Source organism: Gymnoscopelus braueri (genome assembly GCF_963280865.1).
Source record: "Gymnoscopelus braueri genome assembly, chromosome: 20".
NCBI classification, from domain to species: Eukaryota; Metazoa; Chordata; class Actinopteri; order Myctophiformes; family Myctophidae; genus Gymnoscopelus; species Gymnoscopelus braueri.
In genome coordinates, this window is record NC_137622.1 from 24,896,385 (window position 1) to 25,037,855 (window position 141,471).

General features: G+C 41.7%; 14 protein-coding genes across 18 annotated transcripts in view; 8 read left to right on the forward strand and 6 right to left on the reverse strand.

The window, feature by feature from the left end:
* The first annotated feature begins 4,260 nt into the window (after positions 1-4,260).
* On the forward strand, positions 4,261-14,520 carry sting1 (stimulator of interferon response cGAMP interactor 1). 3 transcript variants are annotated; one of them, XM_080415961.1, is made up of 7 exons: positions 4,261-4,361; positions 8,475-8,698; positions 9,523-9,724; positions 9,971-10,079; positions 10,624-10,865; positions 11,591-11,777; positions 12,314-14,520. In XM_080415961.1, the coding sequence occupies exons 2-7, from the start codon at positions 8,475-8,477 to the stop codon at positions 12,571-12,573; spliced, it is 1,224 nt and encodes a 407-aa protein (XP_080272087.1). In that variant the 5' UTR covers positions 4,261-4,361; the 3' UTR covers positions 12,574-14,520. The 3 variants fall into 3 exon arrangements, with proteins under 3 accessions (XP_080272087.1, XP_080272088.1, XP_080272089.1); XM_080415962.1 differs by lacking the exon at positions 4,261-4,361 and adding an exon at positions 7,160-7,290; XM_080415963.1 differs by lacking the exon at positions 4,261-4,361 and adding an exon at positions 7,831-7,944.
* A 5,608-nt stretch (positions 14,521-20,128) lies between these two features.
* On the forward strand, positions 20,129-22,719 carry LOC308075933 (DNA damage-inducible transcript 4-like protein). The gene is made up of 2 exons (XM_080415964.1): positions 20,129-20,415; positions 21,159-22,719. Exons 1-2 carry the CDS (start codon positions 20,220-20,222, stop codon positions 21,620-21,622), a joined length of 660 nt encoding a protein of 219 aa, XP_080272090.1. The 5' UTR covers positions 20,129-20,219; the 3' UTR covers positions 21,623-22,719.
* A 267-nt stretch (positions 22,720-22,986) lies between these two features.
* On the reverse strand, positions 22,987-38,089 carry brd8b (bromodomain containing 8b). Of its 2 annotated transcripts, XM_080415801.1 has the most exons (19): positions 38,022-38,089; positions 36,338-36,434; positions 35,678-35,747; positions 35,396-35,445; positions 35,136-35,258; positions 34,875-34,955; positions 34,456-34,520; positions 33,818-33,984; positions 33,353-33,544; positions 32,949-33,042; positions 32,568-32,713; positions 31,998-32,409; positions 31,754-31,791; positions 31,097-31,299; positions 28,899-28,991; positions 27,572-27,640; positions 27,019-27,304; positions 25,071-25,115; positions 22,987-24,359 (listed from the first exon to the last, which is right to left on the reverse strand). In XM_080415801.1, the coding sequence occupies exons 1-19, from the start codon at positions 38,038-38,040 to the stop codon at positions 24,300-24,302; spliced, it is 2,310 nt and encodes a 769-aa protein (XP_080271927.1). In that variant the 5' UTR covers positions 38,041-38,089; the 3' UTR covers positions 22,987-24,299. The 2 variants fall into 2 exon arrangements, with proteins under 2 accessions (XP_080271927.1, XP_080271928.1); XM_080415802.1 differs by lacking the exon at positions 25,071-25,115.
* Positions 38,090-40,996: 2,907 nt separating this feature from the next.
* On the forward strand, positions 40,997-45,832 carry LOC308076129 (transmembrane protein 179). Its single transcript, XM_080416250.1, has 4 exons — positions 40,997-41,509; positions 42,990-43,127; positions 43,783-43,861; positions 44,145-45,832. The coding sequence occupies exons 1-4, from the start codon at positions 41,178-41,180 to the stop codon at positions 44,337-44,339; spliced, it is 744 nt and encodes a 247-aa protein (XP_080272376.1). The 5' UTR covers positions 40,997-41,177; the 3' UTR covers positions 44,340-45,832.
* A 1,093-nt stretch (positions 45,833-46,925) lies between these two features.
* LOC308076579 (heterogeneous nuclear ribonucleoprotein U-like protein 2) lies at positions 46,926-54,418 on the forward strand. Its single transcript, XM_080416970.1, has 11 exons — positions 46,926-47,846; positions 48,493-48,563; positions 49,003-49,254; positions 49,412-49,524; positions 49,709-49,975; positions 50,175-50,297; positions 50,416-50,517; positions 50,848-51,019; positions 51,295-51,522; positions 53,607-53,659; positions 54,282-54,418. Exons 1-11 carry the CDS (start codon positions 47,047-47,049, stop codon positions 54,384-54,386), a joined length of 2,286 nt encoding a protein of 761 aa, XP_080273096.1. The 5' UTR covers positions 46,926-47,046; the 3' UTR covers positions 54,387-54,418.
* Positions 54,419-54,671: 253 nt separating this feature from the next.
* nudt22 (nudix (nucleoside diphosphate linked moiety X)-type motif 22) lies at positions 54,672-61,495 on the reverse strand. 2 transcript variants are annotated; one of them, XM_080416971.1, is made up of 7 exons: positions 61,317-61,495; positions 60,926-61,017; positions 58,383-59,133; positions 57,995-58,120; positions 57,425-57,522; positions 55,298-55,391; positions 54,672-54,826 (listed from the first exon to the last, which is right to left on the reverse strand). In XM_080416971.1, the coding sequence occupies exons 2-7, from the start codon at positions 61,009-61,011 to the stop codon at positions 54,683-54,685; spliced, it is 1,299 nt and encodes a 432-aa protein (XP_080273097.1). In that variant the 5' UTR covers positions 61,012-61,017; positions 61,317-61,495; the 3' UTR covers positions 54,672-54,682. The 2 variants fall into 2 exon arrangements, with proteins under 2 accessions (XP_080273097.1, XP_080273098.1); XM_080416972.1 differs by lacking the exon at positions 61,317-61,495 and having other exon boundaries at positions 60,926-61,301.
* Positions 61,496-62,171: 676 nt separating this feature from the next.
* Positions 62,172-64,841, reverse strand: LOC308075993 (F-box/LRR-repeat protein 12). Its single transcript, XM_080416043.1, has 3 exons — positions 64,478-64,841; positions 64,248-64,323; positions 62,172-63,945 (listed from the first exon to the last, which is right to left on the reverse strand). The coding sequence occupies exons 1-3, from the start codon at positions 64,576-64,578 to the stop codon at positions 62,908-62,910; spliced, it is 1,215 nt and encodes a 404-aa protein (XP_080272169.1). The 5' UTR covers positions 64,579-64,841; the 3' UTR covers positions 62,172-62,907.
* A 1,401-nt stretch (positions 64,842-66,242) lies between these two features.
* cops6 (COP9 signalosome subunit 6) lies at positions 66,243-72,630 on the forward strand. The gene is made up of 10 exons (XM_080416191.1): positions 66,243-66,365; positions 67,726-67,851; positions 68,649-68,780; positions 69,601-69,689; positions 69,848-69,910; positions 70,012-70,059; positions 70,162-70,276; positions 71,220-71,312; positions 71,690-71,790; positions 71,960-72,630. The coding sequence occupies exons 1-10, from the start codon at positions 66,323-66,325 to the stop codon at positions 72,098-72,100; spliced, it is 951 nt and encodes a 316-aa protein (XP_080272317.1). The 5' UTR covers positions 66,243-66,322; the 3' UTR covers positions 72,101-72,630.
* An 865-nt stretch (positions 72,631-73,495) lies between these two features.
* Positions 73,496-74,827, reverse strand: and4 (actinodin4; the record flags this gene model as incomplete). Its single annotated transcript, XM_080415569.1, has 2 exons — positions 73,496-74,509; positions 74,669-74,827. The coding sequence occupies 2 exons, from the start codon at positions 74,825-74,827 to the stop codon at positions 73,718-73,720; spliced, it is 951 nt and encodes a 316-aa protein (XP_080271695.1). The 3' UTR covers positions 73,496-73,717.
* A 2,005-nt stretch (positions 74,828-76,832) lies between these two features.
* On the reverse strand, positions 76,833-91,557 carry mcm7 (minichromosome maintenance complex component 7). Its single transcript, XM_080416493.1, has 15 exons — positions 91,359-91,557; positions 88,478-88,557; positions 86,986-87,150; positions 86,623-86,744; positions 86,101-86,281; positions 85,643-85,780; positions 85,292-85,441; positions 84,694-84,808; positions 83,980-84,111; positions 83,784-83,867; positions 81,165-81,376; positions 80,609-80,874; positions 80,328-80,496; positions 78,304-78,413; positions 76,833-77,687 (listed from the first exon to the last, which is right to left on the reverse strand). The coding sequence occupies exons 1-15, from the start codon at positions 91,387-91,389 to the stop codon at positions 77,465-77,467; spliced, it is 2,178 nt and encodes a 725-aa protein (XP_080272619.1). The 5' UTR covers positions 91,390-91,557; the 3' UTR covers positions 76,833-77,464.
* Positions 91,558-97,125: 5,568 nt separating this feature from the next.
* Positions 97,126-102,016, forward strand: LOC308075624 (kelch-like protein 20; the record flags this gene model as incomplete). Its single annotated transcript, XM_080415571.1, has 7 exons — positions 97,126-97,323; positions 97,515-97,649; positions 97,930-98,121; positions 98,941-99,084; positions 99,446-99,614; positions 99,986-100,123; positions 102,000-102,016. The coding sequence occupies 7 exons, from the start codon at positions 97,126-97,128 to the stop codon at positions 102,014-102,016; spliced, it is 993 nt and encodes a 330-aa protein (XP_080271697.1).
* A 141-nt stretch (positions 102,017-102,157) lies between these two features.
* LOC308075625 (kelch-like protein 23) lies at positions 102,158-103,998 on the forward strand (the record flags this gene model as incomplete). Its single annotated transcript, XM_080415572.1, has 5 exons — positions 102,158-102,359; positions 102,567-102,698; positions 102,811-102,982; positions 103,077-103,212; positions 103,424-103,998. 5 exons carry the CDS (start codon positions 102,158-102,160, stop codon positions 103,445-103,447), a joined length of 666 nt encoding a protein of 221 aa, XP_080271698.1. The 3' UTR covers positions 103,448-103,998.
* A 13,187-nt stretch (positions 103,999-117,185) lies between these two features.
* On the forward strand, positions 117,186-128,826 carry gpc2 (glypican 2; the record flags this gene model as incomplete). Its single annotated transcript, XM_080415573.1, has 11 exons — positions 117,186-117,372; positions 120,038-120,196; positions 120,990-121,124; positions 122,360-122,535; positions 122,700-122,780; positions 124,062-124,227; positions 126,163-126,293; positions 126,864-127,010; positions 127,163-127,299; positions 127,905-128,077; positions 128,546-128,826. The coding sequence occupies 11 exons, from the start codon at positions 117,186-117,188 to the stop codon at positions 128,824-128,826; spliced, it is 1,773 nt and encodes a 590-aa protein (XP_080271699.1).
* Positions 128,827-132,563: 3,737 nt separating this feature from the next.
* LOC308075627 (integrin alpha-6-like) overlaps positions 132,564-141,471 on the reverse strand; it is a gene marked incomplete at its 5' end in the record, with an annotated part of 13,055 nt that continues 4,147 nt past the window's right edge. Inside the window, 19 exons of the mRNA XM_080415574.1 lie at positions 132,564-132,670; positions 132,852-132,977; positions 133,238-133,342; positions 133,723-133,833; positions 134,229-134,330; positions 134,442-134,618; positions 135,165-135,267; positions 136,562-136,636; positions 136,936-137,015; positions 137,277-137,360; positions 138,043-138,199; positions 138,577-138,698; positions 138,798-138,944; positions 139,024-139,169; positions 139,518-139,582; positions 139,862-139,951; positions 140,462-140,589; positions 140,964-141,052; positions 141,455-141,471. The exon at positions 141,455-141,471 is cut by the window's right edge and continues 180 nt beyond it. Coding sequence (XP_080271700.1) covers positions 132,602-132,670; positions 132,852-132,977; positions 133,238-133,342; positions 133,723-133,833; positions 134,229-134,330; positions 134,442-134,618; positions 135,165-135,267; positions 136,562-136,636; positions 136,936-137,015; positions 137,277-137,360; positions 138,043-138,199; positions 138,577-138,698; positions 138,798-138,944; positions 139,024-139,169; positions 139,518-139,582; positions 139,862-139,951; positions 140,462-140,589; positions 140,964-141,052; positions 141,455-141,471 — 1,993 coding nt within the window. The 3' untranslated portion in view covers positions 132,564-132,601. The remainder of the gene's footprint in view (positions 132,671-132,851; positions 132,978-133,237; positions 133,343-133,722; positions 133,834-134,228; positions 134,331-134,441; positions 134,619-135,164; positions 135,268-136,561; positions 136,637-136,935; positions 137,016-137,276; positions 137,361-138,042; positions 138,200-138,576; positions 138,699-138,797; positions 138,945-139,023; positions 139,170-139,517; positions 139,583-139,861; positions 139,952-140,461; positions 140,590-140,963; positions 141,053-141,454) is intronic.

Here is a 141,471-nt window from a genome sequence, read left to right on the forward strand (position 1 = left end):
TAAAATGCCTCAAATCATAAACACAGCATGCAATTTCCGTGACATTTTGCACACACATTCCCACTAGACGAGGAAGAAATGTCAGGTTTTCAAGGCTTTCAAATCAGCCTCATGGTGGCGCTATAACAGGCCGATTCGTGTTTTTACCTATAACTGCACCGATCTGTGTACAACTTTGTATGCACACTCCCTAGAGGCCAAGGAAAAACCTTTGCCCTGCATTTTTCGCGCCACTAGGAGGCTGACTTATATAAACACATTTATCCAAATATCATGCAAATCGGTACACATGATCTCTATAGTCACGTGATCAAGACAGATCTGTTTGATTTTTCATATTCCATCCTGATTGGCTAAGATTGACATCTAAAGTTTGCAGTAGTGGCCCTTTTTGAACAAAATGCCGCAGATCATGAAAGCAGCGTCCGATTGTAGTGAAACTTTGCACGCTCATTCACACTACGTTTAGGAGCAAAACATCATGCAAATCTGTACACATTATCTCAAGTAATCAAGACGGATCCGTCCGATTGTTGCTGGCCCACAATAACCTACATATTGGCTACATATTTACACATAATACGCATAATCACCCAAACATTTATGTACATGAGATTTTGAAATAAGTTGCAAGAGCATTTGATGATGCAGATGTTCTATCAGAACCTAACCCTAACCCGTGTCGGCGCCCCCCTAGTGGCCAAGTTATTCAAGAAAGCCCGTAGCCTTAATTTTCAGAACCGTATATCCGTGTGTGAGGAAAGTTATATTGGCGCGTTCGGGGTGAAGAGCTGATCAAGAATCCGTTGTCCAAATGTGTCAGCGCCCCCTAGTGGCCAAGTTATTCAAGAAAGCCCGTAACCCTAATTTTCAGAACCGAATATCCGTGTGTGAGGAAAGTTATATGGGCGCGTCCGGGGTGAAGAGCTGTTCGAGAATCCATTGTCCGATTGTTTCGGCGCCCCCTAGGGGCCGAGATAATAGTGAAAACTGTTTGAAAGGAGTAAAAACAAAATTGGACACCAGATTCTGGGTCAGCGCGTTGCCCCGAACGCGCCTATATAACTCCCCTCACACACGGCCTTACCGTTCTCCTTAATTGGCTAGGGTCAAATGTCAAGTTATTACGCGCAATAAAGCAATATATCTCAATAACGATACGTTTTTGGAATCCGCCTTTAGGATATGTTGTTCAACTCGCCAAGGCGCATGCGTGGATGTCTTGTTTGTCCCGGTACGACACTCCTAAGTTGACCTCCTACACTTTCGGAAGGCACATAGAGTCTTATACCTTAAGACCATACCAAAGGACAAAGTCAGAAATAAAAATGTGTCGTACCGGGACAAACAAGACATCCACGCGTGCGTCTCAGCCAGCTCTACAACATATCCAAAAAGTGGACCCTAAGTTCTTATCGTATTCGAGATATTGAGCGAGATAGCGAAGCCGTAACCATAGCCAATTAAGGGATAATTAAATCATGATTTGATATCAGGGTTTGATGATTTACAATTTCAACATTATTTTACGTGTAGATTTGGAAAAAAAATATATCTGAGAAATCACGGGCCTGGAACACCCTAAAACCAACCAGGAAGTGGCCTTTTGAGGCACTTCCTGTTTTCCGTGAAAAATAAAACTTACATATTTGGAATCAGCAACATCACATTAGTCTAAAGCCAGAGTCTCGAAGAAAAATACAATTTCTAAAAAATTAACGAGGGTTGGCCTTTGCAGTCTTTTCGTTGAACTTTGAGCTTTATCAGTGTCAAAAAAAAATAGGGCCAGTGCCAAAAAATCCGGCTTACTCTCAATATAGATTGAGAGAAGTTTCGGATTAAAAAAAAATATCTGGAGCGATTAGTTACAGATTTTGTGAAAAGCAAATGAAAATCTAGCGCAGGCTTCAATTTTCGGCCTAGTACAATAGTATTGTGTAACCCCGGTCTCCAATACCATTAAATGGGATTTGGGCAATAATTTGTGTAACCCTGGTCCCCAATACCATTAAATGGGATTTTGGCAATAACTTGTGTAACCCTGGTCTGAAAGAGGTGGGCGGGGTGGCCTAGAGAGACAGCCAATGTAGAAGCCTTACCATTAAATGGGGTTTTGGGAGTAATTTGTGTAACCCCTGTGAACAGGGTTGTAGAGATTGTACAATTCCACCCCATGGAATGAGGAAATTTGGACATATTTTTGGATGGATATGCTATGTAGATATGTTGTTGTCTCTTTTCATTATTCCTTCTTTATTTCCTTTCCTACGATAGAAGCAAACTAATACTGTACACAGACAGGCATTGGCAGCCAAACATACTACAATATAACCATATAGAATGATTATGAAGAGGGTCTTCAGTGCTTCCAAACGGCAATGTTAACTTAATGGGAGAATTAGGGACATCTGAATTCGGGGGGGGGTGCAATTCACCATCTGTAATACTGTTTATCTGTCTAAAAATCCTGATCAATTCTATATCTTCATATATAGGTCTGGGACTTTTATGCAGTATGGTTTTGATAAGAGCATTGTTATTCAATCACTCCAAACAAATTCAAAAAGCAGGACAAAATTCATCGTTCAAAGAAAACAATTTAGTGCAAGATACAGGTAAACATTTCTAAGAGGATGCTATCTAAATAACCTAGTCCTACTTGGCATTTGTGAACAAACAGTGTACATAGATCCTAAACAGCAGACATAACACATTATTTGACCAAATACCTCAATAGGGTACCTCACGGAGCGGCAATGGCTCAGGGGTAGAGTGGCCGGTCGAGCGGCCGGATGGGAACCGCGAGGTTCCCATGCTGGAAATTGCATGCTGTGTTCATGATGTGAAGCATTTTGTTCAAAACGGAGAATGCTGATTGCATTATGAGTGCTTATGCTTGTTTATACCTATAATTATAGTGCTACAAGAATATTACATTGCATTTATACTTGTCCTTATAGAATGCTTTATAATGTGACATGATTATTGTTATGAATAAATACTGATACATACTATATAAAGCATTATATAGTATTTATCCAAAACCATTAAATGGGATTTTAGCAATAATTTGTGTAACCCCAGTCTCCAATACCATTAAATGGGATTTTGGCAATAATTTGTGTAACCCTGGTCCCCAATACCATTAAATGGGATTTTGGCAATAATTTGTGTAACCCTGGTCCCCAATACCATTAAATGGGATTTTGGCAATAATTTGTGTAACCCTGGTCCCCAATACCATTAAATGGGATTTTGGCAGTAATTTGTGTAACCCTGGTCCCCAATACCATTAAATGGGAATTTGGCAATAATTTGTGTAACCCCGGTCTGAACGAGGTGGGCGGGGTGGCCAAGAGAACAGCCAATGGGGAAGCCTTACCATTAAATGGGGTTTTGGGAGTAATTTGTGCAACCCCGGTGAGCGGGGTTGTAGAGATTATACAATTCCACCCCATAGAATGAGGACATTTGGATGTAATTCCTTTCCATTGAATGGGGTGATTCATAGTAGATCGGGTGCGGGTGTAGCAGAGTGTGGTGCAGCTCACCAGGCCTGGGTATGTAGCCCAATGCTCCCCCTCACCATGGTTCAAGGTTCAAGGTTGTATTTTATTGTTACATCCTGTGCACAGGTACATAAGACTGTGTGTGTGTGTGTGTGTGTGTGTGTGTGTGTGTGTGTGTGTGTGTGTGTGTGTGTGTGTGTGTGTGTGTGTGTGTGTGTGTGTGTGTGTGTGTGTGTGTGTGTGTGTGTGTGTGTGTGTGTGTGTGTGTGTGTGTGTGTGTGTGTGTGTGTGCGCGCGTGCGTTCGAGTATACTGTATGTATGTATGTATGCATGCATGCATGCATGCATGCATGCATGCATGCATGCATGTATGTATGTATGTATGTATGTATGTATGTATGTATGTATGTATGTATGTATGCATGCATGCATGCATGTATGTATGTATGTATCTATGTATTCGATCTATCAGGCAAAATTTGTCCTTCAACTTCTTGCTTATGTCCTAGTGTCCAGGTTTTGTAGCAATTTGTAGCAATTGTAGGAATAATTTATTTGGCCTTAAATGTCAACTGTTCAAGCAGCTATTAGCCTTTTTATAGGCCTAACCTTTAGAAATACTTCCTCTTAATCCCTTCGTCTTTATCCCATTTAATTGTGTCAACCTGTTCTTATGAATGACAGAGGAATAGCTAGATTCAATTACTCAAGTTGAAAGTGAAACCTAACTAATGGCCGCAATAAAAATAGGAAGAGGGAGTGAGAGAGGGGGCAGGTCGGAAGAAGGAAGAAAGAGAAACATTCATCGTTCATCTCATTCATTCCCTTCAGCCGATCTGGAACGGATCAAGGTGAGTCTGCATATTTCTCTTTATAGTCTCGGTTTACAACGGACTCACTCACAGCCCACTCATTTATGATGCAACCCACCATGAGGTTTACAACGTACTAAATGTATTCTGTCCTTCCAGCACACATGCACTTTTAAATGAGAAGATGCCATTGACAGAAAGTCAGTTTAAATAGGTTATTAAATCCTTTACCTTTATTAAGCTTATAGTGGTGTATAGCCTAAGCTCAGGGAAGAAAGAAACACAACTGCTCTGATTTATTGTAGGCTCTAGCCAGGCATCTGGCTCGCAATGGGACCAACAAGCCAGACATGACCGCATCTTTAGATCAGTGATGTTCTATGTTTAGGATGCTCGTCAAAGTGTACGAAAATATGTTTGACTTTTTGATAGGCTTGAATAAAAATATTATAATGAAGAAGCACTAGAACTTGGAGTGTGTTTGGAACAATAGCCTAATGATAATACAAAATCATTATGAAGTGGACGATTACAAATACACTTTTCTGGTAGATACAGTGGAAAATGACAGATATAAATTAGTGACAATTAGCTGCTAAGTGTCCAACTTTTGGGGAAACATTATGTTTCCCCAAAAGTTGGACCAACTGTTAGGGAAACATACAGTCATACATTATAACTGGAAGGAGTGTCCTATGATTATTTACCATGTGCCGCTGCAGAAACAATGCATTTTCATTATAATATTTCTTATACTGTATGCATTAAAAAAAACTACCATATTACATTACTAGTCTATGCTGCTCAGATTTTAAAGTCCTCTGAAAGTCTGGAGAAATATACCCGCACACTGCCACGTTCAAGAGAGTTTTCATTGATGCAACATCGTTTTCGGAAACGTCATCAACAAAAACTTCTCTTGCTTATGTGTCATCATGTGTTGTTGCAATAGGAACTATAACAACAATAACCGCACCCACCACTGGCACATACACATACTGTAGGTATAGGCGCGCGCACACGCACACACACACACACACACACACACACACACACACACACACACACACACACACACACACACACACACACACACACACACACACACACACACACACACACAGGATACTACAGTACATTTACTTCAGTCAAAATCTTATCCAACAAATTGTTTGCATTGCCTGTTGAAATGCACATCTTTTCACTTTTAAAAACTGAGTGGACTTACGCAACAAAATAAAAAGATTTGAGAAGTGTGTTGCTTGGAGCGCAGATCTCCGTCAGGCTGGGTTTGCTACCCAGGGCCTGCAAACATTGGAAGTCAATCATAGCCAATCGGAATGGAATATGAAAACTTTTCGACAAAATCTGTAGGAGAAATCTGTAGGAGGAGTTGCCTCATGATCCAAGGAATCCAGGGGGGAAATTGTTTACCTATACGACCTACGGTTCAAGAGTCATAAGATAGGTAGGGATGGGGATTGTTAATTCTTATGCCCATAATGGAGATCGCTGATGTCAACAGTATATGCCCATATCTGGGCGTGCCCCCTTTTATGCCCATATATGGAGCTGACTGATTTGTTTGCGCCTGATGCCATGCCATGATAGCCTGGTAGGGGGGGGGGGGGGGGGGGGGGGGTTACCAGGCTAATGCCATGCATGGACACATTGAGGTTAGACAACACACTCCCTATTTGGGCGTAGCTGCATTGAAAACTCCCTATATGGTTATGACTGAGTCATAGTGGCATGAGCGTGACAGTGTGGTCCGCCGGCTGGCCCGCTCCCTTAAGCCAATTTTTATAAAAGATTGGAAGCTGTTGGTAAATAGTTTCTAATCTGGGGCACCCTATCACTTTCATTTAATTTTCGCATACAAGAGTATATTGCACGCAAGACATTAAATTCATGTTCCTCGTTTTTACCGGTAGTTGGCAAGAAATTCAACAGAATTGGGGGCGGTGATACAGCTAATAGAGGAACTGTTATTTTAACATCTGTTGATTGTTTTACTCTTTGTTTCATTTTCTAAGGAATCTGCAACAATTCCACTGTCTGATGCCAACATTGTGTACACATTGTGTGTGTGTGTGTGTGTGTGTGTGTGTGTGTGTGTGTGTGTGTGTGTGTGTGTGTGTGTGTGTGTGTGTGTGTGTGTGTGTGTGTGTGTGTGTGTGTGTGTGTGTGTGTGTGTGTGTGTGTACAAGTAGTTATGTGGAATTGCTGCAGATTCCGATTCCTCAGAAACAACAAAAAGTTGTTTCCGAGAATTACAAAGTTCTGTATGCGCACAGCGCACACACACACACACACACACACACACACACACACACACACACACACACTCACACACACTCACACTCAGTGGAATTGCCGCAGATTCCTTAGAAAATGAAGAGTAAAACAATCAACAGATATTAAAATAACAGTTCCTCTATTAGCTGTATCACCGCACCCAATTCTTTTGAATGACTTGCCAACTACCAGTAAAAACGAGGAACATTAATTTAATGGCTTGCCTGCACATATTACTTCAATGTTGAAGACATCAGTTAAGACAATATACTCTTTTACACACACAAAAACACATTCAAAGCCGCAACAACCACAGTCAACCACAAACACACAATTACTCATACTGGTGTCTGTCTAGTCTACATACTGTTCACACCTATAGCGCCTGCATGCATACTGGTTTCGGTTTCCTGTAAAAGCTCTGTTAGAAAAAAAACTGTTATCTCAGGTACCTCCCCTGTGATTCACAATTTACAATGCAAGCATTTAGCAGACGCGCATACAGAGCGACTTACAAGTAGTTTGGAGAGTAATCAATAAACTAGGTAGTCACATAAGTAGAGTGCAGACAGAGAGAACAATGTAGTGCATCAGAGAAACTAGGATACCATGTAAACAATGAACCTAACATCTGTCTAAACAACTTTCTAGCTAAATAACCTTCTTGAAGGTAGGGTAAGTGATATTCCTTTGTTGAAATAAGTGTTAAATAACTATATATTTTGTAACGGGGGTCTCCCTGTCTCTCCAGCTCTTTAATAAACAGAAAATGCATTTTCAGGCTGGGATACCAATTGTAACCAATACTGTCAGAATATAGTGCTTTAACCTTTTACAATAACACTTTTAGTTTTGACCAAAAGATATCACTTAGCCTACCTTTAACCTTTTAAAAAAACTACTTTTTTTTGCCAAAAAATGTCACTTACCCTACCTTTAACATTTGAGGTCAAACAAAACTAAGTAACAAACAACAAGTGACAAAGATACAGTAAAAATCACTTCGCCCAGGTGGACAGGGTTTTGAGGTTTAGGTTTAGGCATCATTTCTGTGAGGTTAGGGTTAAGGTTAGGTTTAGGCATAGTTTTGTGAAGTTAAATGTTAGGGTTTAGGCACAACCTGGGCGACACACCAATGAAAGGGGGAGTGCTAAGAAGGGATACAAGGAGAGAGAAGTCATAGGGGCGAGGTGGAGTCTGGAGAGATGAATGATTCTACAAGGATGTCCAGAGTGTTTTAGCTTAGGGATAGGCTCGGACGGCATTCCTGTGTCACGCTATAGCCGATTTAAGTGAGCAGGAAGGGTTGACTCATGTTTTGAAGGTATGAGGGTGCTATGATTAAATCAAAAGCTCAGATAATGCAATGACATGCAATGGCTGAATGAATACTATCTGCAGTTCAAAGCTTTACAGGGGCAATTATCTAATCAGGAAGCTGTTTGGTAGAAATTCCACTTTACTGATAGGTACAGTAATATCAACGTTCAAGCCAGTTTTATACTTTGAAGTATGACAGTCTTCCACTGAAAATAGCAGACCTACAAGCTCTGCTTGTAGATTTTGTAGATCTTGTATATCTGCTATTTCCAGCATGCGAGTACATAGTATATATCCGGCAATACACATGCAACACAAGCAACATTGTAAGCCGACTTGAAATTCTTGTTGTTGGAGCTTCCTCTACAGTGTGGATAATAATACAAATAAAATAAAATATAGTAAAATATTAATTGTAAAAAATAATTCGAATGAAACTAGCAATACCAAATACAATGAGTATTATGTTAAAACGTGTTTTGTTTTCATACTGTGTATGTACACACTGACAGCCTGTGTCCACAACCCTGACAGATGCAGTGCCTTGCTGAGCAGGAGGCTCTTGTCCCTCAGCCTCGTGGAAGTTCTCCCAAGGTGTTCTCAATAACGCTGGCTGTCATAGCGGCAGCAGCCTTTGTACTCCTTTCCCCTGAAAGTTTGTGGGGCTTTGCCCTGGTGACGCTCATCCTGACCCTGGGACCGCTGGTGCATGGATTCTGTCTTCTGGCAGAGGAAATGTTACACCACACCAATACGAGGTGAGGACATCATCTTTAGAAAATGGGCGCTGGTGCCTTGGGTTGGTGCTTCGCCAAGCGGGCACACCAATGAACACAATTGCCAGTGTTTGCGGCAGGAGGCTGGCAGAGGACTGTGTCCTTCTTGCCATGCTAGTGACTCCTAGTGGTTGGTCGAGGCGCCTGTTCAGTATGGAGGGGAACTGGGGGAGATAGCATGAACCTCCGCTCATCATACACTCTCCTGCCAAACTCCTTGTTGTCAGGTGAAAAGAAGCGGCTGGTGACTCCATGGGTGTCGGAGGACAACCATAGGCCAGGGGGGGGGGTGCTGGGGGTTTGACAGTGACAGGGACTGCAGTACACATGGAGAATTTGCAACAAATAAAATGGGGAACAACACATAAAAGTAAAAGTAAATTCTGAACTTGACAATGTGGAAGTCCAGCAACCGCCAGTGGTTGCTTACTTCCACACTGGTGACCAAACCCTTTGCTACCCAAGAACCCTGGGTGTGGAAAAGGCAAGAGGACCAGTGGTCACACCCCCATAGTGGCTCATCTGATCAGAAGCACGAAATGCTAAAATGGAATCTTCCAGTCCTTATTGGAGTCACCCCTCCCCCCTCACACATACTGGCACCTCTAATCATGTACAAGTTCCACAACCACACAGACACACACATACAGTATTACTGTAGTGTATTCCAGGTTTCCTGTGCATGAAATATGCTATTATTTTATTTATTATTTTTATTATTGTCCAAGACCATCACTCCCTGTCCCATCTCCTCCCTCTCCTCTCGCCCCAACCCCCATACCCATCTCTCTCTCTGTCTCCCACAGATACCGAGGACGGGGTGGACTGGGTGGACTGGGCCACATGCTAGCAGCCTGTGGTGTTGGTGGTAAGACCCTGCTGGCTGCAGGGCTGGCATTGCTACTCCTCTGCCAGGCTGGAGGGCCTCTGTCAGACAGCAGCCACTGCTACAGCCTGCTGCTCCTGGCCTCTTTCTTCTACCCCCTGTTCAAAAGTCTGGGAGTCCTGGTGAGGCCCATAGCAATGCTTTGCATTTGGCTAATACCTTACCATGATTCTCATGTACAGCAACATCCTGTGAACATCGTGTCCTTTGTCCAGACAGGCAGTGCTTGTTCCTGTTCATGTTTCCTCTCTAAATCTCTTCAATAACGGAAGAAGTACTGAGGGGAGCAAACTGCCCTTTCTCTTTCTTATTGCAAAATGGCTGCGTAGAGGTAAGGTGTTGTTAAGTGTTGTGTGTTTGGTGTGCAGGGCCCATCAGAGGTGGAGGTGTCAGAGATCTGTGAGGGGAGGAAGATGAACGTCGCCCACGGCCTGGCCTGGTCCTTCTACCTGGGATACCTCCGCCTGGTGCTACCACGTCAGTAACACATGAACATAATGTGCACTCTTGGACAAGACATGCGCGATGTACAACAAGCGTGCATCCGCGTGCGAACACACACAGATTGTCTGACACTTTATTTATCATCGTTTCTCACAGACGCACACTTAAACAAGCACAGGCACACACACACACACACACACACACACACACACACACACACACACACACACACACACACACACACACACACACACACACACACACACACACACACACACACACACACACACACACACACACACACACACACACACACACACACACACACACACACACAGTTTTATCACTAGTAAACTGGTGCAAGAACGAGGAGTCAAGGCCAAGTAATATTGCACGCTGAGACCGAGACAAGAATTTGGTCTTAAGACCATTCTCGAGTACTACTGCCCTCCTGTAAGGACCCGGGCGTTTACTTAAATCTGTCAAATGAGTGAGTGTGAAGTCGGACTCTGTGGCTTCATGTTCCTGCCTGAACCTATACGCTATGACTCCATAATATGAACTTCTCTCCATCCAGGATTAGAGGAGGCCATAGCCACATTCCGTGCCTCCCATCAATCGGGGCCCTTCCGGGGGCGTGGCTCCAGGAGGCTCCTCATCCTCATTCCCCTCAACGCCAACATCGCTCACAAGCTGGAGGACGAGGATGACAACATACATTTCTACGACAATCTCCCCAACGTTGAGATGGATAGGGCAGGGGTGCGGGGAAGAGTGTACAAGCACAGTGTCTACAGCATAGTGGATGATAAGAATAAGGTAGGTAGGAGGGATATGGGGTGACTGGCAGGTGATGAAATTGAAAAACAAATTGGGAGGAAAGGCACAACCACTTTCACCTTGGCGTCCCTAATTTGGGCAATGTAATAACAGGCAAACATTAACAAATAGCTAAAATAGTAGATCTTATAGAGCGCTATCTTCGCTGCACAACACCGTTGTACAACAAAGTATAAAATAGAGCTTAAGTGATAAGGTCATTATGTAAAGTAGACATTTGTGAAAACCCATATTGAGTCTCTTGCATGATAAGAAAACTGTAGTCTGTTTGGTTGAGGGTTAAGTTAATTGAAAGACAGCAGGGGGCGGGGGGTGATTTTGAAACACAACAGCTTGTTATTGTAATTGCGTTTGTTTGTCGGTAGGGGCAGCATATCGGACAATGCAGCTGTAATTCATGGTATTATCGAACAGTCTACTATGTAACCTCTCACCATGATGTTTCATATTGTAGCACATCACTGGCACCACCTCCTGGCTATAAGCTCAAATTGTTAACTGGGGTTAAAATGATCAATCATTTCCAAGAGAGTACTTTGAACAGTCAATTTAGAATTGTTTTATACATGAAAACATTCAAGACATTGTGTTAGTGTGTGCGCGTGCGTGTGCGTGAGTGTTTGTGTGCATGTGTGCGTGCAGTTATGCATTTGCCAAAGTGGATTATTACAAATATGTGTGCATGTGCTTGTGCACTTCGGCAGGCCCATGAGTGTGTGGTGGAATATGCCACACCCCTGCTGACTCTCTACAGCATGTCCCAGGAGAGCAGTGCTGGTTTTGGGGAGTCCGAACGCAGGCAACAGGTCCTGCTCTTCTACAGGACTCTGCAGGACATTCTAGAGCGCTCGTTGGAATGCCGAAACCACTACCACCTCATCCTGCTCAACGGTGAGCCCATAGACAAGTGTGTGTGTGTGTGTGTGTGTGTGTGTGTGTGTGTGTGTGTGTGTGTGTGTGTGTGTGTGTGTGTGTGTGTGTGTGTGTGTGTGTGTGTGTGTGTGTGCGTGCGTGCGTGCGTGCGTGCGTGCGTGTCTGCATCTACTCAGGTTGGACTATTTAAAAAAAAATCCCTGTTATTTTGACAATACCGGGTCGATAGACTATTAGACAGATGGTAGACTTTCCCTAATGTAAAAAAAATCAAAAAAGCAGATCTACTGTAGGAGATCACGTGTTGTGAGATTGTAGATTGGCTATTTTCGGAGAGATTTGGAGTAGAGGGGAAAGAAATTGGTAAGTATAGACCCCTGGGTGACCCTGGTCAATGTAGCATTTAAGTAATATACAATGACATTGTATGTAATGTAATTGTACGTGACTGTAAAGTGGCCATGCCGATGTGCCTTACTTACATGACCCAGATAAAAGTCTCCGTGGCCCTTTTCCACCTGACATTGTCTACCTATAACTTCCTCTTCCTGTAGATGAGCATGAGGAAGACCCTCACTTCCTGTCCAAGACCATCCTCAAACACCTGCAGCAGCAGGAGAGGGAGGAGTACTGTGTCACACCGCCCCCGCACCAGGAGAGGGAACCGCTTTTGGCCGCGCCTGCAGCAACGACCCCGCCCATACAGGGTGACATGTTGCACGCGGGGTCGATGAGCAGGGAGCCGACGCTCATGTTCAGCCATGATAGACCACAGCCCCTGAGGGAAGCCAGTGAGCACACATACCACAGTTGAGGAAATTAACTACAGTTTAGGAAGATAACACATAAACATGCGCTCCCACAGCATTTGCCGAGATCCCCCAATATGCTTCTGTTGGTTATCGCTCTCGTTTTGAGCGACCTGCCAGTCACACAACTGCTTGAGAGGTGTGTACCAGTCACAGGGTGTGTGACTGGAACCTGAGCGTGGGTTATGTAACTTTGTTGAGTTTGTGTATGCTCCAAGCAGCAACAATGCCCCCATGGAAAGATGCCACGTTTGTCCCTTCAGGATAAGGCCTATGCAATGTGGTGTGCCAGTCACAGGTGTGTGACTGGCACCTGAGCATGGGTCCTGCAACTTTGACATCTGTCTTTGGTACCGTTGTGCAAATCTTGCCTGTAAATCTCTGGAAGAAGAGGAGCCGGTCTTCTTGGGTTGTTGTCTTCCTTTGACTTCACCAGTCTCACAGAACTTGGTCCTATAAGTTTGGAAATGGTACCAGGGCTGACACCAAATAGCGCTGCCTGCCAATCTGCATAACGGTACACCTGTGACTGGCACACACTTCTCAGCAGGCGTGTGCTGGCAGGTTGCTCAAAACAAGAGCAATTACCAACAGAAGCATATTGGGGGATTTTTGATTTTTTTTGTGGGCACTACCTACACGTTTAGCTGTGTTGCTCATTCCACGAATGCCCGATCCTTACAAGCTGTACATCGTTGTAAAGGTGACTAATCAACGATAAAGATTATATAATTCGTCTTATTGAAGGGGAGAAATAATCAAACAAAGTTACGTTTCCGAACTTTTTGTGGGCAGTGTATTAAGGAAAATACTTTGCACCAAATTTCAAAGGGACCCTATCACAATTTGTATATGTGCTTTTCTGTTCATTGTTGATTACCATTGTATTGAACAATGTTTACTCTACTAATAATTTAATTCCCATTATGCATTCTGTGGGCAGGCATCGGCCTGGCATGCCCATACAGTCTATAGCCAGTAGCCACCATTACAGTATATCAACCTCATTCATGCCTTCTGAAGTCAGCTTACTGTAAATCGCTATTTTGCCGTAAATACAGCGAACAAGCACTATGTCATGCCACCAAGGGTCGCAGCTAAAAAACAGGAAATACGGTTTGGGCTTTTGGAAGGATTTCTTGAGCCCTGTTGTTGAGGTCTTAGTCTTCACTGACCCAGACACGGTCTAAACCCTCTGCTACTGCTGCCCATGGCGAGCTGTTAGCAAAGACATGGAAGGTGCTGACCTTTGTGTTTGTTCTACCCGGTGCTGCAGCTGCAGTTTACACGTTGAACATGTGCACGGTAAAGTCCTCTGTGTTTATTTAACTCCAGAGAGTGTACAAATGCAACCAAATGGACCCATATTTTGCAGTGTACAGGAAAGAGCAGAACTATAGCCATGAGCAGTTCACACCTTGGCTTAGTAGTAGTATACCCACTTTCGCATCTGAACAAAGTGTTTTCTGAGGGCAGATGGCAACAAAACAGTTTTTCACAACCCACATGTGAATGCCCTTCCTGGTGGCTATGTCAGTGATAGTGACTCTACTTCAGACCTCCTTATTGGCACAAGGATCAGTTTCTCTTATTGTTCAGTCCTGGAAAGTTTACTTTTATAATTGTCTGCTTAACTACTTAACTATTTAACCACTTAACCACAAATAATTCTGAAGTATTTCCAAAATAGCCGATCATCACAGTTCTCTCAGTTTTACTCAGTTTCAAGACTGCTAAAGGAACTTTAGGGTAGACCAAACAAATATGTAAAGATAATGTTGTAAGTCGCAATAGTGTTCCGTCAAGATATTTCTATACAGCTAAACTTTTCTGTTTTACAGGTTGCCTATGTCAGTTAATAGCAATTCAAAGGCCTTTAATGTGCTTTTTACTGTGCATGTTATATAATAAATGGAAAACGTTGTATCTGCATTAAACTGTTTTTTCTGTAAGTGAACGTACCTGTACATTTCAGTAGGTGTGCAAAAGGACTTTTTACTACTATGTAATAAATGGAAACACATCTTTAGATGAAGAGCTTGTGTTCTAAAGTTGGACGCCCAAAACTGGATCCCAGGGACCTGCTTGAGGAAAGACATGGAAGGAAAGACAAGGAAACTTAGATACAGACTAGAGTCACTGAAATGACTGTCCTCTGATCAGAGCCAGCCAGACATTTCCCACTGATACCTACATTTATATCACATCCAACCTCACATGACTAGACAACTGTGCATGTGTGTGTGTGTGTGTGTGTGTGTGGGGGGGGGGGGGGGGGGGCTTAAAGCCTGATTTTCACTTGAATTGGACGGCGGTGTTGTGCATTGAAAATAGCAGGCTATCGTCTATTTCTGGTGTGCAACACGATGTGCAACCATCAGGCATAAGGGTGGAAACTGGCAATACATGAAGAAAAGAGGGAAATAGGGAGCGACTGGAACACAGTATTGTTAAAACAGAGAAAGAGTCACAAGTTACCCGAGACAAGAGCTCTCAAACCTTTTTTTTCCTGTCACATGTACATACAGTAGCCTACCTCATGACCCAGTCTGTCTGCGGCCTTTAAAAGTGCACTAGAGGTGGCATCAATTATGTGCGCAGTTGACCAATCTCATTGACAAGGTGAAGGAGTAAGAAAAAAAAAGACTGGGATTCAATCCCGATCTTGCCATATTATCCTCATGTCAACATGTTGACAAAACTCTTCAGTCCTTTTCAGGGTTCATCTTTCATACAGGTGAGTGGTACGGTCCCAGCCTCACAGCAAGATACAAACTCTGATGGATGGATTGACTGTCTTTTAAAGTCAGACAGACAATCAGTCCAATTAGGTGCAGCACAAGAGTTCCACATTGTGGACACTCCTGGAGTAAGCCTTACAGTCACACAGTGACACACCTGATTTCACCTTGAATTACATACAGATAGATGCACAGAGATACCTGTAGCTATTGAGTTTTAAATGGAGATCATATAATATCTAGCTTCATACACAACATACCTAACCCAAATCACACATATCCTGATTAAGGCACATCGTGCACATCTCTAAATACATAGCCGTAAGAACTGAAGTAACATCTTCACCGGATAGTGGAAGTATTTTCAATCAAACCTTACTTGTAAACGTGTCATAATCGATATGCCTGTAATCAATATAATAAAATAGTATTACTAGTAATCAGGTTACTAACGTAAATCACCCTTTCCCCATAATAGTTTGAAAATTGTTTAATGCTTCAGACTGGGAATTATCTGGAAATTGAAGGTAGACAAGTAACTTCCTCAACTACCACAAGGCTCTGAAACCCCAACTGTTTGCTGCTGCTGTTGTTGAAGTAGATTTTCTTGTAATGGGCACTGGGCAGCTAGCTTCCAGATACGAATGTGTATGAAACATCACCTCCAAATCACACACATGCACGCGCGCACACACACACACACACGCACGCACGCACGCACATTCAGATGCACAGACAGTCAGACACACCCACACATCACAAGCTATAGGCATTGCGGTACACGTGTGTTCTCTTCTTACACAGCTCACCTGATTAAATCTATTTACCAGCACAGCATGTTAAAGAAATGTAATGGGCACTGGGCAGCTAGCTTCCAGATATGAATGTGTATGAAACATCACCTCCAATCTCACACACACACACACACACACACACACACACACACACACACACACACACACACACACACACACACACACACACACACACCACAAGCTATATGCATTGCAGTACACGTGTGTTCTCTTCTTACACAGCTCACCTGATTAAATCTATTTACCAGCACAGCGTGTTAAAGATACATGATGTTTTGTTTTAGTAAGAGACAGATGACTGTGGGAGACTGGTCTGGCCTGTTCTCCACTGTATACACTGCTGACATGTGATGTCCACGGATGGATACAGTCCACAGCAACAACAACAACCTATCCAGCAATATTCAGTTAGTTAAACACAGACATGGAACTCCGGGTATTTGTAGCAGTTATTGGATGGATGTCAACAATTAACAAACTAATGATCTGATCTGATTTGTGGAATGATTAGTTGACAGACGTACAGTGTACAGTGTATGAATCCTACATTTTACACTTGCGCTTTAGTCAACTAGCTGATGCTCTTCCAAAGTGAATAGCTGTTGTACCTTTTCGCATACAGAGTAAAATCCTGAATGTTAGTTTAAGGTCCACTTTTAAATGAACACTCTTGGATTTGACTGTCTTCTGGCACTGCCCCCTTACACTATAATGATCTTTTGTAGGATGACAAGGACAGTGTCCAATCAATGTGGTTCAACTTCTGACCATGCACTTCCTACTATGGGTGTGCATGTAATGCTGGTGATGAAGGAATTAAAGCTGATATTATCTATAAATGAGAACATCCACGATTCTGTGAACTGCTTTCATGCCAATAAATACTAAATTAGTTGCAAAAACGATGGAAAACTTCATCCTTTGGACCTTATTCATTGTTTGGTGGGTTTGGAGAGGCATAATAAATTACAGTTAAGACTCCAGATGTTCCAAACAGCCAATTGAAATGTTTGGGTCGCAGCTCTTTGAAAATCATACAATTGTTTACAGTTTTACATCACTAGCAAATATACATAACAGTAAAATAATGTATTTTTGTTCTGCATGGGTATGACATTTAGTCTAGTTAGGAATTACTTGTTTTAGAATTGTTCGAGCAGTATTCTTTTGGAATTATTATTTTCTTCTTCAAAAAGTGGCTTAAAATTAAATCCTTGAAAGACACAAAATTGCATACAGACAGATAGAGGGACAGAAATATATTTATAGATATAATACACATATATGAGCATAACCACAGGAACTGTTTCTGAGACAGTGTGAGCGCTGTCAGCATTACACAGGAATTTCCCTGAACTTCTACAGAAAGCCACTCACTTCCTCTTTGCTGGCCTTAAGTGACGACTGTTCCTAGTTCAAACATGATTGGTTGGCAGTGATGATGTCATGGGAGATTTCCCATGGTACTGAAAAATTATGTATTGACTGGAATGTAGCCAACATGGTGCAATGAATGACAAAGTTACACTGTGTCTAATCATTCCCTATTTATTTATATTAGCTAATGATGAAATTATCAATGAAAAGAATGATCAGCAAAGCAATACTGATAAGAGATTTAATATATTTTTTTAAACAACAAAAAACTGAAAGTCTAATTGAACAAATAATAAGGGGAGAGGAAACAGACAGCAGCAGGTAGGAGAGCAGTAGGGGTGGAAAGAGTGCGATGCGAAAAGTGACCACTTAAGTAAAAATGCTGATCTAGAAGCTCACAACGCGTTGTGGGCTTGTACATGGGCTTGTACAAGTGATTAAGGAATGTATGGTTGCAGAAAGAAGACAAGTGTCTATAAGTAAGGTGGAGGAAATATGAAAAATAAATACCAGCATTTTTAGGTTAAATTAAAATGCTAGGGGATCCCCTGAGACCCCAAATGGTGCCCCAGGAAACAATGAATAAATGGAGAAAGAGAAGGAAATGAAGAGTCCAACGTCCACTGGAAATGCACTTTTCTACGTCAGGTAGGAGGAGTGTGTGTGCCCTCTGTCAGACCATGTGACTCACCTGTGAGTCAGGTAGAACTCATGACACCTGTCTGTATTTGCTCTCTCTCTCACACGCGCGCACACACACACACACACACACACACACACACACACACACACACACACACACACACACACACACACACACACACACACACACACACACACACACACACACACACACACACACACACACACACACACACACACACACACACACACACACACACACGAAGGAGCTAATTCTAGAATACACTAGAACAAGTGATGATGTCATACAAACAGTGGCAACAGAATGCCATTACTAGTAACAGCAACCAAGTAACTGGTTAAGAGTGAATCATGAGGAAGTCATCTTGTTAATTTCCTCACCAATAAACCTCCAGAGATAACTAATACACAACTAACTAACACGCAATACATCTGAGATTATGGGGATCATGATGAACTATTATAAACTTTTGGTTGAGAAAATGTTACCAGATATTCCAAAAGTAGACTAATAAAGCGAAATTGGAGGGGTTACAAAATCCCTCAAAACTATTTAGAAAATGGCTTAAACGTCAAGCATGTTTCCAGTGAAATGTATTTTCTAGTCAACCATATTGTAAAACTTTTATAATGATGACATTAACCCTCGATGTCCAAGTAATCTCATTAGTCGTTACCTTCTTAAAATAATGGCCTATATCATATTTTCAGGTTTGTTTAAAAACTGAGTAAACTGAACCTGGCTATTTATTAATACTATTAACACATAGCTACTAATACTATACTAATATTAATACCACACACACACACACACACACACACACACACACACACACACACACACTTTAGCCTTGGATCAAGACTATCTTTGATGTATTTTATCGATTTTGACGTTTGCATATAGGCCTATATACGAAAGTAAAAGTGTGATAGTCTTGATCCAAGGCTAACACAACGTCATACTTTGGCCTGCCTGGTCAAAAGTTAAGTACATTTTTCCAGACAATTTCATTAAATATGTGTTTGTACTTGTTTAGTTTTTTCTTATTCTCTTTATAATAACAGTTAATAACTGTTTAATTGGTCGGTATAGCCTACTATACGTGACTTGTGTCAGGTCTAGCCAACCAACAAACAACGTATTGCTCATAATTGCTGAGAGTGCAATGCCCGGACATGTTGCGTTACTTCTGATTCAACCATGCAACGTAGTTGCTCACAACAACCAGAGAGGCAGAGGCCCGTCCCACACGTGAGCAGTGGTGTAAAGTAGCTAAGTACATTCACTCAAGTACTGTACTTGAGTACAATTTTGAGGTATTTTTTTACATTACTGGAGTATTTCCCAATTTTCAGTACTTTTACTCCACTACATCTCAGAGGCAAATATTACACTTTTACTTCACTACAATTATCTGAAAACTTAAGTTACTTTGTAGATTTTGATTATTGTTATTAAACATACATTACCCCCCACAGCTCTATATTTTGGCCATTTGAAAATAGCCGATCTACAAGCTCAATGCCACATATTGTGAGCTTTTATTATTTGCTGCTATTATTTGCAAAATATTTTTATACATTTTATACATTTGAAAACTTGTGAAATGGGACATTTGGCATAATGAGTACTTTCTACTTTTGGTACCTTAAGTACATTTTGATACCAGTACTTTTGCACTTTTACTCAAGTAAATTCTGAATTCCGGACTTGCTTACTTGCAACAGAGTATTTCTGCAGTATTAATACTTTTACTTAAGTAAAAAAAATGGAGTACTTTTTCCACTGAGTGCAATGCCCGGACATGTTGCGTTACTTCTGGTTCAACCATACAACCTACGTAGTAAGTTGCTCACACCACCAGAGAGGCCCGTCCCACACGTGAGCAAACCAAGCCCAGCTGATGCAACCTGCCGCGGGTATAAATACGAGAGCTGCTCACACTCGCAGTTGATCAGCACAGTCTTTTTTAGACTACATGGAGAAGATACAAACAGAACGTGTGAACAAGAGACAGGGGGATCATCGGAGTCGAGACAAGAAAAGGAAACAGAATGGTGTACACGACGGCCCTGGTTTTCGGACACGGCATGCCCAGCTTAACGGAGGAGGAAAGCCTAGTTGAAATGATAGGAAACTTTCTGTCTCAGCTCGTTTCCAGCGAGAAGAGCCGCTGCCCCGCCGCCGCCGGCGCTGCTCGCCGGGGCAGCGTGGAGAGCTGCGATCATGAGGCGGAGAAGAATGTGCCATGTAAGTTTTTTTTTTTTTAAATACAGGCTTGTTTTAGTTATTGTACTATTGAGTCGGTCTAATAGAAAGGTTAACTTTAGACTAGCACTCAGAGTGTCATATACAGTAGTAAAAGAAAGCATTGCTTAGTAAGTGACTCACCGGCTTGGATCAGCTGATGGCAACTTAGTCACAGCGTCTAATCATTGAACATGAAGAAAGGATAGAGGAGAGATGGGCACTGGGCACAAAGGCATAGGGGCACCTCGATGTGAAATTGGCTATTTTGTCCAAAATGTTATAAAATAAAATATTTGAAAAATGGCCTTCTTCAGTAATGTAAAGGTGTGAACATGCACGGTACATCATTATCACTTTATCAGACTTAATTATATCCTTCAACTTCTTGTTTATGCCCCAAAATGACTGGATAAGGATATACAGGTTTTGTAGCAATTGTAGACATATTAGACCTCAATTGTCTAATGTTTAAGCATGTTCTAATCATGTATACTTTACTGAAAAAAAATGTTTTGGTTTCTTTTTTTTTACACTAAAAAGATAGCAAATTTAACACCGAGGTGCCCACTCTTCCTTGGTGCCCACCTATCCTGTTACCTGAAAAAATGGTCTCAATTCTGTTGCGAATGATAATAAATAAATAAAAACTCCCCCAAAATAACTTCTAGAGAGCTTCGGTATTGTCACAGACAAAGCCTTAAATAATGTATTAATTTATTTTGTATTGCTTCTATTTCCAACAGACACTGACCTGCACTCTGGCTTGGAGGAGGAGGATGAAGAAGAAGTGAGGACCTTCCAGCGAGACATGACCCGGCAGTTAGAGCGCTGTCTGTCGGAGGCCAAGGGCTCCACTCTGCCGTGCGAGGTGCTCCTCCTGCCGCGACACATGTCCGCCAGGGTGGGCCGCGACCTGGTGCGATCCTCGGCCGGCGAGCCGTGCGGGCTCCGGGGCGCCGCCGTCAACGTGTACCTGGAGGAGTCCAAACAGGACGCGTTGAAACCTCTGGGGAGCTTCTCGCCCGATCCGAGTGTCACCCCGACCTTCGAGCTGTCCGTGGTCTTCAAGGTGGACGACGACGGCTGGCCGCCGCTCAAACACATCTTCCATAGCGACAATAAAGTGTTGAAACTCCGACCGGAGTACAGGCTGGTGAAGAGGAAGCTCTACTCCTCGGCCAGTCCCGTCGTTCGTGACTTTTGCTAGTAGAGAGTTGAAGATAGAATAATTCCAATGGTGGAAAAAGTATTGACTTTTTTTTTTTTTTACTCAAGTAAAAGTATCAATACTGCAATGTTCTGTTACAAGTTAAGTAAAAGTATTGGTATCCAAATGTACTTAAAAGGTAGGGTAAGTGATTTACTTTTGTTAAAATAAGTGTTAAATAGCTCTATATTCTGATAGTACTACTCATTGCTATAGAGTTTTTGTTCAGTAAAAAGGAGTCTCCCATGTCTCTCCCGCTCTTTATTAAACAGAAAATGCATTTTCAGTGCTCTCTCCTGATTGGCTTAAATGTTGTCACCTACCTGAAAATGTACTATATTATTGTTTTCTAAAGAGCTGGAGAGACCCCTGTGACCGAACAAACGCTCTGTGGCAATGATTACTATCAGAATATAGTACTTTAACCTTTTAACAAAAAAAACCCAAAAATATCACTTACCCTACCTTTAAAGATCAATAAGTTGACGGTAGCATGTCCTGTCCTGTTTCACAAGTTTTCAAATGTATAATTTTTTTCCAAATGGCCTAAATCTATATAGGGCTGAAGTGGATGTATGTTTTGTAATAATCAAAATCTACAAAGTAAGGAGTAACTAAAGTTTTCAAATAATTGTAGTGTACAATATTTGCCTCCGAGATACTGAGTACTGAAAAAGTAAAATACTCCAGTAAAGTAAAACATACCTAAATTGTACTCAAGTACAGAGTAAATGTACTTAACACCACTGAATAATTCAATAAAGTCTGCATTTTTGGGTCTAGATATTCAATATTCCACATGGAGGTTTCCGTTGCAATGTACTGTTGTCAGTGTTGTGCCTCACATGCACTCTTTAGTAGCTTACTACAACTTTTGTAAGGGTTCGAGAGGCCAGTTCAGAGTAGGCTAATCATGATTGGAAGGCAATGTTTTGTGATACACTGGGTTAAAATAGACTGCAGCATTTTTGCACAGATATTGTTTCTTGTTAACAATGTCAATTTGTTTTTTTATAGTGAGCTGGTCTCACAGCCTGTAGTTCCTTTTCTAATGTGGTTTTGTTAACTATTTGTGGAATAAACCATTTTGCACACAAGATGCTGTTTCTAAGTCATTAAAACATATTGTCACTTCAGTATAATATGATTATATCTAGGAGCTGCATGGTTTTCTAGACACTCCAATATTTTTGGAAACTTCAAGTAATACCCCTGATTTCCCCATTTGTATTAAAACATTAAATCACGTTGTAAGCTACTTGAGTATGGGGTCTGTACAATACTGCTGGCTAAATGTTGATGGGACCGTACAGCTCTCCAAACATCCTGGGCAAATAAGACACATTTCAATAAGAAATATAAGCTTAGGTTCAAATATTAGCTTTTATTAAACAAAATGTACAACACGTGATGTATTGGCTAACCCAAACAAAACATTACATATGATTCCATCACTTGGGTACAAAACTTTTTGTACTCAGACGCTAACACTTACTGTAATACACACCAACATGACTCTTATGCATCATACCTCCATATCAAAGTCTGCCTACGTTTAACAAGACAACCAGGGATGCACCAATACCAGTTTGAGTACTGCTCGATCCCGCAAATTAGATTTAATATTAATTAATAACCTAATATGATCCATTACTTAAACTGTATAACACAATCGTAGAGTGTTGGTTTGGGATCAATGGACAAAAAATATTTTATTCATAAACCATCAGTTTCTATATAATGGGTATTAATTTCATGTGCACTTCAAGTTTCCGTGTATGAGATGTGCTATGAGAAAAGTTTGACTTGGATTTACTTGATTAACAAAAAGGGGTGCCATAGAAACAGTTACTGAAGAATACAAGCACCCTTAAAATGAAACCTTGGAGAGCACAACGCGTTAAAATGAATTGCATACTTTGAATGTTTAAGTTTATCTCAACTTGTCAGGTAGCGTACATTTATCTTTTAGGAGGATTACTAAAATGTGTGAAAATGTAAAAAGACAATTAGCAGCATTGTCTTAGTTTTAACCCAATACGCAGAGGCTCTGGGTGTTGCATTTAGTATTGAGGTAATTTCTCTGATATCAAACCCTATTTTATCCTAGTATGAGTCTGCAATATGTAACATATCAGTACTGGTATCAATGCAGCCCTAATTATAATACATGACAACGTGGGTCCCTAGAACTCTGTCTCTTTCCAAAATGGAGCACACCAGAACATGGTGAGCTCTGAACAATAGTCTCCCTTCCCCCACCCTGCATTTCACCCCAAACTAAACTTTTGCTGGTGAAAAATGTCTCTCTCGCTCATACATGGATGTATGTCCTATCCTGAGAGAAATGACAGACCGCAGACTACCCTTCGCTGGTGAAATGACACTAGGGGAAATAAAAGCAGTGTGCCAGTGGCTTGTATTGCCTGGGGTGGAGTCCATTGATTGGTGGCGCGCACTGACCAATCAGAGATGAACAAACGAAGAGGGAAGCTTGATGCTGCTCTCTCAGACAGATTGATGGATCGAGACACACACACGCGCACACGCACGCACACACGCACACACGCAGCCTGAGTGTACAGTTGCCTTGAGAAAAATAACTCAATAAGTACTGTAGCTGCTCTGCATCCTCTGTTGCTTTCTGTCTCATTCATGGCCTTAAATGTCTACCAGTCTATTTCTTCATCTTGAGGTCAGCTTCCATGGCACTGCGGCGACCCCTGGTACCACCATCCTGAGAGAGAGATACAGAGACAGAAAGAGAGAGAGAGATGATAGGTCAGGATGAAAACATCAAGGTCAGTTGGACAGTGTGCAGGAGGATTCATTTGCGGCCCCCCTCCCCCTCCCGGCCACCCAAAGGCCCAACCCCGCACAAAACACAGCACAGTCCACCTTGGAAGGTTTCCTCCCCAAATGAAGAAGAGGAACGAAGAGAACATAAAAGAACGACGACGACAATCTAAAATAAATGGAGAAAAGAGAACGAATTTAGACTGAAAAATAAACAAGAACAAAAGGAAAACAAAACATGCAAGAGACACGAGAACGGTCAAGAACAAAAAACTAACAAAACAAAATTAACAAAAAAATAAAAACAGAAACACATGAAACCAGCATGGTGGGGTGGTCACTGACGAAGGTCGACGGAAGCTTGAGATGATGGAACAGGGGTTACTGGAGTTCAGTCTTTACTGGTGTGTACGATGAGGATGTGGTGCCTGAGTCAGTATAACAGAAGATTGGAGTGTTTATGAGGGTGATGCAGGCCTGTGGGTCTCAATGCACTTGTAAAAGTCTGTGTGAAGGCGCACAGACAGAGAGAGATATAGAGGTGTATATGCCTTTAAGGTGTGTTGTGTGTGCGTATGTACACAGACAAAGGTGTGCGGAGCGTGGACCCAGGTTCTGGTGAGATCAGGAGAGGAGGGACCTGAATACTTACAAAGAGAGAGAGAAGAAAAGCAGGAGAGGCCATTGGGACACTGTCCTGTAGGAGGACAAACATCAGAGTGAGAAAATAGAGAGAGAAACACACATATGCGAAGAGCGAGCAAGCGTCGTACATGTCTGTATCGTGTGCGTGCACTCGTGCGCATCAACGAGTATGTTAACTGACCACCACGCGGCACATACACCAAACACGTACGCACATGAAGCAAGCAAGCACAGGTTAGAAAGACAGATCATAAAACATGAAACACGGTAAGATTCTAGCATCCAAAGAGTCAAGTGAGACAGTGAACTGACATACGTACGTATATGGACACAGACAGATGGACGAACAGGCAACAGTAGAGACAATAATTCAAAGGCCTAACAGATGTAGACGGACTGCAAGCAAATTGTACATAAGACACGAAACGAAATCTGAGCTTAATTTTGTATGCAGACACAGGAAGACCAGTGCAAATATATACAGAGCCGTCACACATGGAAGCGGATATACGCAGAGACAGAGAGTAACGTAGACACAAGCAAGTCAGCTAAAGTTGTATGCACACAAAGACAGACAAAGTAGGAAACACAGGGGATGGGAGAGACAGGGCTATCATGCAGGAGGTTGAGGAGATATTCCACTGAATGACAGTCCATCACAAGCACAGAGAAGAGCAGATCAGGGGACAGCTGGAAATGTGGTGCGTTTGTGGGATTGTGTGGAGACTGCATGTGCAGGTATGTGTGCGAGAATAAACCCACTTTTGAGTCTATATACCGATAGGGAAAATCACTGGACAGTTCAGGGAAGCATTGCAGATCTTGTGAAGTAGGTCACAAACCAAGGAGGTAGAACTCTGGGTCACTAAGACATGGCAGATGATACACTGGGAATTATGGCTGGTGGCCAGCATTCCTGATGGGTGAGCTAGGGTCCACTCCAAACATGTTTTTCAGTGGTTCCTGGAAGCCGAATGTTCCCATGTGCTTTAAGCAACCAAGGAACATGCATCATGGCGAGTGTTGCCCATTACAGTTGCTGCTACACGTTCTGTTGTGTATCATTGTCTCAAAAGCTGAGGCCGCTATCACCCTTTTAGGCTCTGTTTTATCATACCCTTTATCAAGACGTTTTTCCTTTTCATGCATATGGTGAATTAAAAATGAAGACTTCAATTATAAATACTTTAGCACCAATGTTGTGCATTTCATAGGGGAAAAGCTATGGCCAACAAGATCTTAGTATGAAGCACATTATCATTTTATTAATCACAAAAGTGTTGTAGAATCAATGTTTGTTGGGAGCTTTCACAAAAACATTGTGCAATAACTATCATCAAAATGTCATGTCAACTCGGTTTCAGGTGGATGTTCTGGTTATACAATCACTTATGTACACTGTACAGTAGTATAACACAGATGTGTGATCCCCATCACTGCCCTTACTTTTCAAATATTCCGTGCCAAAAGGCTTTTTCTTCCAGACCTTCATTACTTAAAACAGATTTGAAAATGTCGGGTAGGTGTTCTGTATTGATGTATGTCGACAGCGACGGGGCAGTATGACCTTCAACAAAGCCATTAAGCCCAATTATTTCAAACAACAACAAAGTGCAATAAATACATTCACATCCGACAGCAACAACAAGTCCTTGGAACGATTGAACAAAAAAAACTGTACATTTGACATTGACAATGCAACTGTGACCTCTCTAAATCATAACGCACCCCACCTCAGGCAACACTACCCGAGTTTACCCAACCCCACTACACCATATCACATACAGTACAACCCTACCCCAGCCCACAAAACCCACATACACCTTACCCAACCCTACAACAGCCAACACCACTAGACCATACCCTACCCCAGCACACCAACCACACTAAACCTTACCCAAGCCCTCCCACCACACTACACTGTACCCAACCCTACCCCCAGCCCACAGCCTCACCTTGTCGGCCGGCTCGCCAGGCTTGCGTCCGCCTTCGCGGCCGCGGAGGCTCTTGGCGGAGATGGCGCTCTCAGAGGTCTGCATAATGAGCTGCGTGGCCAGGAACTGCTGCACGTGCTCCAGGACGTCTCGCTGCATCTCCAGGGCCATGTGGTACACGTCGTGGTCTGACGAGTTGTACATGACGGCGTTCTGGAACATCAGCATGATGTCACGCTGGAACTCGGCCGTCGTGCGGATAACACCCGACTCAATGTTTTTCTTGATGGCCGACAGGTCCATGGGCCTGGGGGTTAGGGACAAGGGCAGCAGTTGATGATACATACATGTATTAGAGGGTATGGGTTTTAAACCATTTGCTTAGTCATGACAAAAGCACTGGTTTTTGCATCATGATTCGTGAATAATGAGTAGAACACAGCAAATTCTACAGATGGGAGAAAGTATTCTGCTTTTACGAACAAAAATAAAAGTTAGGAAGTGCAGGCATTGTAAGCATTTCAAATCGTGTGTGTGTGTGTGTGTGTGTGTGTGTGTGTGTGTGTGTTCTGACCTGTGTACAATGCTGTGGTAACCAGGGGCAATGTCATCTGACACAGGCTGCAGGAAGACACTGGCATACCTGATACAACAACAATCACACACTCATTTCCTATTCACAAATATGACGATCTCTTTATTCTAAACTACCTGGATCTAGGGCTGAAATTATTACATGAATAATCAATTAATTGATTGAAAGGAAATTAATGCAATTTCAGATTTAGTGTAGTATCATCAAAATCTGCTACTTTCGAAAATGTGAATACTCATCTGTTTTGCATATGAAAAGGTTACATTTAGCAATTTCAACATGTCTGTTTGGGTTCAGATAACTGCTGATGAGCATTAGTCATAATTTGGTTACTACCTTCATTTACAATCAAAAAGATAATACACAAATACATAAATTCTGAAAATAATCGTTAATTGCAGCCCTGGATTTAGGCTACAGCTATTCCATAAGACCTTTACATACTAGTATGTTACACATGTTAGATATCAAAATATTTTTTCTTCCAGACTTGGCTTGAGGTCATGTTACAAATTTCAAATTTTGTACTTTTATACAAAATCGTCAAAAGCATGAAATGTTGTGCAAATCTTCACTAGTCCTCACAATTTATAAAAATAAAACTAGGGATGCACCGATATAAATCGGCCGCATGTCGGTATCGGCCGATATTTGCCACCATCGGTCAACATCGGCAAAAAAATGTTTTGATTAGAGGCAATTATGTTGTGTTTCTGCAGATTCTGAACAGTTATTTCTTATAATGAAGATTGCATTTGTTTCCCTGGCACAAAAGGGGCAAATAATAACACCAAAAACTAAATAAACAAATATCGGCTATCGGCTAAATTGTTATTTTAAACATCGGTATCGGTCAAAAATGTCCATATCGGTGCATCCCTAAATAAAACACACATACAACATTTTTCTGCATTAATATTACTACAAATTTCCACAAAGATCACTATATAATGTAATGAAGTCAATATGGCTTTGTTACAGAACGGGCATAATTTAGCCACTATTTGCATGTATTAGTAGAGGAGGCTCTAGTTATGGCTGTCAATCGAACAACTTAATTGAGAAGGTCAAGGTGGTACACACCCATAATTTTCCATCCGTCTTTCAGTTGGTTTTGGCAGCTTTGAAGGTCTATATTTATGTGAATACAACCCGCAGTATGCCTATCAAAGTGGCTCTTGCAACATAACTGAATAAGACAATATCAGCATTTAAATGTAGGTCAACGGTGGGGGCAGTGAACGGACAGGTGCTGGTCAATGACAATCTTGATTGGCTGATTAGGGTGGGGTGCGCCAAGGCTCACCTGTGGTTGGCTGCGGCTCTCCACACCAGCATGATGGCTTTCTTCCAGATCTTTTGGGCCTGCACGGCTTCCTGATCCTCACCACATATGGAGCTAATGCACAGAGAGAGATGGAGGGAGGTGCCAGGAGGAAAGAAATAAATTGGGACAGAACAATGAACCGGCGAGTCCATGGTCCAAATTGAATGAGAGGGGAAGTGGGAGAGAAGCCATGGGGGGCAGATAGGGGCAGGGTGGGAGGGAGAGTGACAGATGGACAGTGAGGGTGGGAGGGAGAGAAAGAGAGCAACAGACAGAGAGGATTGTGAATCAGTCCAAATCTTTACACACCAGCAGCCAAAAAACTGGTGAGCACAGTGAAGAGCCAGGGGTCATGAAGCAAAAATGGCTGACGAATGCAGGCTAAGCTTTATATAGACTTAAAAATCAGCGTTTTGCATTGAGGGCAGAGGTAATTTTGGGGTGCTGATTTGTGAGTTCTGTCCTGGTTGTATCTAGTACCTCCTTGCAAAATAAAATAGCTCACAAACATGGTGAAGAAATAGTGAGAAATAATAATGGGTAAATTCTTTAGGCAAAACATAAACAAAAACATTTCTTTTTTTAAATATATTTTTGGGGTCTTTTCTGCCTTTATTTGGATAGTAGAGAGACAGGAAACGGGTAGAGAGAGACGGGGAGTGACACGCAGCAAAGGCCATCGGGCTAGGCCCTAGCCCGATGGCCTTTGCTGCGTGTCACTCCCCAGGTTTGATTCCCTAGCCGCTAGGGAATCAAACCTGCGACTCTCTGTCAGGCAATAGAGCCTATAGCCACTTTTAGACATGCACTGTATTATGGAAGTTTTCAAGACTTTAAACGGTGGGGCTGTATGAACGCAACATCAGTATGATCGGACATGCAGGCAGGACCCTTGACTTAAGTCCGGGTAATGTCCGATTTGGCTCAAACCGCTCTATGTGTGAATGGACGTGGTGATTGTCCGGTGAATATACATTCAGCTTGTGGACGTGTTGATGACGCTCTGATTGTCGATGGGTGGAGCCTCCCCTCCTCCCGAGGTGTACTTTAATCCTTCTGCTTTTTATTAGCGTTCGAGTTGGAAATATTCACTGATCAAACTTCCATGAAATGTCTCATAAACGAAACAAAATATAAACGTCTTTTGAGTAATTGTAGACATAACGAGCTACGCTGCGCAGTGTACTCGTCTGTACATAGAGACCGATGTTATTTTCCACTCGCAGGACGGCTTGTTTTGATGAAAAGTAGGTTGGCTCCTTGTCCACATTAGGCCTACTATGGTAGGAGAGATATTTTGTTTGTGTTTTGTATGGGTGCATCAATGGGAGACGGCATGTCAAGCAATTCACTGTATCTGTCATGTTCTGCGGAAGGAAGTCAAATCCTCACATCTCCCTTGCGCTGTTATATTTGAGTGGGAGTAGCTTATTATGTGCTTCTACTATGCAGACCCCGCCCCTCACCTTATCAAACAGAGTGTGAACGCATCTGAAACAGACATTATCCTGTTACATGCTACATGTGTGAACGGCCAACACCGACCGGACAATGTCCTGACCCGATTCCCCGTACATTTTCCAGTGTTCATATTTGAAAGTGGCTTCCATGTGGTATGCGCCTTAACCACTAGGCCATTGGTGCCCCAGACAAAAAAATTTCTGATATAGTCTGAAGGTCAAGTAGTTGAAAACCAAGGGCCGGCCAACAGTACTTGCTGGAGTAGTAAACTACTAGTTTTCATTTCAAAGGGGTCTACTGATGTGACTTATCGATTTCCAGTTATTAATCCGACCCCAGGAATTTTCTGGGAAATGGGAGATAACACTATGAACGTTTTCATTTTGAGAGCAAATTGCCCCACAATATAAATACATAATTTGTAATATATTTTATTTTGGTGACAACCACTGTACAATCGCATCACTTAGTTGCCAATAATTAATTACAGTAAAGCACACCCTGTTTTGTAATATTTCTTAATTAACACACTTTCAACCAGATAAGGCAGAGCCAATTAATGAGATCAGTGTTTGATTGGAACATAAATATGCCATACTCTGCCCTCCGTTGCACGTGACTCGTCATCACTAAACTGCACTCACACTGGCGATGTGATCGAAATCAAATGTTTATAATCGTGACAGTTGTAACCAGAGAGGAAACTTGATACTCACAACTGAGAGGAGGAAGCCGGGCTGCTAGCCAGAGAATCGGCCGTGGTGTAGCGCTGGGAGTTGGGGCCATATCCGTCCTCGCTCTCGCTGGCTGCCGGCTCTACCTCAGAGAGGTAGGGACCCTCGCCATCACCACACTCCTCCTTCAGCTCCATCCCTTCCTCTGGGTCGGCCTCGCTCCCTACCTCCTCCTCCTTTACCTCCTGTATGGACGACCGCACATACAGAAACAGTGTCCATGGATTAAAGAAAAATTTAATCTCACAAGTCACAACTGCAAAATGTTGTTGGGCCAAGTCCTAAAAATAAAATCTGACATTTGTGAAACGCTGTGAAAGGAGCCCCCCCGACATGACAATTTAGTTATGATACATCTGTGAGATCATTAGGATTTTCTGGAAGACTGAACATGTCTGAACACGAATAACCGAAAATAGACCATCTACAAGCAAACATGTCACAGCGCAACACGGTGTAAGCTTGTAGATAGCCTATTTTCGGTGCATGACATGCTGACTTCTATGGAATCCAAATGACTGAAATCAGTCGTGGCGACTGAGAACTTTAATCCATGAGTGTTACAATGCAGAACGTGGACAGAATGAGCAACATGGTGGGGTCTCCTCTCCATCTTAGGGGTTTATTCATTTTCCTCACCTTGGATTCTTTCCCTGACACAGAACTGTCTTCAGAGTCTGTAAGAGAAAAAAAAAATGAGCTCAATTAGAAGACCAATATAGAACGCCAATGAGAGTTCTACATGCACGTGAATGTGTGTGTGCACATCTATGCTACACAGTAAAAATCCACTGTCGATTTAGAGTGTAAAGATGGGATCTTACGGGTCAATTTTGACACTCAAGAGTTAAATTGACACTCAGGATTTGACCGTTGTACCTACCTAGGCAAGGCAGGTTGGGTTCAGGCTGGCTCCACTCCTCCCCTTCGCTTTTCACCGTCGCTTCTGTTCCTTCCTTTTCTGCCGCACACTCCTCCGTGACCTCGCCCCCCGTCACCCCTTCGTCAGAGGATGTCGCGTCACTTCTTGCCGCCTCGGGCGCCTCACAGTTCCCCTTGAGCGGTTCTTCTCTTATGGCCTCTGGTTGGTTGTGGGTCGCCGGGGCCGGCGTCGCAGCCGCCTCCTGGGGCTCCAGCAAGGGATCGACTGGTACCGCAGGCACAGGCTCCGAGGCCTTCAGCTCCTGCGTCTCCCAGGGGCCCGGAAGTGGGTGTGTCCCCGACACGGCTTCCTCACAGAGAGAGAGGGCTGCTTCGACCGCTGCAGCATCCAGGGCTTCTACAGAGTCATCCACCTGGGAGGAGAGGAGGAGTCAATTTGACAACAAAAATCAGACAACCTTGTGTACCAACCAGCAAATCTCTTTAGTTGCGTCCTTTAGTTTGTGTGATGTTGTGTTTTTCTGGATACATGGTGGTGGATCCTGCTGTACTGTGTTGGCACAGTGCTCACCTTCTCCTCTATGATGGCGATGATGTCCCCTACTGTCTCCAGGTCCAGCTCATCTCCTATGTAGGACACGGCCACCAGGTCGTCTTCCACCCCCAACCCCGTCTCCTCAGCGAGCTCTACCTTCACTGCTGCCTCCGCTCCACCCTCTCACCACACACACACACACACACACACACATTAGAGAGAGAGATCAAGAGTTTAGTTTACAGCATAGCATAGCTATAAGGTTGAAGCCACTTGGTGGAAATGTCCTCAAAACAGTCTGTATTATGTCCTCAGCAGTCTAGGTTCCAAATAAAAGAGGAGAAAGAGAGTCCGCACTGCGTGTGTATGTACAGTATACACAATTGTGTGTGTGAGAGACTTAGTAGTGATATTTACCTGTTGTGATGTCATGACCTGCTGGCATGACAGTGGCGGCAGTAGTGGTCTGAACTCCGTTGGTGAGGCTGGCTGTGGCATCGCCCTCTGCTACCTAACAGAAAAGAATGAAAACATTTAAAACATACTAGTTAGGGAATATGACTTTACCATCCAAGTTCAGCAATTCAGTGGTTGAAGCTCTCCTTTTTAAAAATCCATTCTATATAATCAATAAACTGTAGGCCTATATCCATTCCAAACTACTACATAGTAGAGAATCCATCCAGTGACATAAACCTGGGTGTATTATTGTATTAATTGGGATAGGTGCCAAGCTCCATGACTGCCATGGATTGGGATGATGTCACTGAAGGACTTCCACTTGACCAATTATTGCCTAAAAGCAAAAAGTGCCTTCTCACCAGGCGGGGGCTGGCTGAGATGAGGCTGCCTTTTTTCAACAGCTCTGACAGTAGAGGGGAGGGGGGCGGCGTGGCCTTCTGAGCGAGCAGCCTCTTCTGTGGGGAGTCGTCTACTAGAGCCCCCAGGCTTCCCTCTTTAGGCCCTGGGCCCGCAGCATCTGTTGAGGGCAGGAATGGTCCTACGCCCTGGGTCTGGACATGATGAAAGAATGGCATGTATGAGACGCTACTCCTCAACACTTAAATGTATGTCTTGTATAGCTACACCTTTATATTAGGCAATTTATTATGATTTATATATGTAATTCTTTTTGAATAAAACATTATTTGCTTATTCATTGCATTGGTATATTTTTGGTGTTTTGTGTAAATTGCTTCATTATCCTTCCTGTACCGGCATTTGCTGGCCCACCACTGCGGAGTGAACAGTGAACCACTAGCCTGTGTGACTGAGTGTGTACTTACGGCTGGGTGGGCGCCGGTATCATCAGAAGGGGTGCCAGCGGTGTCCATGGGGGGTGTGGGGATGGCTGTGTCAGCCTGGGAGTCCACACTGGGGGGGCTGGCTCCCAGTGGAGAACGTACTGTCACGCTGGGCAGCCGCTTAGGAGTGTTCTTCACTGCCTGGCGAGCTGCAGGGAGTGAAGGGAGGAGGAAGTCAAGACCACCAATGGCTAAACCAGAGCCACTGGCACACTCTGGTGGCTCAGTCAGGTAGTGCTACAGTATATATACCCCTTTGCTGTACTTGTCTTTATGTTAATAATGCTAATGTTTATTCACAGTGCATACGGGATAATGAATTAGCTGCAGCACAAAATCTATATGCAGTGTTATCCCAATGCAGAGCTACCAGTAGCCATTAGCCAATGTGTTTAGTATGGTGTTCTGGTTAAATTAAACTTTGTGTAATGGTGAGGAGACAAGGGCAAGGTGCAACTACTGAACTGATGAGGTGCTGGAATTACAGTAACAGCCAAGATTCATGATTATATCTGTAATTTCAGAAAAAGATTCACGACTTTCCATTATTTTTTTATTAATAGTGCAGCCCTACCCTGTGCATAAGTTTACAATATTTAAACAAGGCAATATAACCATACCCTGATATGCCGTCTCTGTGGCTTTCCTCTTCTGTTCTGCCTCTTCTTCATCCTGCTTCTTTTTTCTAAATGGAAAAAAAAGAAAGAAGGAAAAACCGGAGTGAATGTGGACGTCTTCTGGTTCAAATCCTCCAGCCGGCTATAAATGTGTGTAACTTTAGAAATGCAAAGCAAATAGAGGGGATACCAAAACACAGCACTGCACAGAAATGTTAAGAGCATCAAATGTCAATGTCCACTTCCCTTTAAAATGAAGAATTAGCCGATACATATGCACAGGCCGGTCATCAGACAGGTCTTACAATGGTATTATTTTATGTCCACAGACAAGCACATTGCTAAAATCACTCACAGGCACAATACTAAAGTTAAGTAGGCAAGCAGACATGTCAGACAATCCAAACAAATAAGGGTCTTACAGTGTGATGTCCGTCCACAAATCCTTCAACTGGGAGTCCAGATGACCTGTCTGAATTAGATCCACTTCCTTCTTCAGCTTCCTACAAACAAAGGAAGTGCAGAGGTGAAAGATCATGTCATTGCCCAGTATTCAAAGACCTTTGTGTGTGTGTGTGTGTGTGTGTGTGTGTGTGTGTGTGTGTGTGTGTGTGTGTGTGTGTGTGTGTGTGTGTGTGTGTGTGTGTGTGTGTGTGTGTGTGTGTGTGTGTGTGTGTGTGTACCTGTATTTCTCTTGTGTGTCTCGCAGGAGCTTCTTCAACTCCTCTATCCTCTCAGCGGTCAGTCTGCGTACAATCACATCCTCAATGGTCTCCACCACTTCACCCTTCTCACCACGTTTACGTCTGGAGCGTGAGCACACACATCCACACACACACACACATTAGAGAGAGAGATCAAGAGTTTAGTATACAGCACCGTGTTCATTCATGGTGCAAGACAACTAGCTGTTTGCATGACATGTAAACATTGTAATACTGACTTCGGGGCTTCAGTGGCTTCCAGCAGCTCAGAGTATTGCGAGGCACAATGCTGTGGAAGAAAGGCAGAGTTAACACAGGCCAGGCATCCACTCAATAAAACAAATGCATGTTAACACACAGCTGACTTACAGACATTGTAAACATGTTGAAAGTGGTTAAACTGACACAATAATGTTATTAATTGAAATTAAACGTTAATACATTTTCTTTATGAGGCCCCCCCCCCCGACTCCCACCTCTTTCTATTTGACCTCCAATGGTTAAAATTATTAATTGATTACCTTTTGTGAGAACCAGTCAGGCGGACGTCCGGGCTCAGAGAAAGGCTTGATGGCTCTGCTTACTGACACCCTGGTAGATACAAGCACACTCATTTTTATACTCCATGCGCTGAGAAAAAACATCTTTAGGCCTTTCGATAAAATAATAATAATAACATATTACTGCTACAAGCCATTCAAATTAGGATTTTCTTGATGCATTACTCCCAGACATACAGTAGAAGAAAAAACATTACAGCAGATAAGAGAAAAACATCTATCAAGTAAAATATACTATATATATATATATATATATATATATATATATATATATGTACGGTAACAGTATAAATATAAAGTAAAAAAGTATAAAGGTAAAACATAGGAATATAAGGAAAGAATATAAGGAGTGTAAGCCAGGTCAGACCAGGCCAGTGAGTAGTATGATGAAATACGTGACAGTTTTGCCTGATAAAATATGTGACTAAGGCTGTAAATAGCCAATGACACGTAGTGACACCAGTGGTTCTGTGCTTAGAACATATGACCAGCAGTGTGCTTGCATAGCAGCTTCAATGGCATGATTTAGGGTCAAGCGAGGATGTTTTCCAGTCAGTTATCTCCAACAACAGAATAATACCCCATGATGATAACTAGTGGAAGTGTATGCTGTTGCTTTACCAGTTTTGGTCACCACTCCTCATAACAGAGGAGGCCAGGCAGAGCTTCTCTCTGACTGACCAGGGCTCCGTGGGACCCACATTCAGGATCTTGTGTTCTGGATAAAGAGGAGTAGGAACAATTCATCCAAAAGATACAATACAATTTATGATTATAAGTATTTGCCGAGATGTTGTAAAAAATATAAATAAAACAACCCAAAAAAACTCCCACTGTTTGAAATCTACACAGTTGTAATTATGACACCACTAAGTTCAGCACAATCAGCATGTTTTTAAGACAAAAGGATGTGACAAGTCACAGACCGTTGTTTGTACTGACTGAGTTATGTCTGAATGGTTGATTTGATTTTGACTTGAATACTTACAGTGGTACGATTATACAATGACACAAAAAGCCCTAAGGGCTTGTTTCCATTGTGGTCCTGTGTATTCAATTCATCAAGACATTTAAAAACATACAAGAAATCATCAGCATTACATATATGTACAGAAAACAATTGAGGGGGGGGGGGGGGTGAGACAACTTTCCTAAGACCAGTTACAAATTGCAGACAGGTGCTCTTTTATGGCGGTTTTGAAGGAGGGTAGGGCCGGAGTTACACTTTTTGATGGCTGTTGGTACAGGGGCCAGGGCATGCCACATTTTAGCAGTAGAATGAATTTAACCCCATGTTCGTGCCAAATCTGGATTGAACGAGACCAGTGGAGCTTCCTCTGGTGTTGTGCCTGTGTGTGTCCCTCACGTTATTGAAGTAGTTTGACAGGTGCATGGGCATCCCTGATCCCTTGAGTATCTTGTAGACCAGGCCCATTGCACGTTGCTGTACTCTGTCCTCTACCCTGAGCCATCCCACCCTAGCATAATGAGCAGGGGTTAGGTGGCTGCAATTCGGAACTGGCCCCTGTAAAAAGTCCAAGCCTATCACCTGGCCCCCGACTGTTTTCATAGTATTGTATATTTGTCTGTCATTAAATGTTTCGATGAATTGAATACACCTGGACCTCAATGGAAACAAGCCATAGTGCTTTCTTGGGTTTAATCGTTTTAGCAGACCTTGTATAGAACTGTAATTTCTGTGCTTTTTTTGCAAACTGTTAATGAAGTATTCAATCAATCAATCAATCAATCATATCAGGTGAGTCCTATAATTCCCCCCCTGGACAATACCAGTTTAGAGTGGAGTTTTAGTTAAATTGGTAATACTGTGGCTTTGGGAGAAAGTTTCCCGTGTTAATATTGTCTTTAATCATATAATGACAAGAAACAGGTGAATCCTTCCCATCGTCTAGCTGTAAACAAAGGGAGTAAACGCTGAATGAAGGTATTCCCTAATTAATACACAATTATTAACAGTTTAAACGATCTTAAATTACAGATTAGTGTGTTGTCCCGAGTTAACCTACATAACTGTCTCGTTGAAATGCATATTAGTCCTAGTTAAACCATGGCTCTGTAGATCGCAATCAGGTATTTATATGTGTATTTATCTTAGGTCTTAGCAATAGCATGTTAGCATTGTTAGGGGGACACATTCATGAGACACACAGCAGCGTTACACGCATAACAACAACCCATTAAGAAGCTATTGGGTCAAACTAATGTGCATGTATTATTTGCAATTTTATCGTTGGTGTGTGTTTTTGTATTATGGGGAAAACATAATAAGTGAAATGTTACTCACTGCCGATGCCGCTCGCCATTTCTATTGTGATAAGGCCGACAGGCCGTGATCCAAACTTCCGCCGGAATTCTTTTAGCGGTACACACTAGTGTTGCCAGGTTTTTAGAGAGAACCAAGCAACCAGGTCTATGAAAACAAGCCCAAAAGAAACAAATAGAGCACTTTAAACCGTACATCGGCTGTTTAAAAATACCTTATCTAGATCTAGAATTGCTATTTTCAAAAATCCTTGAAATAAAATGTGGTATAACAACACAAATCTGGCACAAAACATTTTCAGATGGGGGTAAGGGGACAAATACAAAATGTGGGGGTCCAATATCCATCATGACATGAAAATATTTGAGAACCACTGGTCTAAATACTAATTAGCCCAAATAAGCAACTACACTTAAGAAACAAGCCCAAAAAACCGCAACCCACAACTACAAATATTTACAAGCAACTTTACAGAAAAACAAGGCCGAAGTCGCTTTCAATAAACCGACATGGCAACACTGTTACACACGTCTGTAGAACCACAGACCACACAGATAGGTTCCTAGTTCCTACCCTTTGGACTATACTGTAGTACCATGTGTACTGTAGTACAGTACGGGGGATTAGCTCAAATGGTAGAGCGCTCGCTTAGCATGCGAGAGGTAGCGGGATCGATGCCCGCATCCTCCATTCTATTATATTGAGCAAATACAAACTGGACAAGTATCCATAGTGAAACCATTGGCAGTAAAACACAGGAAATATATTCAGCACTGAGACTTGTAGTAACTACAGTGTAGTTACTGTCTGGCACCCAAAAGTGGTTCTCAAAAACTGGCAAGGCTATATTTACTGACATTATGCCATTGGTGACCACCTTTGCCGATGTGTCACATTTCATTTATAAGGAAATACCAGAATAAGAGTACAAAATATAACATAACATGCAGTCCACTGTGTATCAATGGTTCTGAAGGCCTAAGTATGCAGACAAATGGACACACATGATGACATAGAAATTAAACCGAAACATCCGATCTATTCAATTCAAAGGAGCTTTTTTGGCATGAGAAAACATGTTTACATTGCCAAAGCAAGTGTAAAAAAATTTTGGGTAAAGTGTATTGTGTGTAAATAGAGTCACTTTGTAACTTGGAAAAACTGCCTTACAAAACCACTAAAGTTATTTTATTTGCTGTTGGAAAGTGTTATAGGCCTATATGTTGTAGGCCTATGATGGCAAGGCTAGGTATATCTCTATCTATCTATCTATCTATCTATCTATCTATCTATCTATCTATCTATCTATCTATCTATCTATCTATCTATCTATCTATCTATCTATCTATCTATCTATCTATCTATCTATCTATCTATCTATCTATCCGTCCGTCCGTCTATCTATCTATCTATCCATCCGTCCGTCCGTCCATCTATCCGTCCATCTATCCATCTATCCATCTATCCATCCATCCATCCATCCATCCATCCATCCATCCATCCATCTACTATCTATTTATCATTCAAACATTCTTTAAATGCTGATGTAGGCTACTATATGGTAACTCGCCCGTGGGGGTGGGGCGGTAACTGGCCCTTGAAACTACACACCCAAGTCCAACACCGCCCTGCATTCCTCCGTCCAGCAGCAGTGATGTGCTTGCAGATCATTTGGGAAAGTGGCAAAGGGCACCATTCCCTTAAAGCGGCACTATGTCACTTTTTCCCATTAATAAAAATATAAATTTGTCCAGTCTGTATATGGCAGCAAGTTAATACAATTGGGGTGGTTGTATTTTGTCTCCCTGCTCTTCTATTGAGACATTTAAATTGTGTCAAAGGTCATGTCTCACCTAGACACAGGATCTGACACGTATATTGACCTAATGGCCAAGGTACAATTTATCCCCTGAGCAAGCAGGCCGGTCAATAGCTCAATGGTAAAAAGTTCAGTATGTGGTTCAGATTGATTGATTGATTGATGTACTTTATTTAGTAAGACATGAGAACATCAGTACATGGAAGTACAAATTCACAATCCAGGGTAGAAGAGGAAAGTTAATTTAAATTTAAAACTGGGATTTTGAAGTAATCCCTAATCCAAGTGAAAAATAGCCCTGCAAAATAGAATATTGAGATACTTTTTGTTTTGAAAATATATGACTGAATTGGCTGTTGTTGTTGTTTTCCAAGAGGTCCAGATAGACCAAAATATTACACTTAATTTAAGATGAAATATTAACTTTAAGGTTATCTGCTATTCAACTTAAACGTTATAACCCACATGGACAAGAAGCATTCCCAGGGCAGCTTGAAATGTAGGCCTATATATCTTTTGATTTGTTTCATTGATCAGGCCATTTAAGGCTCTTTTCAGATCTTTTCACCAGGCCATTGCGTAAACTATTAGTCTGATGTGCTGATAATATTATATATAATATATAATTTATAGGTCAGTTGGGCCAAAACAAACATGCATGTGGCGAGTGCGTCATTGCTGGCAAGTTTTGTAGTACGAGTAGAGGGGCGTTGTATAACGGTCAGTGTTGCCATGTCGGCTTATTATAAGCGAGTTTGGGCTTCTTTTTCTGTAAAGTTGCTTGTAAATATTAGTTGTGGCTTACGATTTTTTGGGCTTGTTTCTAACGTCTACTTGCTTATTTTAGGCTTGCGTTTTTGTAATAATTGTTTTAACCAGTGGTCCTCAAATATTTTCATGAAAAATGTTTTGTGCCAGGGAGCATTTGTGTTAGAATGTTCCAAAAAATATTCCAAATATTCCACATTTTATTTCAAGAGTTTTTCAAAATAGCAGATCTACAAGCTCACAACGCGTCGCATCGCTACGCGTTGTGAGCTTGTAGATCGGCAATTTTCAAATAGCCGATGCATGTAGGTTTAATAAAGCGCTCATGCAGGCCGTACGTTGCTTCTTTTTGGCTTGTTTTCCTAGACCTGGTTGCTTATTTCTCTCATACAACCTGGCAACACTGATCCATGCCTGCCTTGTGCTGTAAATAGTCCTAACCCCGCCCGGGTGCCGTACGTTGGCCTGGAAATAACAACAAGGGATCAATTTGATAATGCGAATCATCATTTTTTCAACAACAACCTAGCTGTATTCAGAGTTTATAGTTTCTTGTTTAATGCTATTGAACTTCAGTCAGACATAACAACATGGCCATGGAGCTCGATCGCCGACTGTTGCTGGCCCACTGCGCGGCCCACACCCTGTCCGTCCTGGCGGGGCTGCTGGTGGTCGTCCCGCTGGCTCTCAACGGATCCGCGTTCAAAGGGCGCTGCGCGCTCTTCTCCACGGGCTACTGGAGGACCGAGAACCGCACCGAGCTGCCGGGCCAGCCGGGGGACATCTCCTCTCATCTGGTGGTCCAGCAGTGGGGTCCGCCGGCAGCCTGCCAGTTCGCTACGTTCGTCGGGATCTTCACGGTGCTGTACGGAGCCGCGCAAGGCTGGAGGAGTCTCTTCTATCTCCACGGACGACATGACGAGTAAACACAGTTACAACTTTACATTTGACATCACATCAGACACACCATGTGTTTTAGTGCAGTGGTTCTAAACCAACCACAATCAATCTTCTTTAGGCTGTGAGTGACCCCCCAAAATAATGGGGACCCTCACCCTGACAAGCACTTGGAATGTGGGAGTTGAGGCATTCAATTTAGTTTGACTCGGTTCCACAGATAAATATTGTGATTATAGCAGATCTACAAGCTTGTAGATCTGCTATAATCACATTTTTTGCCCGTTTCTTATATTATTTGACAATGTGGCCAATGTGTGACTGTGACCAGTTTTTATAAATAAGTAGGCTATAGTTTGTTGATTACTTTTGATGCAGTAATGGTCTATTATTTTTTTAGGCATTAAAAAGGTCTTAAAAGTCATTACATTGTCACTTCACTGTCATCTGTCATCCCCCCCCAAAAAAAACAAAAACATGTGGGGATACCCCTGGGGGTCACGACCCACAGGTTGAGAACCACTGTTTTAGTGTACTAAGAGAAGTAGAAGGGCTTGGTGCTCAACAAAAACTTGAATCAGAAAGAATAATACCTGTAGAGACTATACCCAAATAAAACGCTGTGACTGCGTTTTGACTTGAAAACGCCCCTGCAAAAATAAGAAATATGTGCAGACCAGTCGAGCGCTCCAGTGTTTTATTTGGGTAGTCTCTCTTGAAGTGCCCACCCAGGTATTATTATTCTTTCTGATTCAGTGTTTTAGTTTGTAGGCCTATATTTCGCAAATGTTCAACACACAGGAGGTTTTAGTAATACATACATACATCAATAAATGAAAGTTGCCTATAATGTCCAATTAAAAAACATGCTTAAAGATGTAGCCTGAGACAACACGATCAAAACTGTTGGCTACTAAACCAGTCATAATCTATCCACATGAGCACTGTTGTTTAGATTTTAGCCAGCCATAATCTGAGAGTCCTCTATTAAAAACATTGACATCGGTCTCTAGTTTCCTCCAGTGGGGTGAGAGTTCCAGAATTTAGCCACCTTTACAGAAAAGACAGACAGACCAAATGAGGTCACATTGAACATTGTTGGGACTACTAGCCTAGGTCAATGACCATGTTGAAATCATCATAGTTAGTCTCCGTGAGTGTTATGGTCATAATGAAGAGGTTATCATCTAAACATAATTGAATCATCTCATCAGGTAAACATGGGACATTTAGCATCATATCAGATTGAGTATGGGCAATAATCACAGTAGGTGAAGTGCTTGTTAGCACTGGATACATAGGAGTGAAAATATTCAAAGGGATAGGGGCTTTCTGTAGTAATGTAGTTTATACATCTTATTGTCAGATATACTATATTGGGAGGTCTGTGTGATGCTGATATGGGCCCCAGGGCCAATGTGCTGTCTAAGTGTATAATGATGTGCTCTTATCCAATATCTAATTTCCATGTATGTGTCTATCATGTGTGTGTGTTTGTTTATTAGCACCCTGTTCTCCTCCTTCCTGACGGTGTTACTGAGTCTGTGCGTGCTCTTCTTGTCTGGAGGAGCCAGCATGACATTGTCCCTGGGCTTGGCCTCCTGGTGTGACACAGTCACCGATGACAACACGCGTCCTTACAGGTACGTCTGGTGCTGTGTAGGGGGTTCTTGTCTCGATTCGATGTAGTCTTTGGCACAGTATTGCTGCTCAACGAATCAAGCTTGTACCATTGGCTACACCAGTGTTTTATGGGCTGCAAATAAGCATCTGCTGAGGTTAGCATTACCGTGGCTTGCCTGTCTCTCTCTAAAAGTCAAACTTTTAATTTAATCTAACAAATTGAGAACATTTAATCATGCAGTAATGACAGTGCTATTCTCCTTGTCACTTGTCACAATAACTATAATTGTGTGTGCTGTGTGTACAGTGCACCTCGCCGTGTTTATAGTAGCGTATAATAATATAGCATATTATAGGCTCTCATATATATTTTTTTAAAGCCTGGGTATAGAGGCTACTCATTTCACAAGCATCTATCGGAATGATAGATGCTTGTGACCAGGATGCAGGGTCTGTTAACCCTGATTTATACTTAGTTGCACGCCAGGTCGCTCACCGAAAATAGCAAATCTACAAGCTCAGAATGTGTCGCATTGCGACACATTATGAGATCGTAGATCTGCTATTTTGAGTGTGTGACACTAAAGCAGAACTAAGCATAAATCGGGCTTTAGTTCATCTTTGTGCTCTATTTGTAGTCTATTTCATCCAGTTATGTTTTTTGTTTGTGTGCAGTTGTGCAGAGTCCCAGTCTGTCCCCCTTTACCTGGACGTGGACACGTCCTTCTTCTACACAGAGCTAAATCTGGCACAGGTAGGGGTGATTATTTGAAAGTCTGTCTATGCATATTACTGTATCTCTCCAGTCAATTTTCTGATTCTGATATATAACTTAGCTCATCCAGGTTGCTGGAATCATGAAATATCAATATGACTGCTCTCATTTTTTGCACTGTATGTATGCACATAGAGGCTATGTCATAGCCTATAACACAGTATGTTTTCTAAGGGTAATTGATTAGTGTTCATGTCTGACTCTGACTGTGTTTATGTGCATGCATTTGATCTGGTCCGCCTGTCTGTCCCTCTGTCCTCAGGCATCTCTGTGGTTCGTCACAGCTCTGTGGCTGACCCAATCAATCATAGCCTTCCTGCGTCTCTACCACTCCCACAGCCAACACATGAGTGGGCCGTGCATGCCCAGAGAGAAGGAACTGCTCTTAGGACACACTCCCTCCGATGGCTCCCCATCCCCTCCTCTCCCCTCCTCAACAGCAACCATTTTTGTCTAAATGTTGGCTTTTCCACAAAATAATAAGCTAGACCCAACAGTCCTAGGCCTAAGTACATCTACTCCAAAATCTGGTTTATGTACGATTGCTTCATCTTATCTGGAATGATGGAACCAATTGGATTGCCCCTAAAAATTCAAACTCTACCCATTGTTTACTACAGGTACATTAAAGTTAAAGATGAATATAAATGAAAGCATTTAACTGATAGGGAATCAAGTCGGCCTGCATTCTGAGCTTGAAAGCCCAATTATCTTATTATGTAATAATCACCATTATAGATGACCCTATGTAATAAGCATAGAGCTTGTAAATTAGAATATGGACACATAAACTATGGACCAGGCCGTGATGTCTTATATAATAATTACAGTCATCTAAAATTATTACCATATTATTATGACACAAATTATCAATGGGGCCAAAACTCCCCAAATGTGCATGGTACTGCACTACTGCTACCCTGGTTTTGCTTCAGTCTAAATCCTCTGGTACCCATACCTGGAGTCTTCTACAGGTAAAAAGTAATGTAACAGAACATCAAAAATAACAAAACAAAATCTAGAAAAGATTAAACAAATGTGATCTAGTCACTACAGTGTTATTTCCATAAGCCAAAGCGTATCGTAGTCATTTGATCGTTACAGTGACATTTTGATGTCTGTGCATCATACTCACGAAATTGATTGCACCACATGACAACAGTAACCTCCAGTTGCTGCACAGACGGTGACATCATTGTCAGTGTCAGCGTTATTTAATATGCATGAGTTGTTATGCTAGGTAGTTGTGGTGTTTTGCAAGTTTGTACACTGCAAGCCTGTCAGGGAGAATACACGTACAGTATTGTTTACTCTTCCACTATATTGAGATACTGCACTGAGGCGATGCGGAGAGACTATATGTGGCTGAGAGCCATTGTATTGTTGAAACAGGCTCACTGTGTGAGCATGATGTGAATGATCTATTCTCTACTGTGTAATGGAAATCACTGTCCCCTCTTCACTCTTATGAACATTTATGAATGATGCCATATGTGTGGATGCAACCTGAAGGCGCTATATGAAGCAGTCAGTCCTGCACTTCAACCACAATGACTGCTTGATCCAGTTCTCTAGGAGTTATCCCACACTGTTTGTGGGTAATTTTGGTGACAGAATGAATGAAAAAAGCTTTCATTGTGAGAAGGATTACTGCTGAGCCGAAAAATAGGTTTTGGTGAAATCGAAAGCGGGGAGAGCCTAATTTAGATTTTCTACCCTGAGCAGCTGTAATGACACACAGATGGCGGAGCAAAAAGTTCAAAAAGAAGTGAACCAAGATGAGACAGTATTATATTTGTTTGAATTGAACACGTTAACTGTTTTGTAATATGTATGACATTGTTGTTGCTTTTTTGTTACCACTTATGCCTGTTTTGTGAATATTTATATCCCAGTTTTTTTGTTTTGTTTTTGCATTTGCTCGTTTGTCCAATAAAAACATTTGTGAATTCAAAATGAATGAATGAAAATGTTAACATCTATTAACAACATATGCTTATGTTGTGTTTGGATTAGTTTGCTTTATATTATTATTATTGGATCAATTGTTCTGTTTAAACTCAGGAATTTTTTGAATCAAACTTCATATTAAGGCTAGTATTTCTCAACAGAATATGTGTCTGTAAAGAACTCTTCATTCAAATTGCAGAATAGCAGATCAGCATTAAAATATTAAGCTGAAATTATAATAACCCAACACCAGTCATTAAATTCCATTAAGTGTGGGATTGCTGTGGGATCGAGTACAAACTGGTGTTGACGGTTACTGTACTAGTGGAAAGAAATATATTAAATTGGTTGATAACAATTTAGTTTTCCCTTTCATGTAAAAGTTTGAAACGGTGTAAAGTAACTAAGTTCATTTACTCAAGTACTGTATCTATTGAGGTATTTTGACTTTAGTGGAATATTTCCAATTTTCAGTACTTTTACTTCTACTCCACTACATCTCAGAGGCAAATATTATACTTATACTCCACTACAATTATTTGAAAACTTTAGTTACTAGTTACTTTGTAGATTATTATTACAAAACATACATTACCCACTTCAGCCCTATATACATTTCGGCCATTTGAAAATAGACGATCTACAAGCTCACAATGTATCGCAATGCTACGCATTGTGAGCTTATAGATCTGCTATTTGCAAAGGATTTTTTATACATTTGAAAACTTGTGAAATGGGACAATCTGCACAATGAGAACTTTCTACTTTTGATAACAATACATACTTTTGTACATTTTGAATTCCTTACTTGTGACAGAGCATTTCTACATTGCAGTATTGATACTTTTTACCTAAGTAAAAAAAATGTAGTACTTTTTCCACCACTTACGAAAATAATTAAATACTTTTTTCAAAATGCTCGCCCGCCAGTCCGAAATGCCGATATGTACCAGTAGATGGCAGACACGTGCATGTAGGCGTCAAATCTGCTCAAAAACAATCGCAAGATGAAGAAGAAGAAAGAGAGCGAACCAATCACAGGACAAGGCACCATATTGAATTGTGTTTGTTTTGGTGTTGTTGTGGTGTTTATTTGGCCCGTGTCTTTCTTAGTTCTTACCGTGTTTTGGACCGTCTTGCGTCTCTTTACCGTCGTCTACTCTAGACCGGTACGAGTTATTGCCATTAGGAACAAAGATAGAGACGAAAAGGAAATGAAGTTGCCGGAAATAAAGAAGCTTAAAGTACCCGAACTGCGCGTCAAACTTAAAGAATTCGGACTGGACACCAAGGGACTCAAAGCTGAACTCGTGGGCCGCCTGTGGTCCGCGCTAGAGGCCGGATTGCACACACAATCAAGAGAAAGTGACCTCGACAGCGAAACTGTTGTTGTTGTTGACAGCAGTGCGGAAGATGGAAACACACAAAACAACTGCCCACCAACAGCAGCAACGACGGCGATGCCGATGGACGTCGCCACGTCGCCCGATCACCAGGAGAAACCCCATGATGTCCGTGTTATTGTCACGTCGAACGCTACTTCTGACCCAGAACAAGACGTTGTTGTACCGCCATGCAAACGTCTGTTAAATCTGTGGGAGCCAAGAGCATTCACAGACACTGCCACTCAGACCGAACCCGATACGGACGGGTCAAGGCAACTGCTTGGTGAATCTACAATGGTTTGTGTGTCAAAACCAGAGTCCCAGACACTAGTTGGCAAAGAAACGGAGCTGCCCGCCAAGTGTCCGACGGTCTCGATCCAACAAGAAGACAGTGCCAGGATCCATAAGCTCGGGATGATTCAAGAACACACGGATCACCGCCAGACAACTCCAGAATCCCTTGTTGTTGTGTCTAGCTCCGTAAGAGCTGATTCAAACCCACTGTACCAGCCGGGGGAAGGAAGGATAAATCATCACGACACAGAAGAGGGAGGCAGACCGCTCTTTGTGGAGGAGATCGGCAAAGGCAGGGCTTTCTATGAGTTCAAAGAGGAGATACGGTATAAAAGGTACGACGACAAAGGGGCTATTAGTATTGACAGGATTTGCATGTGTGCTGGAAATCCTTGAATATGTATGAATTTGGATTTTGAATCTCAAAGAGTGTGCTGGCTGGAATACTAAAGTGTTTAAAATGCATGTCACTTATTAAGTAGGTAATGTAGTCACTCTGACAAGTTCTCACCAAACTTTGGCATTTTATAGCATAGCAACTATATCTGAAGACTGGTGTGGTTTATGTAGGACAGTGGTTCTCAAAGTGGTGTCCGGGGATCCCTCGCTGCCCTAGGGGTTCCAGCGAGTCCCCACTCCCTGGAACATTTGGCTGCTCCCCACTCCCTAGCAAAATTTGGCTGTTCAAAAATAGCAGATATACAAGCTCACAGCGCGCCACTTGGTGCCGTGCTGCAAGCTTGTACATCTGCTATTTTTGAATGTTTAATTTTTTGTTTTAAAACACAAATCTTCTCTTCTGGGGGTCCCTGGCACAATACATGTTCAGATGGGGGTCCTTGACATGAAAAAGTTTGAGAACCACAGGAATAGGACTTGGCTGAACCTCACTGGACAAACTATTACTGGAGAGATCTTTTCTACTAGGATGTGCTAACTTCACCCTTATGCACCACCTGTCTCTTTCTCCACTGCACCCAGGGCCAAATCACCACAGCCTCCGCCAGAGAGAGAAGATGTGGACGAGGAAGAGAAAGTCAAACTGGATCGATGTGAGTCTTTCAAAATGACTAAATATCTTAATGTAGAAGGGACACCAAACAAGTATAATCTCAAGGTGTTATTTCAATTTGTTCCATTAATTTAGTCCCATAAATGCAATTCTAGAGTAAATATACTGTAGGTCTCAAAATAATACGAATGGAACAAAGGCCTGTTACTCAACGTTGAATTAATTTCAGAGCTGTGCCGCATGTGCGGAAAATTGTTCTTCACTTCAGTATCTGCATATTCACAAATTGCATATTCTGCACAAACGATGTGACTATAGAACTGTGTCCACTCAGTATCATTCCAGCCCAACATTATGCAGTAATTACATCCTCGGTTGAAGGTGTTTAGAATGGAATGAAAATGTAATTGATTCCACATTATCGGTCTGCATGGCCATTTTTGGCATGGTATCCATCGCATTTGTTGCTCTACCCACAGATACTTGTGACCTTCACTTTGAAGTGGGTCCTGATGGTGCCTGTGGTCAGCCACGGTTATGGGATCGGTTCCCCCTTCTGTGGTCAGGCTGCAGGCTGAGCCATGGAGCTTGGCGAGGCCAGGTGGGATTTGAGGTGAGGCTGGACAGGAAGCTCCTGGTTGAAGGTCCAGAGGAGCAGGAGTCCTGCCGAGACCCACAGCCCTTCGGCCTGAGAGTGGGCTGGTCAGTGGCTGAAAGCCCTCTACTGCTGGGTTAGTACCAGGAACTAGTAGGAAGACGAGCATTCATTTCAGAAATATTCTTATTTAATTTATTTCCATTAAACCTTTCAACATGCCAAAATAGTTATGGGTCAATCCTATTTTTTCTTTAACCCAATGTTTCTCCCTCTGGCCTTTCAACTCTCAGGAGAAGAGGACTTGTCTTATGCTTATGATAGCCAGGGCAAGAAAGTCTCTGATGGAAAGGAGGAGGTGTTTGGGGAACCCTTCTTGGAAGGTGATGTCATTGGATGTTACGCTGTGAGTAAACCCTGTCTGTCCTGTTTCACCTACGTCTATTTGTTCTGTGGACTTGTCATGATATTACAAAACGATATGGTAAATCTATGTATTATGTAGATTAAATATAGTTTTGTCTGTTATTAGTGTGTGTGTGTACATGACATCTGATGTGCATGTTGTTTTATTTTATGCATGCCTGTAGTCTTTCTCCAAAAAGAGTGGCGTTAAACTGTCCTACCATAAGAACGGACGTGCCATGGGGGTTGCATTTCAACTGGAATCCACAGTGCTCCTGGATCGGGCCCTGTTCCCACATGTCCTCTGTAAGGGCTACTCCGTCAGCTTTCAGCTGGATTCCGCAATGCCTCCCTGGTACCCCGGCCCTCCAGGCTACACCTCACTTGCATCCCTGGCCACAGAAGACAGACTCTGTTCCCCGCGGCCTCCTTCCTCCATAAGACAGTGTGAGGTGAGATTTGGCTGTGGTATTTTAATGGCAAATGTGTTGCCTTCCATTGAGGCTCTATCTATATCCTGTTAGTGGCTTTTGCAACGGCAAACATATCCTCCCAGAGAACATAGATCAAGTCAAGTCTCCTGTTATTTTCAGATCTCTCATCGTTTCTTAACATCTCCTTGTTCTCCGTCTATTCTCTGTCCCTCTCCAGGTGGTAATGTTGGTGGGTCTCCCTGGTTCTGGGAAGACTCACTGGGCCAAAGATTACATTAAGCAGCAGCCAGGGAAACACTTCAAACTATTGGGCACCGAGGCGGTAGTCGCCTGTATGATTGTGAGTCTTACTTGTGACGTAGGCATGCTGCAGTTTAAGCTAATACATACTTGTTGCATTTTTGACCATTTTGTTATATAAATCAATTGTGATTGATCATCTGTATGTTTGTGTACAGAGTGGAGGCAACAGGGAGAGCCAGCTACAGCAGGCCTCTCAGTGTGTGACTGAGTTGATCAAGATGGCTGCTCACACTCCAGGAAACTATATCCTTGACCAGGTAATTAAAGTATCTAACACACAGACTAAACTTAAAAAAAAAAAAAAATGCAAGTTGCAAAACCAAATAATCATCAGGCATTGCCATTATTATGTAATGTGCCTGCCAACAGATAAATACATTTCATGAGTTTTGGTTTAGTTGTATGACATTGTATCAAAATGTTACAAACATTTAAGTCCACTTCAAAACATCCTATATGCCAGTTGAGTTGCTGAAAATAAAAATATTAGATTTGTTTTCTTTTTATGATTTTTTTTTTACTGAAGAGCTGTAAAACACTTGCATGTGAACTTAAAAAACAACAACAACTATACACTCTGTCCTCAGCCCAACGTGCTAGTCTCTGCACGGCGCCACAAGTTGCAGCTGTTCAGTGGCTTCAGGCGGAGGGTGGTGGTGGTGTTCCCCACAGCAGACGAGTGGAAGCGACGGTTGGAACAGCACCAGAGACAGGAAGGGCAGGAGGAGATCCCAGAGACTGCCCTTCTCAAACTCCAAGGTCTGACACATTGTGATAGTATTTGATATTGATACAATCCTGGCCTGAGAACTATTACGGATCAGGGTTCCCCGTGAAACAGTTCAATGTAACCGTTGCTAAATCATGTCCATGGTTCATGAACAAACTCCATGCTCTTTGCTAGACGACAGTATAACAAAGTATTATCTAGTGTCCATGCACAAATCTATGAGCAACATCAGACAGAGTATAGTAATATGTTGAAAGATCCTGCTACTATTCCCTAATATAATGATGTGTCATTGTCTCTCCAGCAAGTTGCAGTCTGCCAGAGCAGCAGGGGGAGCTGTTGGAGGAGTTGCAGTATGTTGAACTGCCCTATGAACAAGCACAGGCCCTCCTTCAGAAATATAAAGAGGAGGCACGCAGCATGCTGCCCCCCATTGCCAGGCGAGAGAAGAAGAAACCCCGCCACCGGCAGAACAGGCCAATCCCATATTGCCCTCCGCCGACTCATAAGGGCCAATGGAATGGGATGCAAGGTCAGTATACATCCACACGGCATAGTGTCATCAGTGGGTTGTACCTAGGGGGGCGGAGATGCACTCGGGGGGGAAAACACAGATTTCCCCCAGCTGGTATAGACGGAGGGATGTGGGGTTTTCAAACTCATATGCTGTAAAAGTATACTGATCTAAAAGCAGGCGTCATGGCTTGCCAGATCACAGGCACAGAACCTTGTTGCCACTCGACAAGGAATGCTACATTAGCAAATTAAACAAGAGTCCGATTGGAATGTTGTCCTGACTGAACAGAGGATCCAACACAACACAATGGCCCGAGGTTTCCATCGGATTTAATCACCTGGTAAGAGACACTATTACATTTTCTATAGATATGATCAATTAAACTTCATAATATCAAAAAGCAAAAGCCATTCATTCATCAATGATGTTTATAGAACACGTTTTAGTGAATTCCAAGTGCAGGAGACATCGACAGTTTGGAGACGCAACATGCAGCGATTTACACACAAAACAAGCCAAACCCTAGACTATCCTCGTTTAAAAACCTACAGAAAACGCAATTGTTAATCTGGCAATGAACACGGAGCTAAAGCAGTGTGTAAATCCTGCATGATATTAAATGACGCACTTCGCCAAATGGTAATGGCGACGGTACGTGCCGTTCACAAAACAGTCTCTAAACTGTACTTCAAATTAACTATAAACATTATTGATGACTTAATGGCTGTTGGGTTTTGATATTATGGTAAGTTTAATTGATCATATCTTGTAATAGTGTCTCTACCAGGCGATTAAACACGGTGCATATGTAAACATGTTTTGTAACAAGGAGCGAGACAAGAGGTAACCAGAAGACTCGCACCAAAACACGCTCGCCCCCATTTTTCTCACCGACCAGCGGTTCTTGTATTCTTGTATTTGTTTTACGGTTTGAAATAAGTTCAGGGTTAGGCATAGTTTTACTGAGGTTCAGTTTAGGAATAAGGTTATGTTTAGCAGTTTAGGCATAGTTTTACTGAGTTTAGGAATACCAGGTGAATACCGGCGGGTTTGCCCCGGGGCGACTGTGTTTTGGGGCGAGTGTTTTGATACTCAGACGGAGCTGGAACGAGGGAAACAGATCTCCGGTCTCAGTGGTGCTTGTGCTGAAACTTGACTAATGCAATAAGATATAAGGATAATCTGATAAACCACATGAACCCCAGTTTACGTATTCTGGGGGGAACATAAACCAAACATTGCCAATCTAGCTCACAGTTACAACGCGTCGCGTTCCGACGCGCTGTGAGCTGATAGATTGTCAATGTTTGGTCTTTTTAGTCACATATATCTTAATAATAAGTCAACTTTTCCGAGGGCGAGTGGACGATTGTGTTCCAGCTGTCCTTCTGATGGATTTTTCTTGGCTGACAATGTCTCTATCGTCCATAAAATAGCTCTGAAAGTGATCAAACGATCGTGTATGATGTAACTCTATGAGGCAGATCGTTCTGTTTTCCCCTGGGACAAAATCGAATGGGCGTTCCTGGGCGTTCCCGTCTATCTCTGTGTGTATCTATACAGGATGATGAGTATGTAAATACAAGATATTGCCAATCCCACACCTCGCCACTAGTATAGAAATGGCACACATTTCCGGTTTCCTAATTGGGTGCGTTCACTCCAAGTAAACATCCGATCTTGTGAATGTCCGTGAATCAGTGTTGCTCATTGCTCATTTCCTCCTGATCGGTCTGAAAAAGACCCTTGATAATGTCTGTCAGAATGTTTGGAACACATGATGTGGCTTACATTTACTTCAATGACATTGGGGCAAAGGAATCTGTCATCTGTGCTCATTGTCACTTCTCCATTGGAATTAAGAGACTCACATCCTACTTCTGATCTCCTGACCTAGACTAGAGATACAGGAAATCATTCAAAGTTTGAGAGTCATGGTTTCTCCCATAATCTTTGGCATTCAGGGACAGCCTGGCATGGCATATTTGTCTAGTTTCCAGGCTAATTCAAGGAAGGTTGAGCACCTTTTGTTTTTGCCTTGCAAGCCCTTATTTGAAGTGATATGTTCTATGCTCTGACTTTCGCTCTGACTTTTGTAGGGTGGGATGCCACAAGGTTGAACCAGCAATCGTGGGGACTGCAGCCAAGATATGTGAGTGTAGCGCATTTTTTGTGTGGCTGTGCTTAAAGGTAGGGTAAGTGATATTTTTTGGTTAAAACAAAAAGTATTTTGTTAAAAGGTTAAAATACTATATTCTGATAGTAATCATTGCTATAGAGTGTTTTTTCAGTAACAGATGTCTCCCTGTCTCTCCAGCTCTTTAATAAACAGAAAATACATTTTTCGGTAGGTGTCAAAATCTCAGCCAATCAGGAGAAAGTACCCATTTTTAAGCTTATTTTGTAGAGTGTTCCAGTTCCAATTTTGCATGCTCATTTCTTAGTGGCATCACTTCCAATTTCACTTGTTTAATCTGTATCCTGATTGAGTTCTCTGTCCTGGTTGGATAAAATGGGAAATGAAACTGAAACGAAAATGCATTTTCTGTTTAATAAAGAGGTGGAGAGACAAGGAGACTCTTAATACTGAACAAACACTCTATAGCAATGAGTACTATCAGAATATAGAGCTATTTAACAATTATTTTAACCAACGCAAATCACTTACCCTACCTTTAATATATAGCAGCATGGCCATGGCTACAGATTAACATGATTCATGTTAAGGATTAAACAGCATCTCATCCTCATGTTTCACAACATTTACATTTCAGAGTAACTTGGGTTATCAAGACCGGGGCTGCTACTACAACATTGCTACCAACTACAACAGCAGTGGTGGAAACTTTGGCTACAACACTTACCAGGGTTACTGGTGAACATGTAAAAGATGCAACTGAAGAGATGAGCTCTCATTTTTTAAATTGATTTCTATCATCTTTAACAAATTAGAGATTTTTTAGCATTAACATCAGGTTAAGAAAACTGCACCAACAAGCAACATTCTATGCAGGACAAATCATGTATGTTTTGTTATGGTACTGCGTTTGATGCTTAAAGTATTGAGCAAAAGGTGATCTATTTGCAATAGATCAATCAACTTTAACCAGCCTTGTAGTTTTTAAATATTAGACACAAAGAATATGTTTAATATACATTTTATTATATTTTAAATTTACAATGTGATATGAGTCTGGGATGGACTGCAGCTGTCTTGTTCTTCATCAGGCATCACTAGCTGATAGAGCAATACTGCTCCCTTGGATGAAGGACACAACTCTGACCATAGAGGGCGGTCTCTATCCAACTGTAAAATGTCCTTCAAAACAAAAAAGTTGTTTTTGTAAAACATTTGATAATTCACTGAACAATGTATTGAATCTATCTATTTTAGGAGTTACATTTTTTTTTATTATGGACCATTTGGTTATTCTGTATGACTCTGCTGTGTTTCTATACCTATACATGCACACATATGGGAGTCCATAGAGTAATTTGGTGTTTTAATGTTACTTTGCGCAACTACAGAGCTTCACTCTAGAACTGAGCTTCACGTGAAATGAAACCATAGGTCTGGTTTACTGGATACAGTGTACATACTTTTCAGTAGAAAATAACTAATACATTGGTTTTGCTTGTTATCTGTTAGCAACAATGTGACGGGTATTAAAACTATACATTTCAAGGCATTACTAAGTTTCTTTGAAGCACTCAATTGTTTTCTTTGCATGCACATTACCATTATCTGGGTGAACTTGTTGTGAGTACTAGTAATGATGACATTCCTCACCATTCTGCTGAGGAATACAATGTCTGTGGACTCATGGGCCTCCAGTCCTCCTCTCCAGTACAACTCCTTGACCTCATCAGATGTTAAGGAACAGCTGAGGACACGGACACACACACAGCTTTTGTTATGTAAGCTGCAGTTTCTCTATGTCAGTTGATATTACAGTAAAATGAGATTATGAAATGATTAGACTAGCTGAGTGAATGAACAAATTATTGACTGTCATTTAATCATAAGATTCACATTAATTTCTCAAAATGATCCTGTTCGTATATATATTGAAGCACCAAAAGTCACCCCCAAAATATTGGGGAAATGCAGTTCATCAGTAAGATGGCAGAAGAGGAAAGCTTGTATCCTAAATGTGTACATGTCTATCAATTGCAGCTGGCCTGTGAATGAAGAGTAGTGAAATCTCAGGATTCTGGCTAATATTACTACTATTACACAATACATGTTTTAAGTGGAGGACCTGTTATGCAAGATTGTATACATTTATTTCCAAATAGAATGTTTACAAAGACATTTCACATTAATTACCAGAACTATGAATGGTGATTAAGTATTAGGCAATTGCCTAGTAAGATGGCAAAGTAATTAAAAACTGGGTAAGTGTGGATTCATTAGCTTGTGACTAACTTGTGCATCTTCGTGCTCCAGAGGATGACTACTAACTTTGCTGATCCCTTGGCCCTTCCTCTAGCTTCCTCCTGCATTAGGCCAAACATTCCATTTGCTCACATTTTACCCTGAAAACTACTGGCTGGATTGGCAAGGTATTTACTGTGCACCTTCGTGCTTATGCTTGAAGGAGAACATTCCCATTGGCCGGTTTGTCTGATACTTTAAAAACAAACTGATAACTCCAGGGCGTACTTCCCCAAATCTTCAGAGAGATAAAGTATTCTAAAGTCTGCATGCTAAAGGCGTGGGCCAGGGCAGCAACAAACAATCATGCTCTCCTGAAACCCAAAGCCTCTGCCAACAACAAAGTCAATATTCTTTTTGTCCTTTTCCTCTACTTTCTCTAAAGTGCTCTTCAGGCGATGTTTTAATATTGGAGACATTGTCCATAGCCTGAATACTGATAACATTATTTCCTTTGTACTCCAACCCTCTAGGCCTCTACTAGCTTCCATACTGTAGGTGCAGATGCTCACGCAGCAGAACCACATGCCTCGTCCTCACTTACATATTAATGCTATTCCATCAAGACATTTATGAACTGTGGCACTAGCAATGCACACCTCCTTTCTCACTCTACTACGTGGGTAAGACATCACGCTTGCTACGTTTACGAATTTCTGAACCCAAGACCTCGAGACAAGAATAATGTATAGACTATAATTTTGTTTTTGTTCCGATTTCATTATAATTAAGCCTTATCACTTATCTATCACCTAATGCTTATCAGTTAATATTGTAATACCATGTGCATGAAAGCATGGGTGGAACCAGCTTTAATTACCTCTACTCCTACTCCAACTCCTGATGCTATCATTTATATATATCAAAGTCTATGTACTATATGTCATGTGATTCTTTACTCCATCTTGAAAAAGGCCCTAGGGATAAAACATTGACCATTTAGTCTAAATCCAGTTTGGCTATGGAATGAAGAGATAAAGATCACTCATTTTACTTTCCATTGTTTATTCTTGTACCATTATGTCTAGCCTACAAGGTAACTGAGCAGCGCTATCTTCAATTTTGGGTTTTGTGGGGACGATGCCATCCCAATGGCTTCCCCATTGAACACAGCATTGTGATTTGTGCAGTTTTGTTCATTAACTGCACACATAGTAACTTATTATAAGATTGGATGTTATTAGACTATGACTTGTTTAACACTGTCAGAGCTTCCATTCCAAACATCAGCTTGGTGAGGCTAGGTACATTTTGTATCATTGTTCGAAGACTACATATAATTTGACATAGGCTGCCAGAGTGCTACTACAGTATTACCTTCCTATTCAACCAGATGGGTAATTACTAATGATATGCTCTCGAGTCCAAAGTCTAACATTTCCCTTGATTAGACAGAATGGAAACCACCAGCTAGAATAGAAACCCCCGGACCGGAGTTGAGAACCACTGGTTTTGGGGAACTAGTCCAAGTACAAATACCTGAGATAGAACTCTGCGCTTGGTCTGCCTGCACTGGTGTGGTTCAGAGCAATACCCATCAAGACAGGCTCGCCCAGGGAACTCAGTGGAACATTCACCTTGAGATGGAAAGAGAGAGAGAGAGAGAGGAGGAAGGAAATGACAAGCCTTGGATTCACAGTTCACAGTGATGATTGATCAATTCATGAACGCCAGTGCTTTAATACACTAAATTGTTATTGGTTTGTAGTTCACACAATCACGTATTTTCATCAACATCGCTCTCAGTTTTTTTTAAACCACTGATCAGACTCAACAAAGTGAGTCTTAATCTCAGGCCGGAGTCTTGGCTCAGTCATTTTAAGCTCCCCCCAAATTGCATACTATCCTGTCCAACACACTCCAAGAAAGGATTTTGTTTTCTCCAAATATTTCAAATGCATTTTACTCTGCAGCTCCTTATGTTGGGGAGTGTTGTTTTTGTCTGTTGTAAACTGTGCTCCACTGTACCAAATCAAATTCCTAACATGTTCACATGTCATGGCAATAAAGTCTTTTGATTCTGATGTCATGCATAGAAAAAAAACACACCTCGTCTCTGATCTCAGCACACACAGAGGAGAAAAGCTCGGAGATCACTGCCCCCTGCCTCTGCTGTAGCATGGCAATGTTGATCTGGTCTTCAGACGTACCTTGGTCCAGACCCTCACACACTGCCTGGGGACACCAGAGAGCACAGTGATGGTATGAATAAAAGCTCAGATGTGGTGAAAATGGACCAGTCAGTTGGAATGATGGCATGACTTAGATGATTTTAAAATGCAATTGAGAGAGAACATTTAGAGATGGGTTTTCAGTTTACAATGAAAACTGAAGGGAGAGAAGCTACAAATATGAATCAATGATAGAAATATTTATAGAAGCATCTTTATAAGTCCTTAAAATGTCCAAATGGAGGAGCCATGGCCTTTCTCTTCACCTTAGGTTCTGGGTGTCCCCCAGGGATGTCCAGCAGCCCCCCTGCCTCAGCCACCTTCTGGCTCCTCCTGATCAGCACCACCTGTCCGTCACGCGTACAAAGGACCCCTCCTACACCGAGAGGCTGGGCCAACAGCGCCAGCGGATCCCCAAACTCCTCCTCCCCGCGGCTACGTAGTCCCCCTGCTTGGCGTGACCAATTGGTCCCCAGGAAGTCTTTGTAGCATGTAAGGCCTAGTCTCAGAGTGAGGAGGACAGAACCCGCTTTTCTAAGGTCCATGTTTCTGTGAGGACATGAAGGAGAGTTGGTCGTGACGCCTTCAGGCGAGTTGCAGTCAGAGGTGGGGTAAGGTTTGACAGGTGCATTCTCTTTCTTCTCATTGGAAATAAGACTAGGCTGGACGGTACTATCTGCATTGTACCCTTGAAATACACCTGCAGGTCCATGTCCTTTTTCTAAATTCTGTGTGGTCGAGTTGGACAAAAACACATCCCATCTTTTATCACTGTGTGGTCTCACAGAGTTGTCACCAGCACAGTCTAAAGATGGTGACTGGGCTGGGAGAGTGGAGGGGGGATCGTTGGGAGAAGAGAGGACAGAGAGTGAAAGAAGAGGTTCTTCTGGCAGGGCCAAGCTGAAGGAGTGAAGTCTGAATTTGGCTCCATTGAAAAGCCACGGCTCCCTGGACACCCGCTGTGTCCAAACTTCCTCTATATGACGTTCTAGAGCCTCATCTGTCTGTCTGTTAAACCTTGCAGAGGTTTGGAATAAAGACAAAAAAAGTAATTAATGAGAGTGGTAGATAGTAGTAGGTCTCTAAAGCTGCAATCTGGAACTTATTTTAATGAATAAAATGTTACTTTAACCACTGTGTGGTAGAGTATGTGAACACAATATAACTAGCACATCCCTACTCTCTTCACTGTAAAGCTGGTGTCAGGTAGAACACCTACTGAGTGACAAGTAGGCTAGTATGGCTTGAACTTCTCATGTTGGAATATGGGAATTCTGTCTTGGTGGAGCAGTCGAAATTTGCTCTCCCACGAAGGAGACCGTAGTTCAACTTCCAGGCATTAAACGTAAAGATTGCAGATTAAGACAACATTTCAGGATTAAGGCAAATAGTTAGTGATAGCTTTATTTTTTCCTAGTAAATACCGGTCCATATCTATCGGTCAGATAAGAATTAATTACATCAATACACGGAGGAAGGAAACGTGTTATAATAGTATTTGGGTTTATTCCAGAGAAGCGTTGGACATGTATAGTTCCAGATATATTCTTCTGACGTTAAAACAGAGATACAGAGTAATTATACACTTAACGTGGGGTAACGCCTTTCGTCATCACGTCAGCCGTAAGTTATGGCTTGAATGGCTCAGTTTCCTGGGCAACCAAGGCTGGGGTATCGAGGTTAACCTGCTATCTAATATTGTTGACATACCAGAAGGAGCCCATCAGACCAAAACACTGCTGCAGGCTGCCAGAGAGGCACTGACACTTTTAACCATATTTGTATGTGTTAATATTATTAACACATACAAATGGAAAATGGTACACTTTAGATCCATAAGAAAATGGTACAAAATCATACCTATCAGTTAGAATAATTAAATAAAGTGGTATACTATAACTCTTTGAGCCAATGAACAGATTATTTGATAGAAACTTAAAAGTCAAGCCTTTTAATACTTTCATTTATTAGCTTTTACATATAATGTATAATACATCAACTGTTTATATTTTAACCGTCCATTTGCATATGCCATCAATGCAACTGTCCTATGTACATAGTGTGCACCCGTGCATATGAACAAATTTGCACTCAGTTCTCTAGCATTTTTTCTTTTTCCGAATTTTGCCAAATTCCTTGTGATTCTGTCTGTCTGTGTATGTTGCATGTGGTGTGGGAGAAAACCACAGTAAACACACACAAACCTGGTGTGCAGGACTACAAAGAAAGATGCCCACAAAGAAAGTGACAGGACTGGCCCAACTTATGACAAATTGGAAAGTAACTAAGCACATGTACTCAAGTACTGTACTTAAGTACAGATTTGAGGATTTTTTTTTACTTCACTGGAGTATTTAAAAATTTCAGTACTTCTACTCCACTACATCTCAGAGACAAATATTGTACTTTTTACTCCACTACAATTATTTAAAAACTTTAGTTACTAGTTACTTTGTAGATCTTTATTATTATTACAAAACATGCATTAACCAATTGATCCCTAAATACTTTGGCTGTTTGAAAATAGCAGATCTACAAGCATCGCAAAGCAACGCGTTGTTGAGCTTGTAGATCTGCTATTTTCTAAAGAGTTTTATACATTTTGAACACTTGTGAAATGGGCCAGTCTACATAATGAGTACTTTACTTTTGGTACTTATTTAGGTACATTTTCATGCCAATACTTTGCTACTTTTACTCAAGTACATTTTGAATACAGGACTTGCACTTGTAACAGAGTTTGTGTTTCTATGTTGCGTTATTGTCTTGATACTTTTACTTAAAGTAAAAAATGTGAGTACTTCTTTACCTGTCAGAGAGCTCCACCTGCACTTGGGATTCCCTCAGGCCACGCCAGGCTGCACAGTGCAGTAATACAGACACCTCGGGGTCCATGGGACACTGTGTGGATTATCATTAGGTTATTTCTCATCTCATCACAGCGTGCTTAAACCTAATGCTTGTAGTCATTCGTTAGTGAATTAGTTCAGCATCGTTAGTAGTCGTGGCATTTTCACAGTAGTCTATGGCAAAAGTACTTGGTCAGTGAAACTAGACGTGTATCGTTTCCTTTAGAGATCACTATCCATACTTCTGTGACGGATGTTTCTGTCTACAAAAACTTAAAACATTGTAGCGTATTACATGGATACTAAAAGTTACAATGTCAGACGACTGGTAAACAGAACAGAAACACTGACCTGAGTATGAAGACCTTCCTGTTAGACTGAGAGCTCGTAAACTCGTAGCCCACTTGTGTACCTATTGGCCTTCCACAGCATACGTGTCATTTACATCAATCTAATCTTACATTAAAGTCTGTCCCCGTGGTTTTGTAGAGCTTTGGAGGATAAGAGCGGCCATCGACTTCCTGGTCTTGTGTTTTGAGTTGTCCATTAGCGCCACCGCGTGACTGGCCTGGATTGGTCCTGTGTTCCACACAGAAGAGCTCCATTGGTCCATTTAACCTCGCGTCACCAGTTTCTATTTACTATTCTGCGCTCACATCCGGTCTGGGATTTATGGCTCTTTGAAGGCCAGATTCAAAAGACTGGCTCATGTGTATATTTATATTTTAAACAAATATATATATATATATATATATATATATATATATATATATATATATATATATATATATATATATTATTATTTATATTTAATAATATATAATATATATATTATATCATATAATTATACAAATAATATTTATATTTATATTATATAAATATTACAAATATTTATATAAGGAATGGTTCCCTATTGCCGTTCATTCGACTCGATTCATTCACGAACGACACACCTCTTAACACACACACACCTCTAATCTGCAAAATGCAAAGTGAATTGAACTATTACCTTATGAAAACTATGACTTATGTATTTTTCTTTGTCATGTTTTACAATCTAACCTGTGTTATAAGAACTGGATTGAGAATCTGAAGACTGAAATGTTGGCTGGGAATTGGTTCTGATTCCAAGATTTTATTCAAAATGAAGTATTCAAGAGATCTCTAAAAGTTTTTTGCAGAAAGGTACTCAACAAGATAAAAACGACAGGATACTTTAGCTTTATTTATTCAAAATACAAAGTTAGAATATCCCATTCTATCCTCTTACGAAGTGTTTAAATGTAATTCAATTCATGAATACATATCACATACATATAATTTCCTTCGAGCAAAATGACCACAGATGGCCATATCGTTTCAGTTAAAATAGACACATACAGATCTTACATACATAATTTCATTTGAGTAAAATAACCACAGATGGCCATATCATTTCAGTTAAAATAGACAACCATGAGAGACTTCTGTCACCTCAACAGTTTTGGACAGCTTACATTGGTCTCTATCTAAAATGAATTTAGGCACAAAGAGTTAATAAGGTGAGGCTACTTAAAAGGGTTGTCCTACAATGCAGGTTAACCTACATGACATCATCATATGCTGTGCTTCTTTAAAACCAATAAGCAAAATCAAGCACCTGCTTATAACAGATGAATTTGTGAGCGGGGAGGGGGGAACAGGAAACAGCAGAATCATTGTCTATAGTAGCATTCAATTCTGACTCAGTCACACCTGCTTGATAGTCATGGTGAAAGTTCCTCTTTTTGTTTTATGCAACAACTGAGTTCAAGAGAGTATGCTGGAAAAGAGCATTATTGTGTGCAGGTGTCAGGATGTGAGAAATACTTTGCATATCGAAAAGATGTTTAATACACAGAAATTAAGGCTAAAGAAACATTGGAACTTTAACAAACAGTGTGATTTGAAGCTGTGCCTTAATCTATTCTGAAATAAACTGAAGAACAGAGCAATTGGTGAACGCTAGTGTGCAGCGAGGCAGCACGGCAGCCAGTGAGCGACGGAGACTTGGAATAGGATCGCTCTCATCCAGCTTCTTGTTGTCATCACCTTCACCAGATCCACCTGCAGCTTCTCCACTGTTCCGCTCCTCCTCACCTTCACCCTCGCTCTCTCCCACCGACGGACACTGACGAGGCTGGAAGAAGACGCCAGAAAACTCCAGCGCACACAGCTCGCGCAGCATCCTGCAACTCCGTACTACTTGCATTTCACTTAGCGTGCAGTCCCAGAGGCACAGGCGCCGGAGGTCTCTCAGACGGCTCGCACATAGCAGGCCTGGCCCTACCTCCTTCCCACCCAGGCTCAGCTCCTCCAGCCCAAGCCATCCTGTCCCTAGGCCCAGGGAGGCCATCTGTAACTGGTAACCCACTTGCCCAGTGATGCCTAATTCCAGGAACTTGAGGCTGGTCAGCCCTTCTACACCGCAGTCATTCTCCTTGGCGGCACAGTTCCTAAGGCCATTAGCAGTCACACGAAAGGTGTCACGCAGCTCCAACCGGCAGAGTCTCTCCCATGAGGTCAGACTCAGCAGATGTTGGTCTGTGAATGAGGGAACACCGTTAAGGATTAGTCTCTCAATGCCAATCCCTGATGGGGAGACAGGCTTTTTTCCTGCCTGGCTCCGTCCTTGTTGCTGAGTACCAGCTCTTGGCGTAGTTCCCTCAGTAGTTCCACTTGGGATGCTCTGGGCAAAAAAGCCAGCTGGAAGCTCACAGCCACGCAACTCCAGCACCTTCAAAGTTGGAGGCAAGAGCTGACAATTGGGCAGGCCTCTCAAGTCTGCATACAGCAGATACACTTTGCTCAGACGTGGGCACTTGGTGGACAAGGCTTTGAGCCATGACTCTGATAATAAGATGCCCTTTCGAGCAGAGAGCAGCAACCCTCGCAACCGCAGACATCTTAGTCCACAGCCCAAATACTGGCGCAGGAGGACCCAAAGAATGCGGGATGTCACCTGACCCACAATGATCACCAGGGGAGGGAAATCCAGTTGAAGAATGAACACGCCAGTGGAGGAAGCAGAGGACAAATACAATACAATCAGTATTTCATCTGAATTTAAAACAAATTGACATCAGCACAGATTTAAACATATAGTTGTGTTGTGATTGCACATGGCACACTGTAGTTATTAAATTACAGATTCAGGTCTAAGGGATTTTTTTTGTGTGAACTAGCCAAGACTAAAATGGTCAGACTGGGTCTTTACTTGGTATGAACAGCTTTAAAGAATCAAAACATTGAAAAATACGTTACCCCTTTCCATGCTGTGAGATCAACAAGTCTCCAAAGTCTTTGGTCTTTTACAAGACGTCTCCATCTCTTACAGACCCTAAAATAACATAATGAAAAGGCACAAGCATTAATGACATGTGTCTCGACCATGGAGGAATGGACTCGAGTCTCTCGACACGCGACAAAGGATTCTGGCTTTAATGTGTACATACAGGAAACAAGAAATGGCAACGCTCAAACTCTCACATTACCTTCCAGCTCGGACGATCTCTCGCACACTAAGGTATGATAAGATATCAATCAGAATGTTCTCGGGGAAGTAGTCCAGGTTGCAGATCTTGAAATCATCCATTTTGTAAACAAATTTCTTGAACACGGACTAGATTACAGGACGCACAGCACGTTGCATTCGAATCAGGAATCCCTAAGAAACGGTCGCTAATGGGAAAACAGTACCTAGATGACACAGATCCAGACAAAACCTTAGCCCTGTCGCGTACGCTCGGTTAAAATGACGTGTTTGTCGATATCCAACACTGGTGTGTCTACGACTGTTGCTAAATTTAACAGCCACAAAGTGCATTACTAGGTTAGGTGGTGGTACTTGTAAATACACACAGAAACGCACCGACACTGCCACCTAGCGTTCGTGCTGTGAAAGAATGACCCGCTGTTCGCCATAGCCCGGAGGGATGCGCTGTGATTGGTTAGTTAGTTGTGAACCGACTTCTGACGAGTGACGTCACTGGTAGATTTAAACAAAAAAGAAAGAAAGATAAAATTATAAAGCAAACAGCAGATGGAACGGAACAACCTAAAATTATGAGTTCTGGTCATATATTTATATTAAATCGTGCTATGCTAGGTTACTAACAGTCAGTGGTGTAAAGTAACAAAGTACATGTACAAGTACTGTACTTAAGTACAATTTTGAGGTATTTTTTACTTTACTGGAGTATTTCCAATTGTCAGTACTTTTAATTCTACTCCACTACACATCAGAGGCATATATTGTACTTTTTACTCCACTACAATTATTTGAAAGCTTTTAGCTACTTTTTACTTTGTGGTTTTTCATTATTATTACAAAACATACATTACCCACTTCAGCCCTAAACTAATTTCGGCCATTTGAAAATAGCCGATCGATGAGCTTCTATTTTCAAGAGATATTTATACATTTCATACATTTGAAAACTTGTGAAATGGGACATCCTGTAGCCCTGAAACATGACTGTCATACCATGTTAACCATGACAGTCATGGTGCCGAGTCCCCCTGGTCTAAAGTTGTGTTCTATTTTTTCCCATTGCCATCTCTCACATAAACATAAACGTTCAGATTTCAAATATAAAGTGCTTACCACCGAGCCACGGATGTTACAAGGCGATGCGGACCGCGATGAGTACCCGTATCTCCCGTATTGTTCAATAAAAAGCATTTTAATCCCATCGCCAGCCATTTTCTTTTTTTAATTTTTTTTTTTTTTTAATGTATCAGAGTGCAATACACCTCCCAACCATTAGTGTCGCATGGTTGAAAGTATCGGAGACAATTTGGAGAAAATGGCCGGGCGATGGGATTAAAATGCTTTTTATTGAACAATACGGGAGATACGGGTACTCATCGCGGTCCGCATCGCCTTGTAACATCCGTGGCTCGGTGGTAAGCACTTTATATTTGAAATCTGAACGTTTATGTTTATGTGAGAGATGGCAATGGGAAAAAATAGAACACAACTTTAGACCAGGGGGACTCGGCACCATGACGCTTGTATACAAGCGTGAAGCGTCATGTGAACCATGGCTAGGACATCCTGCATAATGAGTACTTTCTACTTTTTAAGTACATTTTGATACAAATGTTCTACTTTTTAAGTACATTTATACCTTTTTTTTTACTTGTAGCAGAGTATTTCTACATGGCAGTAGTATTGATACTTGTACCTAAGTGAAAAATGTGAGTACTTTTTCCACCACTTATTATTAATAAATAACCAATCAGCGGGCGGCCGGTCGTCCCTCCGAGCGCTGGGATCTGAACTCTACCATTTTCAACGCACACACAGTGCGCTTGCGTGGTGACTGTGTGTCAAGATGGCGACTAGCAACGGTGGAGGGATGGAGGTGGACGGGGCAGGTGAGTTTCTCCCCAACGGCAACGTCTTTCCACCGATAGTGGCTTGAACCTGAATGAAAATGGTCCCGTGCGCGTGATCTTGGCGCGTCCGTTCGTGTCGGTGCACGTTTCGTGGTCTTTGACAGGGAGTAGCAGGTGTGCTAATGCCTCTGCTAAAGAGCAATGCTGGCTAACAGCAAGCTAACTGGAGACTTGTCAACAAATGTGTGGCTCTCTGCCCTTTTACCTTGCATCACAACTGTGTGGGTCTAATGCAGTGGTTCTCAACCTGTGGGTACGGACCCCCTGACAGTGACGTGACAGTTTAAGAACTTTTAAGACCTTTCTAATACCTAAAAAAAAAGAAAAGAAAAATACCCCATTACTGCATCAAAAGTAATCAACAAACTATACTATGAAAACTGGTCAAACAGGGCAAATTGTCAAATAATATAAGAAAGAGTCAAAAGTTGTGAAAATAGTCCATCTACAATCTCACAATGTGAGCTTGTAGATCTGCTATTTATCTGTGGAACTGAGTCAAACAAAATTGATTGTCTCAACTCCTACATTCCAAGTGCTTGTCAGGGTGGGGGGTCCCCAGTTCAAATATGATTCTTTTGGGGGGTCACGGCCTGAAAAGGTTGAGAACCACTGGTCTAATTCAGTGGTTCTCAAACTTTTTCATGTCAAGGACCCCCCAATTGACACTTATTAGCCCGCGAACCCCCTTTTGAAAAGATCTGACATATCTTTTCAAAAGGGGGTTCGCGGGCTAATAAGTGTCAATTGGGGGGTCACCCCCATAAGAGAAGATTTTTACGGCTCTAGCAGTGATTCTCAACCATTTTAATTTCAAGGACCCCCAATTTGACATGAATTAGGTTACGGACCCCCATTTAATGGCATTTCTAATATCTCTGGGACCCCAAATTATATTGTAAAATCAATGTTAATTTTACTCTGAGAGTGTACAAATGGAACCAAATGGACCCTATTTGTACACTCACTGAGTTACAGACCCATAAAGGTCCATTTGGTTCGGAACTATCTATCTATCGACCCCCTGGAGGTCCCTCAAGGACCCCACTTTGAGAACCACTGGTCTGATGAACCAATGAAGGAAACGCCCCATGGACACAGCTGTGCTTGTCATGATTCAGTGTTTCTAGATTCACTGTAAAGTCTAACGTTTCTATTTAAAATCTTGATTATTTTTGGAAAATGGTTAACGACACAAATCTTGCAAGGGGGTCCGTTGGCACAAAATCTTTTCAGATGAGGGTCCGTGGTCAAATACATATTGATTTGGGGTTCCTTGACATGGAAATCTGAGGAGTTTGAGAACCACTGACTGTACTAATAATGTGTGTCTTTACAGCCAGCCCCAGTGTTATGGCCTCGGGGGTCACTGGGAGTGTTTCTGTGGCCCTGCACCCTCTCGTCGTCCTCAACATATCAGACCACTGGATACGCATCCGCTCTCAGGAGGGACGGCCAATGCAGGGTACGATGTTTACACTGTTTACACCTGTGAAAATACCAGTGCATGGAGAAAAACAACATCATTATATGATGCACTGTATGTACATATGCAATCTGAAGAACGGTTGACTTTATTATGTTTGCATGTTCCTCCTGCATTGTGTTGTTATCAGTGGTGGAAGGTAACTAAGTACAAGTACAATTTTGAGGTATTAGTACTTGAGTATTTCCAATTTCCAATACTGTTACTTCTACTCCACTACATCTCAGAGGCAAATATTGTACTTTTACTCCACTACAATTATTTGAATCACTAGTTACTAGTTACTTTGTAGATTTTGATTATTATTACAAAACATACAGTAACCACTTCAGCCCTATATACATTTCGACCATTTGAAAATAGCCGATCTACAAAGCTCACAATGCGTCGCAGCTTGTAGATCTGCTATTTTCAAAAGATTTGTATACATTTGAAAACTTGAAATGGGACATTTTGCATAATGAGTACTTTTACTTTTGGTACTTGTAAGTACATTTTGATGCCAATACTTATGTACTTTTACTCTAGTAAATTTTTAATTCCTGACTTTTACTTGTTTACAAGTATTTCTACATTGCAGTATTGATACTTTTACTTAGGTAAAAAAATGTGAGTACTTTTTCCACCACTGGTCGTTATGCTTTCCTTCAAGACCTCCAATACTGATGTCACAGGGCGTGTGTACTGTGCAGCCTTAGGAAACAAGACAAAACCACTTGCCACACTTTGTGCACCTATGCGGGAATTAGTAATGGTCTTTCTCTTTGTGCGCCCAGTGATTGGAGCCCTTATTGGTAAGCAGGAGGGGAGAAACATTGAGGTGATGAACTCCTTTGAGTTGCTGTCCCACACTGTGGATGACCGAGTACATATTGACAAGGAGTATTACTACACCAAGGAAGAACAATGTAAGTGTTTTTAGGGTGTGGGGTGGACATGTGTGTTGTTGTAGCCTTTTTTAAATTTCATATCTTGATTTGTATTGCTTGTCAAATCCTCTTGTAAACTGAAAAAAAAAATGTATTTTATTATCAAATGTAAACTTTTAAGCGGGCAGTTTCAAGTCAGTTGGATCAGCGGTCATGTTTGAGTAGTGCTATTACGAGGGATGTTAGTGTAAGCATAATTGTAACTACACTGTAACACAGGCCTAACTGGTCCTCCTGTGAACAGGTACAGACGGGTCTTTTGGGATGTGAAAATGTCATGTTGAGCTTTAAAAAGTGTTATGTTCCTTATTCAGAAAAATATCTGTGGCAGGAGTAGCCCAGTTGGTAACTCCAAAGACTAACAACCAAGCAATGTTTCTATATAAACACTCTTGCTTTGTTAATAGCACTTAATATACATTAATGTAGTAATGATAATATAGAAATAACCCATTTAGACCTGAGGCCGGTTCTAAAAACGCCTTCTAAATGCTGACCTAAGCTTTCTGAAAAACGTCAAATATTTATTAAAATATTACAACAAATGTATGTTGCTATATACTGTACATAGCAACAACAACCCCAAAGGGGGTCCCCGTCCTGAAAGGTATACCTACAAATAGGGGTTCCCGCCCAAAATGGGATAATATCAACACTACTCCTACGCTGTGTCGACAGTGCCCGGGATCAAACCCCTGACCTTGTGGTCCATAGGCGAGTGCTAACCACTTATAGTGCCCCCTAAAAGTGGTTAGATTTTTGTTGCGAGTTGCCTATAATATCTCTGCTTCCGTCTCAGTCAAACAGGTCTTTAAAGAAATGGAGTTCCTGGGCTGGTATACCACTGGAGGGCCCCCAGAACAGTCAGACATCCACATTCACAAGCAGGTATGGAATTTCATTCAAGTGAAGTTACATTATGGTTTTCTGTGTATTGTCTAGTCTGTTTTATTCACCCTGTTCACTCCCCCCTGCATATAATCTTAATTACTTTTCAGTGAGCTGGTAAATTTTTAATCCATGTGCATATGTTTCTTCTGCTCCAGGTGTGTGAGATCATTGAGAGCCCTCTATTTCTCAAGCTCAACCCAATGACCAAACACACAGATGTGAGTCCCTCAGCTTTTTCCATTGCAAAGATGCACTTGTAGCAATGCTGTATATTTGCACACACTTGATTCAAACTAAAATGCCCCTTCTCTGCTTTCAGCTTCCCGTTAGTGTATTTGAGTCTGTGATCGACATAATCAATGGCGAGGTACTGTTTTTATTGAACAGGCACACATAACAGTGAACTTAAATGTTCATGCTTCATGCTCAGTCCTTCCTCTGACATTGTCACTTTGTCTTTTGATGGCAGGCCACCATGTTGTTTGCTGAGCTCACCTACACTCTCGCCACAGAGGAGGCAGAAAGAATCGGCGTCGACCACGTAGCTCGCATGACTGCCACTGGCACAGGGGAAAACTCAACAGGTAAGGTCTGCTGTGCCTACTATCCTCTAGGAAGGTTGAAACACATCTACATGCCTCCCAGTGACCCAGAATCAGGTACATTCATTGCCATAGAGTACCGAAGCCAAGACAAACAATAGAAAAGCAAGACATGCCATCTCCATTTTACTTCCCGTATCTGTGTGACGTAGGTCTTTAGGAGACCAGAAGTAGGTTGTGAGTCTATTATTCCAATGGGAGAAGCTTCTTTAGCCCCATTGTCACTGAACTAAATATTGGACCCATTCTTCACAAGCCACACATCTTTCGTGCATCTTGACCGAAGTCCTGACGCCAAACCCACGCCCCCTGGATCATGAAGATTTTTTCCCTTTCAAAATCCCATAGCCTTTTTAAATCACATAATATAAGAACTGTGTTCCAAAACAAACTGAAATTAGTCTAGGCATTCTGTCAGGGAGATGGCTCTATATCGTTTAAGATATTTAGTTAAATTTGATACAGTCTGTGTTCGGAGAAAATTGAATTAATTCTGCAACGGTACCTGTAAGTAGCGTTGGAAAACTACATTAGGAGATCATGTGATTCACTCCATCAGAAACATTCCTTAGATTTCTTAGATTTCATGACATTTCCCTGTCCAATATTTAGCTATAAATAGTAAGTTAAGATTTGTGCAGTTAGTGAATGAAGCTACACAAATCACATGGTGGTATTTAGTGGCGAATCTCCCCTGTACAGACTGGGCTGCGTGCGTGTGTGCTTGTCCGAGTGTGGTGAAGGTCTGCGCCTTTGGCCAAATGGAAATGGCTATTTCTATAAATATTTAACCAATAAGAACAAAAGCGTTTCACAAGAACAATTACTAACTTGCCTTAATAATTACTTCATATCTTCCTACATGTACTTTGTATGTGATATCTCCCTTTCTCCTTTCTTTTCCCCCCCTTTCTATATCTGTTAGTGGCAGAACACCTCATAGCCCAACATAGTGCAATCAAGATGCTTCACAGCAGGGTGAAGATCATTCTGGAATACGTCAAAGCAGTGGAAGCAGGTGAGATATCTGGCTGAGTGGTGTGATGACATGGATGAATGAGGGAAGTATGTTGAAATATGCCTGGGAAACGGGTGTTCTGGCAAAAGGGAGTGGTGTATGGTAACATACACCTCTTTGGCATGGTGCTAAACTGTCGATGGCCTAACAAATGAAACCTTTCCCTGGCATAAATGTTCATACTGACTAACCCTTTTGCTAGATATCGTGACCATGAGTGCTAATTACAAGTGTTGACTCGGTCAGCAAAATTATGTTATTGCACCTTTGGATTGGATTCTAGGATTGTTAACTGGAAATTAAATTGCCATGTGTGATCATACTTTTCATGACTTATTTTGTCATTTTGCCTTCTCATCTTGCTCTGTGCAAAACAGGAGAGGTGCCATATAATCATGAGATCCTGCGAGAAGCCAATGCCCTGTGCCATAGACTGCCTGTTCTCAGCACTCTCAAATTCAAGACTGACTTCTATGATGTAAGCTCTCCCTCTTACACTTGGTAAAATAAAGGACCCTAGATAGAAAATAAAAAGCACACTGATAGATCGTAGCATTAAATCACAATGCATTTTACAGTCTGACCATATTTCAGGCCAGTTACACAGATAGGTTGCTGTGTAACATTTGCCTCCTCTCCCCCCATAGCAATGCAATGATGTGGGCCTCATGGCCTACCTGGGCACCATCACCAAGACCTGCAACAGTATGAACCAGTTCATCAACAAGTTCAACGTCCTGTACGACAGACAGGGCATTGGTCGAAGGATGAGAGGACTTTTCTTTTGAGTTAAAGGGGAATTAAAGAGGGGATGAGATGGAAGAAGACAAAAAGAGGTCACAAACACTGCAAATGTTTTATTTGCTTACGATATTCTTTTCTCTGTTTTTTTGGGGGGGGGGTGGGGGGGTATTTTTTTATTGACTCTCGGAGAGCACTTGATTTATACCCCTCAGTCAGGAAGGATACAATGTACATGAACCAGAATGTTATTTTATCCCCTTTGCTTTGTTATTCATGTTTACGTATGTAATAAATGATCTGCTGATTTTTTTTCCTTTGTTCTTGTGGGACTTGAGATCTCCGATTTGTTTTCCTTCACTTTCATAAATGAATGTCGAGTTGATAAAGTAGACTGAATACAACATTCAACTGGACACCACAAGATGAAGACTATCCTTATATCCTTTTAAGCATAATATGTTTGAGTGTAATTTAGCAAAAACAGTCTTGATTTAAAAGCTGCTTATTATATTTTTGAAGGGAAAGAATTCATCCTCTACAAAGCTAAAAGATAATAAAAGTTGAGTCCCACGCCTCTCAGTGAGCATAATAGGAACGCCTGCAGTGTGGACGGAACAGAGCTGCAGGTTTATTGGCCAAGGCTGTGTTTACAGTTAGCTTACCTTTTGAAGTTGTGGTCCTGCTGTTCATTGCCTTTGGAGGTATAGGTAGGCATACTGTAGGTAGCCGTGTTAGAGAAAGTTACGGCTTTGGAGTCTCAAGTCTTACAGGACTCAGCATATATACAGCTTTAAAGTATACAGCGGAAGTAGACATAATGAACCCCCCTAGTCTGTACATTGGCACTTTTTTCTTTCCAATCTGCTAGTTTGCTTTTATTTGCCATGTGGCTCTGGGCAGAGATGCCCTTTCCCCTGGGATTGGCTTATAGCTCTGTTTTTGTAAAAGGTTGTAAGGTTTCCCTTACAAGAAGTGAAGAGAAACAAACTTTGTTTTCCTTTTATTGTCCCATCAGTCCCAACTTACACGTGTGTTGCAGAGTACTGCTTTTCTCATATGCAGAATGAACATTATGCACAGTGCAAGACAGATTATTGCATGAAAAGCTATATGAAACCTTTAAGTCAATGTAATGGAAAAACAATGGCAGCAGATCAAATCTTTAGTGCAGCACATAACATGTCATACCTGCTCAGAACAATATTAACAGCACGTTTTATGAAGATTCAAATTAAAATCCTTAAGGCGCAGCTTAAGACAGTTTTCGATCAATAACTGTAGTTCAGAAAAGTCAGGCTTTGACTACCAGTCTACTGCATTAGGTGATTTCACTATTAACTACTTATGCCCTATATACTTTGTTGTACGATGAATAGCGAAAATAGCTGATCACAGTGCTCGCAGTGCGAGCTTGTAGATCGACTATTTTCCACCACATTTTCACCTATGACATGGCCAAAGTAGGGACACCCAAGTTTAAAGTGGTTAACAAACCTTTAACTGAGACAGGCAGACTACGGAGTGAAATCAACTAGTGAAGTAGTGAGAATGAAAGCCTGCATGCACTCTCAACCCTCCATGGTTCATTGTTGGAGTCTGTTTCTTTAGGGATGCAAATAACCGTGAGTTCTGGTTGCCCAGGTGATGCGGGAAAGGCGTGTTTACTCGCTTTCATCAGGTTCATCAGCAGCGTCCGCCGGCTGGGGATACTTGAAGCGGCCTTGGTCATAAAGCTCATCCCTGGGGTCATAGGGGTAAGGGTGGTAGTAATAACCATAGGGGTAGAGACCCACTTTCTTCACAAAGGGCGCGGGTGGCGCCGGCTCATCCACGGAGGCTTCTTTCTCCTCTTCTACCACCTCCATGGGCGGAGGGGGAGGTGGGGGCGGTGGCACAATCATCTTGCCCATGACTGGCCTGGGTGGGTTGTCGATCAGGCAGTCGGGGTCCCAGTAAGGGTCACAGTCATACTCCATGCCCTTGAAGGTACGGATGGCGACTGGGGGTGGGGGGGATTTTTTCATGACAATCGGCGGTGGAGGTGGAAAGTACTTCTTGGGTGGAGGAGGTGGGTGCTGGGGCACAGCGATGGGCATGGGGACCTTCTGGGGCGTGCAGTGTGGATGGTAGCGAGGGTCACACAACACGGGCACTGCACCGCTGGGGAGATAGACAATGTGGGGCTTACAGAGTGGGTCCTTGGCATTACACAAGTAGAGAACGTCGGCCTGAGCGAGGCCTGGAGGGGAGATGGCCGGGGGCTCTGTTGGCTTCGGGGCCCCTTTCATCGGTGCCGGCGGCGGAGGGAGTTTGCAGTTCTTGTCCGTTGCGGGGTCACACATGACGAGTGGCACTCCCAGTTTGTTCTGGTAGTAGGGGGCATTGGGGCCATAGGTGTGCTCCAGGGCTCTCATCTGCTGGTACAGCATTCTCAGCTTGTCGATCTCATACAGCTGTGAGTTGGAATGAACAAAATGTTTTTTTAAAAAAGCCAAGTAGGTTTGCACATACAAGGAGTAGAAAAGGTTACACTCAGGTAATTTACTCACATCCACATGTGGATGTGGTGTCTTGTTATAACATGAACAATATGTAAATTTTTCTTCACTCACCCCTTCGGTGTGTCCTATGCTGCTGTAGTAGCGGTAGTAGGATTGGAAGTCTGGGTTTCCTCTGTACCACTGGGGTTCCACGTTGCGCTTTGGTCTGGAGTGGCTCAGAAAGTCATTTGCTTTCATGGAGTTAATGTTCACACCACCGGCAGGAACCATCTCTGTTAAAATAAGGCTTAAGATTGTAAGAAAAACCACTTAAAGAAAACTTTCAAATATAATTCGTCTATATTTATAAGATAGAATTAAAACGCCAACATCTATCCACCTTACAAATTGCAACAGAGAAAAAGAGGAAATATCTACAGTAAGATGTGTAGTCAGAGTGTCACTTAACATCTAACATCTTTAATACATGTATGTATCTAGTATACGTATGAGTACAACGTCTCTGACATTACCTTCCATCTTGATAGAATTCAGCAAAGATTTCGCTTCAGGCAGACCTGCAGAAGGATTCAAATCATTTGAATGATCATTCTTCTCACCATCAACTTTTTGTCTATTATATATTACATCACAAAGAAAAGACTTGTAATTGGCTTAAGTGTCAACTTTTATGCATATGAAGCACTTTGGAACTTTTCTGAAAAGTGCTATAACAAATTAAATCAATAAATTAGAACTGACTGACCTGGGAGCCACACCAGGCAGCATAGTGCCCCTGCCAGCCACAATGGAGACATGTTGATCACCTGAAATCCAGATAGTACAATTTGTATTGCAAGTTATCCATCAGCTGAATTTCTTTTTACATGCGCATCATCTACATTAAATAAAGTAAAATCGAATCTACTCTAAAGAAGTCATATTAACATATTTTAAGAAAACATCGAAAACATGCACAGCAGGTCTCAAAGTCTATAGGCCCACTCCAACTAATGCTATGGAAAATAGCCTGGTGTATTTAATCTAGTAACATGATTTGCCTGAGTAATACATCTCTCACCTGGTCATAGGATGCTGTCCTCAGCAGCAGCAGCAGGAGGTGCTTTAAATACAGGCCCCAGTCGAGGTCAACGTGACTCACACCCTCCTATCCAATAGCCTTGCTCAATCTCCTAAAACTGTAACATTTGCCCCGCCTCCCTTTTTAATACCATTTAATATGAGGCTTCTGGCGCCAATTAAGAATAAAACCTCCTGGACTTGAGCAGCAAAGCCATAAAGAGCACAGACTTCAAATGGAAATTCCCTATTAAGTCTGAGAAGGAAAGCATCACCTGCTGGGGGGAGGAAAAGAATTGCATCCCAGGGGAAAATGCTGCAGACTCAGGCAGGATCTATGCCAGCAAAAAAGGAAGGAGGGGAGAGGACTATCAAATAACAACCTCAACGGCCTAAACTTCCATGTATCGTGTATTACATGTATTATTATATGTACTGTATACGAATTCAGGTGTTCATTGAGTGATCATTTTTTTACTCACTGAACACCTGCTTTACTACTATGTCCCGTCTAGGCAGGGCAGTCTTATAAATATTATACAGCAACCCACAGGAATAGCATATATGCCCTGGCATGTTCACTGTAAAATTCTGGAGCGCTAAAAATTAGTATACAACACCATCCATTCACCTGGACAAGGTTATCATTTCATTTTATATCCATATTAAATGGAGTTTCATGACCCATCTTTTTAAGGTGTGTAATAGTGCCACAAAGGATAACTACAAGGCTTCACGGTGGTGTTCAAGAGTCACAAAGTACTGACAATACATACACATCTACATTCATTGTAGATCGTGTTCATTCTTCCATGTTTGTGGTCTTTAAAACAACTATTTATCCACTAGTTTTGCCAAAACGTCAGCATGGTTTACGAGAAAGACATAAAGATGCTACATAAAGCAGCAATTACTGTCTGCACAGCAAGGCGGTTAACAAACCAGGTGTTAACACGATAGCAACCAACTTCCTGTACAAACCACCAACTCCAGCCTGAACTAGATTTATACAGCTATGGGATTACATTACTAAATGGAACCCTTTACATGTAGTGGTGTAGCAGAAGGTGTATATATATATCTACATTTCTCAACCAGTAAATGGGAGCAAATTCAGCTAGTTGCGTGTCATTGACAGGTTTACCTTTAGGCGAATATTGTTAGGCCCCACATCACTACACAGGAAATTCATTTTGGGAACAGTTATGTTTTCTTAAATTCTTTATTGGAATTTTGTCCTAGCATGTTTCCATGGCAGTGGAATGTCTGACTTTGAGCAATTGCGTTAACATTTTAATTCCCATCTAGTCTAGGCATAACAAATTAAGTCAACCCAATAACAATTAAGGGAACATATCTCCATGCAGTACACCATACAAAGCATATAGTGATAAGCCATACATTTTACACTAAAAGACAATGCAAGGCATTATCAAATCAACATTTTGGGAATGTAGACAATGTAGTCAACGCATAAGTAGTTACAGAAACACTATCAGACTCTATTTCAACTAAGTAATGCAGATGGATCTCAATACCATATATTCCGAATCGACAAATACTGCTTTATAAAAATACATATTTACAATAGTCATTTGTGTGAACTTGGCCTAAAACGCATAATGAGGAATCCCCAAAATGGGCAGCATTGCAAAATGGGCAAAAACAAAAAAAAAAAACGGAAAGAAATGGAGCCCATATACTGCTGACAAGTTCTACTTGTATTTGTGTCCCAACCAAACTGGATGATGAAAAACACAGTTCCATTCATTTCTGTGAATACAACATGGCTGGTAGCCGCTACATCGTTAGGGAGAGTTCGCTGGATGTGCACGGTGTCGCCAGTCTTCAGACAAAGGTGATGCGGGAGCGGGCCTGGTTGATCTGCCACACGTTGAGCTCTTCATATTCCTCAAGCGCCTCCTGGAACTGGGCGGGGGTGAAGCCGCGGGTCACACATCTCTGTTCTGCATCAGCCATGCGCACAGTTCCCCCGGCTTTGGCACCACCGCGGCCCTCCGAGGCCAGCTCTCGCAGTAGGGAGAAGATCACATCAGCTGGGCGTTGAGCTCTGGGGTGAGGTGTAGAGAGCAAGGTTATGGTTTTGCATTTCATTAGTTTATATTTTTACGGTTTCCAATTTCAGTTTTTACAACTTGGTTTTGATTAGTTTTATAGATTAGTCAGGTGCGAGATTCAACGTCGTCAGAAAAATTGCAGATCTACAGGCTATGTGACGCTTTTGCCATTTCATACATTTTAAGTGACAATTTTTGTAGTGTTAATGTGGTTGACGGTTGACATGCCATCACACGGTCCCTGGCGCCTGCTTCATTGAGCACGCTACTGCCGTGTGAAAACAGCGCCATTAAAACACAGAGGACCTTTACAGCTTCCTCCAAGGAATGCACACTTCTATTACAGAGCCCTGAGACGCTCATAAAAAGAAGGGTCAGACCCTCACGTCTCGTCATAGCATAAAATATACACATGGATCCGGTCAGCGATGTTATTTGGAGTCTAACCCAACCATTAGAAAGAAATGATATGGCGGTACTCTTGTCGGCTGTAACAGAATCTCCTCCCCATGTCCCTACTGGGATGGACATTTAGTCACAACTTCACATCGTTCTATATTATAGCTGCAAATAAGTGTCCATTTTGAGAGTGCCACCGTCTGCACTGACCTGGTGTTGCTCGACTTGTCCGCTTGTAGCGAGTCCTTGGACATCTCCATCAGTCTCATGGCCTCGTTCACGTCTTCCTTCTCCACGGTGTCCATCATGCGAAGACGAGCCTGCAGAGGAGACAAAGAGGTTGGATGTAGAGGTGGAGGAAATGAAAGTAAAAAAGGTCCACCTCAGATCAGATGAAGATCAACAAAAGCAGTCGTTTACTCGAAACACATCTACCGTTGTGTAGGCCAACACTGTAGGCTGCGTTGTGCCGGCACTGTCAGACCGAGACAAGTGCAATGCCTTCTGGGAAGGTCGGCAATTGCCCAAGTCTCCGCCTCCCAACACCAGCTAGTCTCTCCATTACTCAAAATATTAGATAAATACATTGACGATTAATTTATCATCAGTTTACATAAGAGAAGTTCAGACGTCACTTCTTACATATCGCACCTGGACACGTAAACATGGACTACTTGGGCAGAAGTGTAATACTAACCCAATTTCAGCAGGAATAGGCACTCTGGCTGTCACAGAGGGTGGACAGTTCATTTTACGTTTTGACACAACATGCTGATGTTTGATCCAGACATGGTCAGTTTTGCATGGGTTTGCACAGCTGCTCCTACGCACACAGGCTGACTGCTAACCCTGCAAAGCTGGCCAGGACCAGAAAAAGCCTCCACAGATAGAACATTAGGATAAATATCTTGTACATAAGTCTCCCAGATATTGTGGGAAAGTAGACCAGTGGCTACCAGTTTCAAATTAAAAACCTCAATTGGGCTTTGACAATTAAGTCATAATTATATTAGTATTTAAATTAGTCAGTTCTATTAGTTTCTAACTAATATAATTGACAGTATAAATAGCACAGATGTGTTACAATTTCAGAACATCTCGCTACCCACATTTGGGTCCACTCCCAACGCACTGGTCAAGAAATGCAAGCAAGAGCAGTGTGTTACACATAGTTTTCAAAACTAGGCATACAATTCAGAAAATTCTCAAAATGTCCAGAAAGTAAAGAAAAAAAAGAGTGAGAAATAAATCAACAGCATATCGAAGTTGTGAGCTTTAGATCTGCCATTTTTGAATTTGTGGCTTAAGTGATAAATTCATGTGATTAATACATAATGTAATTTGTAAACTTTAGGGTCTCGAACTGAAATGTTTTGTGAACCTCTGATCAGGAGCAATTGAAGACTCATAGCTCTCAGGCAACATAGTAGTTTCAAACAATCTTGTGGCTTCATGTGGCACTAAAAACAGTACAGACATCAGTGTACAGTACAGTCTTCTGTCCCCTAGTGGTCGTTACTTGTAGCACACCGCCCACCTGTGTGGCTCAAGTGCTGGCTTTGCAGTAGGTCTTATGACTGCTACCTGCACAAACAGCACTTTTAGCACCCAGGGGCTAGGAAGAGGGGTCCTGACCACGTCACAGGAGAAATTAACATGATTATTTTATGTGCAAAAATGGTTCAGATGTACTTCAAAAACAAATCTCCCGCGTTCAGCTAATAGTCAATAAGCCACTACGACCTACTTACAATAAGAGATCCAGAGTGCAAAATAGCTACTTTCACACCGATCACCAAAGATTAACCACTTAAACCGTACTTCATTGATTGGATATAATAGGCCCCTTACTCGTTTCCTCTTCACTGAAAACGGACATCTATGTGAGCTTGTAGATGCAATTTCCGCCTAATGTTTGCCCCAGAATTTGGACGCTAGGGTTCAAGTTAAATTGTGTGCTCAGAATCATTTTACAAGTGTGATTGCCAGTTTCCATGAAATTCTCATGTATCCATGATCTAAAGTAAGGTGTACCGAGGGCTTGCGTCAGGCGTGTGAGAGAAGTGCTCACACTGCGGGTAGGCTGGGTATTGTCACTACCTGCACTGTAAGCACTTTAACACACACTCGACAACTGTAGATGTCGTCCAAGAACTCGATTTCGATTGTTGAATACCAATATAAAACAATTACTCTCATCCCCAGGCGGAGTATAGTCTTGATGCAACTCTCACCAGGGCTGTGGCGAGGCGCAGAATGGAGAGCAGGGTTCGGGCCGAGGTGAAGGTGGTGTCCTTGCTGACACGTGCCTCCTTCCTCATCTCTACGTAGGCAGCGGTGATATAGTCAGCCAGCGCCTCAGGTACCGCTGGCTGCTTCTTCTTACACAGGGCGATGTAACGCCTGCAGAGCAAATGGGGTTACAATTACGTTAGATAACTTTGTAGGACTGCAAATAACAAAAATACAACTAAAAAGAAAAACCACAGATGCAGCCCTCAATTGCCCTACTGACCTCATCATTTTCATGTCTATGGGGGTGAAGTGCATGGGCGGCTGACGGCAGTGTTGATGGACGTAGGTGATGTGTTGCGCCAACCGAAGGTCTGCCTCGGGGTCTGGCTTGTCCTGGATCAGCCACAGCAGGTCAAAACGGGACAGCAGGGCTGCCGGCAGCTGGATGTTTTGCTCGAGGCTCTTCTTGGGGTTGTAGCGGCCGTAGGCAGGGTTGGCTGCCGCCAGGATGGAGCAGCGGGCGTTGAGGGAAGTCATGATGCCAGCCTGGGAGGAGAGAAAGGGGGGCGGTGGATGTTAAAGAGGTGCATCATCATACCAGGCAGGTTAGGGGTCAGGACATGTTGAAAAGCTATAAGGTAGGCATTGGCACATGTGGGACCAACATCGTCTGCATATTGGGTTAGACTAGTGCTTCTCAAAGTGGGGTCCAGGGACCCTCAGGGGTCCCTGAGGGGGGGGGGGGGGCACAGGTTTTGCAAACCACTGGGTTAGACAGAACTTGCAACAGTTTCTGAATTTCGTGTTAATCAGAAAGTCATCTGTGCACCCCTAACCTTAGCAATGGAGATCGTCTGCTGCTCCATGACTTCGTGGATGGCTGTGCGGTCGGCGTCCGCCATCTTGTCAAACTCGTCAATGCAGCACACCCCCTGGTCGGCCAGCACCAGGGCCCCACCCTCCAAGGTCATCTCTCCAGTCACAGGGTCGCGCATCACCGCTGCCGTCAGACCGACACCGGAAGAACCACGACCCGTTGTGTACTGGCCTGAGGGAAACAAGACATGAGGAACCATTAGAATGGTGGGCTGCAATGTTGAAATAAAAACACAATTTAGGCATTTAGCAGGGCGCTCTTAATCCAGAGCAATTTATAGTAAAAGCAAGGTAAACAGGTAATACATCAAATGCATAGAAATAGTAATCATAGGTAAAGAAGAAGAACCTATCAGGCTAAACAGTATAATATCGAAACTATAGGTAAACATTGTACATTGAAACTATAGGATGCCAGGTCAGCAAATTAACCTGGCATCTGTCTACATAACATGCCATCTAAATTACATATATAGTCCAGGGGCCAAGCCATATTTTGGTACCACCTAAGGTGACCGTAAAGTTTTTGTGTTTTTGTCTTCCTACATGTCTCTAGTTTATATTTTGGTATGATAGCCCTTCCAATCTTGTAGCTTAAATCTTGTAGCTTAATGGCAGTTATCACTACCTACCGGCTAATGTATCCGGTAGGAGACACAAAGTAGAATCTTTGTGTCTCCTACCCCGGGCATCAAATTATTGCGACAAAAAACAAAATATATCCATGTATTCAAGGCTTCATGGGGTGTGCAATTGATAGAAACATTTTTTTTTGGGTGAACTCCTCCTTTAAGTTTTCCAGGGGGACTCTCTACCCATTCAGCTATGACCACTCTAGACCGAAGGAGGGTCAACTTTTACAAGCTTATGGAAAGCAGTCTTTTTGCAAACACCAAAAATCTGAGAAGTTATCAATTGCACACCCCATGAAGCCTTGAATACATGGATATATTTTTGTTTTTTGTCGCAATAATTTGATGCCCGGGGTAGGAGACAAAGATTCTACTTTGTGTCTCCTACCGGATACATTAGCCGGTAGGTAGTGATAACTGCCATTAAGCTACAAGATTGGAAGGGCTATCATACCAAAATATAAACTAGAGACATGTAGGAAGACAAAAATACAAAAACTTTACGGTCACCTTAGGTGGTACCAATTTGTGAAAATATCAGTGTTGGCCCTTGGACTAATAAGCCTGCAAGGTCAGTAAGTTTGGCCTCGGGCCAAACTTTTTCAAAGACATTAGATGGTGGGCCAGAACACAATCAATGGCTAATTTAGGACTTGGAACTTGCAACAAACAACCTTATATACAATAATAATAACTGTATCGTTATAAAAGTTCCCACATAAAGATGTGGTATAACAATTGATAGAAAAGCATGTGGAATCAAATGTTACAGGTGCACACAGAAATGCTTATGTAATCTTTTTTTTTGCAGGCGTCATCCTTGAATGTTTCACTTAGAGGATATCTAGTGAACATTTTTATCTGGAGACGGCGTACTCCTTTTCGAACAAGAGCTTTGTTTCTCTCCATTTTAAGAGACCTTGAACCATGAAAACATGGTTCAAGGTCTCTTAGAATGGAGAGAAACAATGTATCTTTTACAGGCATGTGAAACACAGCTTTAGCGTGTTTTTTAAACGTGAGAGGAGTTTTTCATGCAAAAGTCTCAAGAGGAACGTTGACGGTGAAAACATAACATTCAAAGAATGGAAATGGAACCATTTGTTCTTCATACCTGATTTCATCCATTCAAAGCTATTGCTCTCCATATCCTACCTGGACTGTCAGTCATTTATTGTAAATTATTTACAAAATAATTTGTCAGGGCCAGATATTATCGCTGGCGGGCCAGTTCTGGCCCACCTGTTGCCTACCACTGTGCTACGGGCTAAGGCGGAGTCTGAAGAGGTCAGTCTACAGATTACGGCGGAAGATTGGGAGTGAGTCTGCAGTTCTAACTGCAATGGGGAGTTCGTTTCACAGTCTGGGAGCCAGAAGGGAGAAGAGTCTGGGACATGTGGAGCGTTGTCCCGGAAGTTTAAGGGGAGGTTCTGACAGTTTTTTTTTGCCAAATTGTGATTCTGATATATTCACCCTTTAGTGAAACTTATGCATCACACTGAGGAAGAGATTCAGTTCTGAAATTGCCTCAGTGGCAGCAATGAGTCACATTACAGTTGTTTGCAATTTGCAGGTACTATGTGGGCCTCAAAAGCAAAAACGGGCTCTTCTTAGACCAGCGCAAAACTGGTCAGTGCGCAGATCCAACTTTTTCCATGACATTTCTTTCCCAGGAAAGAATAAAGGGAGCAGCTAAAGGCTCTTTCAAATTTGCTTTCGAGTTGAATTAATTCAACTAGTTATTAGACTGTAACTGGACTGTTAAAAGTCTTTGGTTGTTGCATAACACCAGAGTATTTTAAGGAGATGGCCGAAACATTTACCCCATACATTAGACACTTTATTTACTTGGCTGCGCGACACCATCATATGGCAATCTACAATCTTGTAGATGTGCCATTTGAAAGAAAATGGCAATATTTTTTCACAGCATGCCACTTTACTTACTTCGGGGAGCCAGGCGGTCAATGTAGGACAGCAGCTGAGACTTGGCTACTCCTGGATCACCCATCAGACAGATGTTGATGGTTCCTAAAGAGAAAACACTTTAATCACTTTTAAAAATGCTGATATTATGATCCAAGGGTGGCAGGGGTGCATAACCGCTACACCCTGGATAGTCAAGGGGTATTTTAGCACTCACCTCTAATCTTCATGCCTTTAGGGGTCTGCTTTACTCCCCCCACCAACAGCAGTAGTAGTGCCTTCTTCACGTCCTCATGGCCAAAGATCTCTGGAGCAATGGACCCCGCAAGCTTATCATAAAAGTTCTCCTCTGCGTTAAGAGAGGCGACAAGATAAAGACAAACGTGGTTAGAAGAAGCAGATTGAAGCTGTATTCACCACAAATAAGTTGTGGAAGAAGCCAATGCTGGTATCCATTACAGTTTGTAGTGCCAGTTGCCAACTTTTAAAGGCTGTAATGTTTTGAAAACATTATGTGTCCAGTACACAATGCGAGCTTCCCTTTCATCTTCAACCCCACACTCCCGATTTCTACTTAATCCAACTCTTTGTTCTTTTTTACATTTGACACCTCCACTTCTCCATTGGTGAAATGCTTGCTCAACATTTATGTCTAGTTATGTCATCTAACGGTTCACAATGTGAAACAGCCTCTCTTTGATTGGTTTGTAAATTACCTTTTTTTGGTTTTAATAACGGAAAGAAATTAACTTGGATTGAGTCCGTGGTTTTAGAATGTATTTAAGGGTATAAACAGAGTGTAAGGTACTCGATTTCTCTTACAGAAACTATGCTTACTACCAATTAATTGTGGCTGTTCCTGAAAATCTTTACTATGAAAAAGTAGGCAAGTGGCATTTTAAATATGACGCGTGCCTCAGCAGACACTTGCCTCTGATCTGACCCAGCTCTTCCTCGGTGAGGTCTTCAGATCCCAACTCATCGTCCTCAGTCTTGTTCATGAGGGTTATGCTGTGGGCCTCCAGGTATGTCTCTGAAAGAAGACCCTGGAGAGGGGACAAACAGACACTATTAGAACAACCTCATGCAGTGTGCTTTTGTGTGTCATGAGTGTTAAGCATTGAAAATTTTTCTCCACTCCTAAAAGGACTGAATCGGTATCTCAAACTATGGCTCCATCATTAAAATGACCATACCTCATATTTTGCTAGCTATCATAATTGTTATATCTAAATTATACTAAGAATAAAATAAAAAGGCAAAACAGTAGTTTTCTTCACTTCATAAGATGCATGTGCTTCCTGGGATTCAAACACAGGCCTTCCACTACGCAATGTCTACCACTGAGCTAAGGTCAGGGGAGATACTGAGCTTCACACAAAACCACTTTTCAGACCACCTCCAACCACTGCAGATGTGTTACGTTGCATTTAAATACTCTACATACAGATTATTATTATTTTCTTTTTTTTTTACTGTTTAGCCAAGAGCTGCCTTGGGAAATGTGACTATATTGAAACCCTGCGTACCTGGGTGGCCTGCTTGAAGCCTGTCTTTAGCAGAGGGAGGAAAACTCCTGCGATGCCCACATGGTCACCTGGCTGGGTCAGCCTTGTGTTCTCACCGCGCACGTATATCGTCATGCTCCTTGGAATGTTCCCAACGGGCACCTGGTCACTCTGCGCACGACACATGAGGGGGAGAAGTAAGGAAACTGTGTTCCAACTCTTACACAACTCAAAAGAAACTCTTACACAACTCAAAAGAACAATGTTATTTTTTGGGGGTCAATGATTAAGTGGTAATAGCATTACAATCAAATCACAGCATTGGGGTTTAAGCAGATATGTGCCCTACATAAAGCCCCCTCATTTCCTTACATGCTCTTGTATTTTAACTTCCTGGAACTTGACGAACTTTGACCCGCGGGTCTGAATGTAGAGGCGACCTCCTGACTTGTTGGTGGTACACTCCTGGCTGGGACACATGATCAGCGGCATGAAGGTAGGTGACTGGATCTGATGGACAGGAGGGGATTATTAACGAGTGTTCAAGCAGAGACTTTACAGACTGTAGGATGGTGGTTCTCAAATTTTTCATGTTAAGGGCCCCCAAATTAACATTTGGCCACAGACCTCAATTAGAAAATATTTTGTGCTGCAGACCCATTCGAAATTATAAAATTAAAAGATTTTGCGCAAAACAAAAGAAAAATAGATTTCACACAAATTACACCTTTATAATATGCAGACCATTGGAGTGCATAAACATTTCTGTCAATCATAACAGGAAAAGTAGGATTTCAGTTAAGAAAATAAGGTAAATGAACCAAACTTACTGGCTGGTAGGTCTCTGCACCACACTGATCACAGGTGTATGTTGCGACGGCCATCATGGGTTTGACCTCGGTGGCTCGGGTCACAATGCCCCTCACAGACACCAGATGTCCGATGCTGTCAGCACGAACGTCGCGCACCACCTTGGGCTTGGTCGTGCTGGGGGGTTTGAAGTACAGCTCGCTGTGGAGGTTGGAGACAGTCTCCATAAGAAAACCATTCTGTATTTGGATAAGTCAGCCATTCCATCAGTAAAGACCACAGTGGCCAAAAAGGACAATTCTAGACAAGGCACCGTTTTTTTATATTGTGCCTTGTGATCAGCATTGTGTCCTTGCTGGAGATTGACACACTAATAGTGTTCCAATACACACTAATAGTGTTCCAATACAATGGCGCCCCGCTTTGACTTCTGCCCTCATCTGGACTTTTATAACTATATTACCTTCACTTTACAATTTAATTTGTGTCTTCAAGCAATGTCTGTCTCACAACAACACTGAAATCTTTCTGATCCAACTTACAATCTCCTCATGAGCTCAGGTGGGTACTGGTTGCGAGCATCGCGTGTCTCTGTAGGGTCACTCCTCTGTTCCATCATCAGCCGATGTTCAATGTAAACATCCAGTGAATCCTTCGCCACCACCTGGCGCAGAGGAGAGAAGTAGTGTTCATCTCAGACAATACAAACTGGATCTCAGGAATAAGAGCCCTTTTGGCTCATATGATAAAGTAAGAACATAGAAATAAGTTGCATAGTGCCAAAATGTCCTTGAGCAAGACGCCCAACCCGCTACCTCCTCACTCTGTGTACTGGAGATGAGCTCAAGCCAGGGCTAAAACGTACTCAACATGCAAGATCCAACAATTAGTATACCAAGGCTTACATCTTTTTCTCTGTACTCCGGCAGCAGTTCGTGGATGGCGTCTGCGAAGAGGCCCACGTAACGCGTGGCATTCTCACAGATGCTCATCACCAGGTCTGGGTCCTCCTCGCCCACGTCATCAAGGTCCACCTGTATGGACACTTGCTCCCTGTGGGCCAACGCCACCTGCGCACAGATAAATAGGATATGCATAGGATTGACTGAAATGTATTTGTTCAAATGACTGTTTACAGTGTTTAATTGAAATAGTCAGTGTGCAGGATCGTATGAGGCTGGAGCATCTCTGCTAGAGGTCACTTAGTTTTAGGGTAGAATAAAGACACCGTGGATTCTTCTGCGGCATCAAAACAAAGTGCCAAAAGCCCTCAGCAATTAGACATTTCTTTATGAGGACTTCTGGTCATCTAGTCCCAGTACACATTAGCAGAGTCACACAGGTGTTCTCAAAGTAAAAGATGATAACTTCAGAATGGATTGGAATAACACAAACGTGTACTGCTGCTGACGTGAGTTAACTGGCAACAGTCACAGTGACTAAGCAGTGTGTGGTGGCTGGGTCATCATCATCGGGTTCCTGTTCCAAGTATTCAAATCCCTCTTCTGATACATGCCAGTGCCACCGATTGCCTCTTTACGTTACTATAAATAGTGTTGTTCTGATTATACCAGTATCAGAAATGGGGGTGGGGGGGGGGGGGGGGTGGCATCTGAAGAGATTCTCTCAACATAAACAAGCAATCAGTGACACCAACATTAGCCACCAACAGCCATGTGAATATACTACATCTATACAGTTCGTCCCAATAAACTCAACCATTTCATTTCACAGTTTGCAGCAGAAAGCAGATTCCAGACAGAGCATTCTAAATATAGGTGGTTTTGAATACTAGACATTTATCATGTATATTTATAGTGTATAGGCCAATATTGCACCAAATACATTAAGTAGGCTACAGTATTAAGTAAAACTAGCAACTTTCGCCAACATTTTTCAATTCTGCTACCCATACAGCCGCTGTATTTTGCCATATAATCTTAATTTAGTGTTGTAGTCCTAGATCAGGGGTCTTCAACAGGGGGTCCTCAGTTACTACAGTGGGGCCCCCAAATATTTGCGCAAAGAGACTTCCTTTTATAAAAAGATTACACTAACCACTTCAACCCTAGCATCCCTATTCTGAGGGGAACATTCGCCGAAAATAGCAGATCTACAAGCACACAACGCCTCGCGCTGCGAGCTTGTAGATCGGCTATTTTCGGCAAAGAGGTTTGGTTTAGAGGGGGGGGGGGGGGGGCAGACCAAGTACAGAGCCAACGGTCAAAGTATTGAGGCTTTAAGTGGTTAAATGTCTGAAAACACACATTTAACATGAATACAAATGTAACGGGGGTCCCTGCTTCATCTCTCTCAGCTAGGGGGTCCTTGGGTTGAAAAACATTGAAGACCCCCTGTCCTAGATCATGATGAGATAACTCCTACAAGTTTACCCACCAGCTGAGCTCCGTATTTGAACACTTTCTTCCCATTGTCATCCTCGGAGTAGAACTCCTGCAGGAACTGCTTGCACTTTTCTGAAAAACAAACCAAACCAGTCAGCATCACAGCAGCAAAAAAGTAAACAAAAACTGATAATTAATACACAAAGATTAATATTTGTTTATACATCGCACCTTTCCATGTTTTGAACTACAAATCTATAGTCAGCATTATTATTTGCCAACATTTTTCTTTCACCAACGGTTGTATTTATTATTATTTTTCACTTTTATTATTTCATATTTTAGATGCCAACTTCATAACATTTTTTTTCTTCAGTTTGAAAGTACCGACTTTCAAACTGATTCATTAGTTCAACAAAATCCAAGAAAAACAACCGTGGCTGGTGGGCCTACACACACACACACACGGGGAGCTCATTTGTTGTCCTACGACGACCCCCTTTGTTGAGTAACATGGCATCCTGTAATCTCGATGAGTCACTATTCCTCATACAGTAAAACCACATGCAAGCTGACCCGCTGGATGCGCCAATATTTCATCTGTGCACGTTTTTAATAGCGAAAATATATACAAAGAATCACTAATCAACAGATAATGTGGTTTGTAGCCAAAGGGCAAGAATGTAAACAGGCGCTCAGTTCAGTGTCCATTTTTAAAGGAAAAATATCCCCCCACTTCTCGGAAGAACCACTACCAACTACCACTAATAATTCATTCAAACGAGCCAGAAACTAAAACGAGCCGCTTGTGCGACGGCGAACGCGCTCGACTTACTTGGAAACGACGGTAAAAGCGTCCATCTGCGGTGGATTATTTCTATGATCTAGGATGTTTTTGTAAACAAAGCAGCACATGGCTTTTTGTGCCTCGTCACTCCGTGAAACCCTCCTCCGCGATCCCTGCGCTCGTAAAGTAGTCCCGATTGTTATCTCTCCACATCATGAAATCAGACAGTGGTGGGGAAAGTACTCACATTCTTTACTTGAGTAAAAGTATCAATACTGCAATGTAGAAATACTGTTACAAGTAAAGTAAGTATCGGTATCAAAAGTTAAAGTACTCTTTGTGCGGAATGTACCATTTCACAAGTTAAAAAAAAATTAATAAACAGCCGACCTACATTAAGCTCACAACGCGTTGATGCATTGTGAGCTTGTAGATCTGCCATTTTCAAATGGCCGAAATATGTATATTTATATAGGGCTGAAGTGGTCAGTGCGTTTTATAACAATCAAAATCTACAAAGTAACAGTAACTAAAGTTTTCAAATAATAGTAGAGTAAAAGTATAATATTTGCTGAGACGAGATGTAGTGGAGTAAAAGTACTGAAAATACTCCAGTAAAGTCAAAAATACCTTTAAAAATGTACTCAAGTACAGTACTTGGTTATATGGACGCCACTGGTGTTGAATACCAAGAGTGTATAAATGTAACATTTGTGTATTCTCAAATTAACAATCTGTGTTGTTGAGTGAGTTCATGATTTTGAGAGAGAACCCAGCAACCAGGTCAAGGAAGACAAGCCCAAAAGAAGCATAAGCACTTAAAACCTGTCCATAGCAAATAGCCAATCTACAAGCTTCTAGATCTGCCATTTTCAAAAATTATCTTGAAGAAAATGTGAAAAATGTGGAATATTGTTTGAAACATTTTAACACAAATCTTGTATTGGGGTCCCTGGCATAAAATATGTTCGGATGGGGGTCTGTAGACAAATACATATTAATAAGGGGGTCCTTGACATGAAAATGTCCAACCACTGGTTTAGAAACAAGCCCCAAAACCCGCAACCATCAATATTTACAAGCAACTTTACAGAAAGAGACGCCCCAAGTCTCTTATAATAAGCGGACATGGCAACACTGGACTCGGGTCGTTCACGCCAGTCTGTCGCTCTCTGGATACGAGCATCTAGTGCTAAATGGCCAACTTGTAATGCGATGAGACTCCCAGCCAGGCTAGTGAGAAGCTAACAGCTAACATAAGAGCAGTGTGGGTATCCAGCTATGGGCCATGTGCACACTGGCGCCTTCTCCTTTGTTTGACGAGTTCCATCCAGTGTTGCCATGTCCGCTTATTATAAGAGACTTTGGGCTTATTTTTCTGTAAAGTTGTTTATTAAAAGTTGGTAGTTGCGTTTTTTTGGTCTGGTTTCTAAAGTGTACTTGCTTATTTAAGCTTGATGCCATTTAAAAAAAATACATATTTAAACCAGTGGTTCTAAAATATTCATGAAAATGTTGTGCCAGGTAGCATTTGTGTTGTTAAAGAATGTTCCAAATATTGCACATTTTTTTGCAAGTTTTTGAAAATAGCAGATCTACAAGCTCACAACACTTGTAGATCACATAGGTTTAAAGTGCTCATGTGGCCTACGTTGCTTCTTTTGGGATTGTTTCTCTAGACCTGGTTGCTTATTTCACACACAATCTGGCAACACTGGTTCCATCCGGGTCACTCAGTCACTGCCAGGGAGCCCGCATGTTTTATATGGCGACTAGTAGTTAATAAAGTGAGCCAATGCAAGCCTCTGCCGAAGATCAAGTTATAAAACAACGTTTACACGGCTGCTGTGCATCGAGTAGCGTGTACGGTGTGGTTTGAGTAAACGTCTACATAAAGTAAAGTTAGAGAAGGGACTATTGAATCATTCACACACGGCTATTGTTTCTTTACGGTCGTGTAAAAGCACCGACCCCCGCTTTGAACGCTATCGCTTTTAAACGTCAACAAACGCCATTTGTTCATACATTGATCTAAAGGCTCAGTTAATGTTAGTGACATCCATTCTTCGCTCCTATTCCAGCTCCACCAGCCTGTTGCTTGCCATGCAGCGGCGTGTCACGGAATTTAAAGTAGACTTTAAAGTACCTTTTTCTGCGACATAATCCTTGGGAGCCATGCTGCTGCGTGCAGATGTTGACGTTAACTCAACGGTTCAAAAATCCCCGACTGAATCTTGCTGCAACTTAATAAAATACACGTATTGTCTTTCCTTTCACAAACACACTGGCTGCGACTAGTATTCGTCTTCCCTCACTCACTTACAACTTTAAGGTCTGTCTCCCGGACGTTGTGCAAAAACTGGCGCGAGTCTGACGTCCTGCGCCGCCAATCAAAGCGAGTCTTTCCGCTCCTGGGGGCGCGGCTTTGGTATGGCGCGAAAGTTGCGTCAAAAGCGTGGTCACGTGACTCAACAAACTTCTGCCTTGTTTATGAGGAGTGGCGCGAAAAGGGGGGGGGTTGGTGTTTATATCACCCTGGCAGTGAGTGACCTCTCAGAAGAACAGTGGTGGAAAAAGTACTCACATTTTTTACTTAAGTGTAAGTATCAATACTGTAGAAATACTCTGTTACAAGTAAAAGTCAGGTAATCAAAATGTACTTGATTACAAGTACAAACGTATTAGGTATTGGTATCAAAATGTACTTAAAGTACCAAAAGTAAAAGTACTCATTATGCAGAATGTCCCATTAAAAAGTTTTCAAATATAAAATCTTTTGAAAATAGCAGATTGTATTTCTTGAAACTAGAGAAAATCTAGTCTAGATTCTAGACAAGGGTCTGTTAAAAAAAAATCAAGGAGATTTGGACCCCCTTCCTTGACTATTTTGAGAGTTTACAGGTGCCACTTGATGGGGAGACCTAAGTGGATGGAGCACTGGGCGAGACAGCAGGGTTCACTTTCCTTCCTTCCCTTCACTCTCTTCTTCCTTTTCTTTTCCTTTACTATTTTTACTTAGACCTTCTCTCCTTTATTTTTTTTAAACATTTGTGAGTTATACAAAACAAGATCATTGTTTCGATAACATAAAAATGCATACTTTTTATTTTACATATCTTGTTACATATTTGTATGTTTATGAAAAAATAAATAAAAAACTGTTAAAAGAGAAAATAGCAGATCTACAACCTCACAATGCGTCGCATTGCGACGCATTGTGAGGTTGTAAAGTAAAAAGCTTGTAAAGTAAAAAAATACCTAAAAATTGCACTTAAGTACAGTACTTGAGTAAATGTCCTAGTTACTTTCCATCACTGCACTAGTAGGTAGTATTGAGTATAATCCACCAGTGTTTTTTCATGTCAAGGACCCCAAAATGATTATGTATTTGGCCGTAGACCCCATCAGAAAATATTTTGTGCCAAGGACTTCCATACAAGATTTGTGTTGTTAAAATATTAAAAAAATATTCCAGATTTTTCAAATCTTTCCAAGATTTCAAGATCTACAAGCTCACAACGTGCTGTTGTGAGCTTGTAGATCAGCTATTTTCAAATAGCCAGTGTACATGTAAAAAAAACTGATCTTGATGGTATATTAACTAGTTTAGCTGGGGTCCCCCAGGAACCCCCTCAAGGACCCCTGGCGATCCCCAGACCCCACTTTGAGAACCACTGTTCTATATACATATTAACTTGTGCACCTCAAAGTTGTGTTACATTTATCAGAAGATGGCTGTGTTTTGTGAAAGATAGAATACCGATTAATAAGGATTGTGCAATTTATTGAGCCTGTTCTGCAGGTTCATACAATCATCGAACAAGGCAAGAACACTTTCACCACAACACACAAAATTAGGAAAATGAATTGTCAAGCAAGCCTATATAAACATTTATATGACAAACTGCAACGCAACAACTGCGTTGGCCTTACAAGCCTTTAGACTTTTTCCTTCAATGACCAGAGTCAGAGTGGCTTTAGCAAGAGAAGTCAAACTAATGCAACTTACGCCTTAACGCCCGGTCACTCTATTTAACAGGTAAGAGATGTGAAAACAAACTGATAACATTATGAACATTTTCTTCAGGAAGTCTCCCGTGAATTATGGTTTCAGGACCCTCATCACAGCGCAGGACGTCTGGTTCTTCAGGACCCTCACTAAAACTGGTCATCAAGGAAACTGGTGGAGGTTTCACCAGTGGATTTGGATAGAAATATTCGTATTCTCCAAGGTAGCATTCAATTGATTTAAACATATAGCCAAGACATTACTAAATGTTACAAATGAAATGGCTACTGTGGGAAAGGCTGGACTTAGAGGCGGATTTATAAAGAAAAAGCCATATCTGATCCAACACGTATACTTCTAAATTATGAAAAACCTATTTAGTGAAGAAACAGGAATCCGTAATACAATCTTTGATGGACTAACCTGCATCCCAAAAATAGCTTATCGCCTGATCTACAAGCACACAATGTGTCACGATGCGTTGTGTGAGCTTGTGGATTGGCTATTTTCATTGAAGAGTATGGTAGATTAGAAGGAAAAAGAGAACATTTGTGAGATATACAATGTCTTGTGAGATATTACATGTCTTGTTACAGATTTATGTTTATGACGTAAAAAACTGTCAAAGAGAAGGAAAAAAGGAACAGACAATGCATTGGGTGATCAGAAAAGAGAAACACTTCATAAAATATAAAAGGGCAGTAAAAAAGCAGCCAACTGGATATGTCAGAATATACGACCATCCGGCTGGCAGCCAGCACTTGTGGAACACTGGTGTACTGGAGATGATGTGTTGTTGTCTACAGATCCCCAGACCAACAGATGGGGTTGGCAGTGACAGAGACTACATGGCATAACCACTAATATTGGGGGAAAAAAGAGGGAAAAAAAGAATTCAGTCATTTCCAGCAGTAATAGCAATTTGCAATATTTGTGTCTTGGGCTTGGCTATATACGTACACATATTTAAATCAATGTAAATGGTAAAATAAATGGTAAATGGTTCATTTATAATGTAATGCGTGTGTGTGTGTGTGTGTGTGTGTGTGTGTGTGTGTGTGTGTGTGTGTGTGTGTGTGTGTGTGTGTGTGTGTGTGTGTGTGTGTGTGTGTGTGTGTGTGTGTGTGTGTGTGTGTGTGTGTGTGTGTGTGTGTGTGGTGTGTGTGTAATATTCTGTGTAAATGTTCTTATAAATGTTCTCAGCCAGCCCCTGAGCTCTCTGGAATGACGTTGCCCGGGGTTATTGCCCTGACAATGTGTCAAATCATTCCAGAGCTTAAAGGGGTAGTTCACCCCCAAAATAACTTTTTTTCTATTGATTACTCACCCCATGGAGCCTTGAATTCATGGATTTTTTTTTGTTTTTGTCGCATTCCTTCCTTTATTATTTGATTATAATAAATTTGTCCCCATTGATTCCGGTAGGAGACACAAATGCATTTGTGTCTCCTACCGGAATCAATGGGGACAAATTTATTAAAATCAAATTATTGGCTTAGGAATGTGACAAAAACTAAAAAATATCTATGAATTCAAGGCTCCAGGTGGTGAGGAATCAATAGAAAAAAAGTTATTTTGGGGGTGAACTACCCCTTTAAGGGCTCTGGCTGAGATCGCACCCTTGGTCTATTCTATACTATGTACAAATAAAAGATCTATCTGCCGCCCTAAAGATACACCTTCAGGAGGCTGCAATTCGAAAACGGCCCCTGTCTAAGTCTTAACCTACCCCCCCACCCCCTCCCCTTTTTTTCTTCTCTTGCACATATTTTTCACTCTTCATACCAGTAACCTGTAAGCTGATTGTATGACGTTCTGTATAGTAGTGTGTATATCTGTCTGTCTCTTATATGTCATCATGATTTGTGTGCGTGGGGATCTCATCTTAAACAAGCTCAGTGCTTAATGAGTCTTCCAGTTTAGTAGACCTTGTATTGTGAATTTGAACTTCCATGTACTGTTGTTCTCATGTCTTACTAAATAAAGTACATCAATCAATCAATCATTCTGGACTGTCTACTTTACTCTAGGACTAGGATACATGACTTCTTAAGTGAATTACGGTACAAAACATTGTATTGGGTATTACCACCAGTGGTGGAAGAGACATCTTTTACTTAAGTAAAAGTATCAATACCACAATGCGACTAGACAACATAGCCTACTCTGTTACAACATAGGCCTACAAGTAAAATTCTGTTGTTCAAAATGTACTTGAGTAAGAGTACAAAAGTATTGGCATCAAAATATACTTGAGGTACCAAAAGTAAAAGTACTAATTATGCAGTATGTCCCATTTCACAAGATTTCAAAAATCGTTTGAAAATAGCAGATTTTGGCTATTTTCAAATATATTTGGTTGAAGCATATATTAACATATGCTTTGTAATACTCTTCAAACTAGTAAAGTTTTCAAATAATTGTAGTGGAGTAAAAAGTAGCCTACAATATTTGGCTCTGAGATGTAGTGGGGTAGAAGTAAAATTATTTAGAATTGGAAATACTCAAAATTGTACTTAAGTACAGTAGGCTACTTGAGTACATGTACTTAGTTACTTACTTTACACCACTGTGATTACCACTATGTGTGAAGTAGGCCTACATGTTTCTGCCCGGAACTCCTTGATACAGTATTGTGTTGTCAGGAGGACATAATTAGTGTTTACACCTCTTTAAAAACGTGACGCGGCACCAAGAGGTCTGTTTAAAGTTTGAGCGTCTGAAGGACAATTAATAAGAATATCACCTTGTTCACGTTGTATGCTGTGGACCCTTGTTTTTGGTCTCTATTCAGCCAGCGAGACACACCGTGGGCCGTGGCCGTAGCCTGCTCCATTGTCTTCCGTACTTCCCCGTACATGTACAAAACAACCATATTAAGAGCTGACCCTGTAGCCCCGGATGTTAACTCAATGTATTCGCCCGTATTTTTCAATAGATATGTGTTTTAATCCCGTCTGTGTCGGATTCTGTAGGAAGTTCCTTGTATTCCTCAATGGGTGATAGTGACGGGGCGCACCCGGTGAAAGCCGGTACTACACACACAATGTAAACGGGAAGTAAACGAGGGTGGAAATGGCGTTCAGGCACAGACGGGATTAAAACACAAATCAATTTAAAAATACGGACTAATACAGTGCACAAAGATTCCGAATGCCGAGTTAACATCCGGGGCTGCCGGGTAAGCACCTTATATTTTGCATTTGTACATGTTCGGAGAAATACGGACTTGGGTGGGTCAAGACCAAGACGATCATAGATGTGCAAATATCAAATCGATAAAATACATCTATGATAAGTGAACAAGAAAAGGGATGTTAGCCGTTTAATGTGCTACATTTTCAGTATGTTGTCGAGCTCCATACTAGCTATTCGACTGGCAATAGCAAATAATGCCTAATAATGTGATTGCATCCATGTGATGCTGTCACTGTAAGAAAGGCCATACAGGTGTTGTCAATAATGATTACTAATGATTAAGGTGTTCTTACTTCCAGTTAATTGTGTATCATACAGACAGGAGGGCCTTATTGGGCAGTTGGATATTGAAGCCAGCCTACTCTTAAGGTTAACATGACCCAGAGTGTCAGTCTCAGTCGAGTTTGTTTGCCTCCAGAGCAGACCTCTCTGTGCAGTACTGTATGTGTCTGTCATTCCTGATAAGTGAGTACTTTATATTCTACTGTCAGTAAAGTGGAATTCAACTATACCAAGGTGGTGGTCCTGTGTCCATTTGTTCTAACCGACAAACAGGGGCGAGTGCCAAATCTCCCCCATATACAGTCCTTTCATTAACCCTCAGCTACAGTCACACTGTCATTTCTCTCCATTCGCTGTTCATTAAACGCACTGACAATCTCTCCCTACTGTTGTATAGGCTCAGGCTGGTCTACCAAAGAAAGACATGGCTGAAATGATTCCAGTTGATGCCAGTGGCAGTGATGACTTTGTGTTCATGGAGATGACACATGACAGCAAGATGTTAGAGGGCCTAAACAGGCTTCGGCTAAACAACACTTTCTGTGATGTGATTCTGTGCTGTGGAGGGCAAGAGTTCCCCTGTCATCGTAATGTACTAGCCTCCTTTAGCTCTTACTTTGAGGTAAACGCAGATGATCCTCAACTTTGTATGGTTATTGATTGACTTAATGTTACGGTAATGATGTTCAATTCTGAGTTGTCTTTCATTTGTGAAACAAATATGCTACTGTATGTACAATTGGTTAACTGTTGACGCAATGTAAACACGAAAGGCTTAAAAAGCAAATCAGTTCACCTTTTCAACCTGTACAGGCAATGTTCACAATTGAGTGGATGGAGACCCAACACATAAAGGTAGCCATCAATGGAGTAGAACCTCAGGGGCTTGAGATGTTGGTGGGCTATGCGTATTCTTCAAAGGTGGCCATCTCTACAGCAAATGTGCAGGTGAAGTATTAATGACCCTTATTCATTGGCTCCATTTCTGACCTGCATCAGGACTTTAAAAGTGGTTCTCAACCTGTGGGCCCCCAAATAATTGCTCATTTTAATGATAATATAACATTAATATTTTGATAATAACAACAAAAGATGTCATGGTATTTCTTCTTTAAAACATTGAAAAATTAGTTTTCCTTAAAGCTCACGAATGGGCCCTGATCCAGAAAAGGTTGAAAACTACTGCTTTAAAATAATGTTAATATATTTTGTTTATTTGGTCTTTTAGGCCCTGCTAACAGCAGCAAACTTCCTAAATGTCATGGCTGTTCAAGAGGCCTGCTGTCATTACATGGAGCGTCACATGGATGAAAACAACTGTGTAGGGATCCACTGCCTTGCGGAGGCCCACTCCTGTAAGAAGTTGGAGCAGCGCAGCATGGAGTATATCCTGACACACTTCAGTGTAGTCTGTCGGCAGGTCAGACGTTGAAGGTTGCATACATTTCTCAAGTTGTTTGTCTGTTGTTGGCTTTTTCACCTATAAGTCTGGCGGTGACTTAAATCTATGGGCCTGTCTCATGCAAAAGTATGAGACAGGCCAGTCAAGCTGATAAAATGATAAAGGTAGTGTAAGTGATGTGTTTTGGTTAAAACTAAACGTTTGTTGTCAAAAGGTTAAAGCTCTATATTCTAATAAAGGTAGCGTCTGATTGTAAATCATTGCTATCGAGTGTTCATTAATAGGGGTCTCCCTGTCTCTGCAGCTGTTTAATAAAACAGAAAATACATTTTCAGGTGGGTTGCCAATTTCAGCTAATCAGGAGAGAATACCCATTATCGGCTTCAATTTCATACAGTAGTGTTCAAATTCCAATTTCATCACATGTTTTTGTCATCACTTCAGTTCACAAGTCACTTGTGAATGAGTTCCCTCTCCTGATTTTGTAAAATTGGTATCCCAACCTGAAAATGCATTTTCTGTTTACTAAAGAGCTGGAGAGACTGGGAGACCCCTGTTACTGAACCAACAATCAAACAGAAATGATTTCTAACAGAATATAGAGCTACTTAAATGTGTTTTATTGTTATTACTCAACCTGTCACCACCACAACTATATCTGTGTAGAAACATTCAGTAAGTGATTTGATGAATATTAACAAGCTACTGTCGCATGTCCTTGTCACTCAACAAACCACCTGTCACCAATGGGCACTTTGAGAGATGAGAAAAAGTTACTTATGTATGGGAACAGTCGTAATCTATCAGCTAATCTATTGTATTTTATGCTCTTCCTAGGAAGAGTTCCTCTCTCTATCTGTGGAGAAAGTGACACAGATTCTTGGCAGTGACGATCTTGATATGCCCAAGGAGGAGATGGTGGTTGAGGCTGCTTTGTTGTGGTTAAATAAGTGTCCTTCCCACAGGCATAGCTTTGAAAAGGTCTCTGTGATCAATTTATATACTGGCAATTTCATACATTGTGCATTAAGGCTGCTTGTACTGCTGAGAAATAAATATCAATATAACGTAACATGATTGTGATTGATAAGGCTACCAATGAAAATATTTGTTACTCCGAATAAAAGCTGATTTATATGTAACTTAAAGTGAAGTGGCACGGAAGCGCATGAGTGTGCTACTCAAACCTTTTGCCCAAGGTTGGCAAGTCTACATACAGTATGTAATGTTCTGTTTCTTACCTTGTCTTGCAACAGATGTAGATTTGAAAGCCATTTTAAATGAACCCAATATGCAGTTGGACTAGCAAATTATGATTTGTTTGTACTATTTGTCTTTGAAGGTGCTAGAGCATATCCGTCTGCCTCTTCTCAGCCCCTCCTACCTCCACGATGTGATTGAGTCTCTGGATGTGGTGAAAGAATCCCAGGGCTGTCAGAGGCTCATCTCTGAGGCCAAGGACCGGGATCTCCTGCCCTACTGCCACAGAGCTCGACCACGCAGGTGCACAGGTACCCTGCCTCACACACACATGCATGTTGCAACTGATGGTGGACAAAATACTGTTTTTGAGATTTCCAGTGCCGACATAAATTCCTCAAATGTGTCAGCATACCTGGCAATAAAAATAATTCTGCTATTTCTTTCTTCTTTGCTATTTTGGTTTCATAATTGTTACTGCATCATTATTACATTATTTGACTTTACAATTCAAGCTTTATGTATAGTTTTGAGCTTTTATACATACATTCAGTTAACTATAACTTTCAAGGTATATAGTTGGTATACAATGTTTTCCTGGATTAATTCAGTGACTGCTCACACATTAACCAGTGTCATGCACACGCCTAGTTCTGTGTTTATCTTCTATCCCTCTCTACAGTATGTGAAGTAATGCTGGTGGTGTATGAATGGAATAAAAGTTGCTACGTTGAGAGCTTTGATCCCCAAATCAATCGATGGAAGACTCTTCCGGCACGTCTGCCCTTTGCTGTAACTAAGCATAGTCTGGTTGTGTCAGGTGAGAGCAACATCCCACCTGTAATGGACCCTACAATGTTTTGCCCCTGAAATGAGCTGTAGCAATGTTGTGCAGTGCTAGAAAGGACATTTTAATTCTTGGTAAGGGTATTATTGTGATGGTTAAATTATGAAGCCATTAAAACTATAGCCACTTTTTAAATGTGTGGTAGGCAAATTGGGAGGCAATCTGGGAACCCATCATCAAATAAAAAGGAAAAACGGTGCCCTCTGCTGTTTTTTACTTATTCATTTGGCTCTGGGCGGAGCTGAACGGAGGACCCGTGCTCAGGGAAACCGGGGTTTTGGTCTGCCTTCAGCCTTCCACTTCCGGTGGTGCGACTATGTTTTCATTCCCACTAACGATATTTCTCCACGGAACACTAACACAATTTCTCCCAAAGAACATGGATCGTTTTGGTTATAAGCCCACTTGTTTCTATGATGAAAGGGCAAGTTAAAATGTTACTAACTTTCCGTGGTTTTGTCTGCTCCGAGGACGCTATTGTTAAATGAGTTTTGGTTTGTTTCCAGTGGGAATTGAGCAGCACACATGTAAATCCCGCCCACTACATTTGATTGGGTAAAGCGCGGCCTGCTTCCTGATCTGAAGGCACGCCCACGCCACACCAATGTGCACGGTTGTCAACACGGCTACCGACAGATCCAAGCGCAGCGATGGATCTGTTCTTGAGAGATTACTTGGGACGTAATTGGCAACAATGATCATATGTTAACTATCGTTGCTACAATATCAATACAGTCATTCAGTACTGGATGCAAATAGCTGCCACGCTTAACTCGTTTTTTACAGGCTCCAGAAGCTGCCTTTACGGCTATTGTAAACAGAGTTGGGGATAGCGCGTTGCACAAAACCCAAACCATTACAGCCAGTGATGAGTGCACAAACATGTTTGGCAGGTAGTAGGCCCTTACCCTCACAGAGAAACATGATTGGTCGAGGGATACTGGCATTAGTGAGATTTCAACATTTGAATTTCTGACAGGGTGTTTTGTGACATTTTAACGAAATGTTACTACAGGAATGTTGTCCACGACCACTGGTGAGGTGGGTATATAGCCCACCTGGCAGTTTATGTCACAACACACTGGAGTTTATGTGAATTTCTTGGCTTGATGAGTGAACCATCACAGTAATATAGAAGTACAGGCAAAAATTTACCTTTTTAAAAATGGTATGTGGTGACTTCACATGTGTACCAGTTAAGACCTTTTAAATTATTATACACTAGACTGGGCACCGGCCTACTCAGGAACGATGCAAGTTTGAAATGCATGCTACACCCAGTTATGCAATACGCGTTGTACCTCAGAGTAGGCTACCTGTTGTACCCGCTGTCGGTCTGTGTCCCTTTTATGCCCGTATATGAAGATGCGTGTCAAATATGTCCAGTCTGACATTCCATTCAGTACTATGACATCATATTGATGACATCAGTGTACTCCATATTTGGGATTTGCTTGCACATGACGAATTTGAAGTCCATATATGGGCATATCGGTTGGACCAGCGGCTCCTATCAGACTGACTCAACGCCGGGAACTGCACTCCCTCTGCGACGCATGTCCTGAGTTTGAAGTCAGTCAGTCAGTCGGATGGTTCTCGAGATGCATGAACTAGGAGTGCAGGCACACGCACACAGATTTTGTGCATTTATAGTAGGATTATCTTTAATGGCAGTGTATCTTGAGCAATGAAAATCTTTATTTCTATAACAATCAAGGCATAACTTGTTTTGATTATGCTCTCACATACTGTAGGCTCTTCATTGTATTTGGCTGGAGGAAAGTTCCCTGATGGTTCAACCAGTACAGAGATGTGGCGCTATGACCTTTCCTGTAACTCGTGGTTGAAGATGGCTTCAATGAATGAGGCACGCTGTGAATTGAGTACGACATTTTAATTTATTTGAACAGCTATGGGTTGTTGCCTTGGTTACCCAAGGAGAGGCTGCATGTGGCCACAGTCCTCAGTTCTAATGATCAGGTCTTTTTCTTTTCTTGCACAACTAACATGGACCAAGGCCTGGTGATGCTGGATGGCTATATGTTTGCATTGGGCGGCTGCACAGGGAGATCCAACAGTACAACGTTTGTGGAACGGTACGACCCCAACACCAACACCTGGCATCCCATGAGGTCTTACGGCACACCACCCTCGGCCTGGTCTGTCACCCCTGCTGTGATTGAACTAGATGGACTGATCTACCTTGTTGGTATGGAACAGGTTTATGTACCTTCAGGTTCAGCCTGCTGGCTTTCATGAGGTTGTTTATTTTATGGAATGTATGTAAAACATCTTAACTGAAAATGTCCAAAACCGTTGTTATTATTACATAATACATATTCAGCCATCTCCTGTTAACAATGAATAATGTTTTGTCATGTGTCCTCCTTGGCCCTTGGTGTCGCTGTTATGGAAGATGGTTGTTCCAGTTCCAGACTCAGAGACCACCCCCGGGTGCACAAGTACGACCCTGAAACATCTGTATGGACAGACTGTGCCCCTATTGATTCAGCTGTCTGTACACTCAAAGGAAATCTATACGTTATAGGTATCAAACCTCTTCTCAATGCCTCTAGATTCCATAATACTCCAACTCTAGTGTGGACACATGATAGAGCCCACTAACAGTCACTATCCTGTTAATTCCTGTTTATCTATAGGTGGTCGGTATTCAAACGAGAGAAGGGATGAGACGAACAAGGTGGAGTGCTACAACCCAGAGACCAAGCAGTGGCGCATGTGTGCCCCCATGAAAAAGCCACGCGACAGGCCTGGTGTGGCTGTGGTGGATGGACATATCTATATACTAGCGGGGTCGGAGCGCAATGGCCAGTAAGATTCTGATGCTCCATGAAAGCCTGAGAAAAGGTAGCTGCATATTCACACGAGACATTTCTCTCATGGCTATTTGTCTCTCTTCATGTAGGTGTGTCTTTACCATCGAGCAGTACCATGATGAGACAGACACATGGGAAATTGTGGGGGAGATGCCCACCACCCTTCACAAACATTTCATCCATTTCAACTGTTTCTCTCTCAGGTTGACGGATGTATATGCACAGGTACAGTAGTAGACTGTAGACATTAGTACATAGTAACATCCTGTGTGTGCAAATGGAACCAAATGGACCCATAAGGGTCAATTTTTACACTCTTGAGTTGCAAATTGATAAAAACTAACTGAGGATTTCGATGTGTAACATAGAAGTTGTAGTAGTTTTTATATTACCTTCTTAAAGCTGATCTTGACCCTGCTTCCTTTCCCACCAACAGACACCCAGACCCAGCTCTACCTGAACCCTGGTGATTGGACAAGACGTCTTAACTCCGTGGAAGGCGGAGTCTTCACCACAACTACTGTATAACGACGACACTGAACAATATCGTTGGGGTTCACTTTCAGAGTGATTTGACGAACGGTAGAAACAGCCAGTCAATAATCCATCCAAATTGACAGAATATCACTTTCAACACCTCACTCATGCTCAACATGTTTATAGAACGTTATCGATATCGTTCATAAGCGTGGATGCTCACATCATTATAGTCATCTTTATAGTTATCATTCTTGGTGTGGACGGCCTTTCACCACGTGAACCCTAGAAGCCTACAAGCTCAGAACGTATTGCGAGCTTTTAGATTGGCTATATTGGCTATTTTCCATGAAGATATTTAGTGTATAGGGGGGGAAAGAAATAGAATAGACGGGTAAATGGACTGTTTGTGACTATCTACAGGTGCCTCAATGCCTGGGGCTCAATAAGAGTTTATTTCCCAGCAGCTGTCAGAGCTGTGCAAAGACAATACAATGTTGATGCTGTTACCACACTTGCATTTCAAAATTGCTGCCACCTGAATATGGTCAATGGACGTTTGCAGCTTTCCATGGAAAAGCATTACAGTTCTTCGAGTGTGATTATCCCCCATTGATTAGGTTAGAGAATTTGTCACTCTCCCTTTGAAAGGTCAGCGTAGCACAAACTTGTCTTTTATGTCAATATCTGTCCAATTATTTGACCACTTTGAGAAGATTTAAGAAATTACAGTAACTACTAAATGGTCGACATTGCTTTTCTGTTGATTAATATAATAAATACACTGTGAAAGGGAGCAATACAATGAACCTTTTTATTTCTTAAAAAGCATTTTCATATTGAACAATAAAATGGTTTGGAAATGTATTGAAGTGATTAACCACTTATTTTGGGCCCATCATTCTAGGTGGACATTTTCAAAAATAGTTGCTTCACTTGTTGTAGAAGTATTTAGGGCTGAGGTAGTTAACAATTCAGTAAGCGGTCAACCTGACTTTTATATTAAACAACCAAAATAACATTTTGTTCCATAATCTTAGTTGGACATTCAATGAGCTAATCAAAAGATGTTGCCGCTTCAGACAAGGGTGGTCACGTTAAAACTTTTTTTTTTTTTGCATTCAAACATTGATACTGATACATGTATGGGCAGCCGCTGCTGAGTGGGTAGAGTACGATTTTAAAGGAGTAGTTCACCCAAAAAATTACATATTTTCTATCAATTACACACCCCGTGAAGCATTGAATTCATGGAGAATTTTTAGTTTGTCGCATTCCTAAGCCAATAATTTGATGACCAGCGGTCTCTCCGGTAGGAGACTCAAAGAGTCTACTTTGAGTCTCCTACCGGATACATTAGCATCTTTCCGCCGGTCATCAAATTATTGGCTTAGGAATGCGACACAAACTAAAAAATCACCAAGAATTCAATGCTTCATGGGGTATGTAATTGATAGAAAATAAGTATTTTTTTGGGTGAACTACTCCTTTAAAGAGATAAAATTAGAAAATAAACTCACGAGTTACTTGCATACTTTACAATTGGCTGGGATTAAACTGGGGACCTTTGGCTTTCAAGGTAGGCACTCTAACCATTCAGCCATCAAACTAAAAGGCCATCTTGTGTTTAGGCTCCATAGGCTGGGTATGGAGGCTTTCAAGGAGCTGGGTACATTCTGACAGATGGCCAGGAGAGGGCAGCCTTGGAACATGCTGTGTTAAGAATGGCAGTAAAGCATTATGGCAAGACAAAGCAGAAAAAGAAAAAAACCTTGGTTTAGAAATGTAATGTCTGTTAAAAGTAGTTACCATAGCACTTTGCAATAAGTGGAATTAAGAAAAGGGAATTTGAGCTTTGAGATTTCTATGTATTATTGTGCATTTTACAGAGTGAACTTCATTTATAATCCCATATTTATAAGTACACAGTGGAACGAAATAAGTATTATTCCCTTATCAACTTCTGTTTGTTTCACCCCCCCAACACATACCTTTTTGTTAAATTTTTCTGTTAGCTTTTGTTTGGCTTTGATCTCATCTGTTTATTTCCCCACTGAGTACATCACATTCTAGTATCGAGAAGGCTGGTTTTCGTTGCGAGGCGTTGTGAGCTTGTAGATTAGCTATTTTCACAACGTGTATCTGTAGAAGCGAGTCAAACCAAATTTAATGCCTCAACTCCAGCAATTCCAAGTGCTTGTCAGTGTGTGTGTGTGTGTGTCTGTGTGTGTGTGTGTGTGTGTGTGTGTGTGTGTGGGGGGGGGGGGGGGGGGCAGTGAGAGAGTGAATAGTAGGAAGAGGAGCAGAGTGAGGACCAGTGAGACACTAACAAATGAGTCAGAAGAACAGTGGGTGAAATAAACAGAAGTTGATAATAAGGGAATAATACTAACCACTGTCGTAGAGGACCGCTCACTCATATAGCACAGAACATAATGATTTTCTCTCCATCTTGTCATAATGTTTGAAGACGTCTGTGGCGGTCCTGAGGCCCTGCACTCCGTAGAGGAGTTTGCAGTAGCCAGGCAGCTGGAAACATTTGCATTGGATAGTGGCTAGTTTCACTTCCCCCACCTCATCTGGGTGGGAGAGGATAGAAAGACTGAGAGTGACTCATTGGAGACCTGCAGCTTGGACTGCAGTTTTCCTGACAGAGAGAAATTGTAGACTTTGTTTAAATATTGTATGAGTCAACACTGCATGGTCAATATGGGTGATGTACTGCAGATGTAAGCATAGTCACCTGAAGGAGGAAAAGATGGAGGAGAGTGAGAAAGAGATGGTTTAAGCAACAGACGAAGAGAGTTAATGATAAGCTTTGAATATATAAATAAATATAGGCCTATAGAATTACATTTCCATTCATAGCTACGCTGTGCTTCTGTGTCAAGCACACGAAGATTAAAGGGATACTTCACTTTCGGGTCGGGGAAACATTTAAAAAATATATTAAAAATAAATGAAAAAAGTAATGGAAAATTCATGGCCCCCTCACGCATTAGAGTGTCCTACTAATGTGTGAGGGGGCCTTTATTTTGCCATAACTTCTTTCATTTTTTTTTAATATATATTTTTAATGTTTATTTTATGTGAAAGTGAAGTATCCCTTTAAGTAATTAATCCATGGGGGCCGCTGCGATTCGATTGTTCGATATGAATATGTAATAAGCGTCATTGGGTCTCCCATTATGCAAAATATGAAATAGAGCACTAATGAACTACCTTTACTTTACCTATACTTTAGTATTTCTATGTTGCAGTATTGATACTTTTACTTAAGTAAAAAATGTGAGCACTTTTTCCACCACTGCTGGAGGGATTGAGGTCAAGGACGCTCAACATCTTGAGGTCTGCCTGGGAACAAACCGAATCCCCACTGTACAGCATCAACATGTCACACAGCGGCTTAAAGGCCTGGAGAGGACAGGGCACGTGCACATGCGTGCAGACACAGGCATGCACTGTGCATATACAGCACACATACTGTACACCAGTGGTGGAAAAAGTACTGAAATGTTTTACTTAAGTAAAAGTATCAATACTGCAATGTAGAAGTACTCTGTTACAAGATGTACCGTGGACGATATAAGCCTATATAAGCCCCTTTCTAATTTGGGCTCTGTCTAATGTGTCCTACACCCAACTTTTTAACTGGCCAAAGGTAATCCTGATTTGACTCCACAGTGAAGGCATGACCTGATCTCTGATCTCCACATGGTCCGAGGAGCACACTCTGCAGAATGACTTCACCACCTTAATTCACTTGCATCAGCTCCATCTGGGAGAGAGGAGAGGGAAGCGTTGGTTTGACACATTGGCACAGCTTAACCACTGTCAGCCGGGCATCCCTACCTTGGGCATAGGTGAAACATTTCAAAAGATTTCCAAAAATGAAAACTTGAAATTGTTTAATCAAATAGCAAAAATAACAGACCTACAAGCTCACAACAGACAGCATCATGAGGCGAAATTCTTTTTAATTTCTGAAAATGTCTTTTGAAATAATAATAACAATAATAATAAATCTGTAGGATATGGAAAAAAATTATATTTAGTCGAGACTCATAATAATGGGTCCTCTACACAAAAATGGGTCCCAACCCTCTGTTTGGGAAACACTACAGGATACTCGCTCCACACACTTTCACTGAGCACACGGAATCCTTCACAGGTGGCAAACTGTTCCCTGGGTCATGTGGTGCTGCTGGAAGCAGCAGGCGTGTGGTCTGACTGAGACCAGGTCAAGGACAAACGTTTGAATGAGAAATGTGCAATATGCTTTAAGGTAAATACGGCTGTTCGTACTGCGATACAGGATACACACAACTTTTTCTACATATTCTTTTCCCTTTTTCCATCAGAAAACACACACACACACACACACACACACGTTTCGGAACATTCTGAATCTCACCCTCACTACTCTATATTACAATAAAAGACTAACACTAAACCTAATTAATTTAACTAAACTAGCAAATCCACTTTACAAACTAATTAAAACAAAACTCAAATTGACAACAAAAAGTTAAAACTAAATAAAAATAAAAACTAATAGTAGATTGATTGATTGATTGAACATTTTATTAGGCAAAATAATGTAAAACAACACAGTTACATTTATAGTACTTTTGTCTAAAAGGTCCGACCAAAAAAGTCCTTGCGGACTTGTTTCCGTGGGGGTCCTTGAATTAATTTCATAGACATATATAGTAGCAACCAAACAGTTCAAAAATCAGCATAAAAATACAGAGAAAAAATACCACTATGTACAAAAAAATGTATGAAAAATAAATAAATAAAAAAAAAAAAAAAAGGGGAGGGGGGTCGTCTGTCTACCGGGAAACTGGTACTACCTCCTCTTATGGCCTTATTGACAGAAATAAAAACCTTGCTCACTGGTTCAGCTATATTTGACAGATATCCATATTGAAAATATCGTTGGTGATGAGATACACCATAATAACACACATACAATATCCTTTCCAAACCATCTGCTTTGGACACACACACATACACACACACACACACACACACACACACACACACACACACACACACACACACACACACACACACACACACACACACACACACACACACACACACACACACACACACACACACACACACACACACACACACACACACACACACACACAGCTCAGTGGCCCTCTTGTCAGCATGGTGCTGCCAGGCCTGTGTGGTTAATCCTCTGGAGGTGTCCATCTCCCAGCATGATGGCATCCCTCTTGCGTATTTCCGCGGCCCTACCTACGTGTCTTATTTACCAACTCACCAGCTGCACAGACAGCAGGCAATTAACATAGCAATCTGCTTGAGTGGATCCCAAACCCACAGTCACACACACACACACACACACACACACACACACACACACACACACACACACACACACACACACACACACACACACACACACACGCTCTCTCCTTCACTCTCTCTCACATTCTCTATCTCTCTCCAAACTTATGCCTTGTCTTTCTCATCACGCTCCATTTTTGTGTCTCTCAGTCTTGTCACTGCCTCACGCCCGCACGCACGCACGTGCACACACATGCACATGCATAAACACCAGTAATGATTACTCATACAGCCATTTGTGTGTTTACCAAAAGCAGAGCTCTTCCAAGACAAACACGAGCAGATCGGTGTCTAATGCTTGGTCATTTCTGTCTTGTCTGCTCTCACTGCTCACGTCAGCTCAGGGCCTCCACTCTGAGCACACACCAGGGCTGTGCAGTATACTCCTGATATATGGGTTTGACTTGACTCCTCCATGGTGCCTCCGGCTTGGCTGGGCGCTGGAAGCCAGCAGGGGATTGTGTTGTTTTGTTGTAGCTCCACTATAGACTCCTACAGGTAGGTAGGTCGGAGCACCTGTTCAGCAGGGAGTGGAACTGGGAGTGATAGCATGTTCCTCTACACCTTTTTACTATGTCCAACTACTGAGGCATTTTCTTTACTTTGCCATTATATTATGTAAAGCTGCGTGTGTGTGTGTGTGTGTGTGTGTGTGTGTGTGTGTGTGTGTGTGTGTGTGTGTGTGTGTGTGTGTGTGTGTGTGTGTGTGTGTGTGTGCGTGTGTGCGTGTGTGTGTGCGTGTGTGTGTGTGTGTGTGCGTGTGTGTGTGTGTGTGTGTGGGAGAAACGCTCGCCACTCTCTCGCTCTCTCAGTCTGTTTCCCTCCAGACAACACTCTGCTGGGCAGCATGCCTGCCTGTAGGGTCAAACCCTTCAAGGTGAAAACGTTCTCACTCTCCTCCCTGACCAAGAAAGTGAGAGAGAGAGAGAGAGAGATGAAAAGGAAAAGAGAGTGAGAGACCGCAAGAAATACACAGTGAGTGAGAAAAACATAAAGAGTAAAGGATGAAACAAAAGAAGAGATAGAGAAAAATAAATAGACTTGAGATAGAGAGAGAGAAAGAAAGAAAGAAAGACGTAGAGAGAATTACACACTTCTTCATACTGTGCACCTGTAAACCTGCACTCTTCAGAATGGAAGCTAACAGGCTGACCACTACAATATACTGTATATGGAAGTGCTGCAGAGGACACACAGTAAAACCCTGTGTTTGAAGAACACTTGCACTGTGTACACTCCAACTGCACCACACACACTTTACTTTAGTTGTCTAATTAGACTGTCTAAATTTCGACACTGCATATTAGTGAACAATACATATCAATGTAATGTAAATACACCGGGTTTAGCAATAATGTAATTTTCATCCACAGTCCCCACAAAAAAACAAAGAAAACAAGAGACCTTAGGGGGTGCCGATGGCCTAGTGGTTAAGGCGCATACCACATTAATAGGCTCTAATGCAGCCTAACAGCGAGTTAGCGGGTACGGTTCCCCAGCCCGAAGGCCTTTGCTGCGTCTGCACAGAGCCCTGACCTTAACTCTATCCAACACCGTTCAAATGAATTGGAACATCAAAGGTGAGGCAGTCTTAATCCCCCAACACCTGTCTGTGTCTGACCCATGGTCTTGTGGCTAAATGGAAGCAAATCATGGGGAGTGATATGCAGTTGGTCCCCCCTTTACTACTATAATATTCTCCACTATTTTGGGATGGCTTTTCACTAGTTGCAACATTACTGCTGCAATTTGCTTCCATTCTGCGCATAAGTGAGGTTAAACGTTTCACGTTGGGCTAAATTAGGCCTGGCTCGGATTTAACGTCGCAATTCATTTCAAACTTGTTTGATATGGTTACGGTTAGGGCTCTGTGCAGGCCGGGCAAGATCTTCCTCACTGATCTTAACTAACCACTTTTGTAAGGGGAAGCGCAGCACAGGGGGATCGTCATTCTGACACATTAAATACCCTTCTGCAAACGTTTGCCAAAAACATGGAAAGCACACAATTGTCTAGAATGCGGCAGCATTAAAATGTCCATTCACTGGAACAAAGGGCACTAATTAGAAAGACTAATTAGAAAGAGAGTCCAGTGACTTTTGGTCATATAGTGTACATACAGTATGCATGCAGAAATACCTAAGCAGACATATCCACAATTGGGCACACAGCCACACACAAAAGCAGACAGAGACAGACCCAAGGATGAGAGGAAGCTAAGCTGTGACTATTAACACATTTATCTGCTGCAGCACATGGGGCTTAGCAGAGGTTTTCATTTGCTTGACAAGAGATTATTAGCCATCAGCCACTGGCCGATAAACAGACACACACACACACACACACACACACACACACACACACACACACACACACACACACACACACACACACACACACACACACACACACACACACACACACACACACACACACACACACACACACACACACACACACACACACACACACACACACACACACACACATACAGTGACTGACAGACACAAATAACAGATAGGCACAGACTAAAAGAAAGACAGAGTGACTATAGGCAGTCAGAGAGAGAGAGAGAGAGAGAGAGAGAGAGAGAGAGAGAGAGAGAGAGAGAGAGAGAGAGAGAGAGAGAGAGAGAGAGAGAGAGAGAGAGAGCAGAACCAGGACAACAGGCAAAAGAGAATAATGTGTGTGTGTGTGTGTGTGTGTGTGTGTGTGTGTGTGTGTGTGTGTGTGTGTGTGTGTGTGTGTGTGTGTGTGTGTGTGTGTGTGTGTGTGTGTGTGTGTGTGTGTGTGTGTGTGTGTGTGTGTGTGTGTGTGTGCGTATGTGTGTGTGTGTGTGTGTGTGTGTGTGTGTGTGTGCGTATGTGTGTGTGTGTGTGTGTGTGTGTGTGTGTGTGTGTGTGTGTGTGTGTGTGTGTGTGTGCATGCGCACGCTGCGTGAGTGTGTGTGTGTGTGTGTGTGTGTGTGTGTGTGTGTGTGTGTTAGAAAAAGATAGAAAAGGTATAGAAATCCAGTCCAGTGAGGATTGCAGACTTTGAATCTGCTGGTGAAGAGCTCCAGGCGTCCAATGAAATTCTTCTCCTGGTACAAAACCTGCAGGACACGCACACACTGCAGACGCACTGAAACTTGCTGGAGGGCCAAACAACATACACACACAGCCATGTCTTGGGAAGGCTACGATGTTTGTGTGCTTGTTAAGGTAATTGGATGACTGGGGAATGCTATCATTCTACATGGGGATGAGAGAGAAAGAAATCAAGATAGATAAGTAAATAAATTAAGTAATGATAGAAAGAAGTAAAGTAAACTAAGCTTTCTGGGAGTGTGCATCTGTCTGTGTGTGCATGCATGTGTGCATGAGTGCGTGCGTGTGTGCGTGCGTGCCTGCGTGCGTGTGTGCATGCGTGGGTTTGTATGTGTGTGTGTGTGTGTGTGTGTGTGTGTGTGTGTGTGTGTGTGTGTGTGTGTGTGTGTGTGTGTGTGTGTGTGTGTGTGTGTGTGTGTGTGTTTGTGTGTGTGTGTGTTTTCTTCTGAGTTTTGGTCCATATATTTGTTTAGGTTCAAGTGGTTCTGATGTATTTTACTGTACATATGTAAGTACAAACCATTATGATGTATTTGATGAGTATCTATACTGCCCTGCCAAGGCAGAGTGCAGTAACTACGAAAACAAAAATCGATGAAAATTTTGTTTAAAAGTGATTCAACTGGTCAGCCAAATGAGATATCGGCATATAAGTGATATTACACTAATTTTACATCTGTTCTTGAGGTAATTGTTTATCCCCCAACATCACAAAGGCTAATTTGACCTTTGGGATACCCAAATAAGTCGGTGTGTCCAAAAACGTAGTTACTGCTCTTTGGCTTGGCAGGGCAGTATATATGACATGACCTTTCTCTTTGGATCCTTGAACTGTTGAATATTTGCTTATATACTTGAAAATTCAAAATATTTCAAATATCAATTATTAAAAAAAAAGAGGGCTAAATACTAAGGTGTAAAAATTAACCGGAACTATTGGTGATGATAAAGTTAACCTAATCATAAAAGTAATAATTAATATAAAATTGGCCTGAACCTCTAGTATAAATGCACAGAATAATCTCACACATAAGTCAGGCACCATTGACTTCAAACTTGGCGTGTGTCGCCAATGACCCGGGGGTGCGTTGCGCCGATAGTGAATTAGGTCGGTCAAATTATGCAATCTGAGAACACGACTGTTGTCCTGCTTATGTCGGCAATCTATGGGAAAAGAGTGCTTTTACAAACAGGCAGTGTATAAAATTGATTGAGACCATGTTGAAACCGCAGTAAGCCATAATACGACTGGTCTATGAAAGGGCTGCAGATTCTATATCCCTGGTCCGTCCACACAGTAGGCCTATGCACCCTGTATTTATTGACTATGTCAGCGCCTTAAGAATACATTTCACAGTATTGAATAAGATTTTGTGTATGTCAGCAATCATAGCGTAACTTTTTGAAAGCATAAAACAAACTTTTTTTTCAAGAAAAACTTTTAGAATAAAGTAAAATGGGGTGGTTGGCAGATTTCCTCAGTGAGCCATACAGGGGATGTGGAGGGCTCAAATTATATTTCAAAGGAATCCCTACCTGCTTTGTGCTGTTGCTGTATATCTTTTAGAATAGATTTTAAGATTTTATTGTTAACTTTTAAAGCTCTTAATGGCCTGGCACCACAATACTTAACTGACCTCCTAAAACCTCATGTGCCTGTCCGCCGTCTAAGGTCTTCCGATGCAGCCCTACTAGATTTTCCTACGTCTAGGCTGGTGACCAAGGGTGATCGGGCCTTTGCCGTCAGGGCCCCTACACTCTGGAAAAGCCTCCCATTGGACCTCAGGGTTGCTAGTTCCATCACCATTTTTAAATCGAAATTAAAGACTCATTTTTATAGAAAGGCTTTCTTAACCTCCTAAACAGCAGAAATTTGGTGCATCTATATTCACTGATACTGTTATGTGTTATTTTTACTGTTGTAATTATCTATGATCCTTGATTCACTGTTTGATTTTATGTTGTTAAGCACTTTGTAACACTGTTTAAAAAGGTGCTATATAAATAAAGTTTATTATTATCATTATTATTATCAGGGGTCTTCAGAGTTACCACAGGGGGGCCGCCAAATAATTGTGTGACTTGAACCCTGTCATCCCTATTCTGAGGAACATTAGCCGAAAATAGCCGAACTACAAGCTCACAACGCCTCGCAGTGCGAGGCGTTGTGAGCTTGTAGTTCGGCTATTTTCGGAAAAGAGGTTTGGTGTAGAGAGAAAAAGGCGCAGACCAAGTACAGAACCAAAGGTCAAGTTTACTGCGTATAGGGTTTAAGTGGTTGAATGTCTGAAATAAACAAAAAATATTAATTTACACAACACTGATAGTCAATGAAGCTATCTATGAAATCTATGAAAAGGTTTAATCTGCAACACAATTTTATACGTTGTATATATGTAGTGGGGGGCCCCTGCTTCATCTGTCTCTCAGCTAAGGGGTCCTTGAAGACCCCTGCTGTATAGTGTATACAGTAAAGCTATTCTCTTTTCTATTGCTAACGGCACCCATTATCCTCCACTCTTTACAGCTTAAAAATCTTGAAAAAACAATACCACATAACTGGGGGAAACAGGGCCCGAGAGCCCAACAATAGTTGGGAACTTGGGATGGACGCATACTGTCAATCATCAACTGTTTGACCCAACGGAAGTGTCCCCTTCCTTTCGATGCAAGTCCACTGGGTCACATCAGTCAGCTACATGACAGCGCATGATAATCGCTCTCATTGTCACCTCTAAGGGCCTTGTTTACCCTCTCATTACTCAACCATGCCTCCCTCTCTCCTTAACTCCCTTCCCCCACCTCCACTTCACTTCTCTAACGTCTGTAAGATGTGAGTGTGTGTGCGTGCGTGTGTGTGTGTGTGTGTGTGTGTGTGTGTGTGTGTGTGTGTGTATATTATATATATATATATATATATATATATATATATATATATATATACGTCTTATTATATTCAAATTCAGCTTTACGACCTTAAATGCTGCTCAGTCAAAAACCAGCCAAAACCATCTGCTCATACCCGATAACATTGCCCGTCTCATCTTTCCTGTATACAGTCTAATGTACCTCAACAAAAACATGGTATTTTGACAGCTATTTATCCTGACCTAAAACATTATGCCTATAGCATAACTCATGATATTCCTTAACCCCTTCTAATGATGCTTTTCTCCCCACCATGGCACACTTTGCAGAGAGAATGGCTGCAACATGTCCTCTGCTGTGATACCCAGTTTCTCCTGGTTCTAGCTGTTCCCCAGGGCAGGGGATCCCTGCCTGGACGCCCCCAGGGTAAATTGTTGCAACTTGGATGGGCTGTCTAGAAGAGCGGGCATGGTGACCAATTCATTCTCTGTTGATGAAACATTGCTCCTTGGGTCTTGTGGGTGGCTCGAGGGCAACTCAATGGGGATTTTCAGAAATGTCTGAAAAGTGTATATTGATGTACCTGCAGGTGAACAAGATAAGGTGGCTTAATTCAGACATTGTTTTTTGGCTGTAGCTCAAAATCTCACTAATTATAACTCCAATACAGCCCTTTTTGCTATTACTTAAGTACAGTCTTATTACCAGAGAACCCATAAAACTTGATTTCAACACCATAGCCTTCAACTTGAGAAAAAAAAAGAAAAAAAAAGGTTAATTGTATTTTGTTCTGACATTAAGACCAGTGTGGCCATTTCATTAACAGTCCCTTCAAGGAGAAGAAACTATAAGCACTAGCCTGAGAGGCCACAGAGTCATTTACAAGGATTGGAACCAGGAACATAAAGAAAAAGATTGTGTGAAGGGGAAGCCGCACACTGCAATTTAAAAAGGAAAAAGAGGTTTTACAAAAACATTGCATTTTGCATGCCAACATTGACAATGCTTCTTTCAGTCAACCACTCATTTTGGTAGCTATGCACCTGCAGCCAATGAACAAATAATATAAGGATAAGTGTTTCTACTGAGTGAGAAATTACTAATTGAGAGTAGAGTAGGGACTTGGATGTCACATTTCTCAAAATATAGCAACTTTCCGAAAATACTGCTGTCCATTGGACAGCTATAATCCACCTCATGTTATAGCAGTATAGTTTTCTTTAGTCTTCCTGTAAAATATCCGGCTTCAAGCAATTTGTATTAGAATTACATTTGTATATTATCAATTGTGTTTTTTTTTAACCTTAAATAGCGGTTGCTTGGCAACCAATTCTAGCAAGTCGTGACGTGAGCCATCCCTCTTAGATATGGGATAGATTCTCTGCCCCATGCCTGCAACAGTCGCCACCAACCCATGCTGCCCTATGATGCTGCCCCCTCCTACAGCGTTGCCAGGTTTCGAGAGAGAAACAAGCAACCAGGTCTATGAAAACAAGCCCAAAAGAAGCGAACCTTTAAACATTGGCTATTTGGCTACAGAAAACAAGCTCACAGCTTGTAGATCTGCTTTTCAAAAAAATCTAATTAACACAAATCTTGTATATGGGGGTACCTGGCATAACATGTTTTCAGATGGAGGTCCGCAGACACATAGGCATTCATTTGGGGGTTATTGACTTGATAATGTTTGAGAACCACTGATACAAACAACTGGTTTAAACAACATTATTTATTTAATTAACAAGCCCATATAAGCAACAACTAACTACACGTTAGAAACAAGGCCAACCCGCAACGCAACTACCAATATTTACAAGCAACTTTGCAGAAAAACAAGCCCAAAGTCGCTTAAAATAAGCGGACATGGCAACACTGCCCTCCTCCCCTCATCCTCCCTCCCTGTTGGTCCATTGTTCTGGTGCGACTGATAGGCTGCAAACTACACAGAGATGCTGCGATCAGGACCCATTCATTCATACTCCCACTAAATGCACTGTATGTACAGCAGCTTCATAGGGATCAGGACTAAAACAGGTGCAGTAAAAGAAGAAAAGACAAAAAGAAAACATATGTCAGTCCTGGAGGTGGATTTATCTGAAAATGATTTACTGAGGAGATAATGTGCAGACTATGATTAATATTTAGAGGCGGATTTTTAGATTGACCAGATCTATTAGAACTAATACTCCTACAGTATTGCAGGCTACAAGTGACGATAATCTTGGCTACTTTTGCCTTTTTACATTTTTATTTTATAGATTTATTTTGGGCTTTTTATGCCTTGATTTGACATAGACTGTCTACATTAATTCGCGATCGTCTCAATTGTAGCCTGATAAAGAAAGAAACTGCTGGATTTTTAAAGTGGTGACAGTAAAGATGGAACCCCGGCTTTCGTTCCGCCGGTACCCGCTGGTGCTGCCCTGCATGCTGGCTGCACTGTCAGCCCTGTCACACACCCTGGGCCCGGCGACGGTCACAGCGGGGCGGAGCTGCAGCGACACCCGCCAGGTGTACTCAGAGAAGGGCTACAGCACCAACACCGCCCCGCTCACTCAGATCTCCGGTAAGGGCGGCTTACATTCTGAAATCATCATGCTGTTTGGGCACAGGGAACTCCGTCCCAAAGACTGTTGTTCTGTGGGCTTTAATTAAACGAAAGAACAAGGCATATAACAGATTGTACCCCCCCCCCCACACACACACCGTCAGGGTTGCCATGTCTGCTTATTATAAGCGACTTTGGGCTTCTTTTTTCTGTAAGGTTGCAGTTTGTTTTTGTTTCTAAAGTGTAGGCAGCTAGGTATACTTTTTGTGTAAAAGCCCATTGAGATTGGGCCGTTTTTAGCCCAAGGAGTGGTTTTGGTGCAAAACAAATGCTTCCAATGGATTCAGAATCATAAAAACACCCTAGTTTGACACCTTACATGCTACTTAAAACAGAATTAAATTTTGATTTTTTGGGGGATTTTTTTTAACCAAGGTTATGGTGGGTACCCCAACTTTAAGGAGCTGTCAAAAATTCTCCTAGGGGGACTGCATTTCAGTCTTTGTGAGATGTGTTACTAAACACCTTTACAAACACATTGGTGAAGATTTTTTTTGGTAATTTCATAGACATGTTGCTTGTTTCTCTCGCAAAACCTGGCAACACTGCCCCCCGCCCCAGTTGTTTGAACTGGATCCTATAAGAGGATGAGCAAATTGTCAACACCAGGCGCAACAAAGAACCTCGCCCCTAATTAGTCTTTGGCTAGTAGCTGGTATTATATGTACCGTTACTATCCAGCCCTGCCTGAAGGCTTTAGTGGATAACAATCAGAATTAGGAATTATAAAAAAAATAACATGAGGATTAACAATTTGGACTAAGCATTTAATATTTGTATGCTAAGTTTAACTTTTGTGTGTGTGTGTGTGCGCGCATGTGTGTGTGTGTGTGTGTGTGTGTGTATGTGTGTGTGTGTGTGTGTGTGTGCACACGCATGCGTGCACGTGAGGGGTGGAGAGACTGGGAGCTGATGCCCTAAAGGGCAAGGCAGGAGTATAAAGGTCTATAAAGGGCTTGGCACTATAATGAGTCTGTGAAATAATTGCAATATTGATTGCATGTGTCATTCGCACAAATACACAAGAAAAGGGACAAGCCTTTATTGCAGTTGGAATCTTTGAGCAATTTTAGGTCTTTAGTGAAAGTCTGACCAATGCGGTGTTATTGTGTATGTGATGATTATATTGTTGAAGGATTTGGGTCTGTATGTTACTGAGAGAATGAAATATTGATTGATCGTGTGTGTGTGTGTGTGTGGGGTTATCTCTAAGTCTTGGCTCACTGTCCCGTGGGCGAGGGGAGCAGATGGCCAGGAGAACGAGGGATGAGGAGAGGGAGTTTTAGAAATGGAAATGGAGGGATGAGAGAGGGCTAATAGCTTGACACACACACAGAGAACAAAAGAGGCAGAGAAAGGGAAAAAACAGAGGGTGGAGTAGTTACAATTACAATTCAGACAGTGTTTTAAAAACAAAAGTCATATCTGTTTAGGTTTGAGCTGAAGAGGAATTGTACCCTATAGCAACATCTTCTCTTAAGCCAGATTGTTGTCTTTATTGGTTGTCATTTACATATCATTACCTCAGACATATCAAAGGCCCAACCTGAGTTGACAAAGAAAGACAGATTGCGTCTGAATTATTCATGCAGGGAAATTTAAAATTTCTATTACTTCCTTATCTTCGATAAGGTTTTCTGGCAGTAACGGCACACGTTGATGAATAAGAGAACCGATAGAGCCCACTTTCACTGTAATACGTCTGTTTTGAGCTGATAGTCCTAATGACAGTCTTTATGAATACGTCTATCTGTAATAGAATTGTGTAAAACTGCAATACAAATGCTGTGTGTGTGTGTGTGTGTGTGTGTGTGTGTGTGTGTGTGTGTGTGTGTGTGTGTGTGTGTGTGTGCGTGTGTGCGTGTGCGTGTGCGTGTGTGTGAGAGATACCATTTTGATCAGTCTTTCCAAAATGGTCAAATCCAATCTCCTTTGTTGAACTATGTCATATGGAAGGGAGTAAAATCAGTGCTGTACAGCTACGTGGAAAATTACATTCTCATGTTTAAATCAATATCAAAACGGACATCTGACATCACTCTGACAGCTGACTCAGACATAACCATAAACAAACCCGGTTGTCCAGAGCCACAGATCCGACCGCTATGCCCTTATATGGTCATGTGCAATTGTGCATATATGGGACCGACCGACTTAAAACTCGGCACGTGCATCGGAAAGGGCTCAAGGGAGTGCGGTGCCCGCTGCCGAGTGGCTCGGATATGCGGTTGTACAGAACCGCTGATCCGACCGATATGTCCATAGATGGCCATATTATGAATATCCAGTTGTCCAAAACCGCCGATCCAACCAATATGCCCATATATATCGGTCGGAATGCCAATATACAGGGTATGGGCATTTACTAATGACATCAGGGATCTCCATATATGGGCATAAAAGGGACACAGGTAGACAGATATGGACACAAGACACAGACAGACGTGTACAACGGGTACTCTGACAAAGCCCCTGACACCATCTGACTCAAACATATCGGTCGGATCGGCAGTGGCACGTAGGTGTGATCAGCTACCTGAGATTATATCAGTTACGTTCCTATTGGCTGTAGTACTTGGGGCTGTGGTCTAATGATTCCCTGACTGTTTTCCCATTGGTCCAGGTGAGCACCTGCGGCTGTGTCCTCAGGACTACACCTGCTGTTCCAGTCAGATGGAGGAAACACTGGCCCTGCAGAGTGAGAGAGACTTCCTCAAAGCCATGGAGGACACCAGCCAGTTCCTTCTGACCACTTTCACCCAGAGACACCGCAAGTTTGATGGTGAGGCCCCGACTGTGTCATGCAGCATTGACGTCAGAAATATTACAACTGTAAAAGTAAAAGTGGCAGTTGAGGCAATTGAGGCAACACTTTTGCCAGTTTAAAATATGTTGCTTTTGTATAGCGACACTTCACTTGACGCTTTTTAGCTGAAGCATAAATCAGCCCTGTGGTTGAGAAAACCAGCAGAATTCCTTAAATATGAATTTAAAGTGAGCTATTATAGCTATCTAGTGTTCACAGCTACAGTTTCTCACATTGTAATCTTTGTGAGTGTGCTGAGAAGTTTGTAGCATTCACTCACACATGCCAATCCGTGACTGGAAATAAAGCCACACCATGGGGAAAATCTCATTTTATTCAAGTCCTAACAAGAAACAACAGTGGAACTATTTGTACTTACCATAAATACAGTGTTAAAAAAACTATAGTGTGATCATGTTTATTAATATCATGCAACCCCCAATTCTACTTCCTTCTAATACTTTTGTGTATTGATCTCATCATATTCTCCCCCACCTGCTTATGTAACGGAACTGATGATGATTCATTAAAATATACCAAAGTACCAAATATAACACTGAGCGAGGGATTGCAGGAGTCTTAAAACGGAGAGATGCTGATTTACAAATCCACCCCTTATCACGTAACAATTCCCTGTGCTGTCGAGCTAGGGTCAACACAACAGGAATGCAGAAACTTGGCATGGATGTTAGTGAAGAAAGCGAGGGGAGTGGGTGGGAGATCTACTGCATATACAGACTCAGTCCTGCCTGTCTTTTATCTCTTTTAGAGTTCTTCAGGGAGCTCATTGACTTGTCAGAGAAGTCTATGAACCAGATGTTTACCAAGACCTATGGACGCCTCTTCACACAGAATGCTCACGTCTTCCAGGAGCTGTTTGTGGAACTACGCCGTTACTATGCCGGTTAGTTAATCAGTTGGCATATTGACATGTTTGTGTCCAGCATTCCTGATGCTGTAGTCCACACATGTTTACAAGACACCTCCATACACCACGTTACATTGTGTATCGCAATCTGAACGAGAAGTACTGTGTGAGATTCACTCATACAAGGTGCAAAGTGGAATGCTATTACAAGGGAAGGAGCGTGGTGAGGGTGAGTGTTTAATTCACAGATATTTGAAATAGGTAATCATAGGCCGATCTGGGACAAATATTGCAGCATTTGCAAACACTCTGGAACAGTAGCATTATGTTTCCATAATAATTTGAATGTAGCCAAGCAAATATTTCCAACATTGGACACAAGATTGAGCAACAGTAGAAGTTCATTATAATTTCCTTTAATTTAGCTGACAGCGAATTAATTACCCTGACGGAGAAAACCTTCTTTAGTGCTCTATTCTATTTAAAACAATTAGCAAAGACTGTTAGTTCCAGGTAGGTCATAGCTAGAGCTCTAGTTTTGCCTAGCGTTGCTCCAAATCCCTATTGAAGTAGTGGGAATGACCAATGTTGTCAAAGAAGCAGCAGTGTGTCTTTCAAGTAGAATGCCATGGAGAATTGGAACACCATGGAAAGATAGAGAATTGGAAAGCCATGGATGCCAGGTTGTTTCTATTTCAGTTCTGGGTTGCATTATTTTGGCATGGCAGCCGCTTGCTGGCGAGCTTAGTCACAGGCTGTTACTGCTAGTCAACCTGTTACTGTCTGCCAAACAGCATGTGTAGGCTAATTGGAGCCCACACTGTAAACTTCATAATGGAGAGGTACCAATTGAGGATCTGGCTACCAGTTGAATTGTCATATATCATATAAACGTCCCCAACATAACTGAACAGCCCCACAGCCTTTATTCGAAACATAATTTAATTGGCTCATAATTAAATGTCACAATGAATATAAAATAAAAAAACACTTTTTAATGTCTGCTGTATTGAAAAGAACATATCCTCTTTGATATTTTTTGATACTACAATCATCCAAATTTCACTTGCATCTGAGACCTGATTTGGTCTTGGTGATCTATGCCACATGTCAAGGATTCAGCATTTGTTTGAACACAGCCTTTTTTGTCAGTAAAGACATTTCGTAATAATTTATTTATATGCTAATAATTGCAGTGTGTTATGTGACCCTATTCAGAAGGAAGAAAGCGTTTAATTCACCTTGTTCATTTGCACGCCGTCTTTCCACAGGAGGCAGTGTAAGTCTGGCTGAGGTTCTGTCAGAGTTCTGGTCCAGACTAGTGGAGCGGGTCTTCTCTCTAGTCAACCCTCAGTACCAGTTCAGCGAGGACTACCTGGAGTGTGTTAACAAACATGCTGAACAGCTGCTGCCTTTTGGAGATGTGCCCCGGAAACTACGCGTACAGGTGTGTGAACGTCTGATATTGTGTGAACTACTGAAAACTGTTTCAGTAGTTCTGTTTGGCAGTTCATTGCTCCTGTGGTTGATTTGCGCGTTATGCTCTTTCGCTTAGAAGATTGTTGTCATGTTTGAACATCTTTGTTCTTGTCTTTGTTTATTCGTATCCAGGTGTCCAGGGCGTTCATTGCAGCCAGAGCATTGTCTCAAGCCTTAGCCACTGGTCGAGACATTGTGAACAAAGCAACAAAAGTAAGTTGCTCCAAGAGTGGTCCGTAATGGATGTTTGGTTGAGATGGTTACAGGGGCATGCCACCATGGTGGCTTTCCCCAGTGACAACCAAAGGAGAGGTTGTTAATCTTATTATTGCCTTATTGGCTCTTCCTCCCTGAAAATACAAATAAATCTATCTTCTTTTATGGCTGGCAAGGCATTAAAAAAGGGGAAGAAGAGATAATAGCCTAATCTCTTGCTGTCATTCCTTCGTCATGGCAATGTGCCACAAATGGATGTTTTTACCAGTCGCGCTGCAGGAGTTTACGGTCTATAAGAGGCCAGGTCTGTGTGTGTGTGTCCAGTACAAATCTCACAAACACCAACCTTCGTACATTCACACTTCCAGTAGGCCAAAGAAGTACCTTCACAAATGTTTCACGTATGTTTTATGCTTTCACGGCTTTATACTTGATTGATGATGATTTAACGTTAATTTTATAAAGGAAGTCAAAGGGGCTCGGATCGGGCTGAAACCGTGCCCACATTTAGAGTCATACATTATAGACACATCATAGACGACTGACGTCACAGCCTTGCCACATTGGAGCCAAGCTGTTCCCATGTGGATGCCGAGATCTATCATCCATACGATATTCTTTGCCACTGCCGCCAAGTGCTTGCTCATGGGGGAATGTTGGGTCTCTGTAGACAGTTTAGAGCTGTGGTTCTCAAACCTTTTCATGTCAACGACCCCTAAGTTAATATGTAATATGCCACGGACCCCCATCTGAAAATAGTTTGTGCCAGGGACCCCCATAACAGAACATTTGTGTAACAATATTTCAGAAGTTTTTCCTACAAGCGCATAGCATTTTTCAATCAAGACTTTTCATACAAGCTCACAACCTGTCACTGTAGATCGAGGCTATTATCGCATACCTGAAGTATGGAATAGGGTTAAAGTGGTTAAAGTGATTTTGATGCTATATTGAGTCATTTTGCTGGGGACCCCCTAGAACCATTGTTATTGACAATAGTAAAAACATACTACATAAATGTCTCAAGTGAACAAAAGCTATTTCTGCTATAACATTCCACTTGTATATTTTGAATGTCTGCCCCCTGACACTTTCTTTCCAAAATAGCAAGTGTCAAACTGAATTCTGGGATTTGCAGTTCCAACAGGCAACGTAGCAACCAGAGGCGTTACCAAAAAAGACTTCTAAAACGGATGTTCCACATTAGGACTTTAATTGCAGCTTAGTCATCTGTTCATTATTTCACACATTACTCTGTTCACCCTCCTGTTTTTCTAGTTGACTGCAGGCTCAGAGTGTGTGCGTGCACTGATGCGACAGTGGTACTGCCCGCTGTGCCGGGGCATGCCCACCCTGCGCCCCTGTCACGGCCTCTGCCTCAACGTTATGAAGGGCTGCCTAGCCAATCAGGCTGACCTCGACACTGAATGGAACAACTTCATTGGTAAGTGATCCGTGGCCGTAGTAGTAGACCATATGGCACACTGTTGCTGTAGTGTTTTGCTGTTGTGTTTTCCTAAAACGAAACTGTCCTTGAGAAATATCAATCATAATATCCTTTTGGGCAAGCTTAGGGATTTGGGTTTCAACAGTGCAGCTTTAAGGTCTGCACACACCGGGAGCGTTTATTTTGTGTGATTAATTTACATTAATTTAAACTGCTGTTTGTGTTATGTTACTTGCACACCGAGCACGATTATAACGAGGCTATTTTTAGAAGCAAGATAAATCTTTCAGCGCAAATAAAATCATAAACATGTATGAATGGAGGCATCACCGAAATAAGAATTTGATTTAATATAATTACAATGTATTTTCGTATCGTTTATTCGTGTCGCTCTTGGTGTATAATGACCTTTACAGTGGGTGAAGTCTTACTGTACCTGGGGGCAGAGAACAGGTGGTGGGTGTCATTTGCTCAAGAGTAACGGCGCCCGTCATTATCCATATAATTAAAAATATATATTTGGGAAGAAAATGTATCTCCCTTGGGACGCAGACAGGACAAAGAGTTTTTTTTTTTGCCTACTGCACACATCACAGTCTTAGTGAGTCTCACACATGTTCAACTGAACAGTGAACACGCTACTGTGACATTAAAGCCAGTCATCCATGCTGGCATTGATTTCACGGAGTTCCGTGCCGTGACTCTCCCTGTAAAAGAACCGACAGACAGATCGGTATTTACTCCAATAATGGTGTTACAGTGAAGTCTCTCAATAACAGGCAGCCGCAGGTCCAATTCTTCCAACCAAAATAAATGACATGCAGGCATGTCGTTTTAAAGGACTTCCAAGCATATACCACCAGAAATAACAATAGTAATGATAATAATAATGATTAATAAATAACACATGGGGACGGATTACATTTACTTTGCGACGGCTCTGGGACGGTGGTGAAAAAAAGTTAGACGGGAGCCCTGCTACACATGAATCTAGCATCCCTTTGGCGCTGTCTCTTTCATTCTCTGTGTGCTCCAAGTGTCTGTCCTCCTTCCCCTAATGATTTGGCCGTTCATTAAACATTCATGCCTCCCTCCTCCTTTCCAATTGATCCGTCTTCCTGCGTTTGCTCCGCGCTTTCATCAAACAGCTCAGCCTTCCTCCATGTCCTGTCTCTGCCTCCACAATGCTCCCTCCTCCTCCTCATACATCACTGGCTCCATTTCCAATGAGCCACCCTCCCTCCCTCCCTCCTCTCCATTGCTTTCTTTCTCTCTGTTTTCCACCTCTTTCTCTCTCTCTCTCTCACTCTCTCTCTCTTTCTCTCTGTTCTTTCCGGTGAGATATTCTCATACTGTAAGCTGTCAGGATTTATTCTTTCACTACATTATTTAGCATATAGATTTGTTTAATTATTTTTTTTTTTAAATAATTTTAGGATGATACAGAGAAAAACAATGTTTATTTAAATATACAATCAGGAACTTAAAGTAATTGATAAAACATTATTTTAAACACATTTATGGTACAGTATGTTAATATAATATAAACTAGCACATCTGCAGTGATAGGAGGTGGTGTCCATGCTCTTCCATTGAGGCCACCTACTGGTGGTTATTTGGTCACATATGGAGCACTACTGGTTGACAAAAGGTATTGCATGAAGCTCAAAGCGTAATACTTAGCCTGCGCTGCCCAAACGGGCTTTCCCGCTTAGCTCAGCAGTAGACACTTTTGAGCTTGCCGGGTTTGAATCCTAGGTAAGATAATACCGTATGTACTGTGTTGCCATTTGAATTTAACACTCTGGATTTTACTGTGTACTTTGTCTCTCTGTGCTTTATTACTGCACTGCAAACAAACTAGAGAGCTCTCTCTTTCTACCTCTTCCCTGCCCCCTCTTCTCCTCACCCTTTCCTCTATCTCTCCCTCAGATGCATTATACCAGGTGTCAGAGAAGCTGGAGGGGCCCTTCAACATAGAGCTGGCTGCAGACTCCATCTCTGTCAAGGTGTCCGAAGCCATCATGCACATGCAGGAGAACAGCGTCACCATCTCCACAAAGGCAAGGATGAAGGGATCAATGGTTGGATGATGGAGGTGTCATGGGAGAGAGAGATAGAGGTGGATGCGGAAGGATGGAGGATGGGGAACAGAGAAATAGAGGAATGGGGAAATGCACAGACAAAATGGATGCTTGTAGATGTATTATTAATTTTACTAAAATAAATATAGATATTATATTAGTATCTTTATTTGACTGTCCTCAGCTATAAGACTGGTTGGAATAATGTCCTGAATTAGCTATTGAATTTCACGTGGAATACATATCAACTTCCATGCCAAAAAGAATCGCTGTCCATGTTCCAATCAACCAAAATCCCCAAACATCCCAAACAGTTTAGGAACATGCTGTTCTTCCCGTTTCTGCTCCACGCTGATGCAGTGAAAGTGATCGCCGTCCTTACCCAGCCAATTCTGTTTGTTTGAATGCCCGGCCAAGCCGGATTCACTGTGGAGGATTCGAGCCCCAGTTTCCACGATGGTGGGCACAAACTTTACCGACCTGAGCCACCCGGATGCCCTTTATATACAGTATTTTTTACACTATTGTTGTTACTGTTGTTCCCTCCAGGTGTTCCAAGGCTGTGGAAGCCCCCGGCCAGCTCCGGGACGGTCAAAGCGGTCCCCCAAAGAGCCTGGAGCCAACAGGAGGCCCTTCCACACCTACAGCCCGGAGGAAAAACCCACCACGGCCGCCGGAACTAACCTGGATCGACTGGTGCGTGGAGAAGAGAGTCATTTCTTTATACGTTCTCGGCACCAACGCATACGTACAACGCACTCGCAAACACAGCAAGCAAGTGATTTAATAAGACTTCGTGAGTCATCAACAGCAGTTTTTCCTTCCTCCATCCCGCCTCCATTCTCCAGGTCACAGAGCTGAAGGAGAGACTGCGGCCCATGCGAGGCTTCTGGGTGTCCCTCCCACACACCATCTGTAATGACGACAAGATGGCCGCCGATATCACCAACGAGGAGCGCTGCTGGAATGGCCAGACGCGTGGGAGGTGTGTGTTGCGCGCTTCTGTGTGTGTGTGTGTGTGTGTGTGTGTGTTTGTGCGCTTGTAAGAGAGGATATTAGGAGGCAAGGGTCGGGTGGGGTGGGGACAAGTGAAGGTACAAAGGTGCGAGGATATAAGCAGGTGGAGAACAACAAGGTTTATTTGACATTCACCCACGTGCGCTTAGGATAGAGGGAGCGAGAGAGCTCTTGGGTAACAGCATTGCTCATGGAAGTGTTTGAGGACGTTCGCTTGTGTGGGCGTGTTAGTGTGAAAAAAAACACCAGGACCACATTAATAATTCAGTTTGTACATTTTGCATTCGTTTGTGTGTGCCTTTATCTTAGTGAGAGACAGAGCATAATTAAATAATGCTGCCTTGTCTGTACATCATGCATGCCACTGTTTTGCAACGTCGGGTCCAGGGACCCTTATGGGTCTGTAGCTCAACTTAAATTAACACTCATGATTTTTCAGTGTAGATTGGGGTCCCAGAGATTTAAAACAAAATGGTATCAAATGGGGGTATGTGGTCTATAATGCTTATCAAACTGGGGGTCCTTGAAATGAAAATGTATGCATTTAATAAGGCTGTGTGTCTATGGCCCCAGGTACCTCCCTGACGTAACGGGCGATGGGCTGGTGAGTCAGATCAACAATCCGGAGGTGGAGGTGGACATCGCCCGGCCGGACGTCAGGACCAGGCAGCTCATCATGGAGCTGAGGGTGGTCACCAACAAACTGAGAAATGCACAGGCCGGCCAGGACACCGACTTTATAGACAGTTAGTTGTTCTTCCCCTGACTCTTGCACAACACAAATGTGCACGTACACGCAACTACAACACTTGAAAATAGTTTTCTATGTATACATTTTGCAGCAGGAGATATGTCATCATTATACAGTCATCCACTGTTTCCGGCTGACAAGTCTGAAACAAACACAAATGTATTATGTGTACTGAAAGGTTCAGGGAGGTATAGGTCACTCATTTGGACATTCTGATGTTTAAAGGAACTTTTATGACCGAGGGAGTTTCCGTCCCTTGGTCTGTCTCTCTTCGTGTTCATATATTCTTACCCCGAACCAACATTTGTTTAATTACCACTTTAATATGTTCTTCTTTCTCTAGTTTCTCTTTGTTGAGCCTCAATGCGGATTATTGTTGGCAGTGACAATGTACAAGTAACATTTGTGTCTGACTTGTGTACACAACGCAGTCTTAGACCTCTTTTCTTTCTTCTCATTCCAGGTGAGGAAGGGAGCGGCTCAGGGGGCCTAGACCAAGGCGAGAGGTACAACGATGATTGGCCAGGCTACGGGCCCTACTCCCCGCCTTACAACAAACCCCCAAGAACAGCAGCCGCCAACCCTGGCAAGCCCCCTCGTGTTAGAGAAAGAAACGGCTCCAAGTGGAACAGGAACAATGGCCACGGACGAGCTAAATCGTCCAGCAGCCGCCTGGCATTGTCTCTGCTTCCCATGCTGTTGCCTTCGTCCGTCATGGTCATTGCTGCCCCCGTGTGGAGATAGCTGCTCAATGCAACCTGGAGTTGAGATGAGTTGATTGAAGGTGTGGAGGGGGATTTGGGTCTTGTTTGGTATAAGCACATGATTTCTAAAAAGAAGTCTATTTGGGTACACCAGCAGATGAAAGTCGAAATGTTGACAAGCAAATTAAAGACACATTTAAGGTTTTATGGGTTAGCAATAACTGAAGACAACCAGCTCACTCACTGCGCAACATATTCAAATAGGATAGTTTCCTGCATGAGTATATTTTTACCTCCTTAACAAGCCACAGGGGATGATACTGCCATCCATTAAATCAAATGATTGTTTAAAAAAGAACATTTAATTAATTGAAATGTAATACTAATGCTCAGGAGGAGGAATAATTGGAGATTCATTTCACATTTCAAAGTGTGGGAACAGGAGGTCATGTAGGAGAACCAAGGAGACCGCAAAGACAGAGTCAAGGATGTGTCCATTGTCATTGGTGACAGAGTAAAATGCATCCCGAAGCCAAGCAACAGGCTGCACCACATTGATCAAATTCACATTGCATTACTTTTCTACATATAGTGATTGGAATGTGAAATGCAATGCATGTGAGCATAGTTTCTTTCTTTTATACAGTATAGAGTTCACAAACTGTGAAAAGGGAAGTAGGGGTGCAACAGTTAATCAAACTAATTGATTTAATCAATTAGATTTTTTGTTTATTGATTTAATTTTATTATTTGAACTTTGGGGGGAAATCTTTACATTAAGTTTTTTCCAAACGAGAAAATGGCAAGCGAATTGTGAGCGATTTCAGTGGTCATGAGTTGTGAGTTCACACAACACAACGTGTTGTGAGCAATGCATTGTGAGCCTGTAGATCTCCTATTCACTTTCACTCTTTTCATAACATTGTACAACAAAGTAAAAAATACACAAATTATATTTTTATGTAGACAAAAACATGCATTGCAATCTTATGGTTCAATCACAATATTCATGAAAAATTGCTCTATATTTTAGTTTGGTGTCATGCAGCCCTGTTTGGTTCATAGGGTCACCAACAACAGTGAGACCTCTGAAACCACGTGGAAGCCTTATGGGCCGTCCACACTAAGGACCATAACTAAACCATAACCATACATGTATTGTTTAAAAACATCATTCTAACTCAAAGTGGATGGCAGAGTGAGAGTCAGCACCAAAATCGTTTTTTTCGTAAATTAATACCCTACTTGATCATGCTACAGCGTTACACAAAAGCATCAAAAGTAGCAGATCCACAAGCTCGAAACACGGCACGAAGCGACGTGTTTTGAGCTTGTAGATCTGCTACTTTTGCTATTTGAATCCTGAAAAGTAACAGTTTTGGACTGTTACCACCCGATAGAGACAAAATATAAAGACAACATCGGTGTGGCTGCTCACATAATTATCATTATAATGATAGTTATCATGCTTGGTGTGGACGGCCCTTTATTTGGAATGTACATAAAGGATGCCCTCTCTTGGACTGCCCATGTATGACATCTGACTGATCCATGTAATATATGGACAAAGCCTTTAATTTATTTATATTTATGTAATCATTGATTGTATTTATTTTTAAAGGCAAGGTTTGATGAAAGTGTTCTTATCCTCTGAATGGAGTACGTGACCAAACCCAGCCTTGAAGTGTTTCCGCTGGTTAGTCTTTAAAAAGAAATTGGAAGGATATTTTATTTGTTCATGCCATTTGAATGTTATTGACTCAATCACATGAAAACTAGTTGTAATATTTGGCCACATAACCAGCTATGTTTTTTATTCCACTGGTATTTTGAATAATTCTATACCAGGGATTGTTTGTCGTGTGTGTGTGTCTGTGTGTGTGTGTGTGTGTGTGTGCGTGTGCGTGGGCGAGCGAGCGTGCGTGTGCGTGCATACGTGCAGGGGTCAGCGTCTGCAAGTGTTTAGATGGTTTTGTATTATTCGTCTGTGTAAACAATGTTCTGAGACTGTGTGGGGGTGTTTTTTGTAACTGTTCATTCTGTAACTTCAACTTTTCTACTTGTTTATTTTATTTTCATGGTGTGTGTGATGGAAGGATGGGTTGAATGATGTGAATATATAGAAATGTGAGGTGGCTGTCAAGGAGGAAGAATGAGAGAGCTTAATTTTCCATTTGTGTTTTGATAACATGTCTGGAGAAAGATAAATGCTAAGGACTAAAGGAATGTCATGGAAAAGAAAAAGCTCAGAAGGCAGGAACACACCTGAAGTTGTTGGAAAAGGGACTGACAAGGAGTTCTACAGTAAAGAGGTTTTGCATGAGCAAGAAACAAACCACTGGAGAATCCTATGAAAATGTATACATGTGATGCAAGGACATTTTGTTGTTGAATGAGCATTTTTAGGTCTGTAACACATCTACTGTATACATGTCTGTCCAAAGTAGAATAGCTGGTGGAAAGTTTCATTCTAAATCGCTATTCATATTTCCATGATGGGGAAAGATGGCATCCACTGATCCTAGTTGTTTCATATTTAAAAGCTACAAAAAAGAATGTCTGAAATAGAATTTTGTACGTAATTGAATTGCTTATGATAGCTGAGCTATAACTAATCAGAAGTAGTCGATGCCAAATATTTTTAAATGATGGATGGTAAAATTTGGAATGAAACTTTTTAAGTCTGTTTAAATAATCATGAATGTATGAGATGTCAATTCTAATGTCACTCTTCCACAAAAGACAGCAAAAAAAAACAAAAAACATAATACATTACAGTTGGTCAAGGAAAGAATTACTACAAGTAAACGCAATAACATTATAGTTGCTTGTGACAATGAAATCGCAAACAAACTGGTGTTATACTTAGTCATACAATGGTGTCATGCACTGAAAATAGATGATCTACAAGCTCACAACTCATTGCATCCGCAGTGTGTTGTTTGCTTGTAGATGGCTGACGCCCGACATCGACGCATGACGGAGCATAAATCAAGCATTATGCTGTTATTGTCCATTAGTAGAAGTGTTTCCCCAACCACTGGGTGAGAATCCAACAGCAGGTTGCCAAAAGATCTGATCCAGGACAGAGAGAAACTTGACAAATGACAAATGTTACTTTGAACTGACTACTTGTATCCTACTGAGAAACCAGAGTGGCAGAGAATCACCGCTTTGATCTCTCATCCAATCCCACTATAAGCACATTCCATTATGGTAATGAATAGCACAATTTTTTGGGAAGTTGTAACAGTTTTGGTATTAAACCATCAGACTTTCTTCTACATTAAAAACAAAGGTTGTTCAGCAAATCATTTTCTTTCTACTCAGATTTAATGAGACTCATGGTCACAGTTATGCACATTGCCTTTACATCATTAAAATTGCAAAGGATATTTCAACTGAGTAAACAACACAGGAGCAACTAAGGAGTATACCACACAAAGTCAAACATGTTAGTCACTAAACTCTAAATGTTTGTGGTCTTCTACAGTGTACAAAAGTATTACGTAAATTATGAAAGACTATCCCTAGTTTAAAACGGTTTTCCCTACAAATACCACCACAATTTAACCATAGAAAATTAAATTACCTGATGTTTATATATCGATAACCTGCAACCCCACTCCAACACCACAGTGCAAACAATGAAAAAGTAAAGTAAACAAAACAAAATTCAAGGGGACAAGCAAAGGCGAATGTTCAACACGGTTCAAAAGCTGCATTCAAACCTATGGTTTGAAATGACCCATGCATGGCATTTGCCCAAGCCCACTGTGCCACCAGATATGTCCAATGACATTTCTTGTCAGGCCTTATGGTGCTTGTGTGTTTACATTTTCATCACGCTTCTTGCCATGTCCCGGGCAGTTGATGCAGCCACACTGAGAAGAACATGGGCAGAAAACAGACATCACAGTATCATTCACAGTTGGAGATTCAAATGCATGTGTTGAGATAGTTTACATAGTGTCATATAGTCCAGACCATTTCAAACCAAATCAAATACCACACTTTTAATTTAATTTGATTTGAATTGTCTTGTTTAGTGCTATGATTGGATACCTTCCAAAGCAGGAAGCCAAGTGCGACCAGCAGCAGGAGTGATGTGATGACCGTGAGGAAAATGATCCACCAGGCCACTTTGGTGAAGTATTCCTCCTTCTTTTTAGGGAACACAGTCAGCCTCACCTAGAAATATATAACAGTAATAATGTGGGATAGAGCTGTAAAGTCAGAACAGTCACCTCAACTGCTACTACATGTGTATAATGTTACCTAATCTTGAGTTAGTTTATACATATAACTCCAGATTTATTGTCAGTATATGGATATGAATACATACATATTATGTGTAATTAAATGATCAATTATTAAATATAAATCTTTAGAAATAGAAAGATATTGGATGGTACCTATGAACCTTGTGTGATCATAATCCTGTGCCTTACCTGGGTTACTGGTTTCTGTGGTTTCAGTCCAATATTCAGTGGGGAGTCAGTGAGGCTAAGGCTGGCATCCACAACAATGTCTAGATAGTTCAGTGAACTGTAGTCCTGTCCAGAAAATAAACTCTTGTGTTATTATGTTTACAGCTGACAGTTACAAGTGCCTACACTGTTCCTCTTGAATAATGTATCTCTTTAACCATTAAATACAAAGCTGTTTTATTTATATTTTTGTAATAATGGACAGTCAATTTTCTTTTAAGAATATAAATGGACAAAAGTAACAATGTGAGCCTCAAGGTCAAAATAGTCATGATAGTAATTATCATTGGCAAGATCTTAAGTTCTTGCTAATTGGCATTTCAGTTCAATTACAGGGCCATGTAGAAAATGGAGTCACTGGTGAATGGTGATACAGAGTAAAAGCTAGGGAGATTCAAGGGAATATTGGGAGTCCAGTGTTAAAACAAAGAAGAAGAAGTAATCACCTCCGTCAGTGTGCTGTTCCAGAGGCGAGAGCGGAGATATACAACTGCAGTACTGTCCAGGCCCTGCAGAGGGCAACGTATCTCCACACATTTCACCTCATCTGAGCATGTCTGAGAGAGAATCATAAAGCATTCACTGCAAGCTCTTCGTGTGTGTGTGTGTGTGTGTGTGTGTGTGTGTGTGTGTGTGTGTGTGTGTGTGTGTGTGTGTGTGTGTGTGTGTGTGTGTGTGTGTGTGTGTGTGTGTGTGTGTGTGTGTGTGTGTGTGTGTGTGTGTGTGTGTGTGTGTGTGTGTGTGTGTGTGTGTGGGGGTGTGTGTGTGTGTGTGTGTGTGTGTGTGTGTGTGTGTGTGTGTGTGTGTGTGTGTGTGTGTGTGTGTGTGTGTGTGTGTGTGTGTGTGTGTGTGTGTGTGTGTGTGTGTGTGTGTGTGTGTGTGTGTCTGTGTGTGTTAACAAAAGCTAAGTTGTAAACTTGCAGGTTATAATAGTAATACAAATAGCACTCACCAATATTTTGTATGTCCTTTTTTTGGGAAGGAATGGGATACCATCAGAAGAGAAAGCTTCAAGTTCCGCTTCACGCTTTCTCCTCAGGGTATCATGCCATCCCTTGATAGAAAAAAAAAGATAATGGTCGCAGTTACACAGCTTTCATGTTCCACTCAAAGTTATAAGAGCAAAGCTCTGATTTGATTTTGAAGTAAAATGAGTGCTTAGTACCTTTATGTCTTTTAATGGGTTGATTTCTTTCACAGGAGAGCAGGATACGGGCTGTATTCCCTTGCTGCTGATCTGAACCAGGTAAAGCAGCCACTTCCCTGTGGAGGTCTCCTTGGGCCAGAGGATGTTAAGTGACGCATTGGCAAAGGATTTCAACGGCCGGCCCAAATTTGTTATCTGGTAGGAAAGTGAAGAGGCAGCATTGAATGATACTCTATATCTCTACTGTACTAAAACAAGTGGTTCTCAAACTTTTTCCCATGACTCTGAGATGTACAAATGCGGGTCCATTTGGTTCCATTTGAACACTCTCAGAGGTACATACCACCTGTAAGGGTCCATTTGGAACCCCCTCAAGGAACTCTGAAGGTCCCTGGTGGACCCCATTTTGGGAAACACTGTACATATGGATAAACACGTGGTCTGTAGTTGGTTTGCTTGAAAAAATAGATGTGACTCAATTTGCGATCTCCCCCTTTTTATAATGTTAACACCCTACATAGAAAAATCCGGAGTTGTGATTCAATTCAGAGTTAAATGAACCACCACAGCACATAAATGACATGGCCACTTTGCTATTGAGGAGAACAAAGTGATAACAATACAATATTCCTCTTTGTTGTGACTCATCCAACATGCTACGGGTTGATAATCTCATTTCATACATTCTCTTTCTAAACTACTGGAATCTACTGACATGATTTCCTCCAGATGCCGTCTCACCCTGAATTCATACTGCACCAGGGTTCCAATCTCATCCTCTGTCTTTATGGCACTCTCACCCATGATGTCCCCTCCAAAAGACACCTGAGAGGGTGAAGCAAGCCTGACACACACACATATACATCAAACTAACTCATTTTGTGAATTTTCCTATAGAAATGTATTTTATTCCATATATATATACAACACATCAATATTGTGTAAGTTTGAGGTGAACATCACACTGATGCATACTGTACTTATGGCTGCAAGAAGTAGGCCTACAAGCTGTTGTGTTTGTGAACTTTGCACAGATTACACTACATGGTTGACAGTACAGAACATAGGTTTTAGGGTCCTGGGATATTACTTTCACATTGTTATTGTATACTTTTCCTCAGTTTTTTATGTTCGTTGTCTCATTTCCTGAGGTCCGAATTACAGTAAAGATGGCATCTAGTTTTAGTCTACAATCTGGTGCCTACTTATAATAACTTGATTGACTTTGTCAACCAGTTGTGTCCAACCCGACACCAGGGTCTCAATTTCTCAAAGGAAGTGTACATGTGCTAGTTATCCTGTATTGTGTGGAGAAGGTTGGAAAGCTAGGTGGAGATCGGTTACTTCTCTAATGATGGTTTAAATTTCCTCAAGGTTATTTAGTTTACTTTTATTCCCTCATGGACATAGATTTATTCTGGATTAGCCCTCTATACCTGGTCTAGGGGTTAGTCCACCAGTTACTGTGCAGAAGATTGCTGGTTTGAATCTCACCAGAGACATGAACCAAAAAAAACTATCATATGGATAGGTCTATTATGTTGGATGTTTTTTCATGTTGTTCTATCTTTGTAAACCCCTATTACCAGTTATGAATATATATTAAATATTTGTATTATAGCTTTACCGTACTGTACTTATTCTATTGATTATTTCTCATTGATTATCTCATCTATTTTCTGCCCAGGCATTGAACACTCGTCTGAGGGGTGGAGAGACAGGAACTTTGAGTTGTCCCTGTGATTGGATTATCAGCTAGGTTGCTTCTTCTGATTCACAGGTGCTATATATTGTCATTAGCCAATGACTTTTGTATAAATATGTCCCTTTGTTTGTCAGAAAAAACATTTTCCTGATGAAGACCCACGTGGTCGAAACGTTGCACCATTAATATAATTGTTTGGGAGCTTTAACCCAGTGTGCGGATGTTTTTAACTCTTTGCTTAATTCCTGCCTTGATATCCAGCACCTGGCCTAAATACAGGTATTAGATGTGCACACAATCTCCTCATTGAACAGTTATATTGGCTTAACATACTATACTGATTGGTTACAGTAACATTTCATTAATTGAATTAAGTCCCGGACTGTAGTTTTAAAGCTCCAACTAAGTGTTGGAGGTGTTTATACATACTTACCCAAATACCTGAAGTTGTAGCTCAAATACAACTTTGGCAAATGCCTCAATTGGTTGTATACTCTGTACACTTGTCCTGCATCACATGGAAATGTGACTTTATTAGAATAGCAAACCCCCGGGTCAATAACATGTTTAGGTTTACAGCTCTTCAGTTATCGTCTCTGTCGGGTGGAAACCTCATAACTGTTACTTTCCAGGATTCAAATGTGAAAATAAAAGTAACAGATCGACAAGCTCAAAACGCTTTTGTGTGACACTGTAGTATGGCATTAATACTAAAGTAGGGCATTAATTTACGGGGGGGAAAAACACGTTAAAATAGGGCCACAAGAGGTTTCTGCCCAACAGGAACGTTATACAGCATCTACTTACGTTTCAAGTTTTAGGGTAACATTGACGTGTGTTGTACTCAGTGAGATGCGGGTCGTTGATAGAATCACATAAAAAGTGACCTATAATGGAAGCAAATATCAATAATACATAGTGCCAAACATGCTTACTAATACACACACACACACACACACACACACACACACACACACACACACACACACACACACACACACACACACACACACACACACACACACACACACACACACACACACACACACACACACACAGTTTAACAATTTATTTATGTCCACACACAGGGAAAGCATACAGGGACACAAATATTTTAGGTGCAGTAAAGGTTACAATAAAATACTCACTTCAGCATTCCTTTTGAATGGGTTTCCCAGGTCACAGTCTACTAATGTTCCCTTGTCATTAGCTGTACATCTAATGTCTGTTTCCTGTTGGCACAGTACAACACACACACACACACACACACACACACACACACACACACACACACACACACACACACACACACACACACACACACACACAGGGTGAAGGATGTCGGAGTGACACCTTAGAGAAGATGAGAATGGACAACGAAGTATAAAATCAGGCTTCAGGGTGGTTTGATCCCAGGCCAGCAGGGTAGGGCTCCAGAGCCTGGTGAAACCACCATGACATTGAAAAGGTCAATCTGTATTCTGTTATAGATGAGATCCTCTACAGTGGGCTTTCTCAATACGACCAAGGGCACCCAGGAGAAAATGGTGAGTGCTGCTTTTATATAAATTATGCTCATAAAATATGGAACAACCTGCCTCGTGCCTAAAGACATTAGAGAGGCAGACACAGTAGGCTAGATGTTTTTAAACAGTGCCGTTGAAAACTTCCAACTTAGCCGTTAGCCCCCAGTTTATTGTATTCAGCACGTTGTTGTGCTTTTATTATATTTGTTCTGTGGCATATCTGAATTGCTTTGGCTGGTATGGTCTCATATGATTTGGTTTTACTTGTATGTTTCTATATGTTTTAATATGGTGTGCAATTGGTAAAGCACTTGGAGCTACATATGTTGTCCCACATCAGCTGTTTATTATTATTATTATTATAATGTGTAGAGGGCTGATTACTTACAGATGCCTTACTGTAGATAAAGGAAGAATATAGCAGTGAGTCGGGCAGTAAGATGACGGAGTGACTCTGGTGAGCGTCATCTCCCTCTGTGTTGGTCACAGTGATCTCCAAGGCAATGTCCTCATCGGAGGGGGAAATGACAGCCATGCCATCCTCACTACACACAGTGTCGTCCTCAGTGTTAGTTGAAAAGTGGACCCACAAGGGCATGTCATAATACGCAAACAACTGCCGGTCAACTGAAGTAAAATGTTTGAATGGTTTTAAGTGGTTAAACAAACACTGAGGATTTTGCTGCGTAGAGATGAGGTAATATTGAATCTTTGCTTTGGCTGTAGACAGTGTATTGTTTGTATGCAACAATATCTATACCGTATTTAAGACAATTTTAATAAACTGCTTTTCTTAATGTTGTTGGGGAAAGTGCCATACAATATCACCACTGCAAATAATACAAATAACACATAATTAAATAAAAAATGTAGACGTGTTTATATGCGTCCATTCAGTATGAACACTGTTTTTTCGTCTGACCTGTGCAAGGCGTTGAAAACATCTTGCTTGTGTTGTGTTTGTCTAGAGCAGAACTTGTACTGCAGCTCTAAGTTGCTCTGGCAGATGTTGTCGCTGCCGCAGCCTTTGTTTATGAACACTATCTGAAAAGGAAACATAATTGTAATAGTACTTGTATGCATGCACACACCCCTCAAACATAACTGATCCATGTGTCCCAAACTGAAAACATACACACGCACCTCAGATATATTCTTATTCTGCTGATAATGGTTGAGGACAGGGGTGATGTGGGGTAGGTCACCAGTCTGCCCGGTGGTGTGACTGGAGCTCCACAAGGACACAGAGACGGAGACAGGAATACTGTGTAGTCTGTCCTGGATCTCTCTCTACAGCAGAGTCAAGTCAGTCAAGTAACACAGAAAGTATTCAAAAGTAGCCTCTTCTATACCTCTATGAGTAGCCTACCAGGAGTCTGAGATTGATCTCTGTACAGTTTCCTTTGCCCTGCCCTGGTAGATCTACAAGTCCTCTGGATGGGCTGGTGATATCCATCCTAGGAGGAAGTCTCTGTTTCCTCCTCTCAGCATCCGACTCAAAGGTAAAGTTGAGAGCTATAGAGAGGAAACATAACACATTACTATTTTTATTTATTTATTTTACCAATTCATACTTAAGCCCTTGACATGCATTGGATAAATCCTACAGTATATACTTTGGTGAGTGTATAGGTGAATTCTTTTTTAAATGTTCACCTATAGTGACATGCCCAAAATATGGACAGCAAGTTCAAATTGGTTAAACCTCCCACTTTATTTGTTTGAGAAGGTTCATGAGGCTCCTGTAGACTGGAAAACTGAGAAAATCTTGATCTTAAAAGCGTAGCAAAATCAATGGTTCAGAGGCAACCTAAATTTGAGATGAAAGGGTTTCTGAACCAAGAAAAAAAGGAAGGAACTTACTCAGTTTGGGATTGAAGGATGCTGGATGTGCAGTGTAGGCAAAGCATGCCCGCGCTGTGAAATGACTGTACGAATGCACACCAAAACATCATGCAGGATTAATATACAAGGTTAGGAAGTTAATGACTTTCACTTGACGTCTGTCTCATTGTCTAAACCTGGACCGGGAAAGCAAGATGAATGTGGATGGATTCTTTTTCTACTAGTGGTCTTCCTGTGAGCCAGGGTTGAACAAACATTTTCCCAAGTCTTACACCCTACTCTTTTGGAAGATCATTTTTCGTGGCATACAAAAAAACGAAACAATACACATTGCTGATTTGTTATGTTAAGGCGCACCTCACCATCTGTGTTTATCACAGTGATCCTTACTGATGTCAACTTGACTTGGAGTTAGTGTCAGGTCAGTGGTGACACTGACCACAGGCCGTGCCCTGCAGGAGAGAAAGATGAGTTTTAGGACATTGTGAGGTGTTGTTGACTCAATATATCCAATTCACTACTTTTTTTGTATTAAGAAATGTGAGGTAGGACATGAAAAGAAAGGCCTTTGCAACATCATCATTGCTGACAGTGAAGTGAAAGTGACATCTAAGGATGTCCAATGCTTTGGGGAAATTAGTAGATTAGCATAGGTAATGTAATTGATAAATACAATACCAACATGCAGACTTCAGAAAATCTTAATGGTTAAAACAGGATTTATAATCTCCATTCTCTCAAATGATCTCTATAATTGGATAATGATTGTGCGGTGCATGATTAGTTTACTATATCATGATAAAACATTGAAACAAAGTGATATAAGTAAAATGAGAAATTAATAAATAAATGATGAGTTAAGTTCCTCATACAATGCCTTCCTTTGACCCCAAAACTGGAACTGGTCCTACTAATACTATCAACAATTCGACAGTGAGGTAATTCAACCAGGGTAAAATTACCTGTAAACAAAGACGGAATCTGAGAGTGACCCAACAGCCAGATCTGGGTAGTGATTGTCATCCACGTCCAGGTTCCCAGACAGAGAATATCCAAATAGAGTTACTCCAGTAGAACCTGGGGAGAGGACCTACAGTACAATACACACATTACAACAAAGAAGACTTCAATGGACGTCTGTAGCTGAATGTTTAGACATTGACCATATTCACCATTTTGGCCATTTTGCGCTTATATAATTCTCGGGGGATAGGAAAGGTTGATGTTAGAACAGTGAAGAGTATCAAAAAAGGATACATAATAATGCTAAATATTTATATTTAGACACCATTATTAGTCATACACTTTTTAAAATGCATGCACACAACCTGGGACATGCCTGGTGGGTGTTATTGATAGATCTGAGGGCATCACCATCTCACCCCCCATTTTCCAAGCCAGGTTGGGGATTCAAAGTGGACAACCTTCCTCACCTGACCATCCTTATACGTATATCATCCTCACCTGTGCTGGCTTTTTAGTGATGCCTCCTGAAGAGCCATAATAGAGGTATACTCGACCAGAACCCTCATACGGGGCTCCCACTGCAATATCTGTTAAAGAGAGATTCATATCCAAGCTCACATGACAAACCACACTTTATACTTTCACACACATAGAAAGACCGACTATGTAGATCATTTGGAGAAATAAATGTTAGTTATATCTTATTTAGCCAGTGGTTCTCAAACCTTTTCATGTCAAGGACCCCCAAATGAATATATATATTTGGCCGCAGACCACCATCAGATAATCTTCTATGCCTGGGACCCCCATACAACATTTGTGGTGTTAAAATGTTTCAAAAATATTCCAGAATGTTCAGCCTTTTTCAAGATTTTTTGAAAATAGCCTATCTACAAGCTCTCAACACGACTCGTGATTGGCGACCCACTTTGAGAACCACTGATTTAAGACAGTTGTGAACGCACAACATAATATAGAAATCTAACAACCTTGGTAACCATCTTGG

What these genes read in the sequence shown, in the direction of transcription:
- LOC308075993 (XM_080416043.1), bottom strand. Translation starts at nt 64,578, where the DNA reads ATGGATGATTTCAAGATCTGCAACCTGGACTACTTCCCCGAGAACATT. An exon ending in GAGATCGTCCGAGCTGGAAG is followed by an intron (nt 64,324 to 64,477) that starts GTAATGTGAGAG and finishes ATGTTATTTTAG; the next exon opens with GGTCTGTAAGAGATGGAGAC. An exon ending in ATCTCACAGCATGGAAAGGG is followed by an intron (nt 63,946 to 64,247) that starts GTAACGTATTTT and finishes ATTGTGGGTCAG; the next exon opens with GTGACATCCCGCATTCTTTG.
- LOC308075933 (XM_080415964.1), top strand. Translation starts at nt 20,220, where the DNA reads ATGGTGTACACGACGGCCCTGGTTTTCGGACACGGCATGCCCAGCTTA. An exon ending in GGCGGAGAAGAATGTGCCAT is followed by an intron (nt 20,416 to 21,158) that starts GTAAGTTTTTTT and finishes TATTTCCAACAG; the next exon opens with ACACTGACCTGCACTCTGGC.
- cops6 (XM_080416191.1), top strand. Translation starts at nt 66,323, where the DNA reads ATGGCGACTAGCAACGGTGGAGGGATGGAGGTGGACGGGGCAG. An exon ending in ACATCCACATTCACAAGCAG is followed by an intron (nt 69,690 to 69,847) that starts GTATGGAATTTC and finishes CTTCTGCTCCAG; the next exon opens with GTGTGTGAGATCATTGAGAG. An exon ending in CACAGGGGAAAACTCAACAG is followed by an intron (nt 70,277 to 71,219) that starts GTAAGGTCTGCT and finishes TATATCTGTTAG; the next exon opens with TGGCAGAACACCTCATAGCC.
- nudt22 (XM_080416971.1), bottom strand. Translation starts at nt 61,011, where the DNA reads ATGGACCCCGAGGTGTCTGTATTACTGCACTGTGCAGCCTGGCGTGGC. An exon ending in CAGGTGGAGCTCTCTGACAG is followed by an intron (nt 59,134 to 60,925) that starts GTAAAGAAGTAC and finishes AACCTCTGCAAG; the next exon opens with GTTTAACAGACAGACAGATG. An exon ending in GGGGACACCCAGAACCTAAG is followed by an intron (nt 58,121 to 58,382) that starts GTGAAGAGAAAG and finishes TGGTGTCCCCAG; the next exon opens with GCAGTGTGTGAGGGTCTGGA.
- brd8b (XM_080415801.1), bottom strand. An exon ending in CTGGCGAGCCGGCCGACAAG is followed by an intron (nt 25,116 to 27,018) that starts GTGAGGCTGTGG and finishes GTCCTCCTACAG; the next exon opens with GACAGTGTCCCAATGGCCTC. An exon ending in CTTTTCTTCTCTCTCTCTTT is followed by an intron (nt 24,360 to 25,070) that starts GTAAGTATTCAG and finishes TCTCTCTCTCAG; the next exon opens with GATGGTGGTACCAGGGGTCG.
- mcm7 (XM_080416493.1), bottom strand. Translation starts at nt 91,389, where the DNA reads ATGGCTCCCAAGGATTATGTCGCAGAAAAAG. An exon ending in GGATTATGTCGCAGAAAAAG is followed by an intron (nt 88,558 to 91,358) that starts GTACTTTAAAGT and finishes TTTGTTTTTCAG; the next exon opens with AAAAGTGCAAGCAGTTCCTG. An exon ending in TCAAATACGGAGCTCAGCTG is followed by an intron (nt 87,151 to 88,477) that starts GTGGGTAAACTT and finishes ATCTGTGCGCAG; the next exon opens with GTGGCGTTGGCCCACAGGGA.
- LOC308076129 (XM_080416250.1), top strand. Translation starts at nt 41,178, where the DNA reads ATGGCCATGGAGCTCGATCGCCGACTGTTGCTGGCCCACTGCGCGGCC. An exon ending in GACAACACGCGTCCTTACAG is followed by an intron (nt 43,128 to 43,782) that starts GTACGTCTGGTG and finishes GTTTGTGTGCAG; the next exon opens with TTGTGCAGAGTCCCAGTCTG. An exon ending in CAGAGCTAAATCTGGCACAG is followed by an intron (nt 43,862 to 44,144) that starts GTAGGGGTGATT and finishes CTCTGTCCTCAG; the next exon opens with GCATCTCTGTGGTTCGTCAC.
- sting1 (XM_080415961.1), top strand. Translation starts at nt 8,475, where the DNA reads ATGCAGTGCCTTGCTGAGCAGGAGGCTCTTGTCCCTCAGCCTCGTGGA. An exon ending in TCAAAAGTCTGGGAGTCCTG is followed by an intron (nt 9,725 to 9,970) that starts GTGAGGCCCATA and finishes TTTGGTGTGCAG; the next exon opens with GGCCCATCAGAGGTGGAGGT. An exon ending in CCACCTCATCCTGCTCAACG is followed by an intron (nt 11,778 to 12,313) that starts GTGAGCCCATAG and finishes CTCTTCCTGTAG; the next exon opens with ATGAGCATGAGGAAGACCCT.
- LOC308076579 (XM_080416970.1), top strand. Translation starts at nt 47,047, where the DNA reads ATGAAGTTGCCGGAAATAAAGAAGCTTAAAGTACCCGAACTGCGCGTC. An exon ending in GAAAGTCAAACTGGATCGAT is followed by an intron (nt 48,564 to 49,002) that starts GTGAGTCTTTCA and finishes CTCTACCCACAG; the next exon opens with ATACTTGTGACCTTCACTTT. An exon ending in CCAATGGAATGGGATGCAAG is followed by an intron (nt 51,523 to 53,606) that starts GTCAGTATACAT and finishes TGACTTTTGTAG; the next exon opens with GGTGGGATGCCACAAGGTTG.